A 114,725-nucleotide genomic window follows, 5' to 3' on the forward strand; every position below is an offset into this window, starting at 1 on the left:
GCTCAAATGTGGTGCCAGCAGCTCGCCAATAGGTGGCAGTGTTCATTCATGCGACATGTTGATCTCAGAAACTATTGAACAAGACTGAATCAATTTAATAACAATACTAATAACCATATAGAGAAGCAGATTCACTGTAGCATGACTGTGATGATCTCTGAGCTCACAGAGATCTGGTATTTCATGTAGGTGAACACCAAGACTCATGAATACAAAATGGGTGTATGTGACTCCCTTAAAATCCGACAGGGACCTAAAACCATCCTCTTTGCCTCTCACATCTCAGTATGATGCATTATGTAGGTGTGTAGATGGACCGAGATACAGACATCAAGACCATCAGCAGCATGCAGCAGCTCTGTGCGCCTCCCCAGCGGCTCGCTGCAGTGTCACAGCTGTTTAACTCTATAATGCCAGCTAATTAAAGTATGGTGTAGGGCGACCTGCTGGGGCCCCCACCGCTTTTGAGTTCATACTGGAGACTCCCAGGAGCTCAGGTCAGGAGGCTGCAGGGTCTGGACATGAATGATTAATCCTGAAATTGTCTTTGCTCTTCCCATCAAAGGCTCTTGTTGCTGGTAATAGCTGAGTAAGACACGAACAGCAGTTTATTTCTCGGTCATGAATGTTGTCATCCTAACCACCAGGAATAAAGGAAGACAGATACAACTGGAAATACATAGATGGATTATTCATGTAGGTAAAAAACAAAGACACCTTACTTTACTTTACGTCTGCTGAACATTTTGAGTTAAAAAAAACAAACAAAAAAACAGCCAGACCAACATTTGATGATGAAAGTTGAACTTCAAAAAAACGATCACTGCTGTGAACTGGCGTTTGAACAAGATCAAGCTCAAAATATTATCAAAGATAATCATTTATTTAAAAGGAAATAGATAATACAAATGCAACAAAATCATTTTGTGTCACATAAATGATTTCATGAGTCATTAACAGCAAAAAGAACCTCATTTGCCGTCGTACTTGCGGACATTACTCTTATGAGTTGTATGACATGGATAGTTTTGACACTTCCAGAAAAGTGCTTTCTGTGGAGTAAATACTGTACGGTGCAATGCCAAGTAAACAATACATCACAGCTGATCATTCATTGGTAAACATCTTTATATCAAAGAACTTAAATGTTCAAAGTTTCATCAATACAGTACATTTATAGCAGACTTCACATAGACCCTGGGCAACCTCCCAGTCTCAGAGTATTTCACATTTAATTATCTCCCTTTGGAATTCCACCACTTCTGATTAGTGTTGCTTTTCTGCAACCTTCAGTTCTGTTTCTCCGAGTGCAGCCTCACCCACTCTTCTCACAGTTCAGCTGCCCTCTGCTTTCCTTCAGTTTGTCTCTCTGGCCCTCTGGAGTCTTGGAGTCTCCTCTCAAATCGCTAACCACGGCTCGGAGGGTTTTGAACCTGTCCAGCCGGGCGCCCTGGGCCGCCTGAAGCCTGACTTCTGAACCCTGAGATGTACTGAGGGAGCTGAGGGAGCGCACCGCCGCCAGGCCGCGCTCCTTTCCGGAGGTACGGCGCGGTGTGGTCATGGTGCTGAGCTCCCCCGGGTGCTCCATGTCCCTGATGACCTCACACAGGTAGCGGGCCAAGTCCTGGCTGGAGAAGGAGAGGGTTTTCTGGGAGCGGCGGAAGGTCAGAGGGGAGGGCAAGGTCTCTGTCTCTGAGGGGGGGATGGCCAGACGCAAGGCGATGGCTGCGCTGCCGTTCCCGTTGGACACCCCCTTCTTGCTGTTGTCCTGGGGAAGCTTAGTCTGTGGGTAGGAGATGATGCTCTGTGGATAGCTGTACCGGAGAGACTGCGCCGGGCTGGGCTGGAGGGAGCGCTGCAGCTCCACCATATTAAAGGCATTCTGAGGGGAAAGCAGGGGGGAAAGAAAGAATGTGTAATCTTTTCTGGAATTTAAGAGAAAATGAAAAACAACATTGCCACAGGACAACAAGGGCAGTGTACCTCAGCTAATGCCCCTGCTAGCAAATGAACCTGTTCCTCAGACTAAGAGGAAGATCCACCATGGAGGAAGAGATGTTGGCAACAACAGCACCATTGATTAGCCAAGTAATTAATTATCTGATTGCAGAGAGGGGAGAACTGCTATTACCAGCACTATTAAAACAGAGGCATTAACAGCTATTGGTGTCTACTTGCTTAATTTCAGCTAATTAACTCGCATGCCTAGGTCTCCAGGGGACTGATATTTGGTTTTCATTTCAAGGCACCAACAAACACTGCTCTCTGTCAAGTACTGCTGGTTTAGCTTCTGTCCTACCTTGTTTCTTTCACCCTTTTAAAAAGTCCAGAAATACTGTGAGATGACATTTAAAATCCATAAAAAAAAGAATGATCACTTATTTAAGCGGTGGCAGTGGTTGTGTTTGGTGCTCTGTTCTCTCCCCGTGCCTGTTTAAATACCAGCATGTTTACCTGATCCTGCTCCCCTCCGCCTTCCTCGTCGTAGTTGAGCACATTTTCCCGAATGTCCTCCCACTCGCCGTGGTGCGCAGACACATGATACACGCCCTCCTTCAGCCCCTTGTGTCTCCTCCAGCAGGAGTAGAGAAACAGGCCCAGCATCAACACTGAGGGGTGCCAGAGAGCAGGTTAACACAGCGGGAGCACGCTCGCTTAATTAAAACGAGAGTCTGAGCAGAAAAACACATCTTTGGGTGAAAATGAAATTGACAACGTGAGCGGAAAGTGATGATACAAACACAGAAGGACTGGGAAATACGACAGTGGCTGCGCGTAGGCTTTTCACCAAATGTAAAATAGCACCCAGCACCCTCCTAAATAAATAGGTAACGCAGACAGATGATATTAAACTGTAAATGGATTTCCCATCACACTGGTTGGCCAGGTGAGACCTATGAGGATCACTGCGCAGTTAAGACGCACTAATGGAACGAACATGGAAACAAACGCACCACCTTTCCACCTATTCCCGTTGATGTTGCCTCTCTGTTTCCTGTCTTATCAAAGACCCTGCAGTTCCTTGGAAACCTATTAACTGAATTTGTACTCCTCCCAGCTTAAACTCAAAGCCTCTGTGGCTGGGCTGAACGCTGGACCGGAATGCTGCGGGAGCCGAGCAGGAAAGGTCCTAAAGCATACACATCAATCACAGCTATTGTGTGCTGAATTATACAACATGCTGGACTGACCTTTAAAGTCCATTAATCTCAACCAATATTTTTCTCCCATCTGCCATCCCTCTTTCTCTTTTTCCCTTCCTCACTATCTGTTTTTTTTTTTTTTTTACTAGTTCACGCTTTCGTTTTTATCTCTGTAATTCATTTTTTTTGTCTTTCTGTATTGGAACTTCCCTCTGTCTTTCCCCCCTCCCTCATTAAGTCTTTCAGTGCTCCTATTTTTCAGCTCCTCTCTGGCTTCTTGTCTGGCCTCGGCTTTTATCTCTCACACTAGATAGGATCCATCTCAACTTGAATAGTTTATATGGTGCGTGCTAAGTATCAGTGTAATTGGAAATCTCCTGAGAAATGCAAGGTAATCACATTAGTGGGGTTTTTTTTTTTTCTCTTTTTAAAGTAATTGCTTGGAAAAGAGAATAATGCACCAACGGCTCTTTGGGGTCACACTAACAGGCAGGTGTTCATAAAAAAACCAAAGACATGAAAACAACTCCCTGAGAGCAAATCTCTGCTTAAAAAAAATGTTGTCTCAATTAAAAATCTTCATCTCTATTTATTCAGTGGCTGGAACATCTTTAAAACCTCAGCCGCTGCGCTTTTCTATTTCTATGCTGCTCTCATATCAGGTAGAGAAAAGAGATTGTAAGCCTCCCCCCTCTCGATCCTCACTCCTCGTCCTCAGTGTGGTGTGGAGGGAGAATGGTATTGATCAGCTGACCCGGCTCCATCACCGCTGCGCCAGAGCGCACTGACAGAAAACACCAGAATCTCGATGAGGCCAACCAGGTGCCGGGGCCCTCCCCCTCTCCCCTACAGAATTACCTGCTCCGAGGTGTTGCCTGCAGGCCTGCACTCACCTCATCGTCACCTCAGCTGATATTCAACGCATCTCTATAGGGGAGGGGTTCGATACGCAGCGCAAAGGGGCTGAGGCACAACTCCTCCATACAACACACACTCACACACACACACACACACACACACACACACACTTAGACGCAGGTAAACACACACACACACACACACACACACACACACACACACACACACACGCACTTAGACGCAGGTAAACACACACACACACACACACACACGCACGCACACACACGCACACACACACACACACACACACACACACGCACACACACACACACACACACACTAGCTGCCTGTTGAAAAGCCTTGCCCCTATACCTGCAGCCACTACTGCCCAGAGTTGTGTGTGTGTCTCTGAGTGTGTGTTTGTGTGTGTGTGTGTGTGTGTGTGTGTGTGCGCGGGTGCAGCAGCATTCCAGTGAGATCAATATCTCTCAGGTGGAGAACAAACATAGCAGACATTCATCAATCCATAATGCTGCTGCCTCTTTGCCCTCTAACCATTACTATGAACAGCGTATTATGATGTTAGCCTGGACTGGACTGTGCATTATGAATGAGTGTGACCGAGTAAACAACTTCATACAGAGCTTGATCAAAACATTTAACCCTTTCACTGTACAGCACGTCCACGATGGGGGTAATGAGAAGAAAAATGAGCTGTGATGAATGAAACATCAATGGGAGGTTAAAAGGAAAGAAAACTGACGAACAAGCAGGGGGAAATGAGACAGGTGAGAGATGGGGGAGAGTTGAAGAAATCATTTATTTAAAAACCTTCCAGGGAATAAAAAAGAACAGGCACTTTACATGATCGCTTGGCATCCAGAGAACATATGGGAAGCTAATTTCTTCCATTCTTCAAAAACAGTGTCAGATTTGATGCTGGACTAATGAGGCTTGGTCAGACATCAGCTCATCTGTGCTCTGTCAATAGCACACGCTGAACTCACATTCTGCTCTGTCTGTGATGGCTTATGTAAAACTTAATAATGGATGATCATTTTAACTTTTAATGCACGCTGAGGCAGAGCAGGAGTCCCCCTTTAATTTAGCACCCAGCTAGCAGTCTCGCTTAGTGCAGCGAGCGTGTGAGTGTGTATTTATGGTAGTGGTTCCTGTGTTGATGAGGGTCATCATTAAACAACTATATACTGTAAAACCAGCTGTTCATTAAACCCGAACCGGATTCATTTTACTTCCACATCCAGAACTAGTGATGAAATGCTTCTCCTTCTCGGTTTTCGGTTTGAGAGAAACAATGGTTTAGCTTATTTTATTTAAAAAATGTCTCAAGGTGTGAAAATGTAATAACAGTCACCAAAGACAGCTCTTTCCAATCTGAGTTACAATAAGAAACAGTCAGGTGGTTATTGTTGTGGTGAAAGGTTTGAGCCTTGAATATAAATGCCTCATCAGCTACAGTGAGCAGGCTACTTCAATGGACTGCACCTTCTTTTAGCTGGCATGCAAGCAACATATGAATTTTCATAAATGATGCCAAGGCCACACTTTATCATCTTTGAATTCATTATCAAATATTGAAGACCGCTTTATATGTTTCACTCTCAAGTGTCACAATAACTGATGTCCCAATACCAGCCACATGCCCTGGAGGGGATGTTGAGTCAGTTATAGGCAGGGACAGTGTATTGAATTGCCCAAGCGTTTTATAAGCCTGTCTCTGACAGAAAGACTCATAAACAGCGATGTGGCCCTACAGAGGGTAGTGAGTGCAACAACATGCAAGCCGCACACACACACGATTGTCTTCTATCACTGTGAGGACCAGAAAAATCACATTTCATTAGCTACAATGCCCAAAACGAACACAGTTAACTCAGCCCTCTCCTGCTGTGCCTTAACAATGAATAAAGGGCTAGTTCATCTTTTTAGACACAAGTGTGGTGATTTGGGTAGAGATATCAATGCATATACATTTAAAAAGGCAGCAGCAGATGTAGGTAGATATTAAATCTTGATCCTATTAGATTTTAACTCAGCTTATGACACTATCAACCATGCAATTTTATTAGACTGTTTACAGAAGTGGACCGGTGTCATCAGGACTTACATTAGCTACAGATACATTAACTAATTAATGGTTCAGTCGGGCAACAAAGAAGTTAACTATTTGGATAACCGATTAATCATCTCAGTCATTGTTTGAGAAAATGTCAAACAGTCCCTGGTTCATTTCAGCTTTTCTCAGTATTTTACATTTTAATTTGGCAAAACAAACACTTTGAAGATGTCACCAAAGGCTCTGGGACACTTTATGGTAATTTTTCACTATTTTCTGACATTTCAAAGACTAAATAATTGATTCATTGAGAAATAAAAAGAAGATTTATCAATCAATTGTATTTCTATATCTGAAAAACTACTTGTGGTAAACTTGTGGTGTTCCTCAGGGTTCAATTTCAGACTCTGTTTTTCAGTTTGTATGTGCTTCCAAGTCACATAGTGCACCAATATAAAATGTCTTTACATTTTAAAATAGATACGCAATTGTACCTGTCTGTGGAGCCAAATGGCCCGACTGGCCTTACTTCTTTGACACTGTCTAACTTTAAATACCAAATGTCATGAAAAAATATATACAAAACATATTAATATTCTATATATATTATATTATATATATTATAAGAATACAATTTTGGTGCAGATAAAAATAAGGTGGTATGTTCTTCAACTAAAAAAAAATAATTCCTATATAGCTGCTGGAAAAGGTCATCCTTGCAATCATACCTTCGCTTACCTACTCAGTCATAAAACTCAAAACTTCAAAATTCAGCAGCTCGACTCAACAGGCACTACAAAGATCACATAACCCTTATCTTATACTTATTGATTCTAACCCTCACCTACAAAGCAGTCAGTAGTCTAGCTCTGGTATACATTTCTGAACTTATGACCCCGTACATGACAGCGCAACCTAAGATCATCCAGCAAGTCAAAATCTTCAAAGGGAAGTTTTTTCAGTGAATCTCCCACACCCAGCCAATTCAGATTTTACTTACATATTCTATAAAAAACTCCTTTTTTTAACATGCTCTCACTTCATTCTTTTCTATGCTGTATCATATAATATCGTGAACTCAACTGTATATTTCTATTGCTATGATAAACATATAAGTTATTCATCACATCTCTGTGCCACGCTATGTTTTCACTGATGGGAGTCTATAATGAATAATGTGCACCCGCTAATGTGTCAATCAAAGCCCCGACACACCCGAGGCCTGAAAGGAAACAGTATGCAGTCAGCAGTTGACTCTGTATTGTGCTGACTGCATGAAAACCAAAAACTTAAATGTCTGTTAAACTCCTGACCAGAACTGCATAAAAAAAATCACAGTCTCACACAAATGCACTGCCCAGATGTTCATTTACGAGGCAAATCCATTGTTAGCTAAAAACACTATAACATCATGGGCTAAATGTTTTCTCAACTTGATTTGTATTACATTATAAAGAAGGCTCTCATTATTTTTTCATATAAACAAGATTAGTGAACTTTCTTTACTTTCTCTAGTAGTAAATAGTTGTATCATAAAGGGATATATGATCAAAAGTAACCAATTAGATAATTTTCAAATAAATTGAAGGGTTACATGCTCAATTATGGGGGAGCACTTATGCTCATTTAAGCCGTTCAAGAGCCACTGGATTATCTCAAAAATGCAGGGTTACCAAGCTTTTTAGTCTTGAAAGTTGACAGTACATGTGAATGAACAGTACAAATATGTAATTTCTCAAAAATAAATGAATACGTATAAATGTGTAATTCAAAGGTTGTGCATTTTTAATTTAATAGAAAATAATTTACCCATTTAACATCAGCAGAACAGAACCTCCTCTTGCATGGGCAGCTGCTTTTATTTTGAAGACATAGTCCTTGTGGGTATTTTCCCAATCTATCAAGCCGCTACATTATTCTCCGGCTGGTATGCTTTCATTTTCATTTTAAAATACACAATGAACAAAAGTGTTAACACAGAGATGCTGTTTGCTCTTGTGAATGGTTCAAATGTTTTTTTGCATTTTGTACTTTGGCACAAGATGTTTTTCTAGATTATCCTGTTTGCTACTGTTCTGTTTTTCTTGCGTGCCAGATCTCTCATCAAGTAACTACTCCTTTAACCTGGTTTATAACTAGGTTTAACCCCCTGACCTTAAGACTGTGAATGATTCTGATAAATACACTTTATAACAGACCTTAACCTAAATCTAACCATTAGCATACAATTAACCTAGGCTAACCTAACCCTAGCACAGACAGCAAGAAACAACAAAAACTGCCCACACTTTCTTTTTGATGCAAGGGATCCATGATTACAGCTCTGAACAGTGTACATAACACTAAAGTGCACAATATGGTGACATTTAGGGTGACATGGGAAACAGAAATGTACACAGAAATGTGGAAGGAAAGGCAAAGAAAAAGACATCAAGGGAGTAAAATGAGTGGATAGAGGGGTATAAAATAAGTTGGACGGATAAAAAATAAGGCTGAGAGTGAAATTGACTTCTGAAGTCAGAGCGTAACATTGGAAGAGACGGGGAACACAGAAGTGATGAGAAATATAGAAAAACACATAAAGAAACTCCCATATTCTCCAGGGACTTTTACAGCTTCCCTGTGAATCACAAATTAAGACATACAATGTTTCCCTCCCTGCTTCTCTTCCAGGGAAAATATTTGTTTCATGTTTCCACCAACCTCCCATGGAGAAATTGCATCCTGGTCCAACTCCAGAGATCAATATGACTACAAGATATGTGCATTTAGATTCCACAGAACCAAACAGGGGTGGAAAACAAACAAACCAGTGGATGATACACATAAAACCAAACATAATGCAAGAATTATACCATGAAGATGAGGAAAAACAAAAACCAAAATACAACAGAATGAAAATCAATGTGAAAAGACGAAACAGAAAGACACTGGTAGACAAAAAACATACAAAATACAAAATAAAAACACGAGAAGAGATGGTGACAGTGTTGGGTTACCACAGATAGAAGAGGACATAGTCAACATAGCTACCTAGAAAGGCCATGACACAGATGCTGATGGCGAACATGGAGCTGAGGCTGAGGCTGTTGCCGTCCTCGTTGTGGAACATGGCGAGCGTCACCTCGCAGTGGCGTCCCCGGTAGCCTTCGCTGCAGTGGCACGAGTAGCGGGACGGAGAGTGAGCCACACAGGTGCCGTGGCGGCACGGTCGGCTGGCGCACAGCGTGTAGACGCATACTTTGCCCAAGGAGCTCTCTTTGGTCATGTGGCCTGGAGGGCACCTATACACAGATGAGACAGCAGTATAAAGCGAAGACAAGAGACACTTGGGAAGCTGTCAGATAAAAGGAACACTTTCTTCTACAGAGCCATGAAACCTAAGCTGACAGTGTAAAAATAAATCCCTCAGGAGTTACACCTCTTATTTCAGATTCAAAGATATGCTCTTTGAAGGTTACAGTGCCGACTGTAACTGGGACAAAAAAAAAGAAAAAGAAACCAAGAAGCTAAGGTTGGCTTTGCAGTAGTAGTCCCTTAGTATATTTGTGCAAAATATCCCCTGAATATCATTCACCCCTGCCCCCCTACGTCTCTCAATGCTTTGTATCCTGAGGCTGTGCCGCAATCACAGAATATGGATATCCAACCACAGTGAAAAGTCTCACACTGTCTCAGAGTCTTGAAATCACAGCCAGGACATTAGTGGTCCTGCAGAGTTTAAAGGGGCAGCCAAGACTCTCACAGTTGCTGCTGTTATACACTATTCTCTCAGGTTGACACACAGACAGTGGAACAGGACTAAACTCAGCAAAGCTGCCATCTGGTGGACAATTTGATTTCAAGTGTGTTGCAGGAAACTCTGATCAGACACAGATGCACAAACTGTATTTGCTATAAATTGTAACTAATGACTTCATTATTATTAATAAATGGTTTACTAGGGTTTTATAGATCATTTATCAGCCATCAATTAGAACAATTTCAGGGATGTTGGTAATTAAATGTAATGATCAGTAATAAAAATTAATGGGCTTCTATTTTATAATAAGTCATCAGCAGATGTTAATAATGCATTAATAAAGTTGATACAGAACCATCCATTGAGTATGCGGCTGTAATTGTTAAAAAGATTTGAATATATGGATTGGGGTCGGGATACTCTGCAGGTCTACCTGATGAGCTCTCTAAAAGGACAAAGTCATGATGGAGGAGGATAAAGTGCCAGCCAAAAAGATTTTTCACAACCTGGCAACCCAAACATTGTTCTGACTAATGTCTTATAACCCATCTACAAAGTAGATGATTTGTAAATGATTTATTAAACATTAACAAAGTCAGTTACAAAAAAGCCTCTTCATAATTGCAGACACTGCTGTGTTAAACCAATTACTGTATTAATATTCACCAACCAACTTTGTTACTTGGTTGTTGTTTGAAATATATGTCATCATTTTCCATTTTCCAGGCTGTTCCCCTTGACATATTGTATTCTTGGACCGATGCAGTTGAAATCTGGTCACAGATGATTTGTCTTTTTTGGATCTTTTTTTTTTTGTTGCTTTGAAAACTCATACATATATATGCTGACTACCAGACCTTGTTTATAGCTATTAAATGATAATAAAAAGCACTCAACCTAATGTGACCCACCTCTGTGTGACCAGTGTTTCATATTGTGAATTAATTACTTTACATTTCATGAGTAATCTTCCATTTAAAAAGTATTTACTTTGTTTGGTAAGTGGTTTAGTAAGTTCTTTTCCAAAAGGTTATTTTATTTTATTTAACTGCTGTAAGAAATGCATACTGTGCAAGTGTGTAGGTCTTGATACAATTTATGAGTTGAGTGCTGGCGTTACTAATTTTATTATAAGCAAGGCTGTGGTATGCAGTCCCTGTATCTGGATTTATTTGTGTAAATATGTACAGAACGTGCCTGCATACTGTAATTAACATGCTGGCTTATTTATTCTGTATATTTACAGCACCTGCACTCATGGTGTCTCCAGAGATCCAAGCAGACCAGTGGGGGGGAGCAGTGATGTTTCCTGCAGGCTTCTGAAGAGCAGCCAATTGAGACGCCCTGCGAAGTGACCACCTGAAGCCCCTCTGAAGGCTGCTCCCGATCCAGAGGGATAGGGCGGCCGTTAAACCTCACATCACGAAAACAGCCTGGTGGGGTGAGAAAAAACAGAAAGTTTACAATGCCAAAAGACACACTAAGACACCAGTCCTCCGGCAAAATCTTTTATGGAGACACATTTACACCATGGCAGGGGTGTAAACTCAAATACACACATGTATTGACACACATAAACAGACTCGCTGACACACCTGCAGACCAATGCACACCCACACTCGCGCGCATGCATACACCCAAACAGCCTGAGGCTAAGCTGTCAGCATGGGTTTCTTTTTTTGCAGGATATTTGCTCTGCTGGTGAGTTTGCTCACTCTGTGGGTAGCAAGAGGTCTAACACATCATTTACAGATAAGTCCCACTGACTCATTTTCTCTCATCTGCTTAAAAGTAAAGGATCAAAACAGCTTTGGGTCAGGTTGTGAAAAGTAGAGGCACCAGAAAGTGGTAAAAATAAGCACTGACTCATTTACATGTCCATTAATTTTAAGAGGTATTCGTGTTAAGTGTGTGTGTTTGCCAATTAATCTATTTACAAATTAATCAGTTAATTCATTTACCCTGTCTATGGATTTTTCCACTCAACGATTAATTCCTTTTCACTCATTTATCTTAATTCATTCCATTCATTCTGTCTCGTTCTACCAAAACAGTCTAGCAGCCCCCTACCGAGGAAACTCCGGTTGTGTCCTGAGGGAAAATAGTTTCCAAGCATCACCACAGAGGGGTCAATGATGATCTCTTGACTCTGCCCAGGCGAGGCCGTAACCTCTCGTCTCCCTCCACCTCCGTCCAGCCGCAGGGTGAACTCTCTGCCATACCGATCCAGTTCCACCTCGTGCCACTCTCCATCATCGAGGCGATGGTGGGGAAGTGTCAGGTTATAGTCTCCATCTCCAAGGTTGTAGAAAACAGCCAGTAGTCCCTGAATAACCTGAGATACATAGCAGAGCTTTGCTGATTTAAAATTCAGGCATTCAAACGGACAAGAGAACCAAAGAAATAATAAAGATGTTTTAATGTTTGGATGGGATCCATCTAGATTTGATGAGTTTATTATTGTACTCCACATAGAAGACAATGGTAAATCAAAACAAGCTGGTCTGGTTTGTATCAGCTGCAGTCACACTATTTGTGTTTCAAGGCCTGGAATGGTTGTGTGAATAAAACTGTAAAATGGGGTGACACAAATTCTAAACTGGCAGACCGGGCCTTTAGCCATATTGTGCTGTGTTGATGGGCAAAACAGATCTTATGAGCATAACAACATTATAAGAAGTAGGCCAGCTCCCGTGGTGAAGAAAAGGCAGCAAAGGTTGGGCAAGGCAAGAATTGTGACACTTAACTACCCAGAAAAGTCTCTCTGTGTTGAATCTACCAGAAAAAAATGGCATGGAAATTTCAGTGGTAAAAATTAATTCAGCAATTTTGCAGCTATGATGCTTTGCAGAGCTGCCGTACACATGACTGCATGGCAGGAGCTGGAGTCATCCCGAAGGGAAGGTATACAAGAAACAACAATTATCTTCAGCAGTTAAGGATGAGCGAACACAATAGACTCAACCAATGAGGGGCTCCCATAACTGCAGCTTGTACATGTCCAAAGCTTAATTGGAAACAGTGGGGCAAGATAATTCACATTCAGCCCAGCCTGCATTAACTATTGCTCCCTCAGCATGGGCATCTTAAATGCGTCTCCCCCACTGGAAACAGACACAGGGTAAAAGCTGACTGTGCTCTCCCCACTGCCTCATCCTGCCCTCAAGTCCACAACAAAAATGAGCAAAGGACAAAGAACTCAATCAATAGTCAAGAAAAAATCTGATTATAGAAGCTTTCTGCAGCGCCCCCAGAGATCTACGCAATCACCATTAAGCACAAAATGTTCAAGTGAATTTCTGAAGTTGAAATTTCTAGAGAACTTTTCAAACTAAAATCACATATGATGCAAAAAAAAACAACAACTATGATTTTGCTGTTATTTAGGGGTTACTGGTCTTTGACAAAGTAGTCAACAGAGCCACTCACTCCCAGAAAACTCCCCTTGCAGAATGCATTAGATAAATGTTTTCTTTACAGAGGCACCATACTCCTTGGAGAACTGCATGCTGTTTATACCCAGCTAGCCCCTGGTAACCTTTGTGTGAAAGTGTGGTTATTTATTCAGTGTGCACTCTATCCCATATCTACCCTTAAGAAAGAAAGGGGAGAGAGACAACCCTTTAAATTAGGGCTTGTTGTCGGCAAACACACCAGGCTTGTGCTCAAGTGTTTCTAAGAGCTTTGAGACAACCAGGCTGAAAATGCTTCAGCGTGCTGCCGCAGACAGACATCAGATGTTTTATACAGCTCACCAATTCAGCTCCAGAGAGGGTTTCACAGAGAGGCTTCACAGCCCACATACAGTAGAGGCTACAGCCTTTTCCTTTTCCTGTCACAGTGGGACTGCAACAAGGGAAGAGGACAACATTGTTTTTCCTCATGTAGTGTAAAGACCCATAGAAGAACAAGAAATGAGGCCGATGTTTTAAACAATGACGTCTAACAAATAACAAGCACAAGCAGCGAGACGGACCAGTGGTGTGGAATATACCATAACGAAGACAGGTTCACTGCAAACAGCTGACCTGTGAGTTTGCCAAAAGTGACAGTCCTAACAGAGCCATTTACTTCCAGGTGCTGTTCACACTCTGCCTGTCAGTCAATGAGACAAAAGTGTTTGACAAGAAACACTGGCTTCATATCCACTCAAGAATGTGTCAGGCAGGAGAGGCATGCTATTATGAAGGTTTAGCAAAGTGAAGTAGAGTTGTCTCCTGAAAAATCACTGTGCGAGCGCCACTCAACCCCGGGTTGTGGCAAAGCGAGCAGCATGCATGCATGCAGACATGACTTTTGAGCTTCACACTTTAAGCAAGCGGTGTCAAAACCTTCAAGTACAGAGCAGGAAATTTGACCTTCACTTAAGAACACTCTGCCCTCAAATTACAGTGCGCGCAGTTGCTTTCTTGCCATACTGAACAGTACTTGAAACATTAACCAGACACAGAAATAACCTTGAATAAACAAAGCCCATTTTTTTAAAATAGCAGCCTCTCAATAGCAGCATTCCACAGACTTATTGAAAGACCTTGTCGAGAACATACGTGTCAATCACCAGCCCCCTCTGTATCCACCCATATGTCTCCAACCCTGATATTACTCACTCCCAGCCTGACAAGCATTTGCAGCAATCATTGTCTGGGCCCTAATCATCATTTTTCAGGCCCACAAACAAGACAATCAGAGCTATCAAGGTGGAGGGGAGTGACCAGCCATGACTCACCTCCAAGCGTAGATATTCATTCTGTTCTTGGGAAAGTAAGCTGAGGATGACACCAGCAGTGGCACGTGTCCGAACCCCAACCTGGACCCTTGTCTGTCGCGCAGGCAACGACCACAAGAGCTGGAATTGAATGTGGCTCCGGCCGTCAAAGGAGAACTCTGGAGCCGCTTGTCAATCAAAAACACAGAAGGCTTGCTTGATTAATTCAGCTGTCATACAGGGAAATACAAGAGGATATCAAAGCTAGGACGTGCCGTTCTGCAGAAGCACTTTATGTAAGGCGAGGTTATCTTCCTACAGCAGCAATGTGACGTTTTGAAACACAGAATTTCCCACATGTCCCATTTGGATTGTACACTTTGTGAGGCTTAAAATCCCTAACTCCACACAGATCTCACTGTACTTTCCCTGGAAACATCATGGTCAATTAAAAGCAATTTTAAACTCTCACCTTGATCACACTGAGGCCCTGTGAACCCTGGTTCACACAGGCAGCTGAAGGAGCCCCACTCGCCATGACAGCGTCCACTCTTGCCACAGGAGGGTAGTAGCTCCGTGTTGGTGCAGTGGTCATCAATAAGAGAGCAACCTGGCACAGTGTTGTAAGATTCCGCTGGTGAACCAAGGTCATATAGCTGAACGGAATGAAAGGAACAGGAGAAAATATTCAAAACGAGAAAAACTGGTGTTTGGAGGAACACTAAATGGATGTCTCTGTCCCTGCAATAATAGTAGACAAGTGAAAGAAAATATGATTGCAGATTGAGAAATAAAATTCTATCTTATTATTAAATGTGAGATGCAATAAATTGAAACCTGATTGCTGGACTGTTTAATAATATATCACATCTTGATTGATCTTGTCTCAACAGTGCTATTAACAAGAAAAACTAGAATACTATACACATTATGATAAACTGTTCAACAATATGTACAATTAAAACAAAAATTACAACTAAAGTACTATAGACCGTACATAAATAGTACGACAGAGTATATTTTAAACACAAACAATCACAGATAATGTGACATGATAATTAGTTATAAAATTCCTGCCAATTTCCATTCATCCACTGATTCAGGTGGCGGTAATGCGCCAAGAAAAAAAGCAATGTGGCATCAAAATGCAGTATAGAAGAAAACCGCTGGCAAGTAAACATGGATATAAACAATGCAGGCTTTGTAAATATTTTATGAGGAAGGAAAATGCTCTCAACATGTTTGTGTTTGACCTTGTGGAAACAATGCATTTTGGAGGGAAACACTGAATGTAAACAGAAAAGTTCATAAGCAGCTCCACAGGTCATCTTTAAGTACAATTCTGGATGCAGTATCACTTGTAATGAAGTATTTCTAAGTTGTGGTATTGCTGCTTTTACTTTAGGTAAATAATCTAAAGCTTTCTTTCATCACTGTCCCTTTTATTCCAATTGTGCTGAAGCACATACTGTACATCTGAAATAAAAGGTATAGAAACAACATAGATAGAATAATTTGACTAAACAAACTCCCGGCAGCTACGTGTTGACTACAGAGACTCACAGAGAGACAGAGAGGGAATTAGACCAGAAGAAAAGGTGAGGAGCAAGCAACATCAGAATTCCTCAGGTTTGCTAGTGTAGCCTTCAGGGCCAAGTTTACATTCCTGTTGCAGTGGAGTCCTCCAGCACCTATGTGGCCCGTCATCCAACACGTACGGAATAAAGGGATACAACATAGCAATCTATTCATCTACAACAGTCTTCATAAACAGGCCTCGCGGCAATGTATTTCTGCTTTTCTCAACACTGTACCTTGCTGTCCACAAATAGGTTCCTTATACATCCATTGTAGTGTTTGTGCTGCAGCTGTGGGTATTCATATGATATGTTCTCATTGACCCCTCCAAGCTGCATTACAAGACTTCCATTCAGATACCTGGGAACAAAAAGCATCTCTCACTTACAAGTAAACAGACAAAGAGAAAAGGTGCAAAAGAAAAGTACACAGGCACAATGTTCTCAGGGTTAAAACTCAAAACCGACAATATAAAGAAACACTGAATGCAAGCAGAAAAAAAGGAACATACTGTAGACACCATATTATCTGTCTTGGTTAAAATTCATGGTTTCAATTTTTTTCTTGCAGAGGCTGTGCTCACTGTTACTGCTTTATGACAACAAATGTGACATCTTTTTCTTATTCTTTTTCCCTTATTGTGAAAATAAATGCATGATGGGTAAATTACTTTTGCCTGAAAGGCTCAAAACACAAATTGATTCAGCACAACAACTCTTTGCTATTTTCAAAAGTACCTGCACAAAGTTGATGAAACAGAAAGTTTTTCAGTCCTAATTTTAACTTGTTAATTTTCTGTTTAACGACACAATTACCTAATAAGTTGAAACTTAAATACAGCGATCACAGTAAATCGGTTCTTAAAATGATTATTATAATTTAGTTATTTTACATTAATAGCAGCAGTAAAGCCCCTATGTACATTGTTAAGCTTCATAAACTCATAGCATAATTACACAACAAAACAATGATCACAGTGGCAGGCCGAGCCCACAATGGCACAAAACAATCTCAGCTGTAGAAAAGCAGAATCGGCTCAGAAAGATTATTTGGCTTTTTAAGGATAATATCTGAGGATTTCATCAACGATTTCTTTCCTCCAGAGCAGACAGCACGGTACATTGAGAAATTGAACACATTGAGCCTGAAACAATCTGAGTCACTATCTGATTTGATAAATGATTTCATGCATCTTGTACATAAACACTTTAGATACAATTTACTATAAGAAAAACTATGAGACTATACATATCAGTAAATATACCGGTTGCAGGGTCATCACTCTTCTTAATGTTGAGGGAGTACTGAGGGAACATGAGCTGTTTTCAGTTTGTCAAGTATTACTTACTTAGAATTTAGCACACCGGGGATGCCTTGCTCCAGCTAGGTTTTGCTAATTGTTAGGACTAATCGATTAAGCATTTAAGTCAATTATAAAGCAAAAAGATGAGGATTTGTTGATTTCACATCGTATTTAACTGGATAATTTGGAGTTTTGAACTGGTGGTCAACCAAAACAAGTAATCTGAAAACAACACTCTGGTTACTAGGAATTTGGAGTTTGGTTTTGGGTCTCTAATCAACATGAAAATAACCATTAGTTGCTGCCCTAACTAACTTTTAAAATACTTAATTTAAATGTTATTTTGTTAATTTGTTGAATTTGTTCATTAATATAGTCTCACTGTAACTGTGGGGCTTCATCTAATCTTTCAGGACCTGATCCCAATAAATAAATTTTGTGGTACTACATCAGTATTAATGTTACCAAGTAAGTTCTGCATGCTAGCACATAATGAACAAAATTACATATCCATCAATAAAATGCTAGTCTTCTAGAGTAGAACACATATGTCCTTTATCCAATTAAACTAGTGTTGACACACTGTGCATGTCTTAATATCCTTAATATACAGCAGCATACCTAGTTACCGCATCTGTATGTATGTAAAATTGACTTTATTTTTCCCTTTTACCACTTTGCAAATTGCTGTCTCCAGGATTGTTTACCCCTGTGGGGACACAGGGAATTTAGACACTGTCCCTGTGCACCATGCACTGTTTTAGATTTAAAAACAGTGAAGAGAACAAAACCTTAGTAGATTAGTAGTTTGCAAGCAAGAAAAACCCCAGAAGGATCTCTGGAGAATTTCCTTAACTCTAATTGTTGGCTACTTCAACCATAAATACAAGGATTCATGAAAACAAACATGTAGGCCAGATTTATTTCTTTATTTACAAATATGTTCATTTATTTATTATAAAATATAAAAAATACAATTTATTATTTATCTCAAGATTTAGAATTGAAAGCCTGAGGTGCTTATTCGCAACTTTTAGGATTCAGAAGAGCGGCCTGGTTTATGTTTTGTGCAGTGCTGGTCAGACTTGTTTCATTTAATTATTGATCTTACTTGTCCCTGTTTGGTGTGACGCCTCGGATTTCACAGGATGAGCGGTCCTCTGTCATTGCCCATGAGTCCACGCCTTCTGTCTCCATGATAATCGCACTGGAACATCGATCGAGAGTGAAGCGCACTTCCTTTAAGTTGAAGGGAGAGTGGATAGAGGTCATTGCTGCTGCGTAGTATGTGCATATGTGAGTATACTGTAGCCAAGCACTCTGTAAAAATGAATCTTTTTCATACACAGGAAGAGAGTACATGTAAATGTGTTAGCATGAATGCACTTCTCTTACTTTACTGTTGCTCCGCACGTCAAGGCGATGCCAGCGTCTGTCAGCCACCCCGACATTGTTTGTTAACTGGAGGACCAGGGTCCCAGAACCGTGGTTAATTTTTAGACTGGGGGTCCCACCAATCAGTTCTGGGGAGAAGAGAGGGGAATAAAAATAGATCATTAATGCACCTGAATTAAAAGTTTTCAACCCAAAAACAGGCAACTCTTAGAAAAAACAGCTTAACCTGCTTGCACAGATAAAATATACAGGCAAGGTCAAGAAGAAATTGTGATGAAAGTCACTGGGAACAAATAAAAAAACCCAGGAAAAATGCAAATTACTAGTGCATGCAGAGATGAAAAAACCCAAGGGACATAAAGCATTTTCACCTCAAACCAAAGATACAGTATGAACTAAAAAAAGAGAATAACAATACATAATAACATAACTGGATTACAACAAGAAACCTGTATGAAACGAGAAACAAGGTGATGGAGAATAGTTACACATGGTTGTGAGGAAGGAAATATCAATCAAAAGGTCGGATCACCCAAATTACTGCTCACAGCGAGCTGTGTGAATCATTCAGTAACGATGACACTGTTTCTAGAATGAGATGTGGCTACAATTTTTTTTTCAAATCTCATTTTTAAATGATGTGAGCCCCACAAATGAAATTTAATTCACCTTTATTATAATGGGGTGGAGGCAGAAATCTGACAGACACAAGTCTCAAAACTAGAGCAAAAAAACCCCCAAAACTATCTGCGTGGCTAGATAAATGAGAAAATGTGCTTTTTGTGTCATTTGGGTGAACCAACCCAGTTAACCCCAGTGGGAAAAAGGAAATTATGGAGACAGAAAATGGTAATTAGAGACTCCATGTGTGTTTGTTTATGTGTTTGTTTGAGTGTGTGCAAGAGAGACTGTGCAAGTTAAGACAGCATTGATAGCTACAGTACTGCACAAAATACATGATTTGGAATAGTTGCTATCGTATTCTATAAATAATTATATATAATATTCCAGATACATAATTATTCCAACGTCACTTTAACACTCTTTATCATTAATCAACATCATTATTATCCTGTGCCAGTAACTTCATCAATAATCAGCAGTGTTGCACAATATATTACTGATTATATCACTATATAATACTATTTACACCTGCTCGTTCAACTAAGAAATAAATGTTTATTCAAAACACATCCCTATAGTACCAATAACTAACATGAATCATTACAGTAATGAGGCTGCACAGAAATATTACTCTTTTGCAATTCTAACTATACACAATCCCCTTTTCAGTTTGATAACATTTTTATTACTGTCCTTTGTCTTGAGGTTTCAAGTTCAAGCCTTTGTGTCAGCAAGAATAAACCCTGCTGATGTGTCCTTGAGTGAGACACTGAACGTCTAACAGCCACAGAGTCTGTTCAGAAGACGAACCACTGCTCTGGTGCTGAAGCAGGAGGTAAACAAAACAGAATCCCTTGTTGCACACAACAACGTATTATATACACATTAGACAGTAAAACTAGGTTGCCATTGTAGCACCACATTAAGTACTTACTGTAAACCTCAGTAGTGTGAGCGCTCATATCCCTCAGCAGTACACTAACGAACAAAATTTGCCACATATATCTGATTAGTTACCACCCAGTAATTAAACACGCAAAATGAAGTTCCAAGTTTTAGTGCAATAATGGTCTGCAGGCCCCGTGGCACACATCTAATTATCCAGTCTCATTTTTTACCTATGGCCATGTAGTCCTCAGCATCCCCAGGCAGCAGAGTGGCCAACGGGCCGGCATACAGCAGCAGTCCGTCGTCTTCCTCCGTCATAAACTCTAGTGAAAGATGGCTATCAAAGCATGGCCTTATTGGGGGAAACCAGGCATAGCCGTTGCCAAGGAAACTAAGTCTCGTTTGCTGACAGTCTGGCCCCTGAAGCTGTGGGGGGCAGTGGCACCTGTAGCACCGTGAAGAAAGAAGAAGTGAGGGAATAAAAGGTAAAACACGGGGAAAGAAACAATCAGTGTCACTCAAGTTTTGCGCTCTGTGAAATCTTCACACTGTCCAATCTCTGGATCTTTGTGTGGGGACTTTTCTCAAGCAGACCTGACATTCTTGTTGATTCACACAGGCATGGGCTTTGACTTCCACGCCGGCTGTGTCCACAGACAGCTAAGAAAGTGCTTTCATCAATCAATTGTTTGCATTACCCATAAAGCCCTGAATATTCAATTCTACATTAAATCAATTAGCTATGAACACAAGATTACTCCAGCCTATTCTTTATCTATCACAGCTGCCCGAGCTCAACCCTCTGGAGACTCTTCCTGCTCGGCACATCACATCTCTTTTGTTAAGAGATAATTAAATCTGTTTCTCTCACTTTTCTATGTGCTGTACCATCACTGATTTCCTGGACTTTTTCTCACTTATCCCCAACTGCCTCATTCTCATTCTTAAATTATTACACACTTTGGTTAATATTTGTGCCATTGCCTTCTTCTTGTTCCTATCAATTTTGATTAGAGCTTGAGGATCACTGCTCTATTCCACGCTTCTCTGCAACATGTTTGTGTATGAGCCCATAATGGTAAATATTAATAATCGTACAAAAACACCATAAAGGAAGAGATACATGCAGTGATGAAAAACAGCCCGTTCCATCACTGCGATGGAGAGGATGGAAGGGACCAGTTGATCTCATCCTGTCCCCTCCACTGCAGGCATGTGAGACAAGCTGGCTTTGCTGATAATGTCAAAGCCATCTATTTTCATGCAGTGTCTGAGGAAAGCTGTGTGTACTGAGGCTGTTAGGGGCTGTTTCTCCCCATCGCTGTTTATTCTGCAGAGGGGCAACACATGTCAGGAATACTGATCCATACGCAGCAAAAGGGACGGCTTAGGCAGAGTGTAGCCTTATGCATACATATGCACACGCCAAGCACAGCACCTCACTCTTTCACTGCTCTTTCATGTGACTCATGAGAGCAATGCCAATTCAAATCAAGAAGTGCAGGGCATGTTTTTCTCACTTCTGACTGACAATATCTGATCAGCTGCTGACTGAGGTTGCCTGTTAAGCTCCTTTGACACAGAATGGAACCCAAAATTGAATTCTTTATGCTGGTTTGTATCATACATGAGGGCACATATAGCACATATGGGGAGATATTCTTCTCACAGGATAGAGGCTATTCTCAGCAGTGTGCAGATCAACAGCAGCAGAGACAATTTAAAAGATAAAAGTAAAAAAAAAAAAGATTTCTGTACATCCTCTTCGTGCCTACTGACTATGCCTTTGACAAACTTGCATGTTCATGTAAATGCCATTAAATGAGATTTTGAGAAGCTGTAAACGTAGAGGGGGGCCAGAGTTGTACTAATCCCCTTGCCCTATATTTATTTAATCTGGGCATTAATGTGTGCATGAAATGAAATGCGTTCTGTTTCTTGTGCAATAGACTCCCTACAGAGACCTATACACTTGATGTTGAAGGCCTTTATATTAACTATAAATATTTATCAATAATTAAAGTTAATATTTAAAGTATTGGTTGATGACCTTGATACAAAGGCTATGTTCATCATTTACTATGAAGTTCAGCAACACAGCACACCAGAACTTTAAAAAATCCATATCAGGCTATAAATCTAGAAACCTAATTTAACAATCATGGCAAGATACACTCAGATATGTACATACATGTACATTGCTTCCATGGCAAATAGTCCATAGTCTGCTACTCTATATTCAGTGGATAACACAGCAGACCAGCTCAAGCAAGTTAGGTCAAGTTGCAGGTGAAGGAGATTTTTCTCACAAGGGGGGCTGTTAGTAATTCTGGTCTCATTTTCCAAGATGTCACTCTTACAATAAGTCTAACAGGACTAGAGAGAAGACTCCTATTACTCTTTCCTATCTTTTAAGAGCTTCTTCCAACTCCAGTCCAACTCCCAAACGTCCGCAGACATGCCTCTCACCTGTATCCATTCTGGGTGTCGATGCAGGTTCCCCCATTTAAGCAGGGATTACTGGGGTAGGAGGAGCAGGGTTGGTGGGTCATTTCCCTGGCAGCGCAGCCACACACAGCCTGGGATGTCACCTTTACTGAGACCAAGGATGAAGCACCTGAGTCTACCAGGGTGGGCGAGTCACTGATGCTTAACTGGGTGGTGCAGCCGCTGGATGTCTTGCAGTCTGTGCGCACACACTCATCTACCTGCACCTGGCTCACATTCACACGCAGCAGTGACTGCAGCTGCAGAGAGTCAGAAAAGGGAAGAAGGGAGGAGATGAGGGAGACAAAAAAGGGGAATTACAATAATTGTCAGTGAAGATACAAGGATTTGTATCTCCAATGTTGGTGGTGAGGGGTAAACAGTGATATACATTTGGAAGGATAAAAGAGGAAGACGAGGTCTAATTTACATAAATGCTTTGAATATTCTGTAGCTGGTTGTTTTTAAAGGAGCCAGACGTACATTTAGAAATGACAAAGGAATCAAAAGGATGCACAATCAAAACACGGAAGAAAGAAATCGTTTAAAAAAAGAAAGGCAACATAGAGAAGAAATTAATGGGAGAGACAAAGAGACATGACAGGGCCAGGCAATAAACAGACAGAAAGTTGGTGTGGAAATAAAAGGGCAGATAAAAAGCTGTTATCTCTTCCCCTCAAGCTCCCAAGTGTATCACTTGATATATGAGCATTGATCTATATCTATCAGACACAATGGTATATATACCTTCTTTTTATGTGCGGTGAGGACAGCATGCAGTTTCTCTGGGCGCAGGTAGCCATTATCAGTTAGCACATAGAAATGTATGTCCACTGTTTCCGCCTCTCTGTCTGCGATGCTGAAAATGTTGACACTACCCGGTCTGACGGACAGGGCTTGAGACAGGAAGTCCCAGAACGTCTCCAGCCGACTCTTCCCCTCGACATGCGAGTCGATAAAATCTCTCGCTGTAATGCCTGCGGGAGACAAAGACAGTGGGGGTTCATGCAATAAGAACTACTGACTCGTCAATGACAACTACAGAGTTGATCAAAGTTTACTGAGTTCCTGATTCCATTAGCACAAGAGGTAGCCTAACATCTCCCTCTATTGATCCGTTTCCTCGCTGAATCATCCATAAGGTGAACGAGTCGTGATGCAGTCAAGTAAAAATCGTTTATTTCTTCACTGAAATAAAGTGAGGGTCTCTTGAAGAACTGCCCTGTACAAAATATTTTAATGACCCGAAAATCAGTCACATTTGTGGTACCACCTACCAGTAATATCTGGAGAATGTGGGCATTCATCTTTAATCTCCCAAAATGATAATGACTTGGAGTCAGAGGCATCCATAAAAGCGTTCGACTTTATTCGCCAAATGGCTTTTTAAATGTCAAGGACTTTACCTGACACTTCCAAATTGACCTTTATAACTCTGATTTGCTCTGAGAGACTGATAGAAAAATGCAGACTGTAACATAAACTTCAGAGTGTTAAAGAATAAGACGAAGAAGGAAACTATTACCAGCAAGCAGTGTCAATGGTTGCTTTACAATGATTAGAAATGTTAAATAATGCAAGTATAAAAATTTCTCCTGACAGCCTATTATTTCAGCGTTAACTGGATTGACAACCTGATAATCATTCAATGAGAAGTACCACTTTATTCATGCCTGTGGCAGATGCTGTTTCTTTCGAAATCAGCTTCACAAAGGAATTTAACAACAGCAGCTGCAACAAAGAACAAGCTTTCTGTTTTGTGGAGGAAGACTGGGACGGGGAATCCAATTGAAAAACTATTCCACTCAATATTGTCTTGACTTATGTTTTTGGGGGTCATGTAGAGATATAACAGGTAAACTAAGTTAATTCACAACAACACCCATCCACCTGCAGAGCTGCAGGCAGCCAGTGATTCAACATTAACACAGTGTTTATCCCATCAGGTGAGTCAGTGTTTCTGCTAACGTTACCGGTCAAACGCAGCGAAGCGGATGACAGGATGGCCTTTTCCTCCAGCTCCCTGACATGAACTCTGACCCCTGAGATCACATCGGGCCACACCCCATCAGACACCCCGACCCTCAACCAGTAGCTGCCTGCTGGAATGTTCTGTCGGACGGTCAGCACTCCTGAGCTGTGGTTCAGGCTGAAATATCTAGGAAAAAAAGAGAAGCTGTTTAAGTAGGAGATGACGGCGTCAGTGGAAGATGATGAAAAAGAAAGAAAAAAGGAAAAGACAAGTAGCATCTTTTGTTCCTGAGCTCTTGCTCAGAGGAACAATACCTGACAGATGGCAGACAGACAAGTACAGAATTGGTCAGTGGTACCTGGGTGTACTCCAGCAGGAAGTAAATGTGAATTCAGAAACAGAAAAAGAAAAACCGCCAAGAAGAAGAAGAAGGAAAAAAAAAAAGCAAATTATTTGGCTCAAAAACAGCTTGATGGTTGTCATGGTAACTGTCCAAATTTGTTATGTGAATAAAACAAATATGAAATTGGTATTTCTAATCTGATCTTAAGGGTGTGAATACCAAATAGCTGCACAAGGTCCCAGATGGAGTCAGACTGAGCTCATACGGGCTGTTTCATTTTCACCGGTGGACTGAGATTGCTTAGTTTGTTTGAATCTGATTGTATTTTCCAAAATGGCAATCACTGTTGACGGCTACTATTAAAAGTTCTTTTGGAAAGACTAGCTTATAGTACAGGCCAGGGAATTGGATCACAGATTAGGAGAAGTACCTGCATGTTTCAAGCCGAGTGATATCATTGAAAGAGGCCTTGTTAGAGGAATACAGCCTCGATGCTGAGTCCACATCCTCTTTTATTTTTCAAATTCTAAGCTGTTGGCAGTTCTTCTGGTACTGTATTGCTTTAGTACTTGTACTTGTGCTGCACATTTGTAGATCAGCATGTTCACAGAAAAAAAATTGTATGCATTTAACAGAGAGCTCTTACTTGGCTGCACTTGTCTCCAGAGTGTAGGTCTTGTTGTCCCAGTCATCAGGATCTGGGGCATACACCTTCCCCAGTGCCGCATTTGCCATCCTTCCTGTTCAAGGTAAACACACACACACACACACATTGATTCCGTCTGGACAGAATCTGCTGATGCCAACACTTATCTTTTTGTCCCTCTCTTCTCCTTATCTTGCATTCTTGTGTTCTGTTCTACTTATTATGCTCATAACTGTGGAGCCCCACTGCTGGAATGAATAGGCTCTCAGTGCTCCACTTCAGAGAGCGTGGAGCTTAAGGAAGCAGGGCTATCTCAGTATGGATTATGTTATTATCAACCTGCAGTGCCAGAGTACTGCAGCTGGGTAAACAATGGCAGCATGGATGAGTCACGGCACTCCTGTTTTCCACAATTACCAAAACTGCCTTTTAGCTGAGTGTGCGATCAAACACTAACAAACCAACATACCTAACAAACTTACCCGCAGGGTATATAAGAAGAATCATGATCCTTATCATAATGTGATGTTCAGATGAGCTTTAGGCACAAGGTTGGCAGGGGAAGAATGTGCTAAGGGCTTGAGTAAGGATTTGACAACGATATTACCATAGCAAAACATGGTTAGAATGTAAAAGGAAGAGTGCAATTATGAATTCCAGACTATGCCGAGCAGGTATGGGAGTGAAAACTTTTCCTGTCAACTGTAGCCTCAGTTTCCCCTCTTCACTCAAGTTCTGCCTGCGGTGAGAAGCTCTGTAGCGAAAGCAAGGGGCAAAGAGAATGAAATGAGGGGAAGCAAGGAACTCACCCTTGCGGCTATACACATAGACATCTTTTTCTCCTGTCTGATGGGCGTTATCATTCTGGTCGCCAATGGTGATAGTGAGCGTGTTTGTGGCTGTCACTGGTGGATCACCACTGTCAATCATAATCACTGGCAAGTGGAACTCGCTCTGTCTTTCCCTGTCGAATCTCCGCAGGGCAGTGAGTGTGGCAGAGCCATTCCCATGATCCTGTAGGTGGAAGTCGATAGAGTAGAGTGAGGGCAGGGAGAAAAAGAAAGGAGGCCCGTGCTCTGGGGAGTCCCTGTCCATGGCGTGAAGCAAAGTTGAGCTCCTGTTGAGCCAGACCACTTGAGGTGCTGGACTGTTCTCCCACAGCACAGGAGCGTAGGCTGTCTCCAGCTCTGGCCCGTTGTCATTCATGTCTAGCAGTGGTAAGTGAACCGTGACACTGCCAGTCAGTGCAGGGGTACCCCGGTCTGTCGCCATGACAACCAGTTCATAACCTGCCACCGTCTCCCTATCCAGCCGGCTGGCCACTGTGACTACACCGGCTCGGCTGACTGTAAAATGCCCATAAGGGTCAGACTGCGGGAGAATGCTGTACATAATGTCTCCATTCAGACCTGAGTCAGAGTCAGTGGCTGCAACCTGAATGATGCTGGTTCCCACAGTTACGTCCTCGGGCAAAGGGGAGAGCAGGTGGGAGCTCGGGGCAAACACTGGAGCATTGTCATTCTCATCCTCCACTTGAACCAGACAGTGGATGAGGCTGGAGAAGTCAGAGTCCTCCACCTTGATGGTAAGGTTAAACCGCTGCTCCACTGGCTTCTCAAAGTCCAACTTCTTTTTCAGTCTCAGAGTGCCCGTCTGCTCCTGTCTGTGGCTCACCATATAGAATCGTTGCTCCGGGTCTCCCTCCACCACACTGAAGGCCAGCTGTCCATACGTGCCTGAGTCAAGGTCCACAGCGCTCAGCTCCAAAATAGGAGCGTCTTCATTCATGCTCTCAGGCACACGAGCACCACACCAGTCCTCTCTAAACTTTGGCACGTGGTCATTGATGTCTGTTACCACTATAGTAGCGGTAGCTGTACCTGTCATACCCCCGCCATCCCGGGCCTCTACTACTAGACGGTGGCTGTCAGCAAACTCTCGGTCCAGACCCTCTGCTGCCACAGATATGGTGCCAGTGCTGGAATCAATAGTGAAAAGGTCTGCATTGTTTGTGTTGCGTGCATTCTCAGTAATTCGGTAGGTGAGGATTGCGTTCTGACCTACGGCTGCATCGTCAAGGTCTACCGCTGTCATTTCCACAACAAACGTTCCAGGAGGGGAGTTCTCCGCCACGCTACTGTGGCAATTATCAGGCGCACACGTGAAGGTGGGGGCATTGTCATTGATGTCCCACACGTTAATAATAACATCCGTAAAGCCAGTGAGTCCCTCGCCTTCTTCGTCGGTTGCCATGACAACAAAGCGCCAGACGGCACGCTCTTCTCGGTCCATGGTGCGCTGGGCATACATCTCCCCTGTGATGTCGTTGATCATGAAGTGTGACTCTGCCCCTTGGCCATGAATGGAATATCGTATGGCACCCTGGTCTGCATCTTTGTCTGGGTCAGTAGCTGTCACCTGCAGAGATAAAGACAACTTCTTAAGAAAATGGATATTCATTCATCCAGTCAAACCCAAATTACGCCTTCCTCTTATCTCTTTTTAGCCATCACCCAGATCTTCTATGCTTTTGGATTTTTCAGACAGCCGATTTAAGTGTTAGCACTTTTTCCTGACCACCTAAATTAAGGCAGTGAGCTCTGATCAGACATGTTTCTTGCATCTGGCCTCATAGTGTCTGGCAGCTTTACTGCTGATTTTCCCCACACAAGATTCATCACTACTGTCTCTCTGACTTAGTGAAATAATAATTCTATTATTTTGCAATATACACAAGAGTAGATTCACTTGTTATAGTAATAAATTGTAAGAAATACTTTGCTGCTGCATTCAGCCCCAATTAAAACACATTTTGAGATGCTGTTGATTTTAAAAAAAGAGCGCCTGAAAGATAATTACAGATCTATGGATTACAGTGATTACTGAAAAAAGCTACAGTAATCATCTCAGTCTCTCACCTGTAGCACAAACACAGGTGACCCATCAAGCTCTTCTGTGACAGAGCCATAGTACTCATTCATGGAGAACACGGGTGCCTCATCGTTCTTATTAACCACAGTAACCACAGCGGCCGCGTAGTCCTCCCACTTCCCGTCTGAGGCGAGGACCAGTAGTTTGTATCTCTTCTGCTGCTCATAGTCCAGTGGCTGTGCAATAAAGATTGTGCCCACCTCTGGCTCGATATCAAAAACACCACCCTTGTTGCCAGATGTAATCTGGTAGCGCAGCTTGGCATTGGCCCCTGTGGCAGGAAATAAGAAATGCATGATTTGGAATGTGAAATCACTGTCCTGATGCAATTAAACAGTTTCATAAACAGTTTTATAATGAGGTTATGGAAATCTAAAGTCAAAACAAAAGTGTAGTAATATTTTAAGAAGGTAGTGGACTACAGCAGGTTGCTGCTGGCATAATTTTTCATTCAATTTCTGCATGATGAAGACTTCAGTATTGTCGATTTCTTGCTTTAACCGGAAGCGCTATCATTCCAGCAACAACAGCGTAACCACAAGGGTATTACACCTCATTTCCTCCAAGACCTGAGCATTAGTAGGTTTTCATGTATCCCTTTCTTGTTTTGATTACTTAATTAAATGGAAACGTTGTACCTCGTCTCCTCTGCTTTAATCAGATACTAATTAAAAGAGCCTAAAAAGGAAAAGGGAGCATGAGAGTAAAAAGCAGCATACAGTAATGCACTCTTGATAGTGGCCCCTAGGGAAGGATTTTGAGGCCCGAGAGAGGTTGGGGGGTGGGGGGTAGTTTAGTAAAGAGGCAGTCAATATCTGAACTTATCTAGTGTGTCTCCATGGAGACTATCCAGTCCAGCGGTTTAACATTGGAATAGATAAAATAATCTTCTGGAAAGAACAGTCTTTGCTTTCAATCATCCTGTTGGGTTAAAGTAGCTACAATCCCATGTAAATACACTAATCTGTACTATTAACACAACCCCAGCTGACAAAGTGCTCCCTGCCTCCCACAGGGATCTGGCAGGCTTACAGCAGTCAAGCCCAGGGTGGAGTTTTTAAACAAGACAGATTGAGCATAGCCTTTCAGACAGAAGTGCAACAGTATTGCAACTTTAATGTTGGGGGTTGGTGTTATTCCACAGCTATTCATCATTAGTGCTGCTGCCCGGCCTAAGCTGCACCCCCGCTCGCCATAAATACTTGATTAACCGACCTAAACATGCCTGATAAAGGGATCTTAGACTACTGCTGTACGGAGGATGAGCAACTGCTTTATTGGTTAAATCCCGCCCACCTACTGTGTGGGAGCGTGTCACTCTTTTTGGAACATATGTGCGACAGTGCATTACCAAGCACTCAAATGACTACTGCTAAATCTAGAACACCGCATGATTTCAGCAAAGCTCAGGCCAGATTGGGGAAGACTGCCCACAGGGTCGCTTAATGCATAAGGTGCCTACTTGGCACACAACTGACTGCTGGAAAACTTACTAATATACTGCCAAAATATTTCATATTTCAAGAAAGAGAGCCTGGTGAAAAATAAAGAAAGCGCAATCTGGAAACTGCTGTAAAGTTGTCTCACAAAAACTTTTGTATTGGTTCTGGTTGGCTAGCTTCTTTAACCTTTATTTCTAGAAAGTGGCATCAGTGAAATCTCCTTGGGACCTTCTCAGTCTGCTGCCTCATCAAGCATACCTTCATCCTCATCATTAGCACTAACAGTGACAACAGCCAGGCCCACATCTGCATTCTCGTCGACACCGACTTCATACAGGCGCTGAGCAAAGACTGGTTTGTTGTCGTTGACGTCGCTGATGAAAACCCTCACATACGCTGTGTCTGCAAGAATGACAGAATGGCAGAAGATTAAACGACTTAGCACACAAATACACACACACACACACACACGCTTCACCAAACACTGTATGTGTGTATTCTCCCTCCATCTGTTTATTGATTCTACAATTCATTGTCACTGTTTAGTGGAGAAGAGGCACTTAACCCGACGCAATGTGCATCATTGACATGGAAATCAGAAAAAAACATTATTCACAAAGATGTGCTGTAAATTACATAAATTATTCATTTTGTCAAGAGTTTATTGTTTTAACAGGGGTAACTGTTTCAACTGAAAGAATAACAGTAATGGGGCTAAACGTCTTCAACAAGCTGCTTTTTTGCAGAGAGTAGATAAAGAACCTCTCTACTGGGAAGGTTAAATATTTATAAGATGACAAGTGTTTGTGTCTTATCTTTGCCCTCCTCATTACACTGTTTATTTCTTTAGTTAGAAAGAGTAAATTATCTGCTCACATAACACATGGGTGACATGTTAATTTGGAGCTGCTGCAGGGAGAGATGATGGTGGTGGAAAGTAGCTCTACTTTCTCTACTTGTTCTTACATTTTCCCTCCTCCTCCTCCTCTCGGTGTGTCCCAGTGGTGACGCAGCGAGACAGGTAATGTTTGCAAAGGAGATGAGCCCTTCTGGATGTGAGAGATTCGTAGCACAAGACGCAGCTAAGGCTCATTGCAAATGCTAAGCAGCCCTGGCAACTCTGGAGAGAAGGCTTTACTGCTCCAAAACATCACCCTTTACCCCTAATACCTCCTACACAAACATTTGCAAAAGACCCACTTCTGAATACAAACGTCATATTACGTCACTCTAGATACAGACTAAGGTTTTATCACTGCCAAAATGTCACAGAGAGAACATGGTAAACAAACACAAGCCTTACTGGTTAAATATTGAACAATGAAAATTAAAAAACGGGGGAGGAAAAAAAAAGGCTTTGTAACAAAAAAGAGAGAGCCAAGAAATCTCTGAGCTATTTTCACATGGAGCAGAGTGAGGCTGTCTGGTCATGGCAGTGGAATAAATCAAATTAAGATTCATTTTTCAAAGTCAATCCCAAGGTGTAAATGAATGTAATGTCATGCCAGTGCAGTCTGTTTAAAACACAGTGCACAGAGGAAGAACTCCTCATAGATGAGTTTTCAGTATTGCCCTGTAGGCCTATGGGGAAAGAAAAATGCTGCGATTTATGAATGAGACTTTGCACCAGGCCAGAGGTCACTTCAAAGTTAACTCTGCCAACTTATATATTTCTTACAAAAACAGCAATTTGTATGAGAAGATAGGGATACACTAAATCTTCAGTAACTGTCACTGACTTATTGTTTGTACAGTAAGGACCCCGAACTGGGCTTAGCATTGCCTGTATGGAAGAGTTTGAAATTTCGGCAGATATGGTTAGTCACCATCTTTGATTGACACCACTCCATGTCTGTAAGGTAAATATGAATATAAAAGTCTGATGTAATTATTAAAATCCTCATAACTTCTAACCTGAGTTGGGCTGCTTGTTCTTGCCAGGCCGTGCGGACTCCTGACCATCTTCTGACTGAACTTCCAGCAAATAGGAGCTACGGGCCTCCCGATCAAACACAGCTTCTGTGTAGATGATCCCAAGTTTTGGGTCGATGCGGAACAGATGGTGGTCGCCACTGCTGTCACTCAGCAGAGAGTACGTTATCTGCGGGGCACAGGGAATTAGAAAATTAAGCTACAGTATTATTTCAAGCAATAACTTGCAGAAATAGCAGAAATTAAAGACTTTGTGGCTGAAAATGTCAGGAAGTGTCTATCATAATCCGACAGTCTGTCTTCTCATTAAAGGCAACTCCGATCGATACTCTTTCCTACCGATAATGTCACAGTCACACAGCTGCGATGGCACAGTTCCCAACACCACTTCGACAACACTTTCACAACTCTGGTACAAAAGCTCCTGCACTAGAAGGATTCCGGTGTGATGTTACAGAAGGCGTCTTCTAGCATAACAAGGAGTCTATAGATGTGGTTGAAAATCTCTTCTTTTTTTGTTCCTGCACAACATGAACATAAATAGATAACAACAAACCTCTCCGTTAAGACCCAGATCTTTGTCATGGGCAGACACGTGGAGAACCGAAGTCCCAATCTGGGCTCCTTCTGTTACTGAGGCCTCGTAGATGGAGGAGGTAAAAAATGGCACGTTGTCATTGACATCTTAGGAGAGAAAAGAGATTTAGCAGCAAATTGATAAGGTGTTAATTTCCAGATAGTAATTAGGTAATAAATTCTCTAGCATCTAAAGCTGTAGCCTGTAACTGCGCACATTAAAGATTTAGGGGTTTGATTTTATGAAGGAAAAATGCAACACTGTTTGCTGTAGCTGCTGACTTGAACATTCTGGATGTTGGACTTCTCCACCTGCACATGGACTCAACATTACACTTAACGGTTAAAAGATAATCAAATGATCAACTGATCCTTTGGCTGAAGACAAATAAAGTAGTTTTGTGTTTGACAAACACTGAAAAAATAAAACAACCTCATGAAAGCTTCAAATAAATAAATGTGATAATTATATTATATAGTATATAACATATACATGTATATATGTATATATACTGCATATACTGTATACAGATGTTAACATTTATTACACATTACAACACCTTGATAGTGACATATAACATTTTGACAACCAATTTTATTACACAGCAGTTAAGTGTCACTCACTAACAGTTATTTATTTGCTATATAAAAATACATACTAAAATAAAAGGCACAATTAAATATGAACATACAGTTGCTGCCAATGGAATGCTAAAGTCTGCTTTCAATCTTATATCAAAGAACAAAGACAGTTAAAGTGAAGAAAAGTAAAAATCACACCTGTGATATTGATATAAACAGTAGTGAATGCTGCAAGAGGCACTGCTGCCACGTTCTGCGCTCGAACCCGGAGAGAGAAGAAGGGCGTGGTCTCGTAGTCCAGCGGCTCGGACACCAGAATGGATGCAGAGCCGTCTTCACGGTTGGGGGAAAGGTAGAATCGAACTGGCATGTTTGTTTCGGGGACCATCCCATCCTCCAGGTTATAGGTCACCCTTGGGTCACCCAGCTGAGAGGTAGCCTTGATTGTCTGAATAAGATCAGAAGTTAGATCATGATTTTGCTTGGTTGAAAGTGTGGATCTGTTCAAATTAAGACTGAGACAAAAAGCAGAAACAACCCATAGCTGCGCAAGTGGTCAAAAAGGTATTTGCAGAATAATATGAAATCTGCTTTCTAAGCCTATGAGGCTGACACAGATGCACATTAACATCAGTGCTCTTGCTTTAAAGGATTAGTTCAACATTTTTGGGTGATAAACATATTCACTTTCTTGCTATGAGTGAGATAAGAAGATTGATACCATTCCATAAAATGCCAGGAGATGGTGAGCTTACCTTAGCATAAAGACTAGAAGCAGAGGTAAAACAACTAGCTCCATCCAAATGTGACAATGTCTACCATCTGTATCTCTGTTACAACAAGATTGTGTAAATTCATAGCTTCACAGCTTTGTAGTTAGTAGGATACGTTTTCCCCCCAGCTTACAGTTGTTATTCCAGATACACTAAGCGTCTCTTGGCTCAATACAAATAGAAATGGTTTAATACTCAACTGCTTTGAGCAGCTAACCCAGCAAAAAGAAAGTTAGTACTCTGGGCTTATAGGAATAGTAACATTTTGGGAAATTGATGGAGATATGGAGATTGACTGGAGGCAATTACCTTAGCTTACCATAAAGAATGGAAACAAAAGGGGAATTAATTAGTCTGGCAAAACAAACAAGATACAAGGTGTTAATAAGTGAGCTCTAGAACTGCTGGTGGGTATATTTTTAAACTTTGGATGGAGCCAGGCTAGCTGTTTCGCCCTGCTTCCAGGATTTATGCTGAGCTAAGCTAACCAGCTGCAGGCTATAGCTCCATAATTAATGTCAAGGCATGAGAGTGGTATCAATCTCCTCATCCAAGCCAGGCAAGAGGGCAACTAGGTTTATTTTCTAAAATGTTGAACTGTTCCTTTAAAGGGATTCTCATTGGAGTAGGTCAGGTCACCTCTACTCAAATGTGACAAGCTACATTATTAGTAGGTCAGACCACATTTGTGGTGTGTTGTCTGAAAGAAGCACAGGTTATGTCAAATTGTGATTACACTTATTGTGATGGTTGATTATATAAGAAACGGAGCAGGATGAGAGTCAAACCTGATGTCTGAACCCTGATATAACCTCTTATCTTGAAATGAATCCTCTTGTAAAGACTTTGGGAAAAAAGGATTTTTTGTGCTCTCCAGATTGACAGCTATATATTTTTCACATCAAAAGAGACATTTCGAATGGATTTTATTAGCCTGGAGTCATGGAACTTGCTTAGCACATGCGATCCAATGTCAGCTTTCTCCCACAGCATCAAACTAAAACACGTTTACATATTTTTCAGTGCGCTGACAAGCTTTCAAAGGCGTATCTTGAACACAAAGAGAACACCGTGTCTGAATAACGCTCAGACTGTGCAGGTATCCAGGGGAGTAAGCAAACAAACATTCAGCTGATTCAATGACAACTCCAAATGGCAAAAGATAAAGAAACCAGCTTTAACACATCCTGAATGTCCTGATATAAACAAGTTACATGGACACATACCACTATGGCTGTGTCCCTGGCGGTGTTTTCAGGGATGACAACACTATAGCTCTCCTTCTCCCACTGTGGAGGCTGGTTCTTCACGTTGGTGATGGTGACTGCCAGCTCCACAGAAGTGCTTCGGTTTCCCCCGTCACTCGCTATGATGTCCCGCGTGATATAGGTTCTCTGCGGTCAACAGTAACCGTTTAGTTACATTAATGATCATCATTGGAATTTAGAGCAGAAACAATTAGGCGATTACCACATGGCCAACTGAGCGAAAAATAATGAGCAACTATTTGACAGATTCATTGTTTAAATGATTTTTTCAGGCAAAAATGCCAAACATTTGATGGTTCCTGCTTTGAAAGAAAAAAGGGTTTGTAGAAAACTTTATATTTTCAAACTAAGGTATTAAAAGAAAGCCTGGGTTCGGTAGCTGCACATTCAGTATAATTAATACTGACCCTGCCAAAACACAAAGTCATCTTTTATTACAACAGCAGAGCCAAATATACAGCATATCTATATATATGATATATAAAATGAACCGATAGCTCTTCAATCATCTGGCTATAATCTGAATAACATATGGCTGTGTCTTCAGCTTGCTCTGCTGCAGTGGGCCGGAGGAAACTGGCCAGTGACAGAAGATAGTACCAATGACAACGAAATGTGTGGAGCTGCATGTTTAATAGACCTCTCTATTATGTGAAGCATGTAGAGTGATCAGCTCATGATCAGCTGATCGGCAGTAATCACTTCAAGTTTCTGCCTGAACCTTAACTTGTTGTATGAACTCCACTGAGGAAATCGTTTAATTAGGCTAAGAACAACAGAGGCAGCAGTAAGAGCCTGGCAACAATTTACTAAGCTATATTTCAGTTTACAAAAAAGCTCCTCTACTATTGCTATTGTGCTATAATTGAACAGCTAGGAAATAAAGGGGTACATTTGACTGAGGAACTGTATTTCATCAAAGCGGACACTGCAGGGAAAGCTAAAAATTTCCATAAGAGGTCATTAGAGTATTTGATTCTGTTTATCTAAATTAGACAATGTGTATCATCAACATTAGCCTCACACCAGACTCAAGGAATAAAACACTCTAATGGGTCTTTTTTGGCCCACACAGGGTAATTTTATTACATTCCAACCACTCACAGTAAAAGGTAATGCAAGTCATAGTTATACCACTTTGTTAATGAAAAATAGCTTGAATAGGAATTCAATTGTTACGATATAACGATTGAACCATCAGCTGCATTATTCTATTAATACAAATCATGTGCTAGCAACTCTATTATTGTGCTGCGGTAGCCAGATAAAACGAAATCTCACTTAACTTCAGAATTACATTTTCTATTACTGGGACAATCCAATTAGTATTTGTGAACAAGTACAACTCTTTTCCAAAGCTTAATACCAGAGAACAAAGATTGTAATCTGTGATGTCCAATGTGGACCCAGTAGCTGCTGCTCTTACAATAAATGAATGGCTGACTAACTTTGTGGTAACATTCAACAAAGGTTTAAAATTACATTTGCAATAGTAGTGTCAGATCGGAGCCAGAAAAGATCCTTGAAATATTCTTGATATGGTCACAGAACCCCCTTTTCAAATTCTCCATGTAAAGGTCTAGCGTGTAACATTTAGGAGATCTATTGGCAGAAATTGAATATAATATTTATGTATAATCCCCTTTAAAAAAAGAATCCTTTTATGTTTGTTGCCTTAGAATTAGCCTTTTATATCTACAGGTGCTACGGGTTACCTTCCATGGAGGCTGCCATGTCGAACCTTAATTAGTTCTAGATGGGATCGTTTGCGTTTTGCATATTTTTTCCTTCACGCTTGGAAGGGTGGGGTGAAGCGAGGGGATTGCAATCTGCAACTACACTGCTAGATGTCCTTAATTCTCTGCAGAGCTGTACTGTAAAGTATGATGACACTGCATGAGGCTGGCTCTGGCTCTGCTGTCTTTGGGCATAAGAATGAGTACTATTGTTCAATGGCCTAACTCCTCCATATTCCACTGAAAGGCTGCTGGGAATTCTGCTGCACACTTTACTGGGAAGTGTGGTGTGAAAATGTGTCCTCAATACTTACTACTCACTATAATCAGAAACTTAAAATCAAAGAAAATCAAAATAGAACAATGTCTCAGACCAACAGAGACATTTAACATTTAATGAAGTGCTTTTAAAATCTTAGTTAAAGCACAAAGAATGTGGGATGATTCAAATAGCTTTTGAAACCTCTCTTAAATATGCAGCAGCCTTGTTCAGCAAGGTTTGGGGCTTAACATTTTCAATTTTGCATGAAGTCAGCGGCAAAATTTCCAGAGACTTCTAACACCAATGCGCTAAAAAGTATGCTAAATAATACACGGCTCTATAGTGCTATAGCAAGTTTCTAGACAAAGAACAACTTTTACATTTGGATAAGAGAAAAACAGAAAGAAGAGTACTGATAGGCTAAAGAAAACATGAATCACTGACACTCTGACACAGTAAATCACTTAAAGAACATCACTTAGTTGACAAACATCAACCAGTAAAGGATAGCCTGTGAATCTTTACAGCTACTTTTCATGTTTAACACAATAATTGATATAACAAAAAAAAAAAATCACCTTTTAAAACTATTTAATATATCTTAAGGGAAAATGTATCTTTGTAGTAGTTTTGCAAGCTTATGGCTTAGCTTTGAGGTAACCTGCAAGTTAAATCACATGCATGATCTTTCAGCCTTCAAATTATTCCAATTAATAAGCTCAAAATACACGAGTCGTCTAAAGCTGCTGCATGCTGTCAGTCTCCTTATCGAAGTCTCAGATGATAAATTAAAATGAAAAAGTCTTGAATCCATTATATCAAAGCCAGAGTATTTAAGATGGACAAAGAGTCCTGGGTTGTGATAATTAGCTTCTTAAAAACCTGCGCCATCCATTTAAGAACAGTACAGTCTTTTTTTTGACAGCTACCAGAGGATTTTTAAGCATATCTGAAGGATAGTCTTTAGTAACTGTGTACTCAAATATAACCACAGGAATCCCAAGCTGCTAAAATCTATTTTTAATTATTTGTTTAGCCTAAATTAGTCTCTCTCCACCTTCTTTTTCTGTGGTCTTTCCACATGCAGCACCTCTGGGAGTACACATACCCCAGATTGGGAGTAGCAGACAGAGGCACTTTGAGGTGGCATATTCATTAACGTTGTTGACACAGACCCACAGGCCACCATGTGATACAGACTGTGTGTGTTTGTGTGTGTGTGTGTGTGTGTGTGTGTGTGTGTGTGTGTGTGTGTGTGTGTGTGCTGGCTGACAGAGAGGCTGCTAATAACTGCTGACTGACCTGTGATATTGGCTGGTTAACGTAGACCCATCCAGTGACAGGGTTGACCCGCAGGTACTCAGGCTTCTCCAGGGACATGGAGTAAGTGATCGCTGCATTAGTGCCAAAGTCGTCATCGTGAGCTGCCACGCGAAGGAAACTTGTACCGACTAAAGTGTCTTCTCTCAGAAAGTCTGCAGGGGATAGAAATAATGTATGTGCACTCAGTTTGCTGGTCAAAGAGTAGACATTTATGAGGCTGAGGGCAAAGGATGGCAAAGGTCAGGCATTAGGGATGTTATGGATATTGGTTATTACCAAGGTATTTTTGTATCTATTTCCAATTTTCTCACAGAGATACAATTAATTAAGAAGGGGAATAAATGGTATTTCATTTCTTTCCCAAATAAAACCTAATCTAGAGGCATTTTTACTGCATTCACACTCTAAAACACATTCTCAATTAAATTAAATGACTAAAGTAAGTAAAGAGGAGAATCAGCCTTTTTAAGGTTCTAGTTATGCTCCTGCTTTAATTATATTATTTTTGTATTACAGTTGTGCCAGCATGTAGATTTTTTATCCAATACTTACACTCATAGCGCAAATTCTCAAACTTGGGGCTATTATCATTCTGGTCCAGTATTTGGATGGTGAGTTGACAGATGCCAATGAGTGGCTCCTCCGCCCAGTCAGTGGCCGTTACTGTAATTGAATACTCTCTCTGCCGCTCCCTGTCGAACCGCCTGGCTGTCACAATCACTCCTGTAAATACAGAACAAACCATGCACACATGAATACATATATATTCATCCATCCATTCAGCAATTGTCAAATTCACCCATCTATGCATGTATTCATCCATCCATCAATCCATCCAGCCATCCATCCATCTATCAAACCATCCACCCATGAATCAAGAAAACAAGTAAACTATTATAAATGTATTCTGAGTAAGTCAAGCATTTCTTTCAAGTGCAGTGACTTTGTCTTTATCTTTAAATGAAGGAAATAGAAGAGAAGCCTTAAAGGAAATGACAGAATAACATGTTGACTCCACAGTTAGGACTTCAGAACAGACTTGTGTATTTGCCCTTCACTTCATTATGAAGAATCTTTTTCATATACTCTCACCGGATTTAATAAAAATGATGATCTATAGACAGGATGACAATCACCATAAAAAAAGCTCTGCGCTCTATGTCTAATTGAGACCTATTTTAGCCCAAACAATCTGTGACCGCTCTACCTGTGTCTGGATGAATTCTGAAGGCGGGCATGGCGCTGTCTCTATGCATTAAGCCATATTTGACTTTTCCATTTGCCCCCTCATCTGCATCCACAGCATGCACTTGCAACACAAAAGTCCCCGTTGGCTGGTTCTCCAGCACTGAAGCCTGCTCACGATATTGCTGGCACTGAGATAGAGAGAGGAAGGGGGCGAGAAATAAGGAGAGACACAAAAACACAAGAAACAGTTCTCATATATGAGACTATATTCTCAGAATATGTTACATTAATGAGAATACAGGGATCAAAGAAAATAAACTCATTAAGCAGAAGGTCACTATGCACACAAACAGAGTGGTATTGTGCATTCAACACAATACAGAAGTTATAGATACAATAGGAACATCTATGGAAATGAAAACACTTGAGCTGATTTCTTTTGAAGAGCCAGCAGTGAAGAGCTTTGTCTTAGCCAGGAATTCAATCCACTCCCCCTAATGAACATATGCCCCAGATAAAGAGCTGTTCTCTGGAGTCTTTCTTTTTTGAAATAAGACATAAATGCTAGCTACTCTTTTAACAGAATGGCCATGAAAAAAGAAAAACAATAGGCAAAGAAGAGCAAGAGCAAAACAGAGATGGATCAAAGGATGTGAGCGAGTGATACAAGGAAGAACAATGCAAGGGTTCATGGGACGTGATGGCACAGACAGAACGGCCTGTAGGTAGCTGTTCATAAAAATCACTTAATATCAAACATAAGGTCATGCTAGCCTAGATGATTCTCAGGCCTAACTTGGTATTCAAACACATCAATTTGCCAAGAATTCAAGCCCACCCGAAAGACCTCAGGAGCTCCAGCTCCGCATGAGTATGTCTTCTGCCAAAGTTCAAGTCATTCCTAATTAAGGAGGAAGTTAATTAAACAGGTATAGTATATTGTGATGATTCTGCACTTTTTTCATAAATTAATTGAAATCCCAATGGAGCGCCTAAAGATAGAGTGGGTGTGCAGGCTAATCAGAACTCTTGGGAAAACAGAGCGGAGAGAGACGGAGGCCAGGGAAATGAGAACACCGGGGCAAAAAAGAAGAGCTGGAGAGTGGGATGAAGAGAGGGAGGAAGCAGTGATAGACTGAAGTGTATAGAGAAGATAGACAGACAGGCAGATGAGCAAAAATATAACAACATTGTGTAAGCACATTCTTTGATTTGAGGCAAAACAACTCACTGTCAGCTATTAAGAAGGGTTCAGGTTGGCAGCGACAGTAACACAAAAACAATAAAGGAATAGTCTGACATTTTGGAAAATATACTCATTTACTTTACTGCTGAGAGTTAGTTGACAAGATGATACCACTCTCATATCTGTACAGTCAATATGTAGCTGGAGCCAGAAGCTGGTTAGCTTAGCTTAGCATTAAGACTGCAACCATCTGGGAAACACCCAGCCTAACCTGAGCCTGAGTGGCTGCTGAGTGAGTGGTATCAATCTTCTCATCTGACCCTAATAAAGAAAGCAAATAAGTGAATTTCCAATAATGTTGAACTATTGTCATAAAACCAACTGAAGATTTACTGAAGGCAAATTCCGGTCCTTTTTTGGGAGGGGGACCATCTCATGATCATAATTGTGGCCATTCTGACTAATGAGTCTAGCTAAGTTTGCACTCAACACCTGATGTATGGCTTACGGAAATAAGACCCAGGTTGAAAAGTACCAGACTTTCATTTTAAAAAAAGATCCTCACCGCCTCAAATACAGGTTTGTTGTTGTTGACATCATCAACTCCAACAATGACACGTGCGATGGAGAAGAGGGGGTGTGGCCCGCCTGATGCGTTGTCATCTGTGGCCGTAACATTCAAGACATACTCCAGGCCTTGGAGCTTGGGCAGGGGAGTGGAGCGGAGACGAATCAGCCCTACAAAGACCACAGACCCATTAAATTACACATTATAAAACATGGTCCTCTCCCCTAACGCAGTAAGTACTACCATGCCATTAGTCATTAAGCAGGATGTTATTGCCACTGTGGCCTTGCATGGTGAAGGGTGTGCTATCAATAAAAACACAGCAGAAAGTAAATGCATAGTGGCTGCTGTTGTTCTAGAAATTGGGAGTGCGATAGCGAGTGGTGGAAATTCATCTCAGAATTCCAAAGAAAGGTAAAAATCTGATATGCAGACTAAATCCAAAAACCAATTTCACAGTGGTGATTTTGTCGCATTTCTAATCTAATAATTGCATGCTTTCCGCTGAAGATGCCCATCCAGCTCGAGCACTTGAGCAAAAACATAAAGTAGTAAGTGACTCGGGTTAGAAGTTAACCAGGCTCAGCAGACGCCTATTAGTTGTTCCTCTCTCCCCCCTTTGTCTGCTTTCACATAACAGTCAAGATCAAAGGTGGGATAAAAGGATGCAGCATCCGAGTCAACATCTTTCTCGTCAACAGCAATACAAAAACATCAGAGGTTGCAGGACGAACAAGCAGCCTGTGTTGTGGGGGAAACTCATTGAAGTGAGAGTATCGGGAGGTTTTTTATTCTCTTGTTGTGTTTCTATTCATCTCTTTCAATGCTCTTGATTAAAGACAACACAGCGTGCTGATACACACAGATGCGAGTGCCTGACTCTCCTCTCTCCCAATTTACTTGTGATCCAGGCTGCCTACAGAGCTGAGTAGCGCCCTAGCTCCTAATGACAATGCGTGACATTGACAACGCTACACCACTACATTAAAATAAGTGAACTGTAGGATGTCCATGGTAATTCTCCCGACTTAAATGTCAACCTTGTTTACAAATGCGACACAAGCTCTAGCAGCTATTCAATGAGCCAGCACTCTTCGTATATACAGTAAGTGGGAAGCCGTATAGTGGTTTTCCTGCACCCAAAAGGATATCAGCCTTAGCATTTTCTTGCTCCGAGGATACACAGAAAGGGTGGAAAGGAATATAAAAAAGATGACACAAAAGAAAGAGGAGCTGGCAGAGCGCAGCCTGAAGATTGCGAGCTATGATAGAGCAGTTGTTGTGAAATTGAATTGAAAGGGTTGGGTGACAAATGTCACAGCGATTGCCACTGGTTTCGGATCAAAGGGTAAATAAAAAAGATAAACTGTGCAGTCACCAATACTAGAAAGCTTAGAAATGTGGGGAACATCCTCCTCTGTACCTGCAAAAAATAAGCGTGGAAATTTCCTAAATAATGTCATCGTTTATATTTATGACGGCAGTAACAGAAAGAGCGGCACTCATATTGAAATTACAGCCTTTAATATCAACTTTCAATATCTTTCCACATTGACTTTGAAAGTAGAGGGCGTTCACTGCATACCACTGTAGCAGGAATGTATTAGAGAAAATTGAATGTGTGATTTGACGGAAAGGCTGTCAATTAGACTGAGAGCTGCAAATGTGAAGTCTCGACTGAAAATGAAGAAGTATCACCTTTCTGGCTGTCAATGACAAAGTTTCCTTCCTCATTGCCTGCTGTTATGGAGTAGGTTATGCCATCACCATCTGGGTCTTTGGCCAGAACTGTGGCCACGAGTGTGTTGGGGCCCGCGTCCTCGGAAACAAACGTTCGATATCTGCAAAGACAAACTCAAGTTTAACAAGTGCGAGCAAGTGAGAATACACACATGGAAGTCAATGACAGAAAAACACACAGACAGGAGATACAAATCATTTACACAGTCTAAAGCATCAGCAGGCTGATTAGACTTATGGTTGTGGCTTTTGCTTGTCACTATGATTTAACCTATCCTCTTAGCTGGCCAGACCAGAGACAAATGATAATGTCTACTGGGATGTTGAAGTCATTGAACAAATGGTGCTTCCACATACCCGGCCCACTGTGGGCCATTTGATCCAGTGCCTTTTAAAATGTCAACAGTGATTTGCTTGCTCTGTGGTGCTGGGCAGCGAGATGCCCAGCGAGACACAGGAGACTGATATACCACTGTGGTACAAAGCACAATGGGGTGGAGACGAACTGCGTGACTTGGAGGACGCAGAGATGAAGAGAAAGGGAAAACAGAGCAAAAGGCAAGAGAGAGGAGCAGGTGACAAAAAAGAAGGCTGGCACTGAAGTGACAGGTAAAGTGATATGTGGGGGTGAGAGAGAGAGAAGAGAGAGTGGAGCGGGAGGAGAAAGGGAGGCTGATAGACAGAGAGGAGCGGGATATAAGAGGGGGTGGCGTTCTCACAGAGTTTGAGTTGATTCGTCAGCAGAACTCATCCCCTATGAGATTTTGTGCTGTATCCTCTTCTAATGTGTGTGTGTAAGTATGTGTGTGTGTGGGGTGGAGAGGTGGGGGGAGGAGTTGTTGGTGTCTGTACTGAGAAGTCAGAGGTGATTGATGGTTTACAGAAGAACGCTGATGGGTGATTCATCTCCGCCAGCCGTGGCAGTCTCCGTGGCAACATGAGTGACCTGTAATCTGTCACCCGGCTCAGAGGCCACCTCTCCGCAGCTCTGTGGGATGAGACATATACACTCCCTCTGCTTTTCTCCTGAAGCATCTCCCTACATCTCACTGAACTGTGAAGTTGTACTCAGACCGGGTAAGCCTGCCTGTCTGCTGGACTGCATGTCTGGCTATTTGCATTTTCCTGTGCTCTCTCTGCCTGTCCATCCCTCACTTCAATCACTTTTAGCCTCTCTACAAGTCGTTCAAATGTGAACTGAGAGGACATGCCAGGAAACATTAGCCTGTCCACTCACATGTTGGGATATCTCAATTAGTCGAACCCGAAGACTCATTTCATAAACGTAAGAGTATACATAAGTCTACCTCTGCACCAGTCTTTGTGCTGTTTTTGGACACTGTCTTCTTCTGCCCTCACAGCACTTATCTACATCTCAGTAAGCCACAGTATGACGAAGAGCCCAACACACCCTCCCTGGCAAAATGCCAGAATTTCTAACTATCTGTCTGCTAGTCTGGCAAGAGTATTTGTCTGACTGCCGACAGGCTTCTCTGTTTATCTGCATATCTGACTGGCTGTCTCCTGTCTACTGGCCGTGTATGTTTTGGTATTCTTCCCCTTGCTTGCCCTGCAACCATGTTTCAATGTGTTTTTCTCCTCAGTTTTATGTTTGTCTGCCTACATCTCCACCTCTCTGCCCACATGTTTGTTGGGCTGTGTGTCTAGTCACCCACCGAGACTGACACCTGACAATGCAACAAGAGTGAATAACAGAGGTATGCAACAGTCTTCTATGAAGGTCATTGAAACATGACTGACAGGACAACCGGCTTACTTGTTTGGGGAAATAAATGCAGTGGAGCCACAATGACAGTTACTGCCCACCCACTTGCACAGCTTTGCCAAAAAGGCGGCCGAGGACACACTGAATTGCATCTGTATGTCAGTCTACTGCATACCTTTGAAAAAAGCCAAAATAAACCCCAGCTAAAGCCATGTGAAAACTCGGTTTTACTACAGAACTGAGCAAGAGACATTTTTAGCAAAATTCCAGGAGATTTTATCAAAGTAACAGTGTCACACTGTGTTTGTAGTTAATGTGTGAAGAGTGAGAAACAGATTGCTGTATTGCCAGATTGCTGTGATTAACACATCAAATAAAATATACTGAGTTAGTTTTACTGGTAGTGGTTTTACTACAGCACTGTTGAGGCAAGTTGGCCAGTATTCATGGCAGGACTCCCAGCATCAAATATTATTGCGATGAATAGCCTGAAGGAAGGCAGGTCTGTGATGTGTGATGTAACGACCAATATATCTGTGATGCAACTACCTTTGTCTGCTCAAAGAGCAAAGTTTTTACTTTTATGATTTGTTCGTACGTACCTTGAGCATGTTGCATTTTCTGTATGAAAGGTGCCTTGCAAATAAACTTATTATTGCCCGTCTGAAATAACATTTACATGCACAAAGACACACACAGGCCGAATACTTTTTGTAATAGCTTATCGATCCGCACATAGCACTTTTGTGTTTTAGCCTTGTACTTTTTTTATTCCAATATATAGTGTTCCAGTTGCTACATTTTCTGCCCCCAATAAGTAGGAATTCATATCAATAACTACATCAATATCACCTTTCCCTTAAAGTTCACACCTTGGCCTCATGATTTTATTGTGAGATAAAAGTCAGAAAGACTGCTTGGCCAAAATTGACATTATAAATGAGGGAGGGAATGGGAGTTTATGGAAAGAATGGACAGGTATTTTGTAAGCATAAGTGATAAAGCTGCTCACACAGGCTGGGAGAATTCAGGTGGCTCATCGTTGATGTTTGCCATCCTCACGCGAACCGTGGCGGTGCCAGAGTGAGGCTCGTCTCCACTGTCCATCGCCATCACCACAAATTCATACAGATGGTTGGGCCTCTCATAGTCCAGCCGGCCCGCAGGGAAAACCGTCCCATGGGGAGAAATGCTGAAGTCCGGGCTCAGGGTGTAATAGGTGAGCTCAGCGTTTAACCCCGAGTCACAGTCTGCGGCCAACACTAGTGGGAGGGAAGACATCACACCAGGACCATCAATTTAAAGTTAATCGAAATGAGCTGATGAGATGGCATCAGCTGATGAATATGTTGACATCTGTGTGGATCATTATCTCTTTATGGCCTTGCTAAACATGTAATAGATCATAAGCTCCGACAGCTACAATTACTAGCACACAAACTGCACTGTGCCCCTCCAGAATTATAACTATCATTTGCAAAAACAAGCTTGAAGACAGCAGAATAACCCAATGAAATGAACAAGCCGTATTTTCTGCAGAGAGTGTTTGGAAATGATTTGATTCTGAGGTAATCACACTGAAAAACTATAGATTTGTTTCTAATGTGTAATGAGATTTTTTTCTAAGTCTACAGCCACAAATATTGACAACATTGCTCGCAAAGCTAATTTAAGTCTAAGTTTGTTGTTTGGTGAATTTCACTTAAACTCACTGTTTCATACAAAGCCCCTCTAGCTCATAAGACTTGCATATTGCATATTCTTTTGATGTGTTCATTTCCTCTGTTAAGCATCAGCACTTGCAGCTGGTGCATCTCAGTGCTTCATTCTCCTTCCATCTCAATGTATCGTAAAATAGTTCCAGACTGGCAATTATCTATACACTCTTTGTATCATAGTCTGTATAATTTTACTGACTCATTAAAGATCCAGTGTGTACCATTATGGAGGATCTATTGGCAGAAATGGAATATAATGTTTAGGTATGAACATTATATTCCAAATAAAATAAAGTAATAAGAATTGTTGCATTTTTCATTACCATAGAATAAGCCTTTATCTACAGAGGGAGCAGGTCCTTCCCCACGGAGTCCGCCATGTTAAATTGCCATGTTTCTACAGAACAGACAAACCAAACCCTGGCTCTAGACAGGGCCTTACAAGTTGTATGCGAGTTTCACTGCCATCGTAGTTTCTCCCACGCACTTAGAAGGCTGAGCTGTATTCAAATGTTAATAGACGCCACTAAATCCTACACACTGGTCCTCTAAGTGTTAGTGAAAAGTAAAGAATTTCCCTTAAACCTCACTGGTATTATTCGCTACTAAAGATTACTTATATCTTCTTCACCATCAACCTCAGTGGGCAAAGTTGAAGCGATAGCCTCATTGTAAAGTATTCATCTGTGTCTTTGCCCAGTAGAATAGAGGCTGATGGGGTAATGGGGATTTCACTCCCTTGGTGCCTCAAAACTTTGACATTTCATTAGTGAGCTCTGCAGTCCACCAGATAAAGAAATTAACTCTTTTTTGCCCCCTTGATCTAAATTGTTGGGGCATCCTGGGCTTCTTATCAGCTACAGTCTATTTGTAGCATAACTTCCCCATTGGTGGCTCTTCCAAAAGACTTGCTGTCTTCACACTCTTTACCTTTGATCCTTCCACCGCTGAGTTCTTTCTCCCGTACTGGTTGTTTCATTTTTTTGTTGATGCATTGGTTTATATTGGGTGCCATTTTCTCCTACTGCTGGTTCTGCTGTGCCAACAATTTCAACCGCTCCAGGCTGTGTATTCGAATGTTTTCAGATTAAATTTGTTCCATTTTTCTCACCCAGAATCTAGTAGAAACAATCACCCAGCTAGAGATTCCCAACGAATCACCTATGGTAGCCTGTGGGGGACAGAAATCCCACAGGTGCAGAAACATTTGACAACAACTAAACAGTGAAAAAGGGAAAATGTAAAAAGAACCCACCTGAAAAATGGTGCACTTTCTTGTATTTAAATGTTTTTTAGTTTTTTCTGAACTTCAACTCTTGTTAATTAGTGAGTGAAGTATAAGAGACTGTGGAACATTCTAAAATCCTGTTAATTTGGTAATTTTCTATTTAAGGCTAGAAGTTTAAATTGCAAGGCGATCCCAAAGGTATAGTATCTTAAAACACCTAAATGAGTGCAATCAGAAGTGCTATTTTTCAAGCAACAACAGTGGTGCCAATCACATTTGCAAAACACCTTTTTTCATCGGCAAGGTTTCTTGATTGTCGTGTAGTTTTACAGCTGTGGCAATGGCAATAATTGATAATTATAAGGTAGCCTCATGCAGTAACGGATAAACTGACATGCCATTAATCACATAGTACATAATAAATCAAAACAAATATATGGCGTATTTGTAGCAGCTAGTTCAGTTCAGCATAATTGGGATTATGATCACAGATCTAAAAGATCTATTAGTTTCTTTCAGTATGCAAAAATGGAAGCATTACGGGTCTATAAGCCGAAACAATGACTCGAGGTCTGAACTGCAGCTTTGGCTTTTTCCCAGAATACATCTGTTGTTTTCCGGTAGAAAAAGTGACTTTTTGGTTAGTTTCTCTCTCCACTTCAAAAAGAAACAGATGGATGGGAAATATGGGGTCAGAGGAGTCTCACCCTGCAGCAAGGATGTTGCCGTGGTTACAGTCTCAGGGACTCCATCCACGCTGTAGATGGACTGGAGGAACTCTGGGACACAATCATTCTCATCCGTTATCAACACCTGAACCTGATTAGTACCAGTGTGATGGGATAAGAGGAATAGAAGAGAGGAAAGGAAAGAAGAGGAGAGGAATGGAGAGAGGAGAAAACAGACAAAATCAAAGTAGAAGAATACAAAATTAGCCTCTTTTTAATAACCCTCAAATCCAGGAGACAACCATAAGAAATTCTCTGTACAGAAAGCTGACCCCAAAACTTAATCTAAATTGCATTTTATAGTTTCTCAAGTTGCCAGTTCAACACATCCTTTATCTTCCACTTCATGATTTTCCTGAGTCAAAAATAGAAAATGTTCTGAGCATGTGTGTGTTTTCGACAAAGGCCCTCAGCCGCCCTCCGCCCTACAAGCTCCCTGTCACCACTGTGTGTAAAGTGTGAAGTGACAGCTGAGTAATAGTCCTGAAATAACTGGGGTAGGTTTTCCCAGTCTCCATCTCCTACTCCACAACATGCAGCTGAGCAAAAGGAGATTTTGCCTGCTAAATCTGTGGTATGAAGTGAGTGCCTGGCATGATAATTGGGTAACAAAATCTTTGAATTAATAATTTAAACGATACTGAATTCATGAATAGTTTATCTAGAAATACTCGTTTGTGAATGAAGTTTTCAGATTTTGAGCCTCAAAGTGCGTTCTATATTTTACACAGTTCATCTCCAGATCACACTCTCGACAAAAAGCACTTAGTGAGACACAAAAACAAAAGGGTGAAACAAATCACACACAAAAATCCCCCAGTCCACTTGTTAACCATTCAAAACTATTCAACCATGCGAATTCCTGTAGACAGCCACAAACTCTGCTGCTTTTCCTCTGTGGTTACCACCTAGTAGTGTGATGTCAATAGGTCAGCACTGTGATCAGATCAACCATCACCAATATGAACCATATAACACTGAGGTGAAAACTGGTCTGTTTGTGAGCTTTGGGAAAATCCAGTGGGAGAGCACAATGCAGCACAAATCTCAGCAACAAAGCAGATTTTTTATTCCAGTTTAATTCAAGAGTAAACGCCTGTCTGACAGATGCAATAATAAAAAATCACAGTGGACCTCGGCTTTGTGCTTAGTTGACCTGAGTGCATGAACTCATATATGACCATATTTGCTGCTTGTATCCCTCTCTGATCAAACCAACCTCTGTGGCGGTGCTGAGGCTGCCAGGCTCCTCGCTGGCCCGCACCATCAGCAGGTAGCGTCGTTGGTCACTCTCATAATCTAGCGTCCTGGTCAGACTGATCTCCCCCGTCTCCTGCTGGATGCTGAAAAGGCTGCTGGGATTGATCAGCAGGCTGTAACTGACCGGCTGCTTCTGGAAGGAAATGGCAAACACCACCAGGAAGCTGCAGAACAAAGAGAAAGTGATTAAAAGAAATGAAAAAACAGTCTTTACATTTCGATTTTAGTTGCACACATGTTGAATTAATATTGAAATCCTCTTTTCCTACATCAGCACTGTGCTGTAATGAAATCAATTACTGTATGGCCCATTGACTACGTGCTATAAACACAGTCGATCAGTGCTTGTCAGTTCTGTATAATAATGTCTTACTATTAGGCAGATATCAATGTTTGCTTTTACGGTTAAGAGAGTTTGCGTTCCCCTAATGATGTGTGATGATGATATGTTAATTCATGGCTGAGTGCGCTGGTGTGACCAAATGAATATTCATCAACATAAGTCTTAACAGGTAGCGTTTGGAAATGAACACCTAAGACACGTGTGTGTTTTTATGCATGTCTGCATTCGTTATTGTAGGGCTTGTTTCTGCAGAGACATGTACGTGTGCATTTCTGTTTAATTGTTGCAAATGTAAATTATGTGATGTATTTGTCAGTGAATCAGTATGCATTCATGCATGTATTCATCCAAGTGCAACATTTTTAATATTGCTCCTCCTTATATTGTATTCTTCAGATAATTATATCTATTGAGCCAACAATAAAGAATCTGTCCAAAAGTATTAAGTGATAACCACATGGGAATATCCACATTTGAATAAAAGCCCCAGTATAACTGTTTAACTACAACAGAAGACTTCAGAAAGGTATCACATTACTGCAATGTCTACCGAAGAGGCCAAATACTGTCACACAATGTTGAAAATTACAATAGAAATATATATATATATATATATATATATATATATATATATATATATATTTGTTTTGCCTGTATCACACTGCCTTAATTTATCACTGATTATGTATGCGTGAGTGAATCTTAACATAGTACTCACGGCTGTCCTTCAGGTGTGTTTTCTGGTATGGAAATGGCGTAGCTAGTATTGGTGAACTGTGGCGCTCTGGCTCCGGCCACCACAGAGAGCATAGCAGGGGCACCGCGGCTGCCCAGGCCATCAAGGGCCACCACGCTTAACAAGTACTCTCTGTCCCTCTGAAGCACCAGTCCTGTGGTCACCACCTGGCCTGTCTTCTTGTCCACTGCAAAGCAGCCGTCACCGCCTACAGGGAAATACAATCACATTATTTTCTAACACTGGATCCAAACCAATCCAATACTGCTGGCATGAATACTAACACAGACATGTTACCTGAATGGCAATTTGAAATATGTGATGTTGTCTTGCTGCGTTTGCTGAGTGATGGCCCAAAACAAATGAGCCACACAATAGTTATTTTTTCTTATAATATACTCAAATATGTTCAGATTACGTTTTTAATGCAGCCTGTGCTTGCTGCTTTATCAAAACATCTTAATAGTGTAGACATATGAATAAACTCTAACTCACAAACACACTTGGTACGTTTAAACAAAAGGTTCTGTTTTGTACCACAATGGAAAGGCTCTGACTTGGACAATGCTAGAATTTTTTTTTTGCTTTAATTAAAGCCTCTTGATAACTTGATCAATGTTCACAATGCTCTTATCATTCTAACATGGGCTCTACTATGATATAACACCCAATGGATTAAGATATTTAAAGCAGCTTCATTAAAATGTATCTTTAATTGCTATTTTGTATTCAGGCAGTATGGTAGACATTCAACAGTGACTTGAAGCTGAATTTGCATTTATATTTACATTTAATTCATTTGGCAGACGCTTTTGTCCAAAGTGATGTAGAAATTAGGTCCAATCCAGACCACAACAGATTGAGGACACGCCTTTTAGAATAAGTGTCTGAGCCCACTCAGTTCCAATGATACAAGGTGATGGTAGGCCTGGTTCATTCATTTGCAGATCGTAGTAAATGAGAAAGCTCATAAATCTGAATGAGGGAGTTCAAGTAAGTCAGTGCTTTGTTAGTGGCCACTCTCTAGGCGAGCATTACTGACTTGAATTTAATGTGAGCTGCAACTGAGAAGTAGTGGAGAGTAATGAAAAATGGAGTGACATATTCTGATCATAAACTGACTTTAAACTCATATGTAGACTTTATTTAACTCCCACATTGGTACTTTCTCAGTGGGGGTGTCCTGATGTTGCGCAGCTTTAAAGACAAGTGCCTTCCACTTAATCTCATTTAGTTAACATAGAAATACCTATTGCCACAAATGATTACTATTAAATGGGTATTCTTCCTTGTCATTATCAACCCAACAACCATGTTTCTTATTTGCTGGTTTGACTGTTGCAAAAAAGGGTTAGGGTTAGGGGTTAGGGGAAAAAAAGAAAAAGCTAGCTGTCTCTCAACCATATCTAATGGCTATATTTTTTCTTGACATACTTTGTTTGGAAGTATCAGTCAGAAGAATGCTGGGAGAGAGTAATATGCTGTCAATGTATAAAAATGGGGGCACACTGTTTGGTGTGGGGAAACACAATATACAGAACTGTATAGTCTGGTATATGCATGTGGCTAATCTATATTGCCTTGCTGCACCTATACGCTGAGTTTGTTCACATCAATCACAATGGCCAGATTTCTTGCAGACTCTGTTGGAGAGAGCAAGGCGGAGCTGAGCTGGATACTAATGTTGGGCTAAATCGAAGGACTGGCTGGGATCACCAATAGTTCAGTCTCACAGAGATTGAGCTGAAGGTGATGCTCCTTCATCCATTTTGAGATATCACTGAGGCATGCTGAGGGAAGGTCAGATAGAGCTGGGTATCATCAGCACAGCAATGGTAACAAAAACCATAAACCATGTGAGTGGATAATCCAAGAAGGGGAGGTGGTGTATATTAAGAAGAAAAGGCGACTAAGCATCAATCCTTGCAGTATCCCAGTGGATAGGAAGTCATGTTTTGTCTTTTCCTTGCCATGCCACTCTGAACGATCACCCTGTGACGTAGGATTCAAACCAGAGTAACACTGTACCCGAGATGCCAGGTTTGGATAGAGTGGAAAATTTGGTGGTTCACCTGAAAAGCTCAATAGTCAAAGAGCTGAGAACTAATGACTAATGTGAATCAGTTGTCACTGACCTTTTAATATCACTGACAGCAGCACAGTTTCAGTGGAAATTGCAGCCATGGTTGTCAGTAGCTTGCTTCTTCCAAAGGCAAATGGTGACTAACAAGTCAAGCTTTGAGAAAGTTTTTTATAGAATACAGGAAAAAAGTAGCATTGACTCTGCAGATGGTTTGCTAATGTTACAACACCTGCTCTTCTATCTGTAATCTATAATACAACTGTTAGACACCTGCTTTACTTTTGAACTAGAAGACAGCTGTTGCCCACTAAATCTTTGCAACACATAAATTCACATAAATTCAGGGATGATTTATATAACTAGACAGGTAAATGGAACAGTGACAAATATACATCAGTTATGATCAACCTACTACTAGCTTAGTGTACATTCAGTTCAGGTGGAATTGAAAAAGAGAAGAAAATAGCCTCCTCTTGTACTTGAGGCTCTGTACAGTATGTAAATACCAATGGTGAAAAGTAGTACATTTACTCAAGTACTACTTGAAGGTATCAAGTAGTAGTTGAGTACTACAGTTTTCCTGCCGGCATGTTTACAATTAGTATACCACTCACCACAGCCCATTGTTTCCATCCTTGAGGCCTAACAGACATGTTGAATGTACTTCCTTTCTCATGAATCATTTGCAAAGAATCATATGTTGACTAATGCATTTTACTAAAGCAATGACACTGTCTTGGTTTGGAGGATCATGCTCAAAAGTAGTTTCATGCACGCAGTCCACATAAAGAATATTAAAATAGACTTATAATATCCATTGTTATGCAGATGATACAATCTAGCATATAACTCCTCTACTCAAGCCATGTCTTTATTACAGTCTGCCTTTTTTATTTTTGAAGTGTTTTGTTGTGTAGCCTTATTTATTCAATTATTCTTAACAACACTATACCAGTATTACAATGTATTAATTATTAAATTATGATTTCACAACAGTTTATTTAACTATTCCACAGGAATAAAATAAACACATCATATGATCAGCTGTTCTGATCGGTGTTTATAAGTTGCTCAGTCTGCCAGTTCCACCTCCTGTGCACTGCAGAGGTGCACTTGAGCAAGGCACCTAACCCCTAACTGCTGTGGCAGCCCATCACTCCACCATCTCTCTACATTTGCATATAAGACCATAATGGTATTTTGGGCCTATGTGTGTAAACAGTGAGTGAAAAAAACAATATATAAAGTATATCTTCGTCTTCTTCTTCTTCTTCTTAAAGACAAGGCAGACCTTAATTCATTTGGTGACCAGACAGGATTAGTATGACAGGGCAAAGCATGCGTTGGGTACATACGACATAATAAATAAATAGGTAGAGAAAAGGAAAATAGGACAAGGAGAAACAAAAGTTGTGTGGCAGAAGCAATCAGTGATGTCCTAGGTACAGCAATTTCATTTTCTTTGTGTCTAATGTTTTATCGTTTTCTTTTCTTTTTAGATAGATAAATCAATAGAAGTCAATCAGTATAGTTAATTGTTGACTTGGATTCTTCAAAGCTAGTCCTGTCAACACCAGTAGACAAAAGACATTAAAGAGTACACACAAATAAACAAATACAAAAATATAAACCGTGAGGAATGACTCAGTCGTGATTATGTACTACAGTACAGCCTCTGTAAACTCTGCTTATTTTCGGCTACTCTTTAAAACTCGGCAGGATTCCCTTCCTTAGTTGCCACTAGGCCCTGGGGGAGGAAGCTGGCTGTCGGAGGGAGCATCCCATCGCCCATTTACCCACACTGAACAGCTCCCAGACACAATGGGAGAGAGCCTGTTTGTGTAGGGAGAGAGAGTGTGTTTTTTTTTTTTTCTGTTTTGTCCTCATTTATTTGTGTATTTATTTTTCCCCCATTCTTTTTCTATTTTTCTTTCCTTGAAGGACATCAAATCAGGCCCCTTCAGCCAGGATGTTATAGTTTCATGGGAAGAAAAGGAAAAACTGAGATAATAAATAAATAAATAGATAAAGAAATGATATATTAAAAAAGAAAGAAGAAAAAAAAGGGGGCTATGTACATTCACATATTCAGATATTATACATACATATATTATGAACAGTAATAGTTAATGAGGTGAAGGTGAGGTAGGGGAGTGACATATCAGAGAGGAGGAATTAAATGTAAATAAGTAATGAAGAGAAAATGGGGTTTTGCTGGTGTGCTGTATTTTTGGTGTGAATTATTTGTATGTATTTCACAGGGTGTGTACATCAATAATATTACAGTCTGCCTTTAACGTTCTTCAGAAATCTCTTTGTAAACTCAAACTTGTACTGAATGCTGATAAGACAAAAGGTGTTTCATTCTCAAGGACCCATAATTCTTACATTTTCCTGCAACCCATACACATAACGGTACTGAAGTTATTCAATTTGGTTAGATAGCAGGCTTACTTTTAGTAAGTACTTTGCACCACACAAATGGAATGAACTTCAAAGGACACAGTCTCATCCCATTGGATGAATTTAAACTTTTACTTTGGAACCTTTTTAGGGATGTGTGTGATGCTGTTTGTATGTGTTTGTGCATGACTGGCTGGCTGTTGCGTGTCTTATCTCTATCCTACTTCTCCTGGTCCAGTATAGACCAAACCCATTGGAGACATAAATTGTTAAAAACGGCTCACAAATATATATTTTAAAAGCAAAATAATTTCTTAAACAGCTCTGCACTGTGGAAAATGTTACTCCAACAGTGAGAAAGCAAGCATATCTCCGGGACTATTTTTGGTGGCAAGAGTCAAAATGTTCCCATGTTTATGATTACAAAGGAACATATCACCTAGTGAAATGCTGTGAGTCACTGATGTGCTTTTAATTATTTTTGGAAAATAGTGGCGATCTATGGCAAAGATGAACAAACTGTATCAGGCTGTGGCTACACAGTCGGATCATTTCACTGTTGTCTTTTGTCTTTTCATGGGAGTTGTTAGCAATGAAGAATATGACCAGAATTATGTAATTTATGAACACTCTGGAGGTTTGCGTTCTGATGCTTAGTGAACAAGGTTACTTTTGATACTTACTACTGCTGAAAATATTTCTATTCTGGCAGGACTGCAGACCTTTATGTGGAACACTTTTCTTGTATCATGTATGCGATCCACATCCTGCTGCTGGTTTCACACTAATCAGTTGACAGATTGACAGTTGGAGGCAGTAATGCGTCAACAAATGTATCAGTGCAGCAAAGGCAGTGAGGGAAGACAGCAAGCAAGCAAACAAACATGGTCATAAACAATTTATCATTTAACATATTAAAAAATGTGCTTTACCAATGTTTTATGGGGAAGGAAATGCATTCAACACATTTGTGAGACCTCAAGGATACGCACAGTGTGTTTTGATGAGTAGCGCTGAATGTAAACATAACTTCTGTTTGTTTACAAGAAAACTCCACAGGGCACCTTTAAATAAAAGATCTAGTTCCCACTAGTGTTTAATACTAAAAAATGGGATCAGACAGACTGACCTCGCTCATCAAAAGAGCGGCTACCCTCATCCTCTTGAGGTCTTAAAAGTTAAGCACAGGATAAGAGGTTTAAATAAATAGATGTGAAATCTTAAAATTGAGTGAAGATTACTTTGAAGGAAAACTATTTAGTTTGTTTGAGCTTTTAGAGGTGAACCTCATTACTTACAAGAGTTCTTAGCACGGCCATATCAACAAACTATGGCTACCTTGTGGTAATTTGTGGTTTACTTCACATCAGGGAGTTGTGCAATTGACTAATGTGAGTCAAAGGGGAGACTGTAGTGTTTTGTAAAGCCCCTTTGGCAAGATTAGCACATCCCCCATCTCTGACATGGCAACAAACCTCTATCCCCTCAACCACCAGGGCGTCTACTACTCTGGCAGACTTCCTACGGCCCACTTTGTGTGTGTGGGTGTGGGTGTGTCTGTGTGAGCAGATGCTCGTGTGATTCTGTGTGTGTGTGTGTGTGTGAACCAGAGAGAAGCAGACAGACAGACAAGAGTGCATAAACAAATGTGTGAAGGCCTCTGGCTGTGTGTGTGATTGTGTGTGTAGGAGAGAGAGAGGGACAGAGATACTGAGGCAGAGAGAGACAGGATGACAGAGAGACAGAGAAACTAATGGACACCTAAAGAGTGTATGAATGCATGAATGAATGTGTGAATGCCTGTGGCTGTCTGTCTGAGAGACTGTGCTGGTGTCTGACTAGTTGTATTTATTTCCAAGGCTCTATACCCTGTCAACTTATTTTAACAACAACACAGCCTATTATAATACAACTTCCGTCCAGTACATCTTGTGTGTGTGTGTATGCGTGTGTGTATGTACAACAGAAAGCTTACCATCAGACAGAAAGTATTCCACCTCTCCGCTTTTGCCCTCGTCCCCATCGTGAGCCTGAAGCTGGTAGACAAACGTTCCCACAGGGGCCTCGGGGGACACTACAGCCAGGTAAGGGTACGGCTTCATATTCCACTCAGGAATGTTGTCATTGACATCAGTGATCTTCAGCTTCACCTTGTTCAGGTACCAGTCTGGGCCTGGGGGATAGTGCAGAGATAGTGACGGAGCTGTGGTTACTGAAAGTGACAGCTGTCATGTAACTGTGTGTGTAGAGGGGAGACAAGCAGCCAGGGGAATCTGAAGCACCGACAAGCAGTAAGTCAACTGAGGGTACAGGTATGTGAGACATTAACCCTCTCCAGCAGAAAGCAAACAATAATGCTGTAGGATTAGAATAAATCTCAGTGATTCTTCTATTTGCAATGTGAAAAGTTGATACCAATACAGTCTCCATTCAGCTCAGAGTTTTGGTCATAGTAAATTAATGTTACTATCTTTAACATGGCAATTTATCCACTATCTTTCCACTTCGTTTTGCTTCACCATAGCTGCCAGGTTTGGGAGATTGTTGTAAGTGGATGTCAGGAGGGCTGTTTGGGCCTAAGGTGGAGGTTGGTCGAAGTGACGTCATCCATCCATTCTCCATCAGGGCTCCCATCCAGGTTTCCAGACACCCAGATTCCCATGGGAGAGAGACTCAGCCACAGTCTCATCTACCGAGTCTATGTAAGGCTACCTTGATCTTCCCACAGGAGCCTAGGGATGATGCCTCATGGCTGCAGGCATTTTGTCGCCTGCACACTGCATCACTGGAGTGAATAAGAAGATTCCAGGAAACCAATTACCAACTTGCTAACCCTGAGCTGGGGCAGACAGCAAGAGTGCACAGCAGCGCCCAAGGAAAAGCGGTGTATAACTGCGTTGCGGTCTCTATGACTGGAGCATAGCGTGCCTTTCGCTGGAACTGATAGTAAGGGATTGTTATTCACATTAAATACAATGACACAATCTGGAAACAATGTGCACAAAAAACTCTTGACACTGTCACAGGCTCGATCTAGGGCACTTTTTTGTGTAGAATCTATTCCTGCAAAGTGGAGCAAGTCACAGAATTGTGAGCTAAGACACTATTTCCACAAATATTGACTGTGATCTTGTGTCAACGTGGCATGAAGGAATGTCAGAAGAGCTGCCAACCAGTTCAGTAGGCTGCGATCCACAGAGGCCATCTGCCTCACCCCAGAGAAGGAGAACCCCCTGCCAGGACAAACACAGACACACATGCATACACACACACACACACACACACACACACACACACACACACACACACACAGATACGAACACAATCACAAAGATTTGACATGCAGGCAAGTCGTCTCATCACACCCAGACACATGCTTGCACACTTGACATAGCGTGATTAGCGTGTCTCTTTCTGTCTTCCTCTCTCTCTCTCTCTCTCTCTCTCTCTCTCACACACACACAAACACACACCAGTGCACACTTACCCACAGAGGTGAGTTACTTAAGGGCTAAAAGTAACTATGGATTTCAAATCCCATTATGTAAAAGCTCTCCTGTGTGTGACCACAGGCTATATATGTACTTTTAAATCCAAGACAAAAGCAGCAGAATTTGGAGATGCATCCTTTCACTAGCTGCGGGCTGACTCAACAGATGTGCTGTCATTGTACGAAACAGTTCTACTTTGCTGGTTTCCCTAATATTCTGTAACATCTAAAGTCGATTATAGCCGATAATAGAAAACTATACATTGGTTATGAGCGGTACATACATACAGCAAATGGTATAAAGTCTTCAAACTGTACAAATTGCTATAATAAATTTTTTATAGCACCTAGTGTTCGCTCAAATGAGTTGGAAAGCAGAAAACTGATGACGGGATCCCAACTCCTATTTCTTTTTTAACTGGCTTACAGCTAAGATGCATTTTGATGGAAAATACAATGTGTTGCACTCCAGACTAGCTCTGGAGTGTTCACAACTGAAACACAATAGCTATAAAGTGTGTGACAGCTCCTAAAAGGATTGTTAGAGGGATAATAACAGAGGGAAGAAGAAGCTAGAGGAGAGAATTAATCTAGCTTTCTGCGCAGGCTTTAAAGTTGCTCTGCGGAGAGAAAAGTTCTGACTTGGATCTGACAATGCTTCGTTTTGGATAAATAGCCACTGTATCGTGGGGGCAGAGAAACTAATCAATGTTCAGATGCTATCTACTGAAATGTCGACTGCGGCAGTTTATGCAGTTTAAGTCAGATCATCCTGCCCTGTAAGACGGAACAATCCTTTCGTGATGAATAATAAAGAAAGGATAAAGATTATTTTGCAAAGTAGAGGGGTTTAAAAGGCACTTAATCAAAAGGAAATCAGAGCTCCCGCACTTAACATTTAGTTGACTACCAAATCTTTGCGGGGAGCAGTGCAAGACACATTCCTGCTCCTGCTTGTTGGTGTCTTTCCCAACCATGTCTCTGTAGTAATGGTGGTGATGATTTTACAAGGCTCAGTCTAATTAGCTTGTTACAGAGAGACTAATCAGAGGCAAGGCAGATAATTAGAGCCTATCAGCTCCAGAATGATAATGAAGGATGTACTAGTGTTTGTGTGTGCGTCTGTGTGTGTGGGAGTGTGTTTGTGAGGTGAGTTTGTGTGCACGCTGCATGTTCTAGGGGCTGAAAACGTGTGTGATTTCTCTCTGATCTGGTGAGATAAGTAAAGAAAGGCTGTGAGCGATGCCCCATGAGCACCAAACTGACACAACCTGCCTCACCTGACCGAGACAAAAGATCAAATAACCGGGCAAGGCAGTGCCTCACAGAGGCTCCACTGGATTTTTCAAAGTCAAATATGCTTTGCTCGCTCAGTGTGATGAAAAGCTGTAGCTTAAGCTATACTGTGTGCTACAATCCCATAAGGGTAAGAGCATCTGCTGAATGACTACCATAATAATGTATCATAAAAAGGTGGTTGACGGGGGTAGACTGTGTGGTTGGCTAAGGCTCAGTGACTACGAGTGTAGTGTGTTTGCACAAGTTGTGCACGAGTGTGTGTTCTATATCACTGCAAGCCTTTCTGTTGATGTTTCCTGCTGTTAATCCTCTCCTTGGGTAGTTGCTATATAAAGCTGCTAAGTGGCTTGCCGGTATGAAAAAAGAAAAAAAGTTGTCTCAAGTGCTTCTGTGCACATATACACTGCCCACAGTACAAGGACACTGAGTGTGTGTGGGAAGGGGATGAGGAGAAACAGGCTGAAAAAGAGAGGCACAGATACAGAAACACAAATATCTACAGAGGGAGAAAAAAGAGACAGAGAGGAGGAAGTAGCAAGCAGCGTGGAGGAAGGAGTACTATGTGATGCTTAGCAGACAACATAAAATAACATTACAGAGACAAGAGCACAAGGGAAGCACAACAAATAGCGTAGCACAACAGTAGATGCTGGGAGCGTCCATGTTTGGAAAGATACATACAGTAGCAGAACACATACCACAAGAGGAGGAAATTAAGATAGAACATATAGTATAATTAATATCTGAGGGTCTTCTTATGGATCCCTTGTTCCTCCTAAGTCCAGTGAGGGAGGAAATTAAGATACAAATACTTCTGTGTGGAATTAAATAAATTGCGTCTGCAAGCATGAACATCAATGGCCCGTGCGAGACATGGAATTCCAAGGGTGCTTTTTTAGCAGCAAGTGAATGGAAAGTGAAAATCAGCTCAATGGGGAAGTAATAAGGTACATTAACCAAATGTTTGCAGTGTTAAGGAGGCTCTATTCTAAGCCACCCCCCCCCATCTCAGCGCTTAAAGCAGAGTGTGAAGCCGTCAGCAGGAGATCAACACGCTAAAAGCACTGGGGACAGAAATCTATTAACTCAGGGATCCCAGCACCACACACCCTGGACTCTGCAGCTCAGAATGGCTGACACACTAACCATGTAAACACACATGCAGGCATTTTCATCCCAGAACAATTACAAATGGTAGACTTCCTCAAGTTCTGCACATTTTTCATTCTAAAATCTGCATCTCTGCAGAAAATGCACAAGAAAGTGTTCGATATAGTGGCCAGTCTGTTTCTTTAAGCAACTACATCTGCAAACAATTTGCAACAATATTGACTGGATTATGGGACAGCTTACATTGGCAAGTAATGGGGGAAAAAGGAAGTCACAAATGCAACACAGACATTAGTGGCCAACTGATATGGAGTTTTCAGCCGATGCCAATATTTAGAGAGCAGATCTGCTGATGGCCGATGTATAATTCCAATATCGAAACAAAGAGAAGTCATGTGTAGTTCTATAGGAAATGCAGGCTTATGTTTATAGCAGCAAGCTTGAGAGTTATAGTACAGGGCTTGAAACCAACCTTTTCACCACCTTTGCAAAACTTACAAGAGGTGCAATCATTGTTCTACAACAGCCACACAGACAAGGCTACCTGCAGATGTATCTGATGAAATTGGCCTTGTGAGCGCAGACATCGGCCAGTGGCGATTATCTCAAAATGCTATCACAGACAAGTATAAAAATATGGATGTACTGCAGCATCTGTGGCATTGGTTAACTAAGGGGACATTTAGAGTTGACCATGTTTTAAAGCTCCACATCTTTAAAAAAATTAAATGATTATCAAAATCATCTCCAAGAAAGAAGAGAGAATTTTCCATTCACTTCGACACAACTGGAGCCAACAGCAAGTGCCATTCAGGAACGAGAGCTTCATCAGAAACATCTATTAAATGAACAGATCACAACAAAGAACACTGTAATGGTGTTATGTAATTTGCAGACAAGGATTCCACAAGGGGCATAAGGAGGTTTTGCCTCCCTAGATACAAATTTTGTTTACTCAAATTGAATCCATCTCTTCTCCACAAAATGCATGTTTGTGTACAGAAATATTTTCTGCATAATTAATTTATTGTCCTTGCACACAGGAATATAGACTGATGGAGTCTTCAATCTAAACTGAGGACCCACACCCCTCACAGCACTAGTGACTCATCAACTCTTGTGCAGTTAGAGAGAAATTAATGAAAAATCTATGCATGTATAGGTAAACAAATGACTCACCAATTCAGCAGATGGCAAAACCTACAATCAGGGAGCCAAGTAGAAAAGATCCACACAGTAGTAATTACTCTGGTAGTACATCTACGTTCTAAGCTTTATTATTTTCTAGTATTAATAGTATTAATGGTTCTTTTACTGAAGCTACTAAGTGTCTCTTATGTATGTAGGGATCAGCTCAAACCTGTATGACCCTGAACAGACTAAGTGGTTTAGAAAATGGATGGATAGATAGCTCTTTCCCATCACACACTACAGACAAAAGGGACTACAGCTATAGTCCCTTTTCTGGTGGGCTCATTTTTTCTTATAGTACAGCCAAAAGAATTACAAAATTCATTCAGTCTCCTTTGTTTTATTGCTTTGAGCGAAGAAAGATGTGCCCTATTCACTTCTATTCACTCACATGAAAGAGGAGGATTTAGAGAGGAGCAAGTGTTGAATGAAGATATACTGGTACTGTATAGCCTTCAGAGACAGCAAATATAATTCAGCAACAATATTTTAAGTCCATTTAAAACAATTATGGTCAATGATTTATTTGTATTACCTATGGTTTGGTTTTACGCGTTAAAATAAGTTGAAATGTTCAAAATTCCTTTTATATTAGTGAGTATTTTCACTTCTGCAACCCACTTTCACATATGCAAGACATTTTCCATCTAATGTTTTACACGCGGTACTACAGATTTAATAATGAATGCACTGACTTGGCTCTATGGTGAATCATCGAGCCTTAACCTCTGTAATCAATTGCTGAAAAAAAGCATGTTAATTATTGGCTGAAAAAGAACACAAACTTGTTGACCAATGACTGATTGTCTTTCTATGTAAGTGTTTCTTTTTGAGCAGGAGAAACAGATATTGTGCCACATTACCCCCACCTCCACCCACATTCCCTTAGTGATACTGAAGAGTCATGTGTGCTGCTCTCCAGAGCCTCCATCCAAGGCTTATACCCCAGTAAGACTGGCTGCAGGCACTGCCCACACACACACACAGCTACCCTCAGACATTCTGAGGCAAAAGCAGCCAGTGTTAAAAAGAAAACTGGGGCGTCTCTGTGGTGCAAGGCCAATAATGTGTAATCGCAATGTCCCCACTTCGATTTGGAATTTACTGCATTCATTCATCCCTCTCTCTGTCTCCCCATGTTACATAAAGATCTCTTGTATCAACTATTGACTTTAGCCATGAAGCATACTTTGGAGAAAACCTTAGTTTTACAAGGCTTTTAGCACACTGCATATGGGTTGAACACTACAATTTGCTTTTAACTTGCCACTTATTTCTTAATTATTATTTTTTTTATTATGTACATTACATTTTGTGTTGTGAATGTGTCCATATTCTGTTATTTTTCCCTCTACATAAACATGATTTTCATTATATTGATATTCCACTGCACTGCCCTGTATGTAGCTCTTTTTTTCCTTTTATGCTTGCTATTTGCACAGTTGTTCCAGAGTGGCAAACTCATGAGTATGTAAATATTTCCTCTCAATAAGTTCTGATGGGTGGGTCACTGGCTCAGAGCACCATCTGAGTAGGGATGCTCCGTTAAAGGTGCAATGTGTAACATTTAGGAGACTCTATTGGCACAAACAGAATATTATATTCAGAGGCATGTTTTCATTAGTATATGATCACCTAAAAAATAAGAATTGTTTTGTATTTGTTACCTTAGAATTAGCCGTTTTTATCTACAGAGGGAGTTCTTCCATAGAGACCGCCATGTTGAACCGCCATGAAGCCCAGATCAGACAAACCAAACACTGGCTCTTGACAGGGCCTTGCTAAACTGTATTAAATCTGTAACTTCACCGCTAGATGCCACTGAATGCTACACACTCATCCTTTAACAGACCCTTTTCACTGCAGACATTTTGCCCCAATAAGCCATGTCAGTGAGTGAATGCCAGAGCGCTAAAACTGGCTCACCTAAATGGAATGCAGCCATCATTAATGAATTTCGCCTGTGCTTTTTCTGTCGTGAAAAGTGTCTATTGCGGGAAAATTGTGATTCTTGTCTGAAAAAGATCGAATAATCTTGTTAATCTTGAATAAAGCTTGTAAGCTGTAACATGCAGAAGCAACATAATGACCAGACATCATCTGAACGTGAACCGACAGAAGAGAGGAGATGCAAAAATACATCAATGACAGGAACGTTAGTCACTTTAAAATGACTCATCAAACCCCTGCTAGCCATAAAGACGTTTGATCACTGAAGTGCTCAAAATGTCATGTCTCTATCAAGTGTGAACCTATCATGATGTCACCCATTGGTTTTTGAAGTACTGTTCTGAAGCCTGCATTATGCTGATAGCCATGTTGGTTTTTCTGAGACAGCAGTGGTGACGTAATGCAAGTTGAGTTGCACTCATTGGCTGCCCTTAGTTTTGAAAAAATGGTGGCTCGCCTCGTCACACATGTTGCACTAAAACATGTTTCTGAAAAGACTTTAGACAAGAAATAAGTAGTGCAGTGACAGAAACTCGATTCATATTCAGCACGGCCTAGTTTTGACTGTTTGATCTAAGTTTTCTGCAGGACGCTGAATGACTTGTCAATCACAAGGTAGCCAGGCCCTAAAGCATACCCTGTTTTATTGTCTATTTTATTCTACATGGGACCAGAATGTATAAAATGAACATCATGCTGTATTGAAGAAGACTTGGAACAAGCAATTGAGTCCATAAACCCATTAGGTACCTAAGGTAATAAATCAAGTAATAAGAAGGTCATTTCCCCATAAGATTCAATATTATCGGACTTCTTTTTGCAGCCCCTGAAGCTTCTGCCTGCTGGCCATTACAAATACTGAAATTTTTAAGCCTCTGGAAATGTGGCTTTAAATAGTTCAAATGCATATATGATGTCAAATGTCAGTGTCTCATTAAGCATCCACAGAAATCTAGTTTAAAAACAGCTAATTTAGCTGTTTAGACCATTTATCAAGACTGTGTAGACGTGGCAGATCATGTTTGGATTGACATCTCCTTCAGGACAGAGTTCTGCTGTTGATGGAACAGCAGCTAAACGTATTTCAGCCACCTAAAAAAGCCCACATAAAAAAATCATCAAATAACATCACTGTCTGATTCCTCCATTGTGTGGAAATCTTTCAGGCTTTAGCCCAGTAACGTCAGTCAGATGAATATACACTATGTAAACAGGGTTTTGTGGTGATGGGATAAAGATACTGTATGAAGTCTAAAAATAAACTCAAGCTCAAACCCCCTTGCCACTAGAGCTGTAAACAAATAACGATGCATCAATTTGAGGTTGAAAAGTTAACTGTCCTTGATTTGAAAAGGAATTATAGTTCCTGCATCAAAGTGACTCCTTTTCGTCCGCAATCTTTCTGCTCAGCTTGTGTGTCTCATGTACCAAGGACATTAGTGTCATTAAAAAAAAAATGCTTTGTGTAAAGTCTATTTGCATTTACTTACTGTTGAGTGACACATTTAGTTTACTTTTGAAAATGTATATTTTTCAAGCATCAAACTGATGAAATGGAACGGCATAAAATTAAGACATGGGCAGAACATCAGATGTCATGATGCTTTAAAGCGTTTGTTATAATTCCACTGGCACACACCACACACTCATCCTATGTTTGTCCTACATAACAAATCTATGTAAGATTCTGTATGGTTGTTGTGCTATACATCAATATACAAACAGAACAGGGGATAACCTATTATTTTGCCCACACTGTAGAGTGAGTGCTTTTTTGTTGGATGATGAACTAACTATTCTGACAATGTGCTGCACATATAAAAATCAAGATTTCAACTTTGAGTCTAGGACTCTTTCTTAATCCAGAATAATGAAGCCATACCAGTCTGATCAGTTTAGCAGGCAGGGTTGATAAAAAGCCCGGGTTGAAAGTGAGTTTTGACAGCCAGAATTTTCTAGATGTAATAACTCATCTGGATTGATCAGGAACCCTACCCACCCCCTTTCAGATCGTTTAAGGGCATTTTCTGCTGGGAAGCAGAAGAAATCATATATTTTGCACCACGGAGATAAAAATTTTATAACACCTTCTCAAAATCCGTTTAGGTTTTTGATGTACAATCTTCACATACTTCATTTAAAAACAAGTAAGGGGGAGATTACTTTCAAGTCAATAGCTGTCAATGGAGCCAGTTCCGATTTCCATCCCACTAAAATGTTTGGCTTGCTCTTAAAGGGAATGTGAGTCATGCTGTCGAGGATCTTTTTAGTCATGTTGGTAATTTGGTCATACAGCAAAGTCCAACACAAAAAGAAGATCCATGGTTAGGTTAGTTGTCACAGTTGGTTACTTGTTTACAGAATTGGAAGTGTTCCTGGTGTCAAAATGTTATAATGTTATAAAACATTACTGAAAGACCTACAGCTTGATATTTTACAGCATGACCTCAGACACATACTGTATTCTTACTCTGTCATAGATTAAATACTTTCTTTCCCATCCTCCTCATGTCCTTCATAAACAAAGGACACTTAATAGATCCTTGTCTCTAGATAATCAATACAAGGCTGGAAAACAAAGAAAGATGCACTGAACTGCCTTTATGGAAAACACAATTTCAAACCTTCAAATTAGCTACCACACAAAGGTGTGTTGATCAAACCCACAGTATAAGCACTCTGCTTGTCATCACCACAGACAAACCTCAAGGTACAAATACTTAGCTTCATTTATGCTTGGTCACTCTCTTGACATTTGCCTTTTCACAAAGGTTACTTTGTTGCACCTCGTCCCACATCTACCTTGGCCACAGTAGAGAAATGATTAAGCACACAGTTTACAGCCTCTTCCATACCTCCAGCACATTTTTACTTATTGATGAGCAAAAGAAATACAATGAAATTAAGTGTTTGAAATAAAATAAAACTTTATATTTTACAGAGTTATATTACTGTAAAACATTTTCTTCTCAACCCATTAAAAGACTGGATACAACATATACGTGTATATAACAGTCTTTGACATTACAGAATTTCACATTTCATACGAGCAGTTATCTTACCCTCCTGCTGTGCCACTTTCTGTATAAAAAAAGGCCTCGTTTGTGTCGATAGAGAAATGTCAAGAGCTGAGTGACGGAGCATATATCGAGTTTTCATACTGAGCTAATCAGAATGTGTGGATGAATATAGATAGAGGGACAAAGCTTTCAAAAAGGTCTTCCTTTACTTGACTGCTGATAAATTGGTCTATGGACGGATCAGTGTGTAATTCTGTGTCTAATTGATTCACACTCATTTACTTTTTACCATCTAATTAAACTATTTTAAATTGTAGTTATTGAGAAAATATGTAAGATATGTAAAGGTCTAGCATTTAAGAGGATCTACCAGAAATGGTAGTACATACAACTATGTTTTCATTAGTGTATAATCACCTGAATATAATAATAATATAATGTTCTGGGGCCACCGTTGCTACTCCTTGCTTGGAAGGGGAGGGTGAAGCAAAGGAGTTGCAATCTGCAACTACACGATGCCACAAAATCCTGCACACTAGACTATATTATCACTTTTTTCGCCAATGACTATGAGTCTAAGTACTAAGAGTAGTACTTAGATAGAGATAATTTAAAAATGCTAGTTATGATTACTGATGCAGCATTAAATGTTATATCAGATCGAGGTGAAGCTGGCCCTGCACAACCACACAGGGGTTTTCACTTTCTCGGCTATTTATACCAGTGCTCAGATTGACAATTAGTGGAGGTATTATCGAATTATGAGAGGTGACTAATTTCATAGGATAAATATTGTGGAATACTGTATATAGTAAAATTGAGTGATTTTTTGAAACACCCTTAGCTTCAGTTTAAGGGGTCACAACTGCAACTAATGTTTAATCCTTAACAATGTATTATATTTTATAATATGCTCACTGTGAGCACAAGTTGCACACAACTGGGTTCTTTCCCCTGTGATATTCTGTGATTAATTTAAGTATGCTGAAGACATGGTCTTACTTGACCTCGAAAAGTTGACAGTTGGCCAAGACAAAAGAATTAATTATCTGCAAAAAAACAGATCTGAAAAGAGAGAGCCAGTTTCCCTTGATGGCCAACATGTTGAAACTGTGTTAAACTTTAAATACCTCGGTACAGTTCTGGACTCCCAGGTGAGCCTCTCTGAAAATGCAGAGAGTATATTTTTGAGAGATGCTCACAGCAACTTTATCTTCTTAGAAAACTCAGCGGCCTTGGTTTTAGTCAGCAGATTTTATAACTAGTGTAGAAAACTATTGTTGAGAATGTTAACTTTTCACTTTCCAGCCTGGTACGGTCACCTAAACTGTAGATCTAAGAATACACTTCCTCGGATTGTGTCAATGGCAAGCAAGATAGTTGGCGAACCCCAAAAGTCCTTGACTCAACTTTTTATAGAAAGGATGAAGAAAAAGGCAAGGAGTATCGGGACAGATGTCTCCCATCCTCTCTTCAGCCAGTGTGAGCCTTTGAGCTCCGGGAGGTGCTATAGAGTCCCTCTGGCAACTAAAAAGTCCTTCATCTCAAGTGCTATTAATATTCTTAATTCTACAAAGTGCCTGATGAGATTTTGGCCACAGACATTGACATTAAAATAAATTGACATAAAAGAAAAAGTTTCAGTCAAGAAGACTATTCTTTTGCAAACAGTCCTAGTAGTTCTCTTTCCATCCTGAATTTACTCCACTCACGCATGATCACTCATACTTTTCATGCTGCCATTATCTGGGGCTGTCAATCCCGATAACGTCTCAGTAAAAAGTAAAATATATTTACCTTTCAATGTAGTTGAGTAGTGGTATTAAATTGCATAAAGGAATAATTGAAGTAAATTGCAATACCTCTGTAGAGTGCTGCAGGAATTAGTCATAAAACCCCCCGAACTCAGTTAGCATTTAAGCACTTCCCTCGGTTCCCTCGCCTTGAAGTCAATGGGTTTTTGAATGGGTTTTTGGTCATATGCCTAAAAAAGTCTGTGGTTAACACATGCTTAACATATTTTCACATTTTGTTCTACTACATAAAATACGTCATCATCGCCCATCAGTGAATTTTTAAGCTTTTACATCTCTTAAAAAAAGGTGGTTGTTTATAAGTGGCTAAGTGAGACCACAGAAGCTGTTGGTGATTTTAAATGTCAGCAGAGACTTATCTACTCATTAGTCCACCTTTACAGCCTTGTTGTGTTTATACTTTGGCTCTTGTAAACTATTGTACCTCAAACTTTCCAACTTGTAGATTTTAATTGCACAGTTTAATTAGAAGTTAGAAGTTTAGTGTTGGAGATGTAGTATGTTATAGTCTAACATTAGCGTTTTACTTCTGGCGTTCACTCATGCTTACAAAATCATAAAAGTGGTGTTCATTTGTAAAGCTAAATAAAACATGTAGGTATCACAAACCTTTGTTAGCCACAGAACTTATTTTCTGCAAAAATCTAAAATCCAATGGAAAAGTCCCATTGACATAAAATACATCATCCTGCAGCACTCTATACTGTACTTGTAAAGCACTTGAATAAATGTACTAGTTACTTTCTGGTTTGGTGTATGGCAGTGTTAGAAACAGGTAAATTCAATTGGAAGTACCACCATAAGCATAAGTGGGATGAGATGCAACAAACATCTCCTTAACACTCAGTGACTCATTTCCTGCGCTAAGCTAACGTTCAGCATGTGTGCATTAGATGCACAGAGATTATATTAATAGTCCTCTGACTCTAGGCACCAATGCATATGCAATTTCCTGCTCTTTATTTCATTTTTTCAAGTTGGACAATTGCTTACAAATAATCAGCAATGCCAACAGTAAAGCCTACACTCTTCCACCAAGTACCACCAACACACATAAACACAGAAACAGGCCAAGTCAACTCACCATTTTAGCAAATTCTAAATACAGCATCAAAGCCAACAGGAACCATGGCCCCCAACAAATCAATATTAGTCCTACAGCATAATGAGGGCAGGAACAGGTTGACTGCTGATGCAAGATAATTTCTTGTTCAGTTGTGTCTTTAAGGAACATGCACTGTTACTATTTGCATTTCTTAAGAATTCAAAGTTTCGAGGCCCTGACTAAAAATGTTTTGTCAAGACAAAACAGCCCCTTTTCACTCTAAGTATTCTGTAAAATGACTGTAGATTGGGATTTAAAAGCTTCCTAACAGATGCTGTAGCCCATTTATTGTGTAAGAACAACATCTTAAGGCTAAACATTGATTGGAAGGCAACAAGCAAAAACGGAAATTCAGCTTCGTGAGCTCTCATCTAAGTTATATAAACACCGTACAGCTCTGTTTTCTCTGAGATTTTGATGGGAAGGAGAAGATAAACAAACAAACTGAGCTTTCTGGTGGATTTTTAAAAATGAAATTAAAGTGACTACAACTGATTGACAGTGCATGGATTTCTTGCTTCTCAAATGAACCTGGGGAGAAATAACTGTACAGACAGGTATTAGGTTACATTTACATAAGCACTACATTAGTAGTCAAGTATTGTACAACTATCTGTGATATCATACATAATTAGATCTGGCTGTGAAGTATGCTTTCACTTCTCAAATGTGTTATGGAACAATGTCGCTGCTATCCAAACAGACACTTAAGTGTAGAAATAATATGCACTGAAGCATGCGTACAGTACAGTGCATCATGCACTCACCCAGCCTTCCACCCACCCAGCCACTACACTACAAATGACATGGATGCGTAGTGGCACATATGCACACCCTGTCGCACAGTTCACAGCAGAGACCAGTCATTTGGAAAGGTGGCAAGGAGAGTTAATCTAAATGACATTGCAAGATGGGATATTCCAGTGCAATCTCTCGGTAGGATCTAAGGTATACAAATATAAATTGTTGTTTGGCCTCCGCCTGCCCTGCTCGTTCTGGGCTTTCATTTTCCTGCCTGGAGCAGGAAACGTGTGTATGTTTCCCCAACTTGGGTATACGACATGTGTGCATTTATGCCTTGTCCGCAAGAGTGTCTGATTGTTGATGTCCAAGTATTGAAGTTTTATTGAATTGCGTCTTGATTGTGCAATCGTGTGCTTCTGGGCTTTCCACGTGTGTGAAATTGTATGCGGATGTATGGATGTGATGTCAGAGCGGCGCATACTTTTGTGTGTGTGTGTTGTTTGTGTACTGACGCGTAACAGTAGCTGTGTACATGCATGTTTGTGTGTGTCTCCAGGAGAAAGCAGATGAGTGAGATGCTCCTGTGCACCCCTCAGCTCTTACTTGCCTGGGGTTGTGGAAAGTGTGAGGAGCTCCAAGAAACCCAATGCAGCTTCAGAAAAAACAAAAAACTAGATTCCTCAAGGGATGGAGAGCAGGGTTGGGTTTGAGAAGAGAATTGGAAAGAAAGGGAAGAGAGGAGAGGAGAGGAGAGGAGAGGAGAGGAGAGACGAAAGGAAAGAAGACAGGAGAGGAAGTAGCAATTGATACCATGTTGCTCTCTTTCATTCCAGCCAGAAAGGCACACTGTTCATACCAGAGGCTTTCATTTGGTCATTAGTCTCTATCAGCACCCGTCTGTTAGTGTTAGTGTGTGTCAGAGAGCTATCTTTCTCTCTCTCCCTGGTTTGATGATGGAGAGGTAATTTCAGCTTTATGACGGTATGACTCTAATAATGAGGATGGGAGAGCTGAGAGCATGTGAGGGCGGGAAACTGTGAAAAATACTTTGTGCATTTCTGTCTGTGCACATACAAAAGCACACATCCGTGCCTTTTCTCTGTGCACTCACATATGAGCGTGTGTGTGTATGGGGACACAAACGGGACAGGGTCCAACTTCTACCACTGTCCCCATCACTGAATGGGCTGTTAATGGAGAGTAATGAGAGAGTACTTTCATGGCAGATGTGCCCTCTCTGCAACTCTGTTTTACCCCGAGATGGTAAAACTGACCCAAGCGAGACATCAGCAGGCAAGCAGCCGCTCCCCGCTCTGATATAATCTCTGCATGTGTTGTGGGAATTTGAATGGTTTGCTCGCTAAGTTTGCCTCATGCTGCTGTACCCCAGGAAGTAAGAGTAAGTATCATTTCGACATAGCACCTAGAGTCACATTAAATGACAAAAGCCCTGGCAGTGTCAGCCAGGCCCAAAATCTGTTAGAGGGCCATCTTCTTCACTGGAGTGTGAAATTATTTTAGCTCTCTGCTCATTATAGGATTTTAAAATGCATTATAGTTAGGGCTTTTATGGTGTGCCGCGGCATTAATTCAATTTGCCCCATTCACGCTTTCTTATTATCACGCTCAGTTCAAGCTACAGGGGGAGGAAGCTGCTGAGCAGTGCTCCCCGGCCTTATCTCTAAAGGATATAAACTACACTACCCAGCTCAATCAGAGCCAGCCCGGACTGCTCCATCCATTCATCCGCTTTTCCTCTGTCTCCTCTCCCCTTTTCTCCAAATGCTGCTTCCTGTGGCGACCTCCATCTCTCTTTCCATCCTCCTTCCCTCTCTCCATTTTCCTTCTGAGTTGGTGATTGATGGGGGTTGTCCTCGGAGCCCTTTCGATATCTTTCCATAGAAACACGTATATAGGCAAACAAACACAAACACACAGCCCCATGCACAGTCGGAGCCACCAACACACACAAACATATTCGCACAGCGAGACCAGGGCCAGGCAGAAGCAACAGAGGGAGCCGCACAGGTTTAATAGGAAAACAAGCCACAGTGTATGGGTGAGACAGCATTAATCTATCACTGAAACCAGAAGCTGGGTCTGTGTTTGTTTAGCACACCAGAGAGGGAGGCATTCTGGGAACACCCTATCAGTGTCTGTTATTGTGCAAAGGTACAATAATGTGTTGAACATTGCAAATGTATTCCTGTGGAAGTACAGCAGATTATTATGGAGCAGCAGTGAGTGTGGATTTGAGCCCTGACGGCATTCCTCCAATGTAAACGCTGCATTCTTGCATGAATGCACACTGACAAAACAACACATGAACATGGTTTGTCCATTGTCTACACTGAACACACACACATGCACAAAAGATGCTACACACTACACTAGTCACATGCATTAAACTGTAACTCAGCATGTGACCACGGCCTGGCTTATTGGTAATGGGGGAAGAGAAAGAGAGGATGAGGATAAAGTCCTCATTTAGATATCTAATCCAGTGAGCAGTCTGTCCTGTGTGGACCATCATCTCCCATCATTAACAGCAGGCCAGCAAGATTAAACAAGATCAATGTGTATCACCCACTGTGTGCGAGAGAAACCAAGTGTTAAACTCCCCCACCTCATCAGGATTTATCACAATATCTGCTATCAAAGCTATGTTAACAGAACGAAAACCTATGATTATATCCAACATATGTAGTAAAGAGCAATTAATCAACTTTAATGCCCCAAATCAGTGATAATGTTCACAAATTCACATTGGATAAATATGATCTCATATTAATATTTTCAAAAAATAATGCTCCATCTGCAGGATTTACTGTAAATGTATGGTGATCTCGCACTCAATCCAAACATTAAGACAAGCTTCTCATTTGTAATTTTGAGTGCATGATTATTAATGGCGCCAGCCGAACATTTAGGGACAGACACGAGACGTGAATTTGACAGAAGCAGCCATTTCTCAGAGATATCCATCAAAACCAACACAAATTCAAACAATTAATTATTGAAATGACTTGATTAAACAGCAGCTGCAGTGTCGGGGCAGAAAGGGCAGCAGTAATTACGAGCCGATAACTTGTGAAAAATGAGTTCAAACAGCAGATATGCAGTTCACAATGTTTACGGTTTGCAAAGAAAAACTTATTTCAACATTTTCACTTTCCACATCCTAATTTAAAAAAATATTTTTCTTGGTTTCCTTTTGAGTGGAAGGGGTTATATTAAACATTGTGAACTCAGTTCCAGGTCTTGATCCTTAATATGTGGCAGTGGCGCGTGTCTATGTGTTTCCACTGCAAGGCTGCATTACTAACAATACAAACACAGCAGCCTCCCTATCCCATCCTTCTCAGCACATCATAAGACTGTAGAGACCATATGGTCTGATTACTCCACAGAATTAAGCCCTACACTGTCGAGGCAGAGAGAAACAGAGAAAGAAAGACAAGTACGTTCAGTGGTTCCACTGAGAACAGACACAAATTGGTAGCTGGAACACAGTTAAAAGAAAAAAAAAACACTCACACACATGCTCCACATGCACAGGCACATGAGCCAAGTTTGGAACTGGCATTGCAGAAATGTCCCAATACAGATAGGAAGGACATAACAATAGCATACAATAGACTGTCCAAGCCAGATCACAACACAAGCAAGAACAAAAATTGTCTTTTGTGTGTCCTCCTTTGTGGTGTTCAGATCCTCTGTTTGCATATCTCTCTGTATGTGCCACTCTCTTACACACAAACACACTCACAAAGTCCCATTTGGAAATATCCATATAACAGCCCATGTATCCCATGCACTCTTCCTGGATGCTCATCAGACCTGAGAGGCACTACATTTTCTCTGCATCAAAGACACCTGCTACCGTAATCAGCCGTCCTCTGGCTGTGATGGAGTTGTCGACTTTTTAGCCTCCCTGTTTCCTGGAATTGATTAAATAACTGAACCATGAGATGGACATCATCTTCAAACACATTTTCTAATCTAAGCCGCAATTCCCTTGCCTTCGACTGAGTCTTTTTGATCGCCAGTCAGACTAAAATACTAAAGAAAAAGTATTTTTCTTCATTCTACCATCGCTTTTTGCATGGCAGTCATTTTCATCTTTTTAACAAAAGCCACACTCACACTGCGCAAATTGGTGTCGCACAATTACTGCAATGACTGCAATTTGTGCGCTTTACTCCAAAGCAAAGTTCATGGCATGTCAAAACATCTCACTAGGCAACTTGGCCAGCCATGTGATCTTTTTCCCTGCATTAAAAATCTCCTTGTTCACAGTTCATTCAACACAGCTTTCAAACTTGCCTGCGTCCTGTGTGTTTATCAGTGCCTTCTTGGGCCACCGAGAGCGGAGCTGCAACCATTGTTATGCTCAGTTAATTGGACCTTTGGGTACAAAAGGTTGAGAAATTCAAGACCAAATAGATAAATAAGCACAAGCACTGAATTCCCACGACATATCCCCGCGCTAGCTCCAATTTTCCCTTGCTCAATCTAGCCTCATAGGCGGGCTTGTCTGAAAGGCTGATTCATTAGAGTGCTTCAGGACAGTTCTATCAGCCTTTCGACTCAATCACACACCTACCTCTCCACCAGTTTGTAAACTATCAGCAACAGTCTGTCACAGCCTATTCTGCGACATATAAATTGTTGTTTAAAGTGATGTTTTGTGACTGCGAGCGAAACAGCTCCTGGTTAATCAATAGCACAAAATCAATTCAGCTCTCTGGGGAAACGCCACAGAAATGCTCGCCAACATGCAAAGGTGGAGCCAAAACAAAAGTTTAAAATGAGCAGGGGAGATGTCAGGTATAGAGGGGACATTCAGCCAGTGAAATAAACGGTTACTGTGTTCATTATAAATCACTACAAATTTAGGCAATCACAGCAAACACAATAGTGGGAAATTAAATTATATCAACAGAACACTAAAACTCAAACCTTTGTCTCCTATGAAGCTGGTTCCAGTGCATCCTGGATTAGATTTAATAAAACAAAACGTTCTCAGTTGGTGATAAGCTCCGTGTACAACATGCAAGTCAGGCTCATTTATCACACAGGTAGACACCAGGCTGCACAGAGGCATTCTGGGAATCTGTGCCGTTGGAGGTCAGCAAGACATTTACCTGACAGCGCCTGCCTCAATGTGCAATGTCTGGAGTTGACAATGTCTGTGGTAATGGGCATCAATAATGCAGACCCTTGGCCAGATAAAACCTCCCTGTCGCCACGTTCTCACAGCACTGTGCACACCTCCCACTACACCTCACACAATAAACCTGCCTAATTTACGTGGGCCGAATGAATGAGGTTTCTGCTGTAATGTAAACAGAAAGACAGACATAAAAATACATACTGGCTCATTCCACATCTTTAGCTCTATAACTCTATAAATAACTCCTGATCTGACATCAGTACACAGATATCTCCTCTTCCTCTCCCTTCTGTTTGTTCTGGTAGCAGGAATCCACCGATACGATCTGATGTCAAGGTCCATACTGACCTTATTAGGCAGATGAGACGTGACCGATTCACATTAAATGCAGCTTCTCTCATTCTCATTATAAAGTCATAATAACATTTGGTGTTTCTGCTATCAGTTACATTCATTAAGTCACGGCAGGCCACTGACTCAGTTTTCAGTGCCACAGCAATCCCTGGAAAGTGTCCTTAAAAGCTGTGATTCTTGTCAGCCAGAAAGTGTGGTGTGTGATGAGGCTGTGGTGGTGGACAGGTCATCAAAACGATGTTTGCTTCCCGTCCTACCAACAGTCAATGTTATTATTTTACAATCTCACCATAAAGCAATGTGTTTTAACCCACACTATAATCTTTCCCTAACCAAGTGGTTTTTGTGCCTAAACTTAACCAAACTTTGAACACAGCGTTCCTCATGGAACAGTTTTAACTGTCTTTTGTAACGGGTATGGAGGGCACAGGGCAAAGTTATTGTTGTCCTCCTGATGGGGATATCAGATCAGAGAATCCTTGTTCTATTTTACCGTTTTTTTTTAGAGGACTTGTTGGAGAATCCCTGGCCCCTTGTTAGCTTATATAAAAATGATCCTGGTGAGCTCCAAGTTTAAATTTGGATCAGTAGCTGAAGTCGTACTGGGAGACAAAACACTATATTGTGTCTTTCTATCTCTATCTTTAGCTTTCTTTCTTACTGCCGTTCCAAAGGGCAGGTCATACTTTTCTTCTCATCTTCCCTCCATTTGCCCTCAAAACAATCTTCAGACAAATACGAGCACACATTGCCCTTTTCACAGCTGTACAGTACTATATTTTTTCCCGCCCCCCAGTGCCCTGTAGCCATCCACTCTGCACTACAGGCTAGAGTACATGCACACCTCATTCCCCTCCTGCCACCCCAATAGTTTCTCTCTTCTGCCCTCTAACCATCTGACAATTATGTTTCACCAGGCTGACCTCATCTGCAGTATACAACTCCCTGCCTCTGATCTGGCTGCCCTTTACTTATCTTCAATAAAGCTTATAGGCACAGGGGAAAAAAAACAATCTCACACTGGCACGTGTTTACGCACTGCTTCAGCATTTTTCTGCCTTCATCATTCCTAGTCTTTCTCAGTCCTGCTTAGGTTTCTCACCTTTGCCTCACTTAACCTTCCTGATCTTACAGCCACACTCTTTGACCATGCCCCCAGCATTACAGGTTGTCCTGACCTTTCTGTGTCCCTGATAGTAGTAGTCTTGCATATCCTTTAAATATCTCTTCTACATGTACAGAGCTACTTTCCTTCTTCTCCCTGCTCTTGTTCTCTCGCTGCTTAATCCCATCTTTAAAAAACGGTGGCAACCACACTCCCCTTCCCTCCTACATGGCATCAGATACATGCTAAGACTGGAGAGAAGAGAGGACTGCAGGGATGTTGCTTAGACACATTCATTTGATATCTGAGAGACCACAGAGTAGAAATCAAATGCTGCAGGCATGTTACAGCTTCGCAGCATGTCGACAGAAACAACAAATCTGAGAATATCGGCTGCAGGGTATCTGAAAGAACAATAATAACATTTAACACGTGCACAGACTTATAGCCAACAAATGTGCACAATTAGACATGTGCATGAAAAAAAAAAAAATCATTTATATGCACATGCAACCACAAACATGCTCACAATCACGCACAAAATAAAGCATTATCACCACAGGCATTATTTTTTTTACTAAATTGAATAAATGCAGACAGCTTTTTATGAAATTGTTTTCTACTTAAACAAACAGCCCCACAGTCACAAATTACAAACAAAAATGAGATCGGGGTCTCTTCTCAATTCATTTCACATCACAAGGGGAATATGCAAATATAATGGGGGGGGGAAAACGAATATGAAAGGGGAAATTGGATTAAAGACAGCATGAGGCGAGATGCTGACTATGAGACAGAGACAGGAAGAGGGAGGAGGACAGTGTGTGTGTGTGTGTGTGTGTGAGAGAGAGAGAGAGAGAGAGAGAGAGAGAGAGACAGAGTTCCCTGACAAAACAGGCTGAGAAGAGGTGATTACCACGAGCTGAATGCCACCCTGCCCACAGATACCTAACGGAGAGAGAGAAACCACTCCAATATCCCCCACTCCAACTCACAAAGGACTGCACCACTTGTTCAATACTCCTCCTAACCCGTCAAATACCATTAACAGATTCCTACTCAGGTGCAAAGAAAGGAATTCTTCTGGTGGGACAACAAAAAGCAAAAAATTCCCCACCAATTCAAATCTAAACTGACATCCTCTGCGGGCCAGCAAGAATCCTTTACAGGAAGAGCTATAGAGGTCCCACACTCCCTCTCCTCAAAACAACACCACATAACCAGTTTCTATGAGTCATGAGTCATGGCCTACTTCCATTGCTTTTACCTTTTTTTCTCATACTGCTGGTTTGATACACAGAGGCTATGTCAAAAACATATCACTTCACTGTTTTCTCTAGGGATTTTTAGTGTACTGAATATAGTTTAGAAGGTAAATATTTCTCCAGCATTAGCAGGGGATCCAGTCAAGGAGGAGGAAGGAATGTTTTCATAAGGCCATGAGCAAGAACACTCCTTAGGCAAACAAGGTGATTCTACAAAATCTGATGCATCAGATGTGGGAGGAACAGTGTCAGGGGGTCCCGAAATTCTGTTTGGTACAAGCAGCAAAGTTCTAACTAGATCCCAACCCCTAAAAATGTCTTATTATCATCTGTGAATAAGTTTAGTTATCTAAAATTCATGCTCAATATATATAGTCTGGTGATGAGTTATACAACCTAATTTTCTTATTACATTAAGGAAAGGTTTTGAGCAAATTATAATTAAAAGAAGTAAGTGAAAATGTTTGTTTTGTTTTGACGAAAGAGAGAGTAATTCCTAACTTTGGTGTGTGGGTTGTAATTAAAAAGTAAGTGGCGTAATGAATCACAGCGCTGTGATGGTAATACGTAATGTAAGAATATTACTTGAGAAATGAACAAGACTAAACACTAATCCTAAACTGGTTAAACAATGTCATTGTTCATACTGAGCAGTCATACGTGACAATATGTTGTATGATTATATTAAATGATCAATTTCTGCTGAAAAGGCCAATCACGACGATGACTAATTGAATCAGATCTGGATAGCAGCAGCAGCAGATACGAGAGTTATGGTAAATTATTTTAATCATATTCATGGCAATGAGAGGAAACCACATTTTGGTGTATGTAGGCCTTTATATCTTTTTAGAAATGGCTAACTAAATGCAATTCCTGGGTAAAATGTGTGCAAACTATTCTGGCACCACACTATCTGTCCTGATGCTAAAACATTCTGATGGCATACTTAGCGCATTATAAACTTATTATTCAACATTTATTCAAATAAAACCTTTTAACACAGTTTTTGATTAATACAACCCACTACAAAGACGGCTCAGTGTTCAAACATGTAACGTATTACAGCCATGGGGGGGTACAGAGGATGAGTTTTTAGTAAGCACATTCTTCATCTTCTTCTTTCAGGTAAGTATGTCAATAAGGATGGACCCCATACTGAGAGTAATCCAGTACTGCTGTTCCATCCCCCCCTTATCTGCAGTGTGCCAGAATAATTCATCTGAGATATCTAAGTGTCAAACTAGACTTTATAATCTCCATTTGAACAGCACAAATAACAGCTCTTTGGATGGCTCTAATCACAACGCTATACCCAAAGCAAACGTATTAACATAAGAAAGCCTTGCACCAGTGTGATTAGCATTTCATGCCCAAATTAACCAGTTAATGAACACATTCACTACACATTTAGTAAATCTGCATTCACCAGTTAATAATAAGCACATGTACTCTTATTCCCCACACAGACTGTAACAAACATGTGCATATTATTGGAATTATCCGAGAGAGCAAACATTGAGCAGTGAAGCCTGTTAACATAAAATCAATCACTAAAGTAAACATTTCCATAAGGGCTAGAAGAAATGGCTTTACAGAATAGTAGCAGTAGTAGTGGTAGTTGTGATAACAGTATGGGAAGCAGCAGAATCAGTAGCAAGACTTTTCATTAGCACTGGTGCATCTGTGATAGAATGAAAGTGGCTCAGTGTAAATGTGGACAAAATGAAAGGAAGACACAACAATTGAACAGAATCCCTACAATGAAGCTACCATAAAAGAAAAAAAAACAATCCAACGCTGGCACTGGTTTTTGAAGCCATGGTTTGTCATGCTGTGGAACTGGATTGGAGTGTGTACCTATTATTTTGTCCACCCTTTGTATGTGAATAATGTTGTAAATATTTTTAAGGTTAACACTGAATGCTGCTGACTTGAATATTCTTTGATCTGCGGGGAGACTGCCGCCTGACAGCGTTTTCTGTTTGACATTCAGCAGGTGACTGTCAGCACCACGGACAGCTCTGTGCTACAGAAAGTTCACCATAGTGAAGTAAGTTGATACGATGCAACACATGAGGCCTAATTAAAACTGTTGTTATTGTACCTGGGGTCAATTTTAGTATGACTATGCAGTCTCACACTTGCATACAAACAAACACCCACACCGACAGGTGCACAGACACACACAAAGCATCTCACTCGTTCTTGTCTCTCTCTCTAATGTGTGTATGAGACAGGCCACAAATTTAACACCCAAGCAAACCCACAGGCATAGGAAGGAGGCGAATTTACGTGGGAGATTAGGTTAAATCTCTAAAAATACCAAATAAAAACATCTAAAATGGACTCGTTCACTCAGAGAGATGTGTATGCAGGGATTGGGAATGAGACAAGCAGAAGAAAGGCATCCCGTCAGGATTCTGTCTGGAAAGCTGTAGTCACAGGATAAAGGACATGCCATGCCTTTGATCAGGAGAGGAGACTTTCACAGGTGAGAGAGGGAAAATGGAGGAAGGTATCTGAATATCTGTCAGGATAGAGCGGCTTATTTCTGTTACGCATCTGTGGAGGAAAAAAAAGTAGTCAGAATTCTGACTATTTTTGCTCTCTCTGTAAAGCCTCCAGACAGCCCTTTGCAAGAATGTGTCCCAATCAGTAGTGCAATTACAATCTAGAACATGCTGTGCAATGTAACAGCAGCAGGCAATTCAAATGAAAACAGCGCACACTGTTTCCTGCACACTGTGTAGTTTAATTACAACGCAAATCATTTTGATTCCCTGTTTTTGTTTTTGTTGTTTTTAAGCTTCAAGTCTAACTTCCGGAAGAGCAAAATACAAAAAGTCAGAACAGCTCACACACGAGTTTCACCTTTCCTCCAAGAATTTGAGAGGTTGACTGACTGTGGCAATGCTACTTCAAATCCCTGGGACTAGAGAGTGAATGAGAGGAGGATTAGAGGGGTAATGCCAGTAGATGAGAGAGAGAGAGGGTCGAAGTGGTTTGCCACTCTGCAAGGATTAGCTCTGAAAACAACTTCACAGTCGCAAACTATGTCAATCAAGGACATAATTCGACCAGTTCACAAAGACACTTATACATAAACTGAAAAAGTCATTTACTCCCTGCTACAAATGAGCCTGTAACGCTCAGTCTGGCTTGAAATATCTCGTGCATGTCAAAATAAACCGGACAAATACATTTTTGCAAATTCATCCAGCTCATATTCCAGATATGTGGATAGATAGATGATAATGAGACACACCTGTGGAATGAGCCTATGCTGCAGCTATACCCTGACAGCCCTGTATGGATATGATGGATGTCAGGCCTAACGAGGGGCTCCACTGATGAAGGGTGAGGTGTCCAGATGGCAGCACAGTTTTACCATGTGCATGCAATGTGGAGCATTCCATTAAAATAGGGCATCATCAACACAATGCAAATAATTCCTTGGGGGGGGGCATGACTTAACTTAAGTGCAGATTAATGGAGGAATAGTCTACACACCTCGTTTGTCCTGAATCTTAATAGTGAGCTCCACGGATGGCTCTGTCTCCCTATCCAGCCTCCTGGTTATTGTGATATCTCCACTGTCGCGCCCCACGGTGACTGGAGAGCTCTCCGACTCTGGGTAAACCAACTCGTAGGCGGCTGACTGAAACCTGGTGGGACTCAGGGTCGTTATGACTGAGCCGATGCTGGCATCCTCAGACACGTTGAGGGAAACCACTGTGCCAGGGTCAAGTAGTGCCCTCGGCGACCGTCCGGCCCTTCCTGACCCCGTTAATTCAGCAGGACGCGTCGCCCACCGCTGTGGCGCAATAGTAACCACTACACCTTTACTGGTCAGAGGGGGCCATCCGTGGTCTCTGGCGAAAACATAGAATTTGACTTCAGAGGGGAGCCCCAGAATGGAGTCAACCAGCAAAACTTCGCCTGTTTTTGGGACAACATAGAAACTGCCATTTTTGGGGATGGAAATGTATGTCAACTCTGCGTTGTTGCCGCTGTCTGCGTCGACAGCCTCCAGTCTGTAAACCACACTACGGAGAGCGGTGGTGTCATCTAAAGTTATGTGAACGGCGTCTGCACTGCGAAAAGTCGGTTCGTGATCGTTGGTGTCCAAAACGTCCACTTTTACCGCCGCAACCTCGAAGACGACGGACTCTGACACGCAGACCTGGCAGCACACCCCTAGGCTCAGCAGGTATTCTGAGCGAGCCTCTCTGTCTAAAACCCTGGAAGTTTTTAGCAATAGATTTCCCCGCTTGTGGTGGGCGAAGACGCGGAAATCTTCGCTGCCGTTTCCATACAGTTTGAAGTGAATCCCGAAGACTGGGCACCATTTTTGCGCGTTGATGCGCCTCGCCGGAATGCTCAGTCCGTTTACTTTAGAAGCCGGCGGGGAGTTCTCAAAAACATGACCGTGAAAGAAAGGCAGTCGCTCCCGTGTTTGATATCCAGCTGCCGGCGTCAGAAGGCAGCATAACAAAAAAAAACAAATCATGTTGGTGGCAAGTTGTGTACCTCCAAGCGACTCAGGGAGGTTGGTAGAAAATCATTAAAAAAGAAAATAAAAACACTTGAGAAACATTTCCCTCATAGTTATCCACGATGTGATCCTTCCAGGAGACCCCTCTGAACTTAAAGCGTTTTCATCCTGAGAGATCCGTCTCTTGGCTCCATGCAGCACGGCCGCGTACAGGCAGTCCACAGCGCTGCAGGCAGTTGGCTGTGTTGGTACCCAGCGTTCAGCACCAGAGCACCGGACAGCGCCAAGCGCGGGGGCGTGGCGGCGCACGGGGACGGAGCTCCTCGGTTGAACCCCACCCTGTGTGATGGTCAGGAGGGTCCCTCCCCGCCTCAAACCTCTCCACGCCAGGATAAGCCTGTGTGCACACGCAGCAAGAGCCTCCTGTATGACGCCGTCTGCCACAAAATCCGCTCTCAGTGTAAAGAAGAGACAGAGAGAAAATCACTCATCCTTCCCGTCCAGAGAAAGTCGAGTGAACACATATGTTCCTTTTCCCATCGACGCTCTGCCTGGAAACCAACTAACACTGGCTCCAGTGAGGCAGTTAGGGCTGCCTTGCTCAAGAACACCTCCACAGTTGTTGTTGACTCTACACTGCACTCATCTTCCTCCAGCCAGTCTGAAGAACTGAACCTTCTGGTCACATAACCCTCTCTAAACTTTAGGTTACAGTTCCTACAATGCACAGCATGTCTGCAATCACACTTCCACACAATCACGTTTCATTTATAGCTGGAAGAAACTACAAAACACTGGAAAAGGGTTCAATATAAATGCAAATGCCAGGATCTGGGCTGTTAAACTGTGTAAACATGATGATTTAAGACAGCCTACGCTGCTTAGCTCCATATGTCTTTGCAGGCAGTGTTATATGCACACCAGAGTTAAAATTAACATTGTCACCCTGATTGCTCTTCCTCTCCCTTCCCACTCTGCGTGCCAAGCACCCAGAGCACTATAAACCTAATCTGTAGGTGGCTACTGCTAATTCCCACAGACTGCACGCACTTCCAATTCCCCTCACCTCTTCGTACGTGACAAGTCAGAAGACTAAATATTACATGGACTGGAGGGCTCCGAATTGTCAAAAAGATAAGGAAATAATGGGCTAGAGAGCACGGCTGTACGCTCAATTTAGTTTGTCTCCCAAGACATGTCAACTTTTACTTTAGACGTGCATGGATCAATAATATTCATATGCATTCGGGGGATGTGATGTTATGCTGGACGTGTAATTCAATGCTACGCGATGTTCCTCCGCTCATACATCTGTATTCAGGTTGAAAATTCATCAAAGCACCCGCTGAAAGATCCTTATCAATTTGAAACCACAATCCATCACTGCAATTTTAGGCGAATCCACTCTCTGCAGTAAACTGTTCTTTTCAGGCAATAACTCTGGTAACTGGCAGTGAGCCCCCAGACAATTTTGAATCACAGCCTGCAGCTGGAGCACAAAGCTCATATTGGTTGATCGCTGTATTCTTTTACGTGGCACAAGCTGCAGGCTATGTCACCAGGACACATGAGCCATCCCACAGTTGCTGGTGTTTTTACAATCCCCAACCTGGCATGTGCACCAAAGTAACCTAAGACCAAAATATAACAGGGAGCCTGTTGATGGTAAATGACCTCATGCAATCTAACTGGTATTGTCACTTACATTGAAATGGTGATATCTAAAACAGATACTGTCAAAGGGGACCCTGTGTTCTCTATTCTGCTCTGTAACTTCTCTTTGAACTTCCTAAGTGCTTCATGAATGCAAATCAAATCCAGTCTTTTATCATGTTGTCTCACATGGTGAAATTCACCGTGACTGCCAGCATGGGAGATAGCTGTAGCAAAGGCTAATTCAATCACAGGGGCCCAGGCCAGGGTGTGAGGGATAGTTGACTTGAGGGTTGCAGCAGTTATCTACTGAGATGAAACGCCAACATACACCACATAAAAACAACAAAGCTGTAATGAATTAAAAAAAAAAAAAAAAATCATGAAACGGTCTCATCATCCTCTTCCCCAACAGATAACTGAAAGCTGCAGGGCATTTAAGAAAAAAAAAAAACACACTGAAGAAAGCAGCCGATAAACATTAGAAAGCTTCATGCTTACTTAATGAATAATTGACCGAATCCATTCCCTTCACTCAAACAGAGGCAGACGTAGCTTCTGAAGGCAAAGGTTGCAGCCTTGTAGCATTTAAAGCATTCTACCTTTACTTCTGTGCTGAGACCGGGGATGATGGGGTTTGGGGGGAGATGGAGGTCATAACGTAACTTCTATGTTCTGTAAGTTGCAAGTTGTCTATTATTCTTCCTGGAAAAGCAGGGTAAAGAGACAAAACAAAACTGAAAATGATGGAAGGTGGCGTTAAAAGGATTTGGCACTAACATCAGTTAATAGGCAGTTTATGCCACAGAGTGAGTAGTATGTTTCAAATATCACAAAAATAGACTGCTCAGCAGAAGTCAATGACATAATTGGCTAAAACGGGCAGGTTTATTAAAGAATGACAGGACAATTAAAATGGATGACTAAGCATTCAGCTCTCTGGTTGCTATTCATCTATGAACATTTATAGTGAACATTTATGGAAAACCTACCCCATATGTTCCCCTGAAACAGTGCAAAGAGACTTTTCTGGAAACGCCATGACGCCTGACAGGAGAAGCCTCTCTGCAGTGCCGTTCATTGTAGTGTTCCTGTGTATATGGGCCCCTCAGGACATTTTCCCTCGTCACAACCTGAGGGCAAAAAGCAGTTAGAAGAGTTGGATAAATATAAAGACATTTCCCTCTTGTATTAGGTACGGCTAATTAGAGTTGATCTGTGGTCCCCTTAAGGCGCCTACCACCTACTGTAGTATTTAAGCTGTGCTGTAGAAACCATAACTGTTTATTAAGAGGTATTAATTATGGAGCAATGTGTGCAACCAGGTTTAGAATTTACCTTCACCAATAATAATGCAGTGGAGGTACCTTCAGGTTGTGAAAATGTCAAAAAAACAACAAGACCAAATCAGCTCATTATTGAGTGTCTCTAGTCTTTTTCCTTAGAATGCCACAACTCATAAAAGCTGAGTTTTGTTCAAGCATAATAAAAATGAGAACAACAGCAGCCAAAAATAATTTAATGATTAATGCATAGTCTGTTGTTTTGATAGAAACCAAACGCCCAACTTCAGGGCCACATCCTGTCTGAGGAGCGCTTTTATTTTACCCACATTCCGATTAGTGGCGCCTGAGGTTGCCTCAGTGATAAGCACACTAAGAAATTATCATTGATTTGAACAGTATCTCAATTTAGCCGCGAACATATCACAACTTTCTATTAGCACATTAAAAGACATCTCACATCATCAAAAGACATAGGAGAGTCATTGAAAAAATAAAAGACAATGAAAATTAGCACAGCTCGGTGTCCCTCTCGCTCTGCCTAACCGAGAGGTGAGACTTCTGAAGGAGGCAGTGATGATGTTCTCTTTGAAGCACAGTTTAGAGAGCGAGAACGTTACCTTGGATGCAAAATGAAACTCCTCAGTTCTTTTCTCAGTTAATTATCTCAGCAAGCCCCAGCAATTAGGCGGGTTTCCATCACACGTCCAGTTCAAGGTTATGAACTAAAAGTGTAAATTCAATAATGTGCTATTTATGAGGCTGAGAGGATTATGAGGGACCCATTTTTGGAGGATATGAGAAATACTGAAGGCTTCCCCAGGCAAGTGGAATAATCTTTTCTCTAGGCATGGTGGTCCTGCAGCATCTCCTGTATTATACCAAAAAAAACACTACCTACATTAGGTAGGACACTGGGTACAATTGTCTGGTCTACATTATCTGGTCCTATTCAGCCTCCATTTTTCTTTGCAATCAGCGAGAACTGCCAGTGGTGAGTCAGTGTCAGAGAGATTAAAATAGATAATTCCTCTGTCTCAAAAACACACTAAATCCTGCCTCATTCTCCTATTTCTTTTTATTCTATGAACTCCACTGTTCTGTTTTTCCAGGCTGTACACTGTTAAGTAGCCTCTTAATAAGAGCAGCTTTAAATCGAGTTTTGCTCATTTATCATACAGTAGGTCCCTTATCCAGGCAATGGTAGCCTGCGGTTGATCATGACTGTTGTCCAGGGGGGGAAAGCTTTATACAGTCAGCTTAGGAGTTGTTTACCAGCAGGACCAATCAATTAAAGAATAAGGAGAGGGATTTTAACCAGCTCCCAGGATCATAAACCTACCCTGAGAGTTTGTTTTTCAAAATAAAAGCAAGAAAAAAATGGTCAAAATGAATGTGTAGACTTTGAGTAAATTCAACTTATATGATTTGCGGGAAGACATATTTTCTAATATCATTCTAATGCTCAAATTACAGTTTGTTTCTTTATAAATATAAGTATTGTAGCACATGTTGGCTTTGTATTTCACCGTTTCACTGCGGTCACCTGGATGCTGTTCGTCCTGGAGGCTGAGGGACGTCCTTACCTTCTCCTCCTCTTCTTTATTCCACTTATCATTCACCTTCTCAGTCTGCCAAACATCTTTACTGAAGCAGTAATGTCGATGGATGTCCTCCATTACTGCTCGTTTTGGCGCCACTGTGTCAGCTAGGCCACAGTGAAGGGTCTCTGGCACCCTCATCTGTCTCCATAGAGCACTGCAGCGTTACAACTGAGCCATGTCACAGTGGACGAAGAGTAAAATAATTATTAAGTTAAAAGTTTAAAACTAGCTTTCAGATAAAAAATTACAGCGCACAGACCGCTGAGAAATTAAGATTGCTGTACTGGACAAATCCTAAAAATACTGTTAGCTTAACTGCAGTTTAAAATCTGAAGCAGTGGGAGCTTCAGAGGAAATACAATTCTAATAAAATAACACAGTTTCAAAAATCTGAAGAGGAGAAAGTAATGAAGAAATAAAACTTCAAATGGCTGGGGAAAATTGCTGAAGCCCACTTAAGATTTTGCAAATACAGCCTTCTGTTCAATTAATACATGTTTGTATACACAGTAATGATTACTGCCATTACAACAAGGCACACTGCATGTCAGCAGCAGATTGTAACACAGTATTTGCATTCCTGACATGGATGTAATATTCCCTATGTATTAATAAAGACATAACATTTACTAACAAAGACAACCAAGCCATTTAACAGTAAAAAGCCTGTTTAATTGCAGAATATATTGACAGTACAGTACAGCAATAAAAACACTGCCATATTGCTCCTATTTTACATGACTTACACAGCTGCTGTTCAGCTTATGAAACAAAACAGTAATACGGTACTTGTACAGTAATGATGAGAAACACAACACACAGACAGGCTCACAGAGCACTTTCGCACATCACTTCCTTCTGACAGGTGGCTGTGTTAATTAATAAGAAATGCACAATATTATAATAATCAGAAGAGCAAGAACAAAGACACTGAGCATTTGATCCCTACAGTTGTGACGTCTTCATCACTGGGTCTAAATGGACAAACTGGGCTGAAACAACCGGTCACACAGGGAGCAGAGATGCACAGCCACAAAGTCCACAGAAGGGAAGAAAACCAAAAAGAAGAATAAAAACCAAAAGAATATGGATTACTTTGTACGTACGCAATACATACATGACATGAAATGACTTTAACATTGTCCATTACTCTGAACTGGCCTTCATTCACCACGTTACATCCTCTTTGTTACTTGTACCTCAGTTCATGTATCACATGAGTGCTGTTGCATTTTATTACAAAGCTTCAGTTTGTAAATAAGGGCACCACAGCTGCTTCTTCACAGCCTTCTTCTCCCTCAGCTACCGCAGAATCCTGGGAGCCGACCTGTCGTCAGTCACTGCCTTGCGGAGCCTCACCCCCCGGCGTATTGACACCAGCATATCTGTGTCCTCCTGGGTCGTAGAGGACGACTCCTGGGGCACACACAGAGCTGGATCCCCTGGCAGTGAGCTGTGGAAGGGGAAGTGACCCTCGCCAAGGGCGTGGGCGCTGGCTGCCAGCTCTCCTATCTTCTCTACCAGGCTGTGGCGGTTGGCAGCGAGCAGAGGGTCCTCCTCAGTGCCGTGGGTCGCCATGCCGGGGGCCTGCTGGGCATATACAGTCCTGTCCACCGCTCCTCCTCCACAGCCCCAAGCTGTGTCAGGGAGGCTCATTCGGTTTGGAGACGCCCTTGTGTAGTCACTACTAGATAGGTCATCACCGTACAGAAACTCCTCGCTGCCCACACGATGCTGCGACGGGCTGGCGTACCCCGGAGAATCTGGCACCGTGGGGGTCTTAACGGGCACGATGGGAGGCCGGATTGGAATGGGGCCGGATGTGGACGGCGTGCGTCTCACTCCAGTTTTGGAGGACGGTGTCCGGCGAATGGTGGCCGTCCCAGACGTGATAGCTCCAGAGCTGCTTCCCCCTCCCCCATTTGGAGTTCCCTGCAGGGTCTTCCCTGCAGGCAGACCTGCTGTGCTGGCAGGCCTCTTTGTTTGGATCATTCGGCGGTAGCTCTGAGCGATGTTACTGTGTCGTGGGATGGTGGAGGACTTGTCAAAGTCTGCCTGTCCTTCACTGTCAGCATCTCCATTGAGAGAGTAGCACTCATAATCAGAGCCTAGAAGTGACAGTGAGTCATAAAAATCTATTTTTACACAGAATAACAAAGAATTCTGAAAACAACAGTGTTTTTGTTATTTTGCAGCTGTTGAGCTTCGTTACATAATACCTTAAGGTAATCATGTTAGCACTGAAGGCAATTGGTACTGCACTTTCCAAATAACACAATATTCCCATCGAAGTTACATGGAAAAAGAAATTCTAAAATCTGTGCTGTATTTTGATGCCTGGTGTGTGGCTTTGTGGGTGAGTGTTACCTTGTGAGGGTATAGTGTCCTCGGAACAGGAAGGGGTGTTGGTCTGAGTGCTATAGCCGCTGGAGTACTGCAGAGAGTCCCTGCTGCTCTTCTGCTGCTCCATACTCAAGCCCCTAGTCAGAACCATAGCTAGAGTACTGGCTGCTGGAGAGAGTGGCTCGCCATGCTGAAGCACGCACACACACACACACACACACACACACAGATACAGGCAGGAAGGAGATACATAAAGATTAGCACACATTTACATATGCAATTCACCACACAAAAATTCTCAAGCCATATAAATTTATACACTTCCATTTACATTTTTACCCTTACCTTGGATGCTATGGTTCCTGGGCCAATTCTCGCTCGGTGTTGATCATCTGGTTGCATCCCAGAATACCCCAGTGGACTGGGCGGAGCTTCCAGTTCTCTCATCTTATCCATGGACTCCCTCCTACGCTGCAGAGTGGTGGCCAACGATGGCTCACAGGAACTCGATTTGGCCCAGTCCTGCAGCAGCAGAAGGAACAATGAGACTATCTTCCAACTGTGCATCTCCAGTGTTTGCCACCCAACAGTCGTGCAGTCAGTTAAACATGGAAGCTGATTCCATGATTTGGCTCATGAACTGGTTAGATGCCGGTGTAAATATGGAAGATTACACTGGGCTATGTAAGTGTTGTTAAATGAAAGAGCCGACTCAGTTTAGCGCATCTTTTGTGAAGATCCGAAAACTGAGCTTGATGAGCGACAGCAAAATGGTGACTGTGAGGTCAATCTCAACGCTCTTTAATGTGCATGAAGGCAACAAAACACAAGAAGCAAAGAAGCAACAAAGTTTTTAAAAGAGAAAACTAAAAAGTAAAATTGCAAATGAAAACAAACCTTCCAGCTAGGAACCTTTGATGTGGGTGAGGGGGTGTTGGATCCAGGGGAGTGGTTAAATGTGGGGGACGCAGGAAGTATGACAGAGAGAGGCCTGATGGTGCCAGTGTGAGAGAAAGCAGGGCGAAAGGTACCGAAGGATGAACATGAGCCAAACTGCGGAACGGACAGACAAGTCTGAGTCAGAGTGCTCAACATCCATGAATAGTCCACGTCAAACCGCACCGAGGCTGTTAAGTGGAGCCCACAGGCCTCTTTATACTATAGATAACAATGAGTAAAATGCACAGCACATTGTGTGTAGGTGTGTGTGCGTGTTTGCTAATGTGGGAGTGTCCAATAAAGCAAGTAAATGGATGAGATGCATGCAGTACTAACCGCTGTAGGAGAGTTGCACTCGCTGACAGACTGGCAGGTTTCTGAAGCCTCAGAGGAGGCTGAGCTTGTTGATTTCTGGTAAAAGGGAAGATGGAGTAGAAAACAGTGGAGGGGAAGAGGAAATGGGGAGAAAAGGGTAGTTGTGAGAGATGAGATGCATAGGAACAGGGGGAGTTGGAGAAGAGTGCCGATGAGCTTTAGGAGGAGGGAGGTATTTTCTTGTCTCTGAGGGGATCTATATACCATTGCCTGGATCGAAAATAAAGTAGCCTGTAAGATCATTTATTCAGAAAAGAACATTGCATCAGTTGGCGTGCTAGTATGCTGCTGAGCACTGCAATATGTTCAGACCGTGAGAGTCTGAATAACTTTATAAGTCCAGTGGGATAAAAATTCAACATTTGCAACTGGTAAAGCTCTATTGCAGCAAAAACAAAGAGCTCTGTTACGTTTGGTTTTGAAGCTGTCGAGCTCTTATTGAGGACTACGGCTCTATGTCTGAAATGCAAACAAGAAAAGATGGAAGGTGCCAGATGAAAAAGGACTATCGTTAAAAAGAGAGAATTACTGTAGATCTGCTGTGACAAGACAGTGGTGTTGTTTCTGTGTCTTCCTGCCCTGCAGCATGACTGAATAAGGAATCTCTGGAGCTGCTTTGTTCCTGGTTTTGCCGCAATGTAATCCCTCCTTTTCCTCCTGATCAAAGAATAAGTTTTATGGCTGAGACTGCTACCTGGCTGGCGATGTCAGAGGGCATTGGCGACGGAGGCTTAGAGTGGGTGTTGGCATCTTGGGACACAAAGCCTGAGTCGTGGGAGGAGACACTGCTGAGGCGATGGGCTCCTGCAGAGGGCATCTGGAGGAGACTGTTGACAGGATATCATATTAGTACATAACTCAACACATATGGAAGATTTACAAAGCCTAAATGAAAACAAATCTATGTAATGTTTGTAGTTCCTTTTTCTATATGCATTTACTAATGCAAAATGAAAAACATGACAATTATTTTGCATTTTGTTTTAAAAAATTTTAATTTAAAAAACTATTGCATTTAACTGTTGTCCAGCAGAGAGCAGCATACACCTGCCAGTAATAGATGCAAAGCACCATCATTAGTTTCCATGAAGAGGTTCAATGGAGCCATTTGTTTTTAAAAAAGGAGATGCATCATCCATGGCAAACTTAAAATACAATCAACTGTCTCATCCCATTGGGAACGTGACCATGGGCAGGGCCTAGTATACGGTCTCACAAGAGTTCCCTGCGGGGTACCCGGTCAGAGAGACACTATTGTTGACTGCATATTTTGGTTACATTTGGAATCCTCTGTCATAATGTAGTCCTATATTTCAATCCCTGACATTACAAAATAACTTAAGTGTAATTTATTTTATTTTTTCCCCTTGTTTGATTTGGTTTCATTTAGGCATTGTAAATGTTCCATAAAAAGATACAATATGCATGTAAAACAGGATTGTGATCAAGGTTGTAGCATTTTCTTTTTCTTTTTACATCTGGGCCATAGCAAAACCAGAAAAAACGAAATGAAACATTCATCACAAAAGCTGAAAACATGAAGGGAAAGTTACGTGAAAACTCTAAATGATGCCATTCTTCTAATTTTGGTGCATCAAAGGGCATTAAAAAGTTATCCTTTCTTTGATTTTTCTTTCTCTCTGAACATTAACAGCTGTCTTCGTGCTTTTTGTCTCCCGCTCCTGTCATTCTTATTCAGAGTGGCTCCTCTTTGTATCCCACGCATTTTAAAATGTGCAACTTCTACTTCTCACCTTCCCTTTACACTGCTCCCCCTGGAATATATCTGAAGTTATCATTTCTCCTTTATCTTTGTCCTCCGGGATGAGGCTTAAGATGGAGTGCCAAATTAAATATGACAAATTAAATAACCTTAAATGATTCATTACTAGACGCTTATGTTCTTTTCCTCTCTCCTCTGTGTCTTTTAAGAAGAACTCAGTAAGCTTGTTTTTCTTCTCTCCTGCAACCAAGACTCTTGATTCTTGCCCACAACTGAATCATGACATACTTCTCTACAAACAGAGGGAATTCTATGACCTCCAGCTTATCAAATATTTTTTTTACAGATTCAGTGGACAAACAAATGGATGAAAACATGTACAGCAGTCAAGGTGAAACGAAGGTTGGTTGTCTAAGATCCAGGAAAAGCTGACATTTAGGAGGTATAAGATTTTCGTGGATTAATCAAATTTTATTCGAAAAACATCACACTAACTGTGATTTACAATTTTATGTGCATTAAAAATCAGTCAGTCAAACAGTGGCCGTCAGTAGCATAGTGGATAACTATAGAAGACTAAAAGTAGGCTGCAGTGTTAAATGGCACACATATCAGGGAGGTTCTGTTAGGTACTGTGACTCTTAATACAAAGTGATGACTTGGTTTGATATTGCTTTAACTACAAGGGTTTATTTGTAAAGCAAAGCTCGCTTCTTGACCGGGAATTTACCTTTGACCCAAATGCATGAATAAACTGTCGAACTGTCACCATTAGACTTGAGAATATGTGGATTTTGGTTTCCATGTAGACTCATGGCTGTCAGGCTGTGCTGTTTCACAGCTTTGGACCTAATCTGGCTGTAAGAAGCTTGAGAACTGCAAATCTGCCAGGAGCAAGAGCTCAGAAGTTGGCAAGATACGCCATGTACTGCATGTTGACTGTCACTGATAGTCTGGCTGTGTGGTGACAGAGGGCTTGGGGGTCACCTGCTCATGTATTCATGACAACCTTTAATATTTCATTATTTTGCTATTGTGTGAATAAGTGGGTTAAAATCAAGAATGCAAGTGTTTGGATGTTTCCCTTAAAACAGCATGGCAGCTCAGATAAAGTCCAGGATTAACAACACATCTGATGCAGCACATGAAAAATATCACATCTTAATGTACGATCAACACATTGTGTGTGTGTGTATAGACTGTACCTGCACATGCTGCTCTTCCTGGAGCCAGCGCTGCTGGGGGAGGAAGGAGGGGTCTGGTATGACCAGCTATAGTCAGAGCCTTTCAGGTCACGGATCACCTGCGGCAACACATAACCAGAAGGTAATTATATAGTGGCAACAATATAAGTGCGCAATATTGCTTTTACACAAGATAGAGAAAGAAACACCTAATGGTTTAGACAGATGCTAATAAATTACTGCTAATTACGATTTGTCATGTCCCAAAAAGAAAGTTATTTCTCAGGCTGTGCTGAGGGAGATATAAAGGGATATGTTTTGTCACGTTGTGGTGAGATTTTATTAGAAAGAGCAAGATAGGAGTAAGAGCAGAAAAAAGATTTTGCAGACACATAGTCACAATAGATGTATAACAGCCATTATCAGCCACAATGTGGACGTTGACATAAGTAATCTCACACCATCCAACCTCTCAAAACCTGAATTAAAGCATCAGACAACACTGTAGCTAATGGAAATAATGTATCCGCACACTATTAATATACTACTCTTTGTGCTACTGCCAACAAATGTCATGAAAAGCCCATCGGTTCTGTATCTCTCAACCCCGTGTCCTCATTCCATCCAGTCCTTAAAAATGGGTGACCGATATATAGTTTCATTTTTAGAAAAGGCTGTATCATTTCCTTGAGAGCAGGGCACTGTAGGTTTGACAAATGTTACTAAAAACGGTGTAAACAGTGCATGTGTATGTGCACATATGTGTATGTGGGATCAGCTCACAATAAACCACGATGGGCATGTTTTAATAGATTTGGGGAAACAATTGTGGTCAGTGGTCAAATAAGTTATATCAGACTTTGGATATACAGAAAATACTTGTTAGTGGGATCAATTAATTGTTGTTCTTTTTGTTATTAATAAGACAAATATAGAATATCAGCCCTGGACACATACAGTAGATTTCATTGTGATCCAAATAGCCTGAACATCTCCAGCAGCATTAGTAGAATTAGTAGTATTACACCTCTGTTACCTGCTCACTGGCTGGTGGCAGCTTATGTGGGTCTTCAGTCAGCACAGTGAGGTCATCAACAATGGCCTGTAAATGTGTTATTTCTCCCAGCATGGCAATCTCTACATTCTGGGAAGGAAAATAGGACCGATCAACAACATGAGCACGCAACGTAAAACATCTTTTTCCATAAGTACTCCTTATTTTCTGCAACTCTTGGGTAACAAAGGCTAAATGTTCCTCACCACCACAGGCTGCAGCATGTTAATGAATGTACAGTAACGCCCTCTCTCTTCCAGGAGGGCTCTGCGAACTGCCTGCTTCTCCGTCTCCTCCATCAGCAGATACAAGTCACTGACATCCTGCATGGCACTGTCCAGCTGGGGGCGCAGGTTCCCCCGGCCTGTGCGAGGCAAAAGGAGGGGTGCAGAGAACCAGAAGAGGGGGAGGGAGGACGTAGTGAAGGAGGAAAGACAGGGGGTGAGTGGGTGAATTAAAGATAGACGGGAGAGGAGGAGGAATGAAAAGAGATCGGGGATTTGACGGGCGGGTGATAATAATGGAAGTGACATGAAAGAAGAAAAGTGTACACAGTGCCGGGAGGAGGAAAGTAAAAAATGAGAGATGATTAGAACACATAATGACAAATTGCTTCTGTACTAGAGGTCAACGCACTGACAAACACTACACTCAAATGGTTCATGTGCATGGAATGAGAGGACAGTCAACACATATTATCAATCATGAGTTGATGCAAAGCAACTGGTGGTGACTTGAAGGTCCTGAAATGGATGTGATTTGACACAAACAAGTAAACAGAATGTCTAAGAGTCGTTCAAGTCTGCATACCACAATGACACTACATGATACAGCAGATGAAGGTTGGAAAAAGAATGAAAGAAGGATGCGATGAAGATGACCACGGAGCTGCCAAATTCTCTGTTACTCTGACTGCATGATTTACACAGACATACACTGCCAGGTAAAGGTTTTTAACACCCTGCAGTATATCGTAGCATTTTTGGTTCAATCTCAAACAATGCACTCGCTGTAACTACCTCACAATGGGAAAATATAAGTAAGGAATACAGCTTTGAGTAAATTCAGACGTGCCTTGCTATGTTATCACCAAGAAACTCCAGTTATCTTTAGCAGGCAGCACACTGTAACCTATATTTGTATAACCACTGTCTAATTGGCTCATCTTTCAGCGTACCTGCATTTAATAGGGGCACTGATTAAATGAAGAGTCCCATTTAGGATCTGACAGCTTGCTAATTAATAGGTCCTTAAAAACAGAAGTTTAGGTCTTTGGTAGAACACAAAGCTGTCAGCATGGAGCCAAATGTCAGCTCAGAGGAATGAAAGACTACCTTACTGATCATTTGCCAAAACAATTCTTAATCTATTAAAAAGGCATTTAGAAAATGGATGGGCTGCATTTGAAACAGGTCTGGCAAACTATCTGCATGCAAAATACAAGGAGCAAGTACAAGGAGCTAAGAAATGAACAACAAATATACAGTGTGTGTGTGTGTGTGTGTCATTTCTCAAAGGACATTTTTCATGGGAGACTGACACTTTTTCTCACAGTAGGAAAAGCACAGGTGTAAATATTAAAGTCACTGATGGCTAAATTCCATTTAGCTACTGAGACGCTCGAATAGAATTGAGAACCGTTAATGCTTTTTAGTAAGAGCCGTGCTTTTCCTGATATGACCTAGGCCTATTAACTTACGCCCATGTATTAACTGACATTCTTTCATGTTTGTGTAAAGGTATTTACAATGACTACATTGCTTGAGGTTTGGGTAAAAAAATACACTTATTCCCTTTCTTGCTGAGAGTTAGATGCAAAAATGCCACTCTAATATTTGCCATATAGAATAAAGCTACAATTAGCAGCTGATTAGCTTAGCTTAGCTTAGCTTAGCACAAAGGATCGCTAATCTGTTTGCAAGTTCATTAGTGGCCTTGAGTGAAGCTGGCAGGTGGATTTAGTTAACGTTGGAGAGAGCTAGGCGAGCTGTCTTCCCACATTTCCAGACTTTGTGCTAAGCTAAGCTAACTGCTGGTGGTAGCTCCATCCATGTATCGAAACGTGCACGAGTGTGGTATCCATCTTCTCACCTAACCCTCGGCAAAGAAACAAAACAAGCAATTCCTTCCTTTCAACAAAAATGCTGAGACAGCACGGGGTTTTCTTTGACTGGCAGCTTTGAGCTAAAGATGATTATGATGCCTTTGAAAACTATTCTAGTTCTCATACAGGGCAAAGCACAGCAGACATACCTAGAAGCTCTACAGCCAGGAGAAAGAAATAGAGGAGGGGTTGCAGGAACAGGCAGGGGGGGGAGGAGAGACAGAAGAACAGGCAGTGTTAGCTGGATCAAATCAGGGCACGTTGCATATTTATGACTAGCCCGTACCACTGGTGTACAGTAAGTCTGTATGAAAATAAGAGTTTAATTAGAACCAGCAGTAGGGGCTAATGCGAGCACAGCCAGGAAAGAAGAACATTTCTTTGATTTATAAGGTAGAAGCTGACAAATCATCCAAAGCTGGAAGGGAACTTGTGCCAGGCATTTTGATTTGATTGAGTTGTCATGTCTGATTCTACACTCTAGATGGCGCCAGTTCAATCGAAACCATTGGTGCAGACCAGGGACCAGCAGCCAAGCAGACTTCATAAACATCAGCCCTGAAAGCTGGATAAAGTTGCGTGAGGTGTTTTATCACAGCGTTCATTAATCATCAGGTTCTTGTCACTAGGGAAAGTTTATCTCACCTTTTCTTGCTTTTTTCTGGAGTTTTATGGTGTCTAACGACTTCCTTTTGATTTCCTGACGAGACCGCTTGTATTCTGAAGGCAGCAAGGCAAAACCAAAGACATATCAATTTCTGCCCAATATACAGTGCTCACAACCAAACTACTATTTGGAATTTGTGTTTCCTGGTTGTTCACCTTTGGCATGGTCTTTGTCCAGCTGATTAGCTGTCTTCTTCCATTCCTCTATCCTGTCCTGGAGTGGCGTAACCAGGCCTTCCATAAGAGCACTACAGCGACAAGGAGGCAAAACATGAGAAGAGAGAGTGAGAGAATGAGTGGCATAACAAATAGATTTTTATTTCCACAGCACAAAAACACTCAGTGAAGAGTGGCAGAATGGCAGGAAGGTCAACAGAGATGGGATGGGACTGGCGAACACAATAATCCCCTCAAGAAAATTGCATTGGAGAGGGGGAAAAAAAAAAACACAGGTGACACTTACTTGGTGAAGTGGCGTAATTTTGTCTCAATGCTGCGGTGGCGCATACACATCCTTGTCAGAGCTGAGCCGACGTCCCTGGTGGCACCTTGGATACGACAAAGGGAAAAACAAACAAATTGTCACCTACGATATAAGAGGTTGGCATTACAAATCACATGTGATGTGCCTCTTGGCCTGGACAAACTTGATTTTTTATGAGGAGACGCAATACATCAGAAGAGCATTTTGAGAGGTCTAATTCTCTCTCCTGTCAGATGGATTTATCAGGGTGTTTTTTTTTCCCTGGTGGAGAGGCATTTCCCACTGCAGCCACTAGGTGGTCAAGTGCTGATTGTAAAAGCCCATAAATGTCACATTTGTTTGGGGGAAAAGCAAATGTGACACAGTGCCTGAAAAATACAAACCTACACTGCCTCCCTCTTTACAAAACAACCATGTTCCACTTGAAGATTGCATGCATGATTTTCATCAGAGTGTCAATAACAGCTTGTGTGAATTGGTTACTGTACATTTCCTCTTTGCTGAAGTGTAATTAAACAGGGTTTTCAAACCCTAAAGCCCAAGCTGGCCCACTGTCTCACTGATGGTTCACAGGCCAGTGTAATATGTGGCAGCACTGATCCTGTTGTAATCTGGGCCACATAGGGCTAATCTGAGGGTCTCTCACCACACACACACACACACACACACACACACACACACACACACACACACACACACACACACAGGGAAAGAGAGAGGACATCTCTCAGCAGCAGAGAGGCCTCGCAGAGTGGAGGCATGCACGATTGTATTTGTGTTCATGAATGATTTTTGGTGTGTGTGTGTGTGTGTGTGGACAGGTGGTGTGCTTTACCAACCCCCCACCCTTTCCGAAGTTCTCACCCCCTCTATCCTGGAGGAAAAAGGAGGGAACCCTGTAAGGGGATATCCCTCTATTCTTCCCTGCCTGCTCTGCCTTTCCTGTTCTCTCTGTTTCCTAAACACCATTCATGCGGGGCAGAGAGAGAGAGAGAGAGAGAGAGAGAGAGAGAGAGAGAGAGAGAGAGAGAGAGAAAGAGAGAGAGAAAGAAAGAAAGAAAGAGAGAGAGAGAGAGAGAGAGAGAAAATGGATCTAACCTGTGCAACACAAACAGGTAGAAAGAAAGCAAAACAGAAAACAAAACGGAATGGAACACACGACTAATGTGGTGAGCCTGGAAGACACAGAACAAGGAATGCTCCAGATGGTTGTCCAGTGAGATCTGTGCTATTTTCCAATTATCACATAAAAAAAAAACTAGGTTACTGTCTCCAGTTGATACCGCGTCACACTGCAAGTTCAAAGACCATTTTACTCCACCGCTTGGCTGTCAACTACAGTGAGCGGCAGATCTGGACTCCATCTCCCGGAGACATTTTTGTCGTGCAGACGCCGAATAATTTGAGTGTGTTTGTGCGTTGGGGATCAGATGTGAGGGTTGTTCTATGCCTGCATTGCTTTTCTAGGTGTCTGAGAGAGAGGGAAGGGGGTATTAGAGGTGAAAGGTCATCCAGCTGTACCACACATGGGCGTTAAACACCAGCGGGAAGTGATTGAGTTAACATGTGGCATATATATATATGCGGAGCTCTTGATATAAACAGTGAAAGAGGTGTCCATCTTTAAAGGACTGGTGTTGAGTGTCTGTCATGTAACAGCCTCTAATCACACTGGCTCAGGGCTCAATAAACCAAAGTGTAAAGACATATGAGAAACACAGACGTGCACACGGGACACGTGTGCACAGGTTATGACCCTCCATCTTAAAAGCATCACAGGAGGCATCCACAGCTGCAAATCAGCTCTCGCAGGATGGAGGGAGCCTGAATAATAAGTAATGTGGGCCCTTTTATCTCTATAACAGACCTTCCCAATGTCACTGTCAGCCAGCGAGAGCCCTCAGCCCCCACTCTCCTGTCCCATCCACACCTGCCAATTTCTTTTCCTCTCCCCTCCTCTTCCCTCCCGTCTCCTCCTCTCCTCCTTCCCCTCCCAAAGGGGGGATCAGCTGACAGCTACATCCTGTGGAGGTCCAGAGGCTTCCTGCCCATGTCCAAGAGCCGTGCTGGCCCCTGGCCTCGGCCGGATGGACAGGGACAGAGTGATTCACTCCCATAGCACCCTGCATGCACAGGCATGTGACAAACATATACAAGCTGGGAGGGGGGTTTAGATCGACTAGAAAGGCAATATGCTAAAGTTTGAAAATTTCAAACTGAAAACATACAGAATATCTATCTATCCATCTATCTATCCATCCAAAGGAGTCCACTGAGGCAGTTTTTTGATTTGTGATTTTGAGCTACATAAATAAAATGTACTGTACTATCTCTCTGTACTATCTAGATTTACAGATACTTGACTTTGTTCTTGAAAACTGTCCAGAAGTGCGTAGGAGCTGGGAAAGTGATTATTTCGCAGACCAGGACCCCTGGAGCTTTAGGGGGAGCAGTGCCGACCTCATAGCAGACACCCACACGTGCATGAATGAAGCAAAACACAGACCATGATGGAAGAGAGCTATTATGCAACCCAGCCATATATCTTAAGACAGGGAGCAAACAACTGGGAGCAACTGAACAGCACAGAAATGTGTGGTTCATTATAACAGCACCGCCATGCATGTTGCAGAGGCTGATGGCGCCTGGTTCAATATATGTGCCAAACATAAATATTAATCGCCACCAGACCTGCTGTGCATGTTGAGGAGTACATGGGATTGTTGGTGGGAAGGTCAAGCCCCTACTGTTGGGTTTTGTTGGGAACCTTAAGCTCCAGTAACCAGGACCAGCGCAGTGTGGTCGAAGCGTTTAGTGAGTGGTTCCATCCAGAGCTCTGTTTCTGATTAACTCCCCTGATTCCTCGGAGAAGGAGGAGCATTTTAATAGGCCTTCTTTATAGAGGACTCTCCTGCCAGGAGCCCCGGGAGCCAGGAGCTAAACTGCCACGGCCCTCAATCCCTGATGTCTTCAACATGGGAGCTTAGCTTAACTATCTCTCGCTTTCAGCATCTAAACCCTGCTGCTCGGCTCAGGTTTCATTTGCACTCGAGACTACCGAGCTGGAGTGAGATTCTGCCGGAGTTAGAACCGCTCATTGCAATCGGCTTCCAAGCCGAATCTCATTCTCAAGAGCCGAGTGGCTGCTCCCTCTCTCTCTGCTTCCTGTGTCAATAAAGCATGTTTATGTGGGCTGTAGAGCGAAAAGGTACAGAACATCCTCACAGTTACACTTCCAAGAATATGAAACTCTCATACAGCCACTGCTTAGCTAAGAAAATTCCATCATCCGTAAGACAACAGTTATTCCTCACGTTGGCACCTTGGCCGCAGAGCTGGCATAGACAGTTAAGCCTCCCGTCTTTACCCTCTCTCACTCTTTTTAAGTGCTACAGAATGTGAACTGGCAGGGACACAGCGGAGGCCACTGATGGATAAAAGGGGCTATGGGATGAGAGGGGAGGAGAGGGGAGGATGAAAGAGGGTACACACTGCCGAGGTGCCGGCTGGTTCGGCCAGTCAGGGGACAGAGGAAGTGTTAGCTGGCTGCTGCAGGTGCAATAAGTGTTGCTGAGGCAAAATCTTCCACATAAGGCTCAGTAAATATATGATTAACGATGAGCAGGAGTAGGAAGAATTGGTTCATATGATTTTTCAATATCATCAAAATCTTCATATAGTTTGTTTTTATCTTCTCAAAGGAAGCCAAACATTGTGCAAACATTTTTTTCAGCCAAGAAAAAAAAAAAAAAAAAGAACGAGGAGAAATGACTTTGATTTAGTCAGCTTCACTGGTATCGTTTAGTTACCAGTTGAGCAAATTCATAGCAGAGACTTCTGAATTCAAAAACCTGACGAAACATCATACATTCACATCATCAAACATTCACTTCAAAGCACAGCAGGCGCTCTGGTGGTATAGCTCAGCGGGAGCCGTCTGTATTAAAAAAATAAAGCAGCATCCCTTTGCGTCTGCTAGTTAGGGAGCAATGTCTTCTGATGGAGCGAAGAGTAGATAAAACAGCCGCCTGCCGGTCATTGATTGTGGAACAAGAGTACAGTGTTGTACACCTGCAGCTAGAGAGCTACAGAGGATGACACACACACACACACACACACACACACACACACACACACACACACACACACACACACACACACACACACACACACACACACACACACACACACACACAGACAGTCTTTCGAGAAACTCCCCAGAATCTCTCTAATCTAAACTGTGAATATATTTACATTCTTAAGCAACATTCTTTGTTCATGTTTGTAACACAAAGTAAAAGTCTGTTTCATCAGCTGAAAATATATTTAAAATGACAGATTGGGGTGAAAAGTATAGTTTACTTTGTAAAGCCTGATGTGGAAAGACAGTGTTTGAAAAAGCTAGGCCATCATTATTGTATTCCTTCAGTGAAACTTAAAATTAATATATTTAGCACTGGGAATTGCCTTTAGGCAAGTTGCATACCGTACACAGCAAATTCTGGCCTCCAAACCCAAATTTCCTTTAACCCTGGTACTCTATTGATACTAGTTTTTGTTGTTTAATACATTTGATTATTATTACATATTGTCATAACAACAAATAAGGGAATAGTTTATAGTTATTTTGGCTATCCATGAACAAATATATATCCCTTGTGTTTGGCAAAAATCCATTCATTCATTTAAAGAAATGTCAGTAACTTCTCTTACATAGTGGTGTTACTAGTGTTTGGGGTCAATTACACCACTGAGAGCTGTAATCCCTGTTAAACCTTGTCTGAACAAACAAAAATCCAAATAGACATATTTAGGATTTTTAGAGGTGTAATGCTGCATAAAAACAACTATTAAAACCACCAAGTCACACATACAGAGCATAAACACAAACCTTCACATTTGAGAAGCTGGAAATAACCCTAAAAACACATAACCCTGAATGAATGTAAGTATGTTTACAAGTGAACTTATGCACTATATGTGCTGTGTGTCCGCAGTATGTGTGTCCAACAGCATTCAAAACCTTTGTGTTACTTCCTTGCATGTGGAATGTCACTTCTTACCAGAAACAATACTAATGAAAGGCAGAGGAAACAGCCTCAAGATCAATTGTCTTAGTCACACAGTCAAACACACACACACTCAGTCCATTGTTGTCTGGCCATTACGCACAGCAAGTTTCACCTCCCAACCAGAAACTCCCACAGACACAGACAGCCCTCGGTGTGTCCTGATGTGTTGTAAACATGTTCTGGAGTGCATTAGGACGAGAGTAAAGAAGGAGGAGGAGGACGAGAACAAGGAGGAAGTGATATTTTCTCTGTTTGAGGAGCTTCCTGTTCAAGGACATAAATGGTGCTAAAAATAAACGCCGCCCCTCGTCCAGATGTGCTTTTCATTGCAGTTAAAAAAAAAAAGGCGGCAGAGAGGAGAAAACAAGAAGAGTAAGGGAAGGAGAGAAGTACTGTATCGTGCAATAAAATGGGAAGAGCAGAAAACCCACAGGGGATTGTGTCTGCCTTCAGAGAGGAGGACGCTGGAGGATGCATATACATATAGTATGCATATAGATGCAATACATGGGAGACCCGAGATGTATCCAAACTCCAGACAATAAGGCAGCAGTCTGTGAATGACTCAGTGTTTAATGGAGCAAAAGCCTGCAAGCCAGTTCAATCAGATGACTAAAGCTGCCCTGCTATACACCCTTTATCTCAGATGACAATGCTCTGCCCACTATTTGCTCTATCAAAGTTCCCGCAGCTCTCCTCATTTGCAAACAATCCTTCCAACAATGCTGACACCTCTGCCGGTGCTGCTGCTGCTCATATAGCATTTTATCCGCTCCACCTCCCACCTGTAGCCTCTGAGTCTTAACTTATCCCGAGGAGAGGTTTCTTATCGTCGCTCCCCTTCCTCCCAAACTCATACTTTATATTCACAGAATAATGTAACAACGTTTCCAAGTGGGTGGTTGGACCGAAATGTTCTTCTCTGCTACAAAACAGTTAGATTATACTTAAAGTTTTCATAAGTGAGTACCAATCTGCCACTAGTCCATCTACATTTTAAACCACAACATCCATTTTCAAACTGAATCCTATGTTTTTCTTTTAATGCTGATTCATTCTAACCCCAATACCTCAGCTGCTTCTATAGACTAGACCAATGGGTCTCAACCTGGGATCCTTGAGGGGGTTCGCAAAAAAAAGGACAATATTTTAATTAGACTATAATTTTATTGGCTAAAAGTTAGTCCAAGAGAAATGCTAATGCAATTCATCTTGAGGGGAACATGAATAACTGTACCAACTTTCATGGCAATCCATCAAACATTTGTTGCGACATTTTGATAATAGCCAAAAATGTCAACCTCTTGGTGGCGCTAGAGAAAATCACCAAAGTAAAGCAGATCCTCTGGGAACCGTGGATGTCTGGATCAAAGGGGTGGACTGACCTTCCATCTGAAAAACTGTCTTCAATCAACCACCTCAGATGATTAAAACTATGCATGTATCCCTTTCATTCCCTCTTTTAATGTCCTCCCTTACATTCCTCTTTCTGGCTCTCTCTCTTGTGTATTTTCCGTCCCCTCTCCGGCTCCCTGCCACGGCGAGTTCGTGTTCAGGATATAGCTGAACACAGTGTTCCCCTCAAGTCTCATGTTTGTCTTCTTAGTTTGGTATTCAGCCTCAGAATGAAAGTAATGCAGAGCCAAAAGATTTGTTTTCTCTCACATTATTATTCCCCCCTTCATCGTCTGTTCCTCACATCATTGTTCCAGCTACTTTCCCCCATTGCAATTTGCCTGTAGTCATTATAATAGCTGGAAAACATTCATTTGCAGGGCGACCACATTGAGTTTTGAGGTTGAAGCCCCTAAACTCTATGGAGAGAGACATGGTGAACTGTGTTGGGAACTGTTCTGACCGACAAGGTAGACAGCTGAAGGAGATATAAGAGGCCCTTGTCGATACTTAAGTGACTTTATGGCCGGTGGTCATGAAGAGCCTAACATACAATCAGCAAAATGGCCCAGTTGACCGTAATGCATCAGCCAATGCATTCATTAACGTGACTGCATGTACATGTATGTCCAATCTAAAACACCCAGAATCTATAAGCTTATTATATGAAGTCAAACCCACATAAGATGCAACTCTAACCTCCCTGTCCTTCAGTGCACTATACAGGCTCATATCAGCCTTGTACATGAAATGTCGAGCTTGATGGATGTCAGTGCTGGTCACATGGTCGCACTCTCATTATTTGACATGTCCGTAAAAATAGCTGCGCTGCTGGGACAGTGCAGAGGACAGTAATCCCCTGATCTCGCTCTGCACTAGGCCACGGCCACATCTCATCCATGCCAGGCCGTCCAGATGGCGGGTAGGGATATCCGTCCCATCTGCCAGCCCAGAGAAGCACAGGGGCCAAGCAGATTACTGCTTTGCTGAGACACTGATCTACTAACATACCTCCAGTCCTCCACTGAGTATGGACTCTATGAGTGAGAGAAAGGGAGACCGACAGGGAGAGCCTGCACTGGATGACCCGCTGGAACATTATGTCTGTGTGTGTAATGGTGTCTGCACTCTGCAGGCTCTGGTGCACAGTTGCAAAGAGGGGAAGGTTTCGTCTGTGTTGAACACAAACTTGCAGTGTGTCGCAGTCTGGCCGGTGATCCCAGAGTGTGAATTTTTAAAGCTGGGGTTGGCTGATCAGGAAGAGAAGGGAAGGCAGGCTGTGTCTGTGTGTTACAGAGTGGGGCTAAGAGGATTAGCTAAACGCCTCTGCCTAGCCTGGATACCCAGAGCTGTGGAAATCCCACTGCAATCACAACCCCCACCCTGGATAACTCACCCCCCAGTAGACTCACCTCACTCTCTGAAAAATATGGAGCCTGTATCTCATACCCTGATGGACCATTAGCCCCAGACTACTGGCTCTTTGACCTCCATCTAATTCAACCATGTCCAAAAATGGAAAAAATGAAGCCAACCTTCCACTAAAGCACACGTCATCCAGCCTAGCAACAACAAAACACCAAACACAGAGCCCACTATTCTCCAGATAAGTCCGGTCCTCTTAAATACATCAGACAACAACTTAATATGACTGTCAGAAATGGTCTAGACAACACACCAAAAACCATTAGGCTGACCAATCTAACAAAAAAACAGTCCAGAGAGACGCAGGGCCTCAGACTTAGTCCCAGGAAACATGGGTGTTGAAACATAAAACATTTCTCTTTAAAAAGGCAAAAATTCTCCAAACACATTCATCCAATATAGACTTTGTGGTAGGGGGACCTTTACTGAACCCAGATGCGAGCTGCCAGTTCACTGAGACAGACATGCCTTTAGACATAGATCCATCGACGCAGCTTAGAGTAACAGCACTGTCAGACACTGTGCCAAAACGCCTGGCAGTCGACTCCTCCAGCTGCTTCATAAAACACAGACGCTGACGCTATGACCGAGACCATAAACTCTAAAAACGGACAACACAGGCAAAAGGAAGCCTGAACATGAACACAGACTGAGGCAGTTAGAAACACGAACATGCAAAGACAGAGAGGAGGTTGTACGAGATGGAGATTGTGGGTGATTTCAAATATAATACAGCTGTTATGGGTACATATGAAAAGCTGCCCTCCCAGCAAAAGACAACAAAACATGTTAGGACAGGAAATCATTAAATCCTCTTTCATTCACTGTCCTCTCTCTCCCTGGACCAATCAAGACGCACTGAATGAGAGGAAAACATTGCTTTCCTTGGCAGGGAAACATGTCCAGTCTGGAAAGTGTGTGTGAGAGTTAAAGGGGTGATGGGGTGAGTGTGTCAAAGGTAGATTAAAAGGAAGCAGAAGAAGAACGCGATGAAACCTCCAGCTGTGCCAGCAGCTGCAGCTCGTCCCCCAACACGAGAGGGGAATCGGGGTGACAGCGATGACAGCCAAAAGTTCATAGCTTAGGGCCCGTCTCCTGTGGTGCAATCAGCCCTATATGGCAGTGCAGACGCTGAGACAAACATGATCGCTGCAGGCAGACAGACCCACACACACACACACACACACACACACACACAGAAAGAGACAAAATGGGGACTTACGAAATGGAGAGCAAGTAATCTGACTTCTATTTATGTACCACTGTTTCCTGAACAGTCTTGAGTTAGTCAGTGCAAAAGCAAGTGGAAAGAGTGGAACATCTGGATGCCAATAAAGGCTTAGAACTTTTAACATTGTAGCTGCCAGAAGGGCAAACTTGCCCAAACTATGATCCGTGGAGCCTGCAGCCTGGGGTTCAAAGGTCATCCCAGTCTACTACGAGCCAGCTCATGTAAATATCGACATTCCTCCCGCCGGCAAATTAATTGCTGCGGTTTGGAGCACGCAAAGGCTAACACAGCTCCCACAGGAGACGCGGGATTGAAGTGGTGTGCTGGTTAAGAGCACATTAAAACTGCACAAGCTCTTTTAGCCCACTGGAAATAATTGTTGGAATTTCAAAAAACAATAGCAACTGCAACCAAATCTGTTTTGCTTATACTGAGCAATTAAATATGTGTCAAAGTTATGACGCAAATTTAATGGGCTGAACATTATTTTCTACTACGACACTCCACCACCACAATGAAACACTGTTGATAATAATGTCCAGTTAGCAGTTTATATTTATTTAACCTTCTGAATGAACGCCAGCATAGCAAGCTGAGATGAATCACATGGTCATGAACCAATGTATTGCACAAATTCAAATTAAAACTTGCTGCTAAAAATGGCGCTACATGAAAAGTCAGGGGATCACCAGAGTTCCTAGGATTGATGTGTGTTACAGAGATATTTCAGTCTGGGTCAAAGTGGATGACCAACCAACAAACTGACATTTCCATCCACCAGAGACACGCCACTGGCATTACTAACCACCAGACGCTTTCCAATTTACTATCCCATAAAACAGATAAAGTTGAGATGCTGAAGCCATCAAATGTTCATCAGCACTAATCTGAAGCATGTTTCATTAGTTTCTCTTTAGTTGTTACAAAGTCTCTCTGCGTCCCTCATACAGTCTGTGGCCGGAGAAGGATGACATTAATCCTAAAGTTAATGACCCCGGGAGAAGAGCAGAAGAGTGAGTGGGTGTATGAGTGACACACTTATGGGGATTTTATGCATCTATAGCTGTAAAACTCAATATGGCCTTCTCTCTCTGGTCCATCTATCATCTGCTGTTTTCCCTTCTTTTACTGCAGACACGCTTTTCCTTTGATGTCATGCCTTGCCATGGTCTATGCCTCTGCTATATTGAAGCAGGCTGCTAGCAGTGAGCAGGTTGACCCCAGTCTACCTTGCTTCATCTTGCAGAATTCATGCGCACTCACATCAGGAATCACTTGATGTATTGCATTGGCAATAAACTCTACTGTTACTGCACAGACTATAGGAGTAAAACTGGTGAGAATGTGTGAACACTGTTGAACAAATACCTCTTTAGTCATTTTCTCCAGCAGTAAGTGGTCAGTAAGGGGCTGCACTAGTACAAACGGTTTAAAGCATGTTGGCGTGTGACCTGCGAGGTCAGGTGGCCGGCTACCAGCTGTCACTCTTTGAATGTCTGTGTGTGTGTGTCAGGAGCCTTTGCACACTGAGTCCAGGTTTGCAGGGTTTTTTTGACCTACATACTGCTCTCGACGATCAACTCCAAAGAAATCTGTGTTAATCAGCTGCGTCTCTGGCCAGCCTGTCTGCTGCCACTAGCAGGGTGACAAAGCAGATCAGCAGACCTCATTAAGACCGAAGAAACAATAAGCTCAGATTTTCACTTCTCTAAGCCGCCTGGCCCCCCAGAGTACCCCCACTTTGGCCATCTTAGAGAGTCAGAGTTGTGTCTTGTATCAGAATCGTTTGTGTGTGTGTGGTGAAATTGGTCTTTCAAGATTTGTGACGTGCACAATCACATGTTGTGCACATGTTGGAAGTTTCTTGCCTTTCTATAAACACTGTAACCTGTAACTCCACACAGTCTGCAAGTGCACATAATGTTGTATTACTGAGAGCGTTACACTGCACAACACAAAGCATTATGGTAGAGTACCTCAACCATAATGAAGAGCTGCACTAGCATCGCTTTAAAGTAAGTGAACACTTTCAGCAAGACACAAATAAACAGTGCGCAACACTCTATGAAGACAACAAATTGATTTCTTAAAAAAAGGTGGCAAAAGTTATTTTCTTGTTCTTTCAGAGTCTTAACTCCACAGTGCTTGAATGAATTGAAAAAACATCCCCTTACCTCTAGAGTTGGTAGCCATGTCCGCCACTTTCTGAAAGGCATCTAAAAAGGCCACTGCTGCCAGAATTGTGGTCCTGTAAAATATATTGGCACAGGTTCACTGCACCGTGACTGCATAAATAAAGTCTCAGTGTAAATATTGCACTCTTTTTTTCATCAAATTTTACCATTCACTGGGACTATTTCTCACCTGAGTTGAGAGTGCAGTTTTGTGGCCTTCGCACTGAAATCTTCCCACACAGGGTAAGAGCTCTAAGAAGGGAGGAGAAGAAAGGAAGAGAAAGGAGACAAATAAATACCTCACCAAGGACATTTAAGCACATAAGCGTAACACAAGCAGACATAGTGTTCTCTACAACAGGATAGAGTCTGGTACAGCTTAATAACATTTCAATTTGCTGTCTTTTCTCCTTTATCCACACTGATCAGATACTACACTGAAATCCAAAAAAGGTTGCACTGACTCAAAGAAAGCTTGGCATCTACCCTCAGGGTTAGAAACAAGTTGGTGTATAAGCTCCATGCTCTGACTTGTTTTTAAAAAGGTCAGCGTGATTTCTCAGTTCACACCCATGTTATTATTGTCCTTCATCAGCCTAAACGCCTTCCTCTCACGTTCTCTTAAAAGTGTCCTCGTGTTTATATGTCTGCCGTACAAGCATGATCTGCATAAGCTCTCGTATCACCAGTGTTTATGCGCATGGGGTAGGCCAGGTAGTATGGCTAGTCTTTGAAAAATCTGGATCAGATTTTCCCTGGGATCATCACACGCTGCCTTGAGCTATAAGAGCAGAAGCCAAACATAAAAGACATTCAAGGCTAGATCCCATTAGAGCAAGAGCTTGAGCCCTGGAGAAAGGAGAGGAAGGGTATAACCCCTATGCACCTCTTTGATGGAGAGGAGCCAAGAGAGGCCACACATCCTGGCTATATATATATATATATATATATATATATATAGTCAGTTTGCAACCTGGAAACAGTCTTGCTCTTCATCATTTCTGGTGAAACCTGCATCCTAGCTATGATAGTGTTCAACTCCCAGCTTCTCTCTGATCATCAACAAAACCGTTTGCCACGACCCTCCCAGCCTCGCTGTCTGCACTTGACTCCAACAGGTGTCTAATTAGCTTGTGTGGCCTGTGACTCCCGGGGGGTAGGAGGGATGCGCTGCCAAGACAGCTGAGGAGGAGGGTGAAGAAGCGGGCAAAGAGGGCTACATGCAAAGAAGCAAAGGAGGCGCCTTCTTCATCCACACCCATAATCTCCCGGGGGCAGGGGGCGGGGGGAGACAAATACAGAGGAGAGAGAGGAAGGAGAGAAAGGCTTGTCCTCCCACGCCTCGTCATTCACAGGAGGGTGAGGTCAAAACTAGCATCCTTGGAGCTGGGGAGCTGGTAGGCAGTGTTGCTCAAGGACATTTTTTCTTTTAAAAGGTGGTTTCTTTCCCACGCACAGCGGCTTCAAATCACACGCCATTCACATCCATTGCTGACCTAATTCGTGATTGCTGATCTAATCCAACTGAATCATTTTATTTCTTTTCACCCTCTACCTCCTCTTCCGCCACCTCCTACTCTTCTACTTTTTTTCCTCACAGCTTCATCAGACAGTTATATAACCAAGAGCTTGTATCAACACAGCTTGTCTGTGCAGCCTTTTCTTTTTTCTAGGTTTACTTAATGCACTGTACGGGTGTAATGTAGGTAATTGTGCACTATACTGTAACATTGTTCACAATCGGTGAGATCAGCACAGGAAAGCCATGCTGCTGCGTTGCTCCCAGGGGGGGTAAAAGCTGGTCTGACAGGCTTGCGTGGCCCAGCCAGGCGGCAGGAATGAGGTCAGATCTCAGACAGTGGACATCGACACTGTGCTGACTAAGGGCTTCGGTCTCATTCATCTGCGCTGCTTATCAATACACAGGCTGTCTCTCTCTCTGTGGCTCTCCCTGGCCCTGGCATGAGCACAACACAAAAGGGAAATATATGAAACCAAAACCACCGCTGCCAATAGCTGAGAGCTGATTTCATTGGAGCCTGACAAACGAGGGTCCATAAATAGTCCGTCTGAAGGCACCACGGCCCCTTGAGCCAGGGATCAATAAGAAATCTGTTAGGTGGAAAGTGCTGCCTGATGCTTGACTTGTTCGCTGTTGTTAACACTTTGTAGCGTGAGCGCCCTCCACAATGAGGAGACTGGGAGCTGCCACCGTGCCTGATGTTCACACTTTCCATCTGTTGTCATGAACAACAACAGACCACCCTGATTCAACTTCCTTGACCCCTCCCCCAATTCTCACACACACACACACACACACACACCACTTGCATGTGTGCAAAAGATAATAGGAGACATCCAGTTCCTGTTGGAAATCATTTAAAAACTATGCTGACAGGAGGAGAACTCATGTTTTATATACAAATGAGATGCAACATGAGTCAATTCAATTACTGAAGTAGGGCCTGGATCAAATGTGTATTGAACTACATATTGCTGAAGTAGAGATTTCCTGCCACAAGGCCAAACATCAGGAAACACAATCAATAACCTTTCGGTTTCTGTCCTGGAGGTTGAGGCAATGGAGCCGGCTATTTTCTTTCAGAGCATCCTTCTGTGCCTGACATTTAATCTAGAAAAGCCTTGGAGGCTGCGACAAAGGAGGAACAGTTGTCTGGGGTCAAATGGCACAGCAGAACATTTTGTGCTGCAATAACTGCACAAAATTCTAATTATCTTCCTATTTTGATAGCTCTTTTCCCTTCTTTTGCCTTGGCTTTTGCAATTTGGTTCTAATAATGAGGAGTTTAGGTTCTGACCTCTGAACCAAACACTTAAGCCACCACCAAGCAGCCTAGCTTTTAACAAAATAATCATTTTACACCTCCATACTTCCATGCAGGCAGTCCTACACAGATTGACACAGTGGCTGAGTACTGTTAGACCTAACCAGTGACTGACAGACCTGCTGCACATTATGCAAATAACACAAAGGGGAACATGTTTCATCTCTCTGTCCTGCAGCGGTGTTTCCAGTGGGGGAGGACCCGGTGAAAGAGACAAAGGCAGTAAAAATATTCGTCTGATCGGCCACCGTGCAACCACAGAAGGTCAGATATTATAACCCTCTGTACTTTCATTTCAATGTGCGTTACCTTCATGTCGTTCACGATGGCCTGGAATAATCCACCCAGCGCTCCGCACTCCTTCTCCACCGACTCCATGGTGTTTCAAACTAACAAAAAAGCTCGCAGAAAAGAGAAAAAAAAATCAGACTAAATATCCGATTGTCGGTGCGTCTTCACACATGAGACATGGAGAGCTTTGTTTTTGTTCCTCCGCCGTTCCTTCTCCCTTCTTACGACTACGCCAAGCCGGCAGCTGAGAGGATGCGAAGCCTCAAAGCCCACAGCCCGAATCCCGAAGCCTGCGGAGCGCACAGACAAAAAGAAATGTGCTGCTCGACGGCGCCGGGGGCTGCAGCTCGCTCCGCCGCCGCTACTCGTCTCTCTCGGACGCACGGGAGGGATGGAGCAGGGACGCGCTTCGGTCGGGTGAGCTACAGCCGGAAAACGTGGAGGGCACATGCACTGTGGCTCCTCATGATCACCGCGTTAACACAAATAACAGAGTGATCACAATTGTTGGGGAGAGGGCAAGAGGAGGAGGAGGAGGAGGAGGAGGAGGAGGAGGCACCACGGGAGCCGAGAGCGGTCGCAGGTCTGGGACGCGGGGACGCGCTCCGTTGTTAGTGGCGGAGCAGATGTCAGGGCTGGAGTCTCCCGTAATACGATCCATGGGAATGGAAAGGGGGCTGGTCAAGTCTCTGTTTTTTTTTCTTCTTCACATTATAGCCTGGTGGATGAGGACTGAGGAGGAGTGGTCAAGGAGGAACACCCCCCTCCTTTCCTCCATCCTCCCCTTCCTCCAGCCCCCCCATACAAACAAAAGTGAAGCCTGCCTTCCCATTGAACAATTGACTTGCAAAGGAGGATTTCCTCGGTTCCTCATGTGTATTCACACACGCGTCTGTTAATGATGATTTCACTCAGAGGGTCTTCGTTGTTCTCAGGAAACAGTAGCATGTGGACCGGGATCACCTCACTTTGCATCAGTTCACCTCTGGAATCAACATGACAAAAGACAGAGAATGTTATTTCAATTCTCAATGATTTCCTGTGACTGAAAGGAGTAAAACCGTTTGGGGAATACGCTGACTGTGGGTTATTCGTTGCATGAGAAAGATTAATACCTCTTTATACTAATATGGTAAATAAACAGCTACAGCCAGGCCTGTGCTAAGATAAGCTAACCAGGCTAGTGGTAGCCAGAAATACTCATGGGGTGGCAAGAGGATGATATGGAGACTTTAAGGGGTGCAAGAAATATATACTTATTTTAT

The 114,725-nt window shown here is 41.9% G+C and overlaps 2 protein-coding genes across 4 annotated transcripts; both read right to left on the reverse strand.

Moving 5' to 3' along the window:
- Window positions 1-862: 862 nt before the first annotated feature.
- LOC127353525 (neural-cadherin-like) lies at window positions 863-83,940 on the reverse strand. The gene is made up of 33 exons (XM_051382803.1): window positions 82,630-83,940; window positions 57,469-57,666; window positions 50,990-51,215; window positions 49,888-50,092; window positions 48,648-48,759; window positions 46,007-46,256; window positions 43,227-43,369; window positions 41,526-41,698; window positions 39,794-39,962; window positions 39,139-39,309; window positions 38,566-38,738; window positions 35,224-35,391; window positions 33,423-33,672; window positions 32,623-32,750; window positions 32,049-32,235; window positions 30,393-30,536; window positions 28,680-28,963; window positions 26,571-28,179; window positions 25,762-25,855; window positions 24,774-24,958; window positions 23,548-23,777; window positions 22,783-23,060; window positions 20,544-20,758; window positions 18,802-18,929; window positions 18,518-18,645; window positions 16,340-16,463; window positions 14,998-15,181; window positions 14,547-14,713; window positions 11,891-12,155; window positions 11,070-11,253; window positions 9,112-9,362; window positions 2,455-2,609; window positions 863-1,882 (listed from the first exon to the last, which is right to left on the reverse strand). The coding sequence occupies exons 1-33, from the start codon at window positions 83,627-83,629 to the stop codon at window positions 1,316-1,318; spliced, it is 8,745 nt and encodes a 2,914-aa protein (XP_051238763.1). The 5' UTR covers window positions 83,630-83,940; the 3' UTR covers window positions 863-1,315.
- A 4,864-nt stretch (window positions 83,941-88,804) lies between these two features.
- Window positions 88,805-114,132, reverse strand: mtss1la (MTSS I-BAR domain containing 2a). Of its 3 annotated transcripts, XM_051382233.1 has the most exons (15): window positions 113,479-114,131; window positions 110,514-110,575; window positions 110,324-110,397; window positions 99,006-99,090; window positions 98,699-98,790; window positions 98,522-98,596; window positions 95,979-96,136; window positions 95,755-95,862; window positions 94,740-94,837; window positions 92,506-92,638; window positions 91,773-91,847; window positions 91,395-91,550; window positions 90,843-91,019; window positions 90,522-90,687; window positions 88,805-90,262 (listed from the first exon to the last, which is right to left on the reverse strand). In XM_051382233.1, the coding sequence occupies exons 1-15, from the start codon at window positions 113,545-113,547 to the stop codon at window positions 89,457-89,459; spliced, it is 2,334 nt and encodes a 777-aa protein (XP_051238193.1). In that variant the 5' UTR covers window positions 113,548-114,131; the 3' UTR covers window positions 88,805-89,456. The 3 variants fall into 3 exon arrangements, with proteins under 3 accessions (XP_051238193.1, XP_051238194.1, XP_051238195.1); XM_051382234.1 differs by lacking the exon at window positions 91,395-91,550; XM_051382235.1 differs by lacking the exons at window positions 91,395-91,550; window positions 91,773-91,847 and having other exon boundaries at window positions 113,479-114,132.
- Window positions 114,133-114,725: the final 593 nt, after the last annotated feature.

The sequence above is a fragment of the Dicentrarchus labrax genome, unplaced genomic scaffold (assembly GCF_905237075.1).
Source record: "Dicentrarchus labrax unplaced genomic scaffold, dlabrax2021, whole genome shotgun sequence".
NCBI lineage: Eukaryota > Metazoa > Chordata > Actinopteri > Moronidae > Dicentrarchus > Dicentrarchus labrax.

Coding starts and splice junctions, on each gene's coding strand:
- LOC127353525 (XM_051382803.1), bottom strand. CDS start 83,629: ATGATTTGTTTTTTTTTGTTATGCTGCCTTCTGACGCCGGCAGCTGGA. Junction 35,392..38,565: donor TTAACCAGCCAATATCACAG/GTCAGTCAGCAG, acceptor TGTTGACCGCAG/AGAACCTATATCACGCGGGA. Junction 24,959..25,761: donor CTGGAGACAAGTGCAGCCAA/GTAAGAGCTCTC, acceptor TTTTTTTCCTAG/ATATTTCAGCCTGAACCACA.
- mtss1la (XM_051382233.1), bottom strand. CDS start 113,547: ATGGAGTCGGTGGAGAAGGAGTGCGGAGCGCTGGGTGGATTATTCCAG. Junction 98,597..98,698: donor GGACAAAGACCATGCCAAAG/GTGAACAACCAG, acceptor TGCTGCCTTCAG/AATACAAGCGGTCTCGTCAG. Junction 91,551..91,772: donor AGTGCAACTCTCCTACAGCG/GTTAGTACTGCA, acceptor TCCGTTCCGCAG/TTTGGCTCATGTTCATCCTT.